Here is a 144,179-nt window from a genome sequence, read left to right on the forward strand (position 1 = left end):
TGTGCTACCTCTCCTCACCCCTCGGAGGTTGATCCAGGTTTTTCAGAGTCTGAGGCTTCATCATTTTCAGGATCTCTTTAAGAAACTGACATCAAGATACACCATGGCTTTGGTAGTGTGGGGGACTGGCATTGGCCACCCCAAGATATGTCTCTTTGTCACGAGGATTATTTGGGGCTGGGACAGGGAAGGAGGCTCTGAGGAGTGGAACTTGCTTACCCTTTGTTAAGAAACATTTACATTTGTAAGGGAAATCTCCATCTGTAAAGATACCTCCCTCTCTGTACCGGGAAGAAGAAAGAGGATGACCTTATCCCCAGAAACTCTTAATCAATGCCAAAGGCAAGGACTTAAATCTGCATAATAATCTTATTCCTGTTTCTGGTAACCTCCTGTAACTGACTCCTCCCACCCCCAACATCCTCCTTTGTCCTTAGCTGAAGATGATATTTAAGGTGGGGGCTTCAGCCATTTTGGCGAGTTGCTCAGCTTGCCTGACCTCTCCCATGTATACATGTTATAAAGCTTTGTTTAATTTTCTTCTGCTGTTCTGTCTCATGTGAATTTAATTTGTTCTCTGGCCAGACGAACCCAGAGAGGGTAGAGGAAATGTCTTCCTCCCCTACAGTAGCAATGGCAGCTCCCACACACTCTGAGCCTCACCACCACCTCCCCCAGGAGACCATTGCAGTCGGCCAGCCCCTGCTCCACAGTAGCTCCACAGATGTTAGCTCAGGGCTAATCTCCCTCAAAAAAAAAAAAAAAGAGAGAGAGAAAGAAAGAGTTTGACAATAAGTACAATGTGGGGAGAAAATTTGGTAGTTGTGTGACATATGAAACCAAATATTTCATTTACTTCTACTTGAGCCAAGGGGCCATTCTTCTTTTCAAATCTGTTTAAAAGCATGGACTGTGCCACACACCCAGTGATCCACCCAAAAACAAGGCCTGTAGCCTAAATTCCTCTACCAGACATTAAAACCTTCAGCCTTGCCTAAGGGGACACTTTCATCTTTGAACTTTTATGTGTTGTTTTGTACAGGGCATTCTCTATACTAATTTGTTGTGTTTATTAAACAATTAGCAAAACAGCTTACATTTGTATTTGTTTTCTTTTCCATACCTCTCTGCCCCATTTTTTCTCCTTAAAATCCATTCCTTTCAAAAAAAAAAATCTGTGGGAGAAGAAAATAAGAAATGAACGTGAAAGTTAAATTACAAAATTAGGTCCAAGACCTTCAAGGAGACCCTGAAGCGTAAGCTATGCGAACTTGGTGGTAAATCTAACTCTGTTCACCCCTTGCACCTACTGCAACTAATATCTTCATTGCCTAATTTGTACTAAAAAGATTGTGCAACTGCTTTACATATTTCCTGTTGATCCCCTGCTCTGGCGTTCATTTACTGCAGCTGTAATGAAGGTATTAGACCAATGAAAATAGACCTCCAATCTCCCTCTCTAGCCCTGGCCAATCCAGAGTGTCTTAAAGAGTCTTAAAGGTTGTATGTGATTAGAAGGAAGAGAACAAATAGCTCCTAAAAACTATATTTAGAGGAAGTGCCGGCTGGAGCCAGGACACAACGAGAAAGCAAGCTGCTAATCCAAAGATGTTTAGGCAAAGGAGTAAAAAACATGTATGAAGCCCAGAAAGCAAATAAGTGAAAGAGCATGTCTGAAATGGATGGGGAGAGAGTGGAGTGGAGCAATTCTAGAGTTGATGAGCAAGCATTGGTAAACTCATGGGTGTGAACACACACATATACATCGCACGCACTTGCACACATCCTTCCCATGGTGAAGATTATGGACCAAGGGTGATAAGGTCTGTGGAGCTTTTGTTACCAGCACATGGGGTTCTTATTGTCCCCCAGGGTAGAAATCAAGAGAGACAACAAATGGGAGTAGAAAAGGAAAAGTTTATTAGCTTGTGCACAGGAGAGGGACAAGGGAGCTGGTGCAGAAAGGAAAGCGGCAGGTGACCAGCTAGTTAGGGAGCAGGATTGTGGGGCTTTTATTAGGCAAAGGCTGGGAAGGAGTGCCTTGTCAATGGCATGTAGAGGCGGGTTGTGCTTGCGCCTGCGCTATCATGTAGCATGCTACTGCATGTGATGCATGTATTATTAGTATGTTAGCTCTGCACCCCTGGGTGTGATTTTTACTATGCTAATGGGGCTAGGGTCACTTTCAGTGGACTCCTGGGTGCTAGGGCACATGTGTAAGCCCAGGAGAGTCAGGGGGCCATGGAATCTGGATCTCGGTGGCCTCTATCTGATTCTCATAGCTTGCCAATTGGTTAGGGGCCTTATCTTGTCAGGCTAGAGGCCTTGCAGACAACCCTGTCTGGTTAGGCTGGCTCCTGTCTCACTTCTTCACTTCGGGAGGGAAGGTGTGTGGTGGTGGCGGGGGCTGGGGACTGAGTTGTAGGAAAGTAGAGTCAGTAATGAATGTCACCTACTTGACTATTGAGCTCTAAGCTAGACGAGCCAGGAAAGTTTAGGAGGGGCGATGGCAAACAAAACAAAATAGGTTTTGTGAGTAGGTTCACATTCACGTTGCTGAGGAAGACGCTTTGGGTGGTGAGAAAAGGCATATGGGTGGGAACTGGAATCCATTTGGGGGAATTGGTCTGCCTGCATTGGGAAGAAGGCAGTCAGGGTCAGGTTGTTGGAATCCTTGAACTTCAAGTTAAGAAGCCTCAGCTTTATTCTCTAAACATTAAGGAACCAATGAAATTTCTTGACTGGAGAAGTAGAATGATCACAACACGCTTTTAATGTGCAAGAGGAATTCAAAGTAGAAAAGAGACAAGGCAAAGATACCTATTAGTAGGTAATATAATACATAACATAATGTATATTCATTTGTGGTTGACTGAATGCCCCACATTATTCCAACAAGAATTTGAGAATTCTAGTTAACAATTACAAGAGAGTAAATATCTTTATGTAGTCTATGAATGTTTCCAGAATGATTTGAGGCAGCTCCCAAGGAAACATATGCACGTTAATTGTGTTTGTCTCTCCCCTGCCCTATCCATCATTACATTTACAATACTGTTTTTAGTATTATCAGCATGAATGTCTCCCCTCAAAAAACTATAAGCTTCTTGGGGGCAGCAACTAAGTCATCTTTGAATCTCCCACTGCTAGCATTATATCTGGAAATTAATGCTCAATATATATTCAGTGAATGAATGAATATCATTACATCAGGTTCTATAGGTTGTGGGGAATCAGAATTGGCCACCTCAAAATGTGTCTCTATAGCTTGATTATTATTTTTTTTTTAATTTTTTTTTCCTTTTTCTCCCCAAATCCCCCCAGTACATAATTGTGTATTTTTAGTTGTGGGTCCTTCTAGCTGTGGCATGTGGGATGCCACCTCAGCATGGCCTGATGAGTGGTGCCATGTCCGTGCCCAGGATTTGAACCAGCGAAACCCTGGGCCGCTGAAGTGGAGCACACGAACTTAACCACTCAGCCACAGGGCTGGGCCCTAGCTTGACTATTTTTAAGAACAAAAGACTCTGAAAGAAAGTTTGATCTTACCCTAACTGCCTAAAAGAATTTAAGATAAAAACCCTGTCCCCAGGACAGGCCATCACCATAAATAACTCTGGGAACCAGTAGACTGGGGAGGGTCCTTGCTAAGCCCACTCTTATCAAAGTTCTGTTCACCAAACATGTGCTTTTCCATTTCCATGTGAGGTAGAGGATTTGTCTTCCTCCTCTGCAAGGTTAAGGTCTCAGTCCTGCAAAACTGGCCCCCTGCACTGTTAAAAAACGAGATTCGACTGAGGAAATTTGAAGATCTAATTGGCTTTATTCAATGATTCATTAATCGAGCAGCATCCCATCTAACAAATAGAAGCATGCTTCAGAAGTTGTACAGAATGGAAGTTTTTTATAGGCAGAAGCAGGGTGGGACAAGGAAGTTATCAGCAAAAGAAAAAAAAGATTGTTTTGAGGGTCTTCTTACCGAACCAAAGTGAGTCTGCTTCTTGGTGAGTCAAAATCAGAGCTTTCACCAGAAGTAGTTGTCACACAAAATAAAGTTTATTTGCTGCAAAAGAGCCCACGGGGAATTATTTTCCAAAGCCATGGCTCCTGGAGCTCAGGAAAGCAGGAGTCTTTTATTTCAGATGGGGAATGAATATTCAAAAGGTAGAGGTGGGGGCCAGCCCAGTGGCTTAGTGGTTAAGTTCACATGCTTTGCTTTGGTGGCCCAGGGTTCACAGGTTCAGATCCCAGGAGTGGACCCATGCATCACTCATCAAGCCACGCTGTGGTGGCACCCAACATACAAAATAGAGGAAGATTGGCAACAGATGTTAGCTCAGGGCCAATCTTCCTCACAAAAAACAAGAAAAAGGTAGAAGTGAGTATTCACTTGTGTAGCCTCAGTTTGAAAAACCTGCTTCCACATACATTGCGTGTTATGGTAATAAGGCTTAGGCTCCTCCTGGGGTGGAGATTTTAGTATTCAAGTGAAGCAACTGTAAGTTGTCTCTTGGCTCATCTGCGAAGGGGCTGCTCTTGTGGTGAGGCTCCATCTAGTACAGTGGTTGGTGCCTGCATCTCTTAACATAACAACAACAACAAAAAACAATTTGGAGAAACAGTTAAATACTTCCAAAACCTCCCTTGGGGCAATGAGTTGGTGACAGTCTTATCTTGCAAATTACCTCATTAGTGCTGATCAGTACATTTCAGACTGATTGGTTTAAAATTCCACTCCCAGGAGAAGCTGAAACTGCAACTATGTTGGGTATTAAGTCTTGGTGGGGCTCAGTTCTCCATTTTGGGCTTGTTGTTTCTTTTTAACATCACACACACACAGATGCCCATCGCAAGCACAGATTGTCACTAGTGCTTCTGATGGACTAGCTATGTGTAGATCCAGTTTCCCACCAACCCCTCTTGAGTTTCAATTAATTTGCTAGAGCGGTTCACAGAACTCAGGGAAACATTTTTTTTTTTTTACTAGATTGTCAATTTATTATAAAAGGATATAATTTAGGAAAAGCCAGATGGAAGAGACTCATAGGGCAAGGGATGCGGGAATGGGTGCAGAGCTTCCGTGCACTCTCTAGGCGTACCACTCCCCTGAATCTCGTGTTCACCAACCCGGGAGCTCTCCAAACCCAGTCCTTTTATAACCACAGGACCAGGAACAGAATTTCCCACCCAAAAATATGCTTCTTTGGTATAAGGATTATTTTGGCTTATTATTTTTAAGAAACAGCAGACACAGGCAAAGCTCTGAAAGCCTAGGAAAAGTTACTCATTTGTCAGGGGAATTTACATTTATAAGAAAAATCTCCATTTGTAAGGGTGCCTTCATCTCTATGCCAGGAAGGAGAGGATAACTAAATCTCTAGAAACTTTTTTTTTTTTTTTAGAAACTCTTATCCATAGAGAAGACAATGACTTAAATGTACATAACAACTTTATCCTTGCTTACTGTGCTGACCTCATCTTAACAACAGGATGTTAAGGTTATTTTTCAGGGGTAGTGAGCCATCCAGGAGCATGTGCAGAAGAGAAAATTTTGATCTGCTAATTGAAACTCATCCTACCAGTGCTTCCGAATACCAGCCTACCTTCCCTGATCCCTGAAACTTTACCCCATACCCTGGATCAGGGAGACAGAGTTGAGAGCCTGCCTCCTGTCACCTTACCGATCAATAGCATAATAAACTGCTTCTGATACCAAACCTCTTAATCTCAAGTTTGAGTGCCTGATGCACAGCAAGGCAAACACTGAGACGTTGGTGCTTGGAGATGGAGAAAGATTTATTTGAATTGGCCAAAATGAGAAGGTAGGAGCCTGGGTTCGCTCAAATCTTCCTTAACCAAAGCAAAAAGCAGGGGTGTTTTATAGAGCTAAGGGGCTTGGCAGGGGGCGCTTCAGAGAAACAAAGGGGTCACTCTTGATAAGCCCCTGGGCAATCTGCAATGGTTCCTGGGGCTGGCCATCTGGTGATCATAAGCTCCCCAAAGGCATTCTCTTTCTTCTGCAAAACGAATTCACTAATCCTTGAGACCCAGTCACCCCTCAAGTTAAACAAGAAAACAGCAAATTGACAAGATTCATAACAAGGTCAAAAGGCAATCATGTTCTTATTGAACATCTACAGTAACCCTCAGGTACCCTATTCACTTCTTCCCTCAAAGACCGGTGTACTACAGTATTGGCTTCTGTGCACATCGAGTGGAGAGAGCCCTTGCTTGGTAACGCTTTGGTGTTTTCATGGAGCCTTCATATCATTACACAGGCAGCCAGCCCCAGTGATCTAGTGGTTAAGATTCAGGGCTCTCTCTGCCACACCCCAGGTTCATTTCCCAGTCAGGGATCCACACCACCCATCTGTCGGCTGTCATACTGTGGCGCCTGCGTGTTGCTGTGATGCTGAAAGCTGTGTCACCGGTATTTCAAATACCAGCAGGGTTGCCCATGGTGGACAGGTTTCAGCAGAGCTTCCAAACTAAGACAAACCAAGAAGAAGGACCCGACCAGCAACTACTGAAAAAGTTAGCCATGAGAACCCTGTGAATAGCAGCAGAGCATCGGCTGATATAACGCTGGAAGGGGAGAGGATGGAGCAAAAAGACCAGGCAGGGTTCTGCTCGGCCGTACACAGGGTTGCTAGAAGTCAGAATTGACTGGACAACACTAACAACAACATTACGTAGGCACGATTGATTAAATTGTTGGCCATTGGCAATTGACTCAACCTCTAACCCCGCCCTCCTGGAGGTGGGGGCAGGGGAGCTTGTGTGTACCTGAAATTTCCAACCCTCTAATCACATGGTTGGCTCCCCTGGCAACCAGCCTCATCTGTAGGTTCTTTCCAAAAGTCATGTTATTAACATTACGAAAGACATCTTTATCGCTCTCATCCTGGAAAACGCCAAGGGTTTTACAAGCTCTGTGCCAGAAATGAGGATAAAGACCAAATACATATTTCGTATTATAGATAACAATATCATATTAGTCTAGTAGTAGGTATTTATTAACTACCATAGCAAGACTAATTCCTGATCTCCAGGCTTGGGAGTGTGAGGTTGCTAATACTCCGCCCCTTTGGTCAGAATGTGACTGAATGTGCACGTTGGAGACAATCCCTACAGCAGAGAGGGGAAGAAATCAACCACATTAGTCTACTCGGTGCCTCCCGTATGCCATGTGCATGTTTATCATGCAGTCTTCCTCATGATCTGCTGAGAAATGCTCTGCGTCTTTCTCAGGTTAGCCAAATCCTACCCATCCTTTATGGCCCATGTCAGCTCAATTCCTTTCCTTAGTCTCTTCCCATGACTGGAGCCCCTAGAGACCTCTCCCTCTGTTACCGCACAAAAAGGAGGTTCTCTGACTGATGCACATAAAAAGCCAATAATTATATCACTGGCTTTTGAGAAAAGGCTTTATCGTGAGGTTGACCAGCAAGGAGACAGGAGGCAAGGCTCCCAAATCTGTCTCCCCAGTCCAGGGCTTGGAGCAAAATTTAAGAGGTTAGGGGAACAGGCTGGTATGTGGAAGCACTGATGGGGCAGGTTTTCACTGGAGGGTTTTGAACCCTTATGGGAAGATGTGGAAGGGGTTTCAACACCGGTGCTTCCCAGATAACGGATCCCTCAGCTTCTGATGAGAAGTCTGACTTTCAAGTCCTGGCTGGGTCCCAGTCCTTCGGCTCTGTGGGTGGGGGAGTCTTTGGTTCTAGGTGTCAAGACTTTCTCCTCGGTGCATCCTCTGGCTACGTGACTTGCAATTCTTTTGCTCACTGCCCCTGAGAAACAACTCTTCATCAATCTGTTGATAAGATGGGGTCAGTTCGAACTGGTCCTAATGGGCTCATGGTTACTGCTCTTCTGACCTGGTGGCATTGTTACAGCCATTCTCTGAGCTCTTCCTGTCAATGTTACTTAGCTTTTCCTTTGCATAGTTTATCCCTTATCTAGAGTTGAGCTTCTTGAAGCCAGGGACTAGATCTTATATCTTTTTTTTTTTTTTTAACTTGCCTTTATTGTGAACAGTAGATTTTTCTTTTTTTCTTTTTTTTTTTGAGGAAGATTAGCAGATTAACATCTGCTGCCAATCCTCCTCTTTTTGCTGAGGAAGACTGGCCCTGAGCTAACATCCATGCCCATCTTCCTCTACTTTCTATGTGGGACACCTACCACAGCATGGCTTGCCAAGCGGTGTGTAAGTCCACACCTGGGATCTAAACCAGCGAACCCCGGGCCACCAAAGCAGAATGTGCGAACTTAAGCACTGTGCCACCAGGCTGGCCCCTGATATCTTATTTTATAATACTCTCAGTACCTAAAAAAGCCTTTTACTTAGCAGTTCATGCCATACAGAATCACTTGCATCTAACTCAGTAAATACTTTTAGGGAGCAGTGACTAATATTAGGAAAATGGCCATCCCTATTATTGCAAAATTTTAAATTTCAATTTATATCATAAGTTAAATTATTCCCTGTCTCCATCTGAAATGTAACTAAGCACAGTTTAAATTCATGTTACAGTTGGCCTCAATCGTACTTGGCTAGCATGGTATCCTATAACTTGTGTGGGAACAAAGTTAAGATCTTGGTAAGGTTTGAAGTGGGCAGGAAACCAGAGCAAGTCCAGGAGAAAGGAGCTAGGAATAACCTTAGAATATAGCCTGAAATCTCTGCTAGGAGAGTAATCTTTGAGTAAGGAAAAATTCTTGTCTTTTTTTTTTTTTTTAGTTGTTTTGTTTTTGTTTTAATTTAATTTAATTTTCTTTTTTTTTTGTGAGGAAGATTAGCCCTGAGCTAACTGCTGCCAATCGTCCTCTTTTTGCTCAGGAAGACTGGTCCTGAGCTAATATCCATGCCCATCTTCCTCTACTTTATATGTGGGACGCCTGCCACAGCATGGTTTGACAAGTGGTGTGTAAGTCCACACCTAGGATCAGAACCAGCAAACCCCGGGCCACCGAAGCAGAATGTGTGAATTTAACTGCTGTGCCACTGGGCAGGCCCTAAATTGTTGTCTTAATAATTATTCAAATTGGTCAAAAAATGGGCAGAGGATATGAACAGACATTTTTCCAAAGAAGACGTACATGGCCAATAGGCACATGCAAAGATGTTCAACATCACTAATTATTAGGGAAATGCAATGCAAAACCACAATGAGATATTACCTTACATGTGTCAGAATGGCCATAGCTACCAAGACAAAAAATAACAAATGTTGGAGAGGATGTAGAGAAAGGGGAACCCTCGTACACTGCTGGTGGGAATGCAAACTGGTGCAGCCACTATGGAAAAGAGTATGGAGATTTCTCAAAAAAATTAAAAATAGAAATACCATACAAGCCAGCTATTACACTACGGCATATTTATCCAAAGAACATGAAATTAACAATTCAAAGAGATTTATGCAACCTTATATTCATTGCAGCATTATTCACAATAGCCAAGAAGGGGAAGCAACCAAGTGCCCATCAACTGATGAATGGATCAAGAAGATGTGATATATATCTAGATATAGATCTATATATAATGGAATGCTATGCAGCCGTAAAAAAGACAAAATCGTCCCATTTGCAACAACATAGATGAACCTTGAGTGTATTATGTTAAGTGAAATAAGCCAGACAAAGATAAATACCATATGATTTCACTCATATGTGTAAGATAAACAAACACATGGATGAAGAGAACAGATTAGTGGTTACTGGTGGGGGTGGTGAGTGAAAGGGGTAGAAGGGCACATGTGTATGGTGACAGATAAAAATTAGACTACTGGTGGTGAGCACGATGCAGTCTATACAGAAACTGATATATAATAATGTACACTTGAAGTTACATAATGTTATAAACCAATATGACCTCAATAAAATAATTGAAAAGAAGAGGATTATTCAGATTGGATTTCTTACATAACAAATTATCGCACTGTAAAATAATGATAGTGTTACTCTTAGGCACGGCACATATAACTTTCTGAATTAATAGTCTAATATACATTTTAGAAAAAGTCATAATGCTTGTATTGTACTTTATAGTTTATAATGTCCTTTTATCTATTATCTTGTTTAACCCTCACAATAGCTCTGTACTGATATCAGCCCCATTTTACAGTTAAGGAAGCTGAAGCTCATAGATGTGGAAACCTTCCTCCGGGGCCAGCCACAGTGGCGCAGCAGTTAAGTTCTCACGTTCCACTTTGGTGGCCCGGGCTTCGCCAGTTTGGATCCCTGGTGCGGATATGGCACCACTTGGCAAAAGCCATGCTGTGGTAGGTGTCCCACATAGAAAGTAGAAGAAGATGGGCACAGATGTTAGCTCAGGGCCAGTCTTCCTCAGCAAAAAGAGGAGGATTGGCAGCAGTTAGCTCAGGGCTAATCTTCCTCAAAAAGAAAACCCAGAAACCTTCCTCCAGGTTGTACTAGAAGAAGGGAAGATTTGGCTGTAGCCCCTGGCCCTCAGGTGCCAAGGTTGTGCCAAACTGATTAGGTCTCTTGCATTATCTGGGAGCTTGTTAAAAAATTAAAAAAAGGCTGCCGGCCCTGTGGTGTAGTGGTTTAAATTTGCACGTTCTGCTTTCGTGGCCCAGGGTTTGAGGGTTCAGTTCCTGGGTGCAGACCTACACACTGCTCATCAAAGCCATGCTGTGGTGGCCTCCCACATACAAAATAGACAAAGATGGGCACGGATGTTAGCTCAGGGCCAATCTTCCCACCAAAAAAACCCCAAAACAAAACAAAAAACAAAAATAATGAAAAAATACCTTCTTATTCTTAGCAACTGCCCTGTGTTGATCTCAATAGGTTTTGTACCCCAGTCTCCCCGGAGCTGAGTGGTCTAGTTTCTTTAGCTGACCCTTTCTGAAGTTCTTTAGGGAATTAATTTCTCTGGCATTGTGAACTGCTTTCTTCAATACCGATCTTCTTTCTTCTCTCACTAATTCCTATAAAGAGAGAAAAAAAAATTATGACTTTTGTATTCCTGAAGTTTTTTTTTTTGTTAGCTAGAGGCTTCCTCTTCTGAGAAAAAAAAAATGAATACAATAATTCTCCACATAAAATACAAGGTTTTAAGAAGATCAATAAAGGAACTACAATTTACTAAGTACCTACCACAAACCCTTCGACTGTCAGCTCGAGAGGAGCAGGTTCCCATTTGCCCCCAGTACCCAGAACAGCACTAAGCACAGACTAGGTCCTCAAGAAATATTGGCATATGTAATAAACTGATGTCAGGCACAATGCAAAGAGCTTTAGATACATATCTCATTTAATTCCAACTCCTCACCTCCTACCACATACAGACAAGTGTGCAACTTAATTAAAAAGTTATCTTTATCCCATTTTACAGATGAAGGAACTGATATTAAGAGAGCTTGAGTAACTTATTCGAGGACAAATGCTAATAGGTAAATTGTCACTCTGACTCCAAAACTTCTCTTAACCAGGGTTCTATGAATAGAACAAAGTTGGAACAGCACAGATCCACCATTCCATCGCCAGGGTGACATTCCAGCGGGCTGAGCCAAGGCAGAGAACTTCAAATAGGCTTTGGGTTGCTGTATGTTAAAGGTAATTTATAACAACATACCTGTAGAAACAGTAGCATATTTTCTCTATATATACAGTTGATTCTTGTTATTGTGGTAGTTACGTTCTATAAAGTGGCTTTGAACACTGAATTAGCAAATACGGAACCATTGCTCCCAGTGGAAATACAGGGCTAGGTTCCTGTGAGCCTCTGGTCACAACATTTTTGTCAACCAATCAATACATAACCTTGTTTTATGTGTGTTTCTGTTTAAAGACACCTTATTTAATATATACATGCTTAATATTTACAAAGCCCTTTTAAAAGCTATAGTTTTGCAAATTACTTATCTCTATTTAAGAGATTGTAAAACTGGGTGAATTAACCATGAAAATTGACCTGTTCCTATGTCACAGACACAGCCAGTTTTATAGGCACGGGACCTCTACCCTTGCACAAGGCCCTCACACTCACAAGGGCCCTGCACCTGGCTTAACACTCTGCTGTCACCATCTTGAAATTCTCAACGATTTTTCAACAAGGGGCCCAGCGTTTTGGTTTTGCACTAGGCCTCACACATTACATAGCTGGTCCTGGTCACACAGCAAGTAAACAGATTAGTAACTGGAGGAACAAAAATTACTATTTATTTATCCAATTGAACCAATCGTTTTTTTTTCCAGAGTGCCTAATTAAAATATTAAAGTTACCATTTATTGAGGGTTGGCTATATTAAGCTTTCGATATGCATTAGCTCATTTTATCCTTCTGACACTGTGAGTTGGGTACTGTTGCCGTTTAACATGTAAGGAAACTGAGGCCCAGAGAAGGTCACTTAATCAGGGTGGTACAGTTAGCATAGCTTGGATAGGAACCAAGTCTTTTTGTATCCAAAATCCATGCTCTTACTGCTAGACTCTATTGCTTGTTTAATCTTAGTTGATTTCAGTTTTCGGGTGATTTGATTTTTTTTTTTAAAGATTGTTTTTTTCCCTTTTTCTCCCCAAAGCCCCCCCGGTTATAGTTGTATATTCTTCGTTGTGGGTCCTTCTAGCTGTGGCATGTGGGACGCTGCCTCAGTGTGGTTTGATGAGCGGTGCCATGTCTGCGCCCAGGATTCGAACCAACGAAACACTGGGCTGCCTGCAGCGGAGCACGCGAACTTAACCACTCGGCCACAGGGCCAGCCCCTCTTTTTCTGTACTTTTTGTAATGAAATCCCTTTGGATATTTATTGTGAAAGAAACATCCAAAATGTTAATTTGATTGTCTCTGGATTAAGAATGATTTTAGCTTTTCTACTTCATGCTTTTCTTCTTTTTAAAAATTTTCTACAATGAACATTTATATTATTTTATAATCAGAAGAAACAACGAAAATTCCTAAAAGCAAGAATCCACTCATAGTATTAATTTCAAAACCAAAATATATTCTCTTTCAATATCCTCTTTTTTAAAAATTTTTTCTTCCTGAAGAATCATCAAAAAACAAAAAAACTTTAGGAAACAGTAACAAAAGATGGAGCAATGGGGCCAGGCTGGTGGCATAGTGGTTAAGTTCACACACTCTGCTTTGGTGGCCCAGGGTTCGTGGGTTCGGATCCTGGGTGGATACCTACACACTGCACTCGTCAAGCCACGTTTCGGCAGAGTCCCACATTACAAAATAGAGGAAAATTGGCACAGTTGGTAGCTCAGTGCCAATCTTCTTCAAGCAAAAAAAAAAAAAAAAAGGAAAAAAGAGGAAGATTGCCAACAGATGTTTGCACAAGGCCAATCTTCCTCACCAAAAAACAAAAAAAGATCGAAGTGGAGGGTGGAGGGTGCAGTGGTGGTGGTATTTTTGCAGGAGGAGAAAGAGGAACTGGTAAATACCAGGTCATGAATACTGGCTTCTAGGTTAAGTAGGCAACTAATAGTATTTTTTCATTTGTTTACAGGACAGCAAGAGTCACTTGACAACTGGTTTGTCAGCATAATGGCATCTATAAACAGACCTAGTGAAATGACTAAAAAACGTAAAGCAGATAAACAACGTCTCCTGGAGGAGATCAACGAAAAGCGTGAATCCAACTGCTTGGTGGAAAGGAGCAATGAAGTCAGCTTACTGCGAGTCCAAAAGAGGCATTTCACTGGTGTCTATAAGTCCTTTATTCACACCCAAATCAGAGAGCCTGTCCCCGACAGTGGCAGGAGCTCCTGGGTCACGCTGAGTCTCCTTGTTCACACCGAGAAAAAGCACTTTCCACCAAAAAGTAAGATGTTATGGTAGGACTCCCACTCAATCGACAGGAGGGTTTTATAAGTCAACTTAGGAAGAATTTCTGGGATTGAAAGAGGTTCCTAAGTATTGCTTTGGGACAGTTTAAAAGCAATCTGCCTGAAGGTGAAAGCAGCAGGAATTCTCATTTTCTTGTGCTGACAGAATCCCAGGCTCCACCTCCAGGCTGGCTCATTCAATGGGATCTCCTTTGGGTCCTGGAATCTGCGTTCTCTGCGGGCTAAAGTGATTCTGATGCTGATGGCCTGAGAACCTCATTTTGAGGTTCTAGATAATTATAATAGACCACTAAAAACTCCAGAGGCCTGCTATCTCATCAATTTCTGTGGCCTGTGCATAAACTTGATGTGCAAAATTGAGATACAATGGAAATGATTTGGATGACAAATATCAAAAAAAAGCCCTGAGAAACAGGGGCCAGCCCAGTGGTGCAGTGGTTAAGTTCGCACATTCTGCTTCAGTGGCCCGGGGTTCACCAGTTCAGATCCCAGGTGTGGACTTACACGCCACTCGTCAAGCCATGCTGTAGAGGCATCCCACATATAAAACAGAGGAAGATGGGCACAGATGTTAGCTCAGGGCCAGTCTTCCTCAGCAAAAAGAGGAGGATTGGTGGCAGATGTTAGCTCAGGGCTAATCTTCCTCAAAAAAAAAAAAAAGCCCTGAGAAATAATAATAACATGTGGAGGGAGGTTGGGGTGGGGGTTGTGCAGTGGTGGTAGTATTATTTTGCAGGAAGACAAAGAGGAACTGGTAAATACCTTGATAGTGAATATTTGTTTCTAAGTCAAGGCAAGCAACTGAGGGTATTTTTTTGTATTTATTAAAAAAAAAGAGGAGAGTGTAATTATATTAAATACAACCAACAAATGATTAAGTTAGATCAGAAACAAAAGAATCGCCATATTGGAGACTGAATTTCTTTGACGAGGGTGCTGTGACATATTTGCCCCAGGCTCTTAGTAAGTGGTGTAGAGAGGGTGACACAGAGTGGCAGGGAAAACTGAGATGCTCCATTGCATTTTAAAGTTAATCTGTAACAGTCTTGTATTTATTTTACTCAGAAAAATTCACAAGGAGGAATGCCGTCAGTGTTCCTAATGCCAAGCAAATCTGTGTAATCTTTTATTCTGATTGAGTTACTTGGAACTAGATGACCTGAGTCAGAGCTAGTAGGTTAGTTCTCAGCAGTTTAATAGTGGAGGGTAAAACCCATCTCCTGTGACAAACAGTTTACCACTTTACATGAATACACATAGTTTTCTACAAAACAGAGTCTAACGAATATCACTTCCATAACCAACATTAAGGATATCAACGGTGTAAGCCAACAATTCTGGAACATTAAAACAAACCTTTAAATATTGCAAAAAAGCTTTGTGTTCCTTTTAGATAAAGAGACGTGAACAGAAACTCAGCTTTATGATGACAAGATACTGAATAAGTATAGACTTCATTTAAATGTATGGTAATTGGTATGTAAATACATGCTCTTTCTTTATTAGTCTAAACTAGTAGTTCTCAAAAGTGGTCTGGGGACCCCTGGTATCCAAGTCTTTTTCAGGGGCCCATGAGGACAAAGTTATTTTCATAATGTTACTGAGATATTATTTGCCTTTTTTATTCTTGTGCTTTCGTGGGAATACGATGGAGTTTTCCAGAAACAGTATGAAGTGCAATGACATTTCTACACTGACCATTAATGGAATGCGGACTTGTATTCTTGAGTTTTAAATATTTTTCTCAGTTTAAATTTCTAATGTAGTAAATATTGAGAGAGATAACACACATGAACAAAAGTTTGATAGGGTCCTCAATAATTTCTAAGAGTATAGTGGATGCTGAAACCCAAAAGTTTGAGAACCCCTTGTCTAAATAAATGGTAGGTAATTGTTGACCCAGTGCTGTGTATTCTCAAGAGCTTATTACAATTTTTTCCCATGGTTTTCTCATTAATTTCTACTTGAAACTTATGGTCTTTGGTTTCAACTTTAATTCTAATCAAGGATTTAGATATGGACTTCTGGGTATAGAGAAGGATGCTGACATTTTTTTGAGTGCCTGCTTTCTTCTGAATACTGTTAAAGTTTGAAAAGGTCAACAGTAATACCCTTCTATTCCTAATCCGAGCTTACAGCATTCAAGAGATAGATGGAGGTAAAAATGTCAGCTTTGTTCCTGGAAAACAAATCTATATTGGAGGAGTTTGCTCGAAAGCAGTCAAAGGTGAACTCGCCCTAAAAGAGAACTTACCCCATTCTACACCAAAAGTCCGGCCTGCCACAGTAGATTGAGAACAGATGAGAGTTCTGTTCCCCTTCTCCCCAGGCGGCCAGCAGATGCATAGAGAAAACCCTCAATTGTAAAATAAGAACTAATAAGGCGATGGGGCACGACCTCTAAAAATTGATGAACATATTATTTTAGCCGGCCCTCAACAAATATTTAATGAATCAAATAACATCCTCTTCATATAAGATGGCCCTGTTGTGTTCTCTGAATGTTGAAGAACACCAAAGCTCAATACTGGGCCCTCTTCTTATCATCTTCACTTAGTTTCTAGGTGATCTCAACCTAGACAGATTGCTCGTCTTTGACCTGTTACAGGACTTAAAATCTCGTGTCTAGTCTGACGACTCCCATATTTCCACAGGCACTGTTCTAAGTGCTTGGCAATACAGTGATGAATAAAACCCCTGCCTCATAAAGTTTACATTTCAGCAGGTAGAGGCAGATAGTGGTAAGGGGATGAGAGCTAGGGGGAAACAAAGCAGCAGAATGGGGGCAGACAGGACATGCTGGGTAGGGATGCATGGCTGCCCATAGAGCCATATGAAGGTTAGTATCCGGGGCATGTGGGATGACCCAGGACTCCTAGGCTTCTTGAGGTACCCAATGGAAATAGGGATAAGGGACGGAATGAGATTAGTCCTAACGTCTCAAATGGTGGTGAGGCTATGAGTGTTAAAGGTGAGGGAGGTTGGGGATTTTGCTAAGAGCATTTGAAGTTCTGGGGACTCCTCTTTGCTTCTATCAATAGTGATGTGATGACCAGGGAAGGAGTTATCTTAGCTGGCGATGTCCAATCTCTTGTCTTCAATCTTCCACTTGGAGATGTGGATGCTGAAAGAGGGGCAGTCTTACTGAAACATATTAGCCTGAAAAACATGAAACTTGGGTATCTTAGTCAGTTCAGGCTGCTATAAAATTATCACAGATTGAGTGGCTTAAACCACCACCATTTCTTTCTCACAGTTCTGGAGGCTGGAAGTCCAAGATCAGGGTGCCAACACAGTTGGGTTCTTGGTGAGGGTGCTCTTCGTGGTTTACAGAGGGCTGTTTTCTTGCTCACACGGCAGAAATAGCTAGCTAGCTATCTGGCCTCTTCTGATATGGTCGCTAATCCCATTCATGAGGACTCAACTCTCATGATTGAATTACCTCCCAAAGGCCCCACCTCCAAATAGCATCACATTGGGATTAGGGTTTCAACATAGGAATTTTGGGGGGACACAAACATTCAGAACGCTGCACTTGGGTTCAAGTTCTGCTTCTGCCATTGACTACTCTCACGCTTTCAGTCATTTCGTGTTTCTAAACCTTACTTTCCATATCTGTGAAACAGTATTTATCCTCTCTGCCCTCAGACCTATTTTGAAACTGTGAAATGTATTATAAGTTATATAACAAATACTTCTTATTTACTTTTCAGATAATGCCATATTTGGATAAAGTGCATCTCCAGAGACATCCAGAAATACAATCTTTGATTTTCTTCAATGTCTGTCTGAATCATTTACAAATATAAATTATGAAAGAAGTCAAACAAAAGTATTCACTTGATCACCAAGAAAATATTTTATGAAGTCACATAAAACATATTTCATCTTCATTCCATTCCATCATTCAGATTTAGATGTTTTGAAGAGAGGATTTGAGTTATTACAGATACTTTCAAAGATGAATGACCAAAAAGTTCACTTTATAGGGATCTTCTCTTTACTAATCTAAAATGTTTAGTTTATATTTGTTTCTGTAAATCAGGGGGCTATGTTGACCAACCCCACCAATCACGTTGAAGTCTCAAGTTTCTCAGAGTTAACACTTACTCCTCTTGCTTAGTTACATTAACTTACTCTGTTAGAGCTACCATTTTGGTAATTTGAATAAGGACATCCTTGAGAAGGTAATACAAGGAGCCTATAGAGCCTTTTGTTATATTTCATTGCCCATCCTCAAAGTGGGCTTTGCTAGAACCAACTCCTAGCCAAATCCTATTTGGTTAGTATCACCTCTGTGTCATTGCTTCTTGGTTAGCAGACTTTTTTCAAATTTTAACTCGGCTTGTGTTCCTTCCTGTAGTTTGAGTTAACAGCCTATGCCATATGGCAAGCTGAGCACTGCCTGGCCTGGAACCCAGCTGCTTCCTGGCATTTGTCTTTACATTAGTGAAATATTCACCTTTTATTTGGCTGCTGTTTGCCTCCAGGGAAAGCTCAGATTCATAAGCCAAGGCATTTTAATAATGGAAGGCCTATGGATCAGTCAACTCGCCTAAAATCCTGCCTCAGGCAGGACTGTACCAGGGCACGGTGTGGACGTGATTCATCAACTCTGAGGGCGTGTTAAAAAAGCTAGACTCAAAGCTAATTGTTTGCTTCTCAAAATGGCAAACACCTCATGTCAAGAGCTGTGAAGGTTAGCCTACCACAGTTTCATGGTCATTAACAGAAGACACAAGACTGCTGGTTCAGAGGCAAAGGACTTTTATTACTCAGAGCACAGCAGGCAGCATAATCCTCATGTTCTGATTGGTTCCCTTTGCCCCCCACCCCCGACGCTGTCCCCATCCAGACTCCGGGATAATGTGGAACCGTCCAGATAGATGCCACACACACACAGAGGTTTTGCCTCACAGCTGAAGACCCCTGAGTTTAAGAAACCCAACCTTTGCCTGGAGGAAGACATTCTCTTTATTATACAGGACAGTAAATAAACCTGCCCTCTGCTCCAGTGGCAGACATTACCTTCATCTTTTGAGGCCCTTGGCTATACAAACATCCTTGAAGAGACCATCCGGAACAAAAGCTGTCAGAGCTTCTGGCACAGGACTGAATAAATGTTAGAGACCTGTGCAGAATTATCTCCCAACATTAGCAGCCCAAATAAAGACTATCAAATACAGCATCAACCTTTCTTTGGCTCAATCTAAGATGAATTGGAGATGAACACATAGTAAATGAGTGGCATGTTATGTATAATACAATTAACAATCTTTCTAACCTCATTTCTCTATAATCCCGTCCTACCTCCTCCCCACACACCTCTGGCTTTAAGGAATTACTTGTGGCCTTATTCTGTCACCCCCCCCCGACCCCCCATTCTGTTCACCTGGCTAACTTTAGTTTAAATACCACCTCCTCCTGGAAGCCTGCCTTCCCCCACCCCGTTTCCCTCTTAGGTGGTTTTACTTTGTCCTCCTCTATGTACACAACAGCAGCCTCGGGCTAAAACCAGAAACTCCAAAGTCACAGTATATATTTTGGACTCTGCCCCTACCTGAAATCACAAGTCCAGCCATCTCCCTCAACCCTCCCAGCAGTGTTTCATATCTGGGATGCACGTGTTCCCTCAGTAAACACGTGGGGACCAGCATTTTCCTCCTTTTCTGCTCTGGCTTCCTGTAGAGCTGTCTGCAGCTGAGCTCCCAAGTCAAGGCAGGAAGGCTTCCTGCGGCAGCCCTGGGGGCGCAGAAAAGACTTCAGTGTGGCCCACCACTGGTGCTGAGGCTACCAACATCCAATGCCTCTTCCCTGGAGAGGGTCTTGCGGGCCACAGTGGGGGAACTCCATGTCTGTGCTGGCACGGCAGATGTGTCCAAAGGGAGGGGCCACGCAGAATCAGGAGCCAAGCAGCCATCGGAAGCAGGACACTGCCACCAAGTGAGACCTCCCGAACAAGAAGGGCTGAGGCAATGCTAGGGCTGGATGGTGAATCCAGGGATGGAAGGGGTGCGGGTGGGCGGGTTTGAGGACACTCAGCTGTGAAAGTGTTGCCCAAACCTGCACTTCTCTGTCTTTTCTACAGCGTGACGGATGGGTGAACTAGCTCTTAAAGCGCCAGAGGAGGAGCAGAGACTAGAGGATCTGAGGAAGTTTCTCTTGGAGGTTTTAGTGCAAAAGCTCTTTTAAACTATTCCTCTCTTTTATGGGAGGCCCCTCTTCCTCACTCATGAGTCTGTGAGGCTGTTCTAGAGAATAATCTGAACCACAGGTATCATCCTGGAATTAGACTCACCCAAAGTTTGAGTCTTGGGACTCAACTCTCTTTTGCCTTGAACACACGGTGACAGACTTTCCTGATTTTCTATTTCAAGAACTGGTTTCAAGGTGATGTATCAGGCAAGGATGGCTTGTGGCATCGCCTTTTTTTTGGTGAGGAAGATTGTGCTGAGATAACATCTGTGCCAATCTTCCTCTATTTTACGTGGGATGCCGCCACAGCATCGGTTGACTAGCAGTGCTAGGTCCGCGCCCAGGATCTGAACCTGCGACCCCTGGGCTGCTGAGCTTGCGAACTTAACCACTACACCATGCCACCAGGCCAGCCCAAGACATCTCCTTTTTTAAAGTTATCTTTCCCATCAATGAAACAAACCAAACATAACACAGGCAGTTGAGCTCCTCAAAAGTGAGTCTCTCCTGTCTTAGGGCCCTGACATTTCTGCTCCTCCCTCTGCCTGGGATGCTCTTTCCCCATTCTCAGATCTGGCTCCTCCTCAGCCTGTAGCACCTCCACTAGCACATCACCTCTTCAGAGGCCTTTACTGACTACCTCATCTAAAGCAAACTGAACTCTGCCATGCAAGTAGTATGCAGGCAAAAACAAGTCATGGAATACGTTCCATAAGCTCACTGAAGTCCTTGCTTTTGCCTTGCTACTCAAAGTGTGGCCCATGGACCAGCAGCATCAGCATCACCTGGGAGTGTTTTTTTGAAATGCAGAGTCCCAGGTTTCACCCCAGATCTCCCGAAATAGAATCTGTCTTTTAACAAGATCCTCAGATGACTTATATACATACTGAAGTTTGAGAAGCACTGTGTTTTAAGGCACCCTCACAAATCCCTTTCTTGAATGAGTCACTCCATTTTCTAGCACATGCTTCTCAACTCTGGCTGCACCCTGGGAACATCTGGTGAGCTTTTAAAAAATCCCTTTCCTCAGGCCATGATTCCAGAGATTCTCATTTGAATAATGTGGGTTGGGCTCTAGACACTGGAATTTTTTAAAAGCTCCCCTGGAAATTCTGAGGTGCAGCCAGGAATGAGAACCACTGTTCTAGCTGCGATTGAATGAGCCTTCCAGTCAAAACCGGGTGACAGGATCCTCTCTAGAGGCTGAATTCCAGACTAGAAGGAATCTTAGGCTTCAGGCACCGTAGTGGGATAGCTGGACCGTATGGTATTTCAATTTTTAGTTTTCTGAGAAATTGCCATACTGTTTTCCATAGTGGCTGTACCAGTTTGCATTCCCACCAGCAGTGTATGAGGGTTCCCTTTTCTCCACATACATCGTAAATATGCTAATTTGAATTTTCGTAGGGGTACAGATTGGTTATTCACTTTAATTTCAATCTAGAATATCTTCTTTCAACAAATCCTCAGTACCTGCTATATTCAGAAATTGTGCTGGTGCTAACATTGTGTGTAATTTGTTTTTAAATACTCCAGGTTAAACAGTATAATACATATGTTTAGTTTAGAAGAGGGAGCCGAGAGGGGAAGGAAACACCAACAGCAAGAGTAAGGAGGATGATCATGGTAGACAAGTGATGAACCAGAGAGAGGGAGAAACCAGCAAAGTGATCACATCAACTCTTGGTTGCATCATAATGAAGAAAAGAGCTGATATTAATTTTTATTTTTTTATTTAAAGAATGCTACAATTCCATCTGATTCTTACTAGGATAAAAAAGGACAAGAGCTGGAATAAGAAATGTTTCTTTTAGAAAGGAAGGTCACCATATACTCACAAGCAGGGAAAAAAGGCCCTTTTTGCCTTTCAGCTGGTAGGGAGGGCATTCCTATTGAATGCAATAAGATTTGTTTTTCCAGACCAAGAGTTTTTCCCTCTTTTTTGGTGAGGAAGATTGGCCCTGAGCTAACATCTGTGCCCATTTTCCCTTATTTCATATGTGGCACGCCACCACACCATGGCTTGATGAGTGGTGTAGGTTGGTGCCTAGGATCCGAACCTGTAAGCAAGCCCCTGGCCACTGAAGTGGAGCATGCAAACTTAACCACTACACCACAGGGCTGGACCCCAGACCAAGAGTTTAGTCATTTTTTCAGAATGTTTACCATTAGGAAATCTTTGGACAGTATTTAATACATTTACAGGCTAGAGGAGAAAAATATGCAATTCAAAAAAACCCCAGTGAAAAGGTACATAAGATCTAATATCCATTTCAGAGGGTAGGCTGAAAGACGAAATAACTGACTCTCAACTACAGTCAGTTGAACTTACTGCCTCCACTCACTTATTTAAATAAAGATATGTGAGAGCATATGATACTGCAAGCCTTGTTTCAGGCCATGTAGAAGATGCAAAAACAAAAAAGTTGGGGTGTTCTCAAAAGGTGTGCAACATTTGAGGCAAAAACACACCCAAGGTACCTCTAGCAAACACGCATCTGTGGTGAGAGTCATCAGACAGGCTTTCCAGCACTTCATCCTTCCTTTACTATAGTACTGCTCACATTGCTTTGAAATTATCTGTCTACTTGTCGATCTTTATTAAACTGTGAACTGAAGGAAGGATCCTATCTTCTTCCTCTCTGGAGCCTAGAGACCTAGACCAGCGGGCAACCCATAGGAGGGGCTCAGTAACTGTTTGTATGATAAATGAAACAAATAAAATGATGGACAAATGAAGAAAATGACTGCACAGCTTAGACGAAGGGATGGTGCCTGGCTGGGGTGATCAGGCAAGGCGAGGTCATTTAATTTGGATACTTAAGGATTTAAGGCGAGACTTTGACAAAGGGAATGTGGGCAGAGGAGGTAGGAAATAGGCAAAAGAATAGCGAGTTGAAAGAGAGCTCGAGTCTGGTTTTAACAGGAATTTCACCTGTCATGACTGATGGGTGGGTAAGCAGCTCACAAAGTGCACTATTGTGCTTCTTAGCTAGTCTAGTTTAGTTTGGACAATCTGCCCCAGAACTAGTTCTGGTTCTTCCGTAAGTGAATTGATTTCAAAATACTGAAGATTATTTAAAATCACTTTGCTTTTTAGGAAGTTAATTTTTTTCTATGACAGATACTTTTTCCAGTATTTGCTGCTTATATAACTTAACAAAATGAAATACTCAGGTTTTGGTATGGATCATAACACCTGGTAAACTACACATAAGATTTTTTAAAAATGTGGTAAAATACACATAACATAAAATTTACCATCTTAATAATTTTTAAGTACATAGTTTAGTGGCATCAAGTACATTCACATTGTTGTGCTACCATCACCACCATCCATCCACAGCACTCTTTTTACTCCTAAGACTTTTTTTTTTAAAGATTGGCACCTGAGCTACCATCTGTTGCCAATCTTTTTTTTCTTCTTCTTCTTCTCCCCAAAGACCCCCAACACATAGTTGTCTATTCTACTTGTAGGTCCTTCTGGTTGTGCTCTGTGGGATGCCACCTCAGCATGGCTTGATGAGCAGTGCTAAGTCCGTGCCCAGGATCTGAACCGGCAAAACCCTGGGCCACTCGGCCAGGGGGCTGGTCCCATACACCAAAGATTTTCAAAACTTAAAAATATAAAATATTACTGCATGCAAAAAAAGTTAAATACATTTTTAATAAAGCTATTTATATCTTAAACATGTGACAAAATTCAGACTGGAACTTAAAACCAGTTTATTAACTAAATTCTTGGACTTGGTATCTAATGGTGAGTATACAAACCACCAGCCTCAGTAAATCAAAATCTAAGCTCGAAATGAAAACCGTATACATTTTCCCAGTTAAAAGTATTACAAGTTCAGTTTTACAAACTCAGAAAAGAGATTTCTGATAAGAAACCAGACGCCCTCCTTTCACTGGACAAATCCTATGGGAAGTAAAACAAGTGGGGAAGGGCCAACCTTGAGCCTCTTCCACGTCATCACAGCAGCACTTATTCCTTACCTGTTGGAGCACCTTTGCCAGCAAGAATGGTTTCCGATCACACACTGGTTCTATTCAATGGGGCAAGGTAAGAAGCAGCGGCATTTCCCAAACCCCTGTCAGGACTCTGTTAACTGAAAAGCGGCGCAAGGTGGAATTAGAGCCCAGGGTTTCAGAATCCAAGCCCAGCGTTTTGCTAAGAGAAATATTTCTCTAAAATTACGATCCTCTGCATCCCTAAATAACGGCTTCTGCAGTTGACTCTTAATCAGAACTCTTCTTCTTCTCAAACGCTGGCCCTGCAGTCGATTTGGTTTGAAGCTATTTCTGGAGCAGGCGCCGAAGCCTGGGGAACAGTCGCAATGCATTCTGTGTGGTCACTTCTATAACTTCTTCCACCGAGATCCCTTTCACCTGGGCAATATATTCTGCTGAAATGGAGATGTTTTGGGGCTCATTCCGTACCTGCAACAGAACAAAGCAGACACTAAATCAAATATGACACCCAAGGGGAGCAATTCTTGGAGACCACAGATAAAACAGAAAAAAATGAGTTGGTAAAAACAACTGATGAGCTTTCTTTTTTTTGTTGAGGGAGTGAGGGGGGGGAAGGGAAGCAAGGCTGGGGAGAAGGCCCTGAACTCCAGCTTAAAAGCTATGGCTACAACATGGATTCTAAGTCTATGTTGTTCTTGAAAAGAGCCCTGGGGTACTAACAATCGAGGTCCCAGCACCCAGCAGACAGAGCAGTCTGCAAGTAGCGAACACTTGGTGACCGGCCTGACTGCTGGATTAACTAACTGTCCTTTGGTTTGTTGCTTAAGTGAGCGCTTGTAAAGGTCGCTGTTCGGCTGCTTGGCCCCTTCACCTCAAAGGCTAAACTACAGTTTGACTCAAGAAATGCCATCGTGTGTCTGGAAGACTAAATAGATTATGTACTGGCATTTCACTGATTCTAAGATGCATTTCCCCCCTATTTTAACATCTCTGGAAATGATAAATATTTTACTTAAATTTAGTGGCATGTCATAGTATAATTGGCAGTGTTTTTTTCTTTCTTAATGGTCACAAAACACTGACGCATCTACAATCAGTAGCATGTAGGTTTGATGAAATATGTTATCATCATTATTATTATAAGTTAGATACTCAGGATAATAACGTTCAGAGGATTAAGATAACTGTTAAGGTTAAAAAAATAACCTTGATAATGTAGCTTAAGACAACAACAAAAAATGTGCACCAAGATTTATGTTCAAGGCCATTTATCACATTGTTTGTAAGACTGTGTTGGAAATAACCTAATTGACAACATTAAGTAAAATATATTATGGCCACATTCACACACTGAAATATTATGCAATTATTAAACATGATGAGGAAAAGCATATTTATTGACATATACAGATGTTCACCACATACAAGCAAGTTATGAAACAATGTATTCAGGCTAATTCTATTTTTATAAAAAATATATATGTATATATATATATATGGATATAAAAATGTCTGGAAGGACATAAGAACTTACATTTAGTTAGTGCTTATTGTGGGTGAGGTTTTGTTCTAAAGTTTTCATGGAAATTTTCATGCAATCCTCAAAATAACTCTATGAGATAAGTGCAATTATTATTAGCATCCTTTTCTTGTAGATAAGAAGGGATCCTAAGCAGCTAGTAAGTAGCCTGACTGAGGTTAAACCCGAGCAATCTGACATCAGCGTTTATGCTCTTAAACACTGTATCACAGTGGTAACCTTTTAGTGGTAGATGGTTCTATTTTCTTGTTTACGATTTTCTGTGTTTTCTAATTTTCTAGAACAAACATAGTTTATTTAACAAAGAGCATAGTCAGCTAAAGAACTCATTTATTCAATAAATATTTTTGAGTATCTACTGTGTGCAAATCACCATACCAGAAACTCACAATTTTTGTCAAATCAACTAAATAGAAATATAAAACTGAGCTACAACAGCATTTGAAATTCATTTCTGTTTAGGGAAAAAAATGCTACGTCCTTTTCCTTCTATTTTACACTGAGCAAGAAGGTAATTTTGTACCATTCTGTTCTACATCCAAACAAAAAAATAACTGGAGTTGTGACATCTATTTTCTCATTCCTGTCTTCTACATCCTTACAACAGCCAATGTATAAAAATATGTAACTAATTGGACATTAATTAACAAAACTCACACTGCAATCACAAATAATCATAGTTTATTAGCAATCATATCACCACTGCTCCCAAACCTCTGAATCTTGAGCGCCAGTCCTCTGAATCTGGGAGGCACAGAGACACAGATCTGATGGGAAGTTAGGGCCTTAGTAAGCTACACATTGGGAGGTGACTGCAATACGTACTGTCTACAGCAAATAAAGCAGATACTGTGGCTTTCTTTCAGAAAATAATTTAAAGTAGTAGCAATATTTAAAATATGACTCTGTGGCCTACAATAACAAAATGTACAGCAAAGATCACAGAAATCTATGACTATATCAATACTTGTACTGAAGGAAATAGAGCCTCATTATAACATGCTAATTAAAAGAAGAAAAATAAACATTTATTCAGCATCTAATACATATCAGATACTGCTAGGTACTTTCACATACATTATTTCACTTAATCCTCACTGTCATACTTTAAAATATTTTCTTACTACTTTGTTCACATTTTATAAGAAACAGTTTCAGAGAGATTAAGTAACTTGCCCAAAGTCACACAGCTAGTGGGTAGCAGAGACAGGATTTGAATTCAGGTCTTTCTGACTTGAGACACTGAGCTTTTTACTATACTGGTCTGGCTCTCATTACATAAATTAGGATATGGCCCATATCAAACAATATTCTGTAGCACAACAGTTATATTTAGAAAAGACCTGAAATTAAGTTAACATAACCTCTCAACCTAGAATTAAAACAGGATTCCAATGTATTTACACTGTAAAGAGAAACAGAGCTAAACTAAAAATAGCTCAAAGGAAAGATACAATCTAAATAATGTAGAAATTGGAAAATTTACCTGTTTTTCTGGTCCTAGGGCAGGTGAATCTGTTTCCAAGCAGATTGAAGTTAAAGGCAACTGTTTCACAAGTTTCTGCTTCTTAAAGAAAAGAGAAAGCTAGTAAGTTTAAAACATGAGAAACAAAGACAAAAGAAAAAAAAAAGGAGCATTAAACCATGACAAAGAACATGCCAAGGAATCCTACTCTGCAAGAACCCAAAATTCATGCTTTAATATTCAATTAATAAACGTTCACTCTGTTCCCATCATTCCACTTCTAACAGATTAAATAGAAACATTCACTGCCCCAAATTATCCAAAGCCTCCAGGGATCCAAGGAGTGGTAACTAACAGCAAAAAACGAGGTGCACCCAGCAAGAAAGCCAAACATCTGATATTCGCACGTCCACTGAGAGACCCAAGGAAGAGGCTTCCGTTGGTTCTCCACCACCACACTCAGCATTTCCTTCAACCACCCACTTTACGTCACTCAAGGCTTCAGGTTTATAAACCCAAAGCTCATATGCACATTTTAAATGTCAGGTTGGGTGGTAGGTAGATGGTTTTATTTTCTTGTTTATGATTTTCTGATTGGATTGTAAGGAAAGCAATTAACTCAATGAGTTTTTTATTTTTTAAATGTTTTAAAAGATTTTATTTTTCCTTTTTCTCCCCAAAGCCCCCCGGTACATAGCTGTGTATTTTTAGTTGTGGGTCCTTCTAGCTGCGGCATGTGGGATACTGCTTCAGCATGGCTTGATGAGCAGTGCCATGTCCACACCCAGGATCCGAATCTGTGAAATCCTGGGCCGCCGAAGCAGAGCACACAAACCTAACCACTCAGCCACAGGGCTGGCCCCTCAATGAGTTTTATACCAATTCTATTTTTATATACTAGCAATGAATAATTGGTAAGAAAATTTTAAAACCAGTACCATTTAAAACACAATGAAACCTATGAAATACTTTTCAAATTTAACTAAATCTAAATTAACTATACATGTGTAAGAAGATTTATGTAAGAAGATTTATGTCAAAAATTATAAAACATTGATGAGAAAAACCAAAGATCTAAATAAAGAGATACACTGTGTTCATGTCAATTATCCCCAAATTGATCTACAGAGTCAATACAATCCCAATAAAAATCCCAGCCAGCATTTTTCGTAGAAATCATGAAGCTGATTCTGATATATATGGAAAAGCAAAGGACTTAGGATGGCCAAAACTATTTTGAAAATAAAGAACTAACTGGAGGACTCCAACTATCTGACTTCAAAACTTAATATAAATCTAACGTAATCATGATAGTTTGATACGGGCCTAAGGACAGACATATGTCAATGGAACAGAACTGAAAAATGAGAAACAGACTCAGATACATGGCCAATTTATTTATTTTTTAAAGTGCTAAAGTAATTTAAGAGAGAAATGATGGTGTTTTCAACAAATTGTACTGGAACTGGACATTTATAGGCAAAAATAATCTTGACTCATATCTCATATACAAAATAGATCACAGACCTGAATATAAAATTAATCTATAAATCTTCTAGAAGAAAACATAAGAGAAAATCTTTGTGACTTTGAGTTAGATAGATTTCTTAGACGAGATCAGGTACGTTCAGGGTGGTATGGCTGTAGACGATAGATTTCTTACATATGACATTAAAGTACAAATCCTAAAAGAAAATATTAACTGTAGCTCATCAAAATTAAGAACTTCTGTTCTTTGAAAGACACTGTTAGAAAAATAAAAGACTGAGAGAAGGTATTTGCATAACACACAGCAGAGAAAGGACGTGCATCCAGGAAAAAGAACTCTGCCAATTCAATAATAAGAAAACAATCCAAATAAAAGGGGCAAAATACTTGAACAGAATTTCATTAAAGAGATAAGGATGTATGGATAGTAAATAAGCACATGAAAAGATATGTTTTTAAACATCATCAGCCATTGAGGAAATGCAAATAAAAACCACAATGAATGTGACTACACGTGTATTAGAATAGTTAAAAAAATCACACCACCAAGTGCTGGCAAGGATGCAGAACCAAAACTTTGCCATATTGCCAGTGGGAACTCAAAATGGTACAGCCACTTTGGAAATCAGTTTGAGTTTCTTATTAAGGTAAATACACACTTACCTTACGACCAGCAATACCACTTCTAGGTACTAACGCAAGAGAAATGAAAATACATGTGCAAACAAAGATCTGTACGTGACTGTTTATAGCAGCTTTACTCACAATAGCCCCAAACTGGAAGCACTCCAAAGGTTCAACTGGTAAACGGATAAACTGTGGAACATCCATATGCATGTCATTCAGTAATCAAAATGAATGGGCTACTTATACACCCAACAATAGGGACGAATCCAAAAGGATTAAATAAAAGGAGCCAGACTCAAAAGCCTATATAAATGATGTCACTTATACGACATTTTAGAAGAAGCAAATCTGTAGGGACAGAAATCAGATCAGTGGTTGCCAGGGACTAGGGGTGGAGGGAGCAATTTACTAGAAAGGCACAAAAGCAACTTTTTGGGATGGTAGAAATATTCTCTATCTTGAATGTGGTGGTAGTTACAAGACAGTGTACATTTGTCAGAACGTACAGAAATGGATACCTAAAAAGGGTGAATCACTATAGATATATTCCTCAATAAACCTGACTTTAAAAACTACAATTCAAAAAACAATAAAACAGATAAAGGATTGCTATTGGAGACATTAAAAAATTTTTTGGCTACACCTCAATTCTATACTTTCTTTACTTATGTTAGTTTTTGAATACTGGTAGACAACTTACTGTATTTCATAGAATTTAAGGTGCTATTGATGCAACAAGTATCTCAATTTCATACATAATAAGAAAAAAGAAGCGTCCTTTTTTTTTTTGAGTAAGATTAGCCCTGAGCTAACACTTGCTGCCAATCCTCCTCTTTTTACCGAGGAAGACTGGCCCTGAGCTAACATCCACACCCATCTTCCTCTACTTTATATGTGGGACACCTGTCACAGCATGGCTTGACAAGCCGTGCCATGTCCACACCAGGGATCTGAACTGGCGAACCCTGGGCCACGGAAGCAGAACATGTGCACTCAACTGCTATGCCACCGGGCTGGCCCCCAGGCATCTTAAAATTGATGAAATATGGTAAATTATCTAAGATTAGTTTCTGCTTCATTTTTTATTGATATAATTCACATACCATAATAGTCACCTTTTGAAAGTATACAACTCATGGTTTTCACTATATTCACAAGGTTGTATAATCGTCACCACTATCTAATTCCAGAACATTTTCATCACCCCAAAAAGAAACCCCCCACCAGTTAAGAGTCACTTCTGTTTTCCTCACCTTTGGCAACCACTAATCTAATTTCTGTCTTTATGGATTTGCCTAGTCTGGACATTTCATATAAATGGACTGATACAACATGTGGTCTTTTGTGTCTGGCTGTTTAGCATAATGCTTTCAAGGTTCATCCATGTTTTAGCATGAATCAGAACTTCATTCCTTTTTAGGACTGAGTGACATTTCATTTGATGGACATATGGGTTATTTCCACTTATTGGCTATTATGGATAATGCTACTATAAACATTCACGTACAAGTTCGTGTGTGGATATGTTTTCACCTCTCTTGAGGATCTGTCTAGGAGTGGAGTTGCTGGGTCATATGGTAACTCTATGTTTACTCTTTTCAGGAACTGTCAAACTGAGTGGGTATGAAGTGATACTTCATTTTGGCTTTGATTTGCAGTTCCATATTGGCTAATGATGTTGAGCATCGTTTCACATGCTTATTAGCCATTTGCAGGTCTTCTTTGGAGAAATATCTATTTAATTCCTTTGCTCATTGTTTAATTGGGTAGTCTTTTTATTGCTGAGTTATAATGGTATTTCATATATTCTGGTTACTAGGCTCTTATCAGATAGTATATGATTTCCAAATTTTTTTTATGGGTTATCTTTTCCTGTTCTTGATAGTGTTCTTTGAAGCATAAAGGTTAAAAACCTCTTTTATTGTGGAAGTTTTAAATTTTGATGATGTCTAATTTATTTATTTTTTCTTTGGTTCCTTGTGCTTTTGCTGTCATATCTAAGAAATCACTGCCTAATCCAAGGTCACAAAGGTTTAGATCTGTTTTCTTCTAAGAGTTTTATAATTGTAGCTGTTTTTTTAGGTCTTTGATCCATTTTGAGCTAATTTTTACATAAGTGTGATGTAGGGACCTAGGATTAATTTTTCTAATGTAACTAGAATAGTATCACAAGTACGTAATAAAAGCTTATCTTTTAAAGCGTATTTCACAAAGTGTAAGATGAGGTTTAATGAAAGAATTTACCTGTCCGCTTCTTATGATAGAAGGAGGAATTGAGAAGAAGTACCCAGCTCTTATTCCTTCCATGGCTACAGATGGCCGACCGTCAAATGCATGTAGCAGGACTTTGTCAGCACCTCTCAAGAATTAAAGATAAGTCAGAGTTCCATTTTATTTCCTTAACGAGAGGTATTCCCGTTAGTCAAATTGAGCAACAGAAATCAGAAATTCTAACTAAACGTTGGTCATTATGATATAAAGATGAGGTTCTATGACTTCTAATGGGTGGATAAATGTAGTGTTCAAACACTGTAGAATAAAAACATAGCAAATTCTTAATCTTCAGAATAAAATTAAATAAAATTGAAATATAAACTTTTAAACAATTATTTCAACTTCCTGTACCATCAAATCTTTTCCAGAAGTTTGTGAACTATTAAATTATTGTTCCTAATAGGAGGGTTTTAAGCAGTCAAATAGTCCTTAACAAGAACGCTAGTGGAAGAAAAAATGAGGAGCTAAATGACTCACAAACTCAATAGGTAGAGTTGGCTTCATAAAATCACCTCCAGTTCTTAAAGGATGGCAGCTAAGCCTGCATAAAAATCATGCTCTCAGTGATTCCAGAAGGGTTCAGTACTCATCACTGAGAAATGCAATGCTTTCTAGTTGCAGGCAATTATATTTACTTCACTGTTTCATACTGCTTTTTCAAACGGTAGGTGTGACCATTAGTGGATTACAACTATGAGTTAGGAAATCAATTTAGTAGATCACAACCGACCAGGATGTGTTTATACGTGTGTGTGTGCATACACACCCACAGTTATATATGCTTATACATACATACACATAGATATCCTGCTTGTTAAACTTTTCTGTTTTCTGTATGTTTACATACTGAGTCTCAAAATAAAGTATATTTCTCACTGTGGACAGCACTTCAAAAAGTCTGGAATGTAATGCTATATTTTTCCATTAGGAACAACTGGTGAAGATGACAGTGCATTTTATGTATGATGGCCACAATCCGTATTACCTCATCTTCTGAAGCCAGAAGATGCAGCCAGAAAAAATGCAAAACAGTAACCCAATGTGATTGTATTGGCTTTATTTTTTCCACTCTCTCATTAATCAGCTAGTTAAGCTGATTAAGAAACTGCTTCTAATAACTTTTAAATTAAGGAATATAAATAACTTGATCCAATTTTTCATTTGCTCTATCCTGGCCTGATAAATAGCATCATCACACTGAAAACCTTATAAACAGTAGGCTGACTTGCAAAATCACCTTAGTTGATTTCCACCTCCACCCTTACTTCATTCCCTTCCCTTTAAAAGTCTAGCTTGCTCTACAAGAACGTGGACTGCAATTGTCAAACTTAAACATTAGGCACATTTCTCTCAGGAACCTAAATACCTTGCTCACGTAAGAGGCTGATGGTGGGTCTTCCAGCTGAGCGTGAGTGAACATTTCTGTTTAACAAAAAAAAATTCCTTTTAAGTACTTAATCTGAAAATATTATTTTTGTTGTAATAAAGTAATTGAGAGAAAAATAAATGTGGAGTTCTACTTCAGGAGAACTGTTATTTAATGTGCTCTATAGCTATTAATATAGAAAGATGATTAATTAACCTACAAAGGCAAATTTAGTCTTTTGGCTAATTGGACCTGTCTGATTAGGACTTGTCTTTGCTCTTCCTTCTGTTCATCAGTGCCAGCAAATCGGGGAGAGAAATCTAGTCCAACCTATAACAGAAAAATAAAACAGAAGTACATGTTTATGTACACAGTCCCCAAAAGATGGACTATGGAGCTACACCGTCCAATAAAAATATAATGGGAGCCATACATGCAAGCCACAAATATAACTTTACATTTTGTAGTAGCCACATTAAAAACACTAACAAGAAACAGGTGAAATTAATTTCAACAACATACTTTTAATCCAATAAATAATTTTAATCAAATATATTCAAAACATTATAATTATTATTATATACTAATATTATTCTTTCAACACATAATCAATATAAAACACTGACTTCTTTCACATTCTTTTTTTGGAGGTTTGAAAAGAGTTTGAAATCCTCTGTGTGTTTTACATTTATAGCACAGCTCAGTTTATACTAGTCACATTTCAAGTGCTCAACAGCTGCATGTGGTCACCACATTGGACAGTGACGGTTACAGATGACTGCTTCCCCTGGTACTATTTCAGCACGCATCGCTATAGTCTGTATTCTGAATTTAAGTGTTAGTCTTATCTTTTATCTTCAATTAGAAGTGGAATTTATTACCAAGTGATAAAAATGTTTTACAAATATAATTGAAGCTAAAAATGTTATTTAATTACAAACTTTGGCCTATTTAAATATGTTTGTATATGCTATTTTAACTAACCAGAGAGATGACTTATATTTAAGCAAAAGCAAAAAAAAAAAAAGCAAAGTATATAGAAATGTTATTAAAGTAGTTTTCTCCGATTAACATGAGCCTAGAATGAGGCTTTCTATTGTTTCATCCCTACGTTCTTTTGCTTACTGAGGAAGTATCAACAAATTTTCATTTAGCTCAACAGGAGGAACGTAATTACCCAAGTTAGTTATCACCAACACCGAATTAAGGACTATTTTATACATCATATGAAAGCCTGCACTAGCAGTCACTCATCAGCTATAGGGTATTTACCTCTCCAATTGCCAACAATTGATCCTTATAATTCTCAATAATGGGCAAAGCTACATCCAAATCCTAGGAGAGACAAAAATAAACTTGTTAAAATGAAAGGAGAAGGAAACTGACACTTTATAAACCCTTATTATATGTCAGGCACTATGCTATATACTGGGTCCTTTACATACATTCAATACCTTTAATCAGTTGAGGAACTAGGAATAATAATCCTTCTTTAATGGAAACAAGTAGAAAAATTCCACATCCATTCAACTTAGAAGAATATGACTTTTTTTTTGAGGAAGATTAGCCCTGAGCTAACATCTGCTGCCAATCCTCCTCTTTTTTGCTGAGGAAGACTGGCCCTGAGCTAACATCCGTGCCCATCTTCCTCTACTTTATATGTGGGATGCCTACCACAGCATGACTTGACAAGCGGTGCGTAGGTCTGCACCCAGGATCCAAACCGGCGAACCCCAGGCTGCCGAAGCAGAACATGCGAACTTAACCACTGTGCTACCAGGCCAGCCCCTGCACGGCCAATTCCTTTGTAGCATTCAGGTTGCAGTTCACAAGTCATGGCTTCAGAGAGGCCTTCCTTGACTACACAATCTAAGAACCAGCATCCACAACCCCCTATTATATAATCTTGGTTTATTGCCTTCAAAGCTCTTACTGCTCCCGAAAGTTTTCCTGTTCATGTATCTAACTGTTGATGTCTGTCTGCCCCCATCTAGAATCTAGCTTCCATGACGGGAATCCCACTCTACGGTGCTTAGAGCAGTACTTGGAATGCTGTAGGTACTCAGTAAACACGTGTTGACTGACTAAAGAAATATGTATTATAAATCTCTACATAAATGAAAGAAACGCTGTTCTGCTATGATCCCCGACATTTTGGGAACTGTAACTCTCTAGCAATTCAGCTAATTTTTTCTAACCTGACACCTCAGGAGAGCTACAGGATAGGCATTTATTCTAACCTGAAGTGAATTAAAAGTAATTTTGTTTCAAAATTAGCAAGGGTATCCCTTGGGTATCCTAATGTAGGAATACAGATTCATTATTATAAAAAATGATAGCCCTCATATCTTAATTTTTTTATAGGTAACGAAAAGTCTTCACATCTTCAAAATAGGGCTATCAATCCCATGATGTGATAAAGCACCTCCCCGATGCTGAGTCAGGAGGCAAGCATGAAATGTAAGACATATTGACTGTTGTGAGTCAGTGAGACCTTGTGGGTAGGATTTTTTTAGAGAGAGTATAAAAGCAATGCAGTTTAATGGATCGAGAGCACTCCTATAGTGATGGTTCTATGTTCAAAGAAGATACTGTGCACTTGAACTCATCTGTTCCCTTATAGTACTGCATCTATGAATTTGTACCTTTCTTTTTTCTGGATATTTTATAGCTCCTTATCAAAGTAATATGAGAGATCTTGTCAAGATGGCGGTGTGAGCAGACGTTGAACTCATCTCCTCCCACAAACACAACCAGGATACAACAATTTTTGGAAGAATTACCCTGGATTGAAAACTGAAAGCTGGATAAGAACCCCCAAGATAAGAGACAGTCCTGACGAAGGCAGAAGAGGCAGTAACTCCTGCTGGAGAGGAAAAAAGCCACCTTTGGGAGCAGTGGAGCTTCTCAGCTGGCCAGGCGGGAGCCACCCTAAGGTACACAGCCCTCCCTGGAGGAGTGAGGTCCAGAGCAGGGGCCGATACTGCTATAAGCATCCTTTGGACTCAGCCCAACTGAGACTAGGGTCTTACTGTCTTGCTTTGCTGGCTATTGACTGCAGCGGGGACACCCCCAGAAAAGCTATCGGCCGAAATAAAAAAGACCCGGGTTTTAAAGGGCCCACGCACAAACTCACTCATTGCAGCAAACTAAAATCACCAGAGAGAAGGCTGGCAGTCCTTTGGTGAAACGAGACTCACCTGGTGGGCTCTGGGGGCATCTTGGTGAGAGACGGGACCTCTTTGGAAACTGAGACATTGGTGGGGGCCATTGTTCTGAGCTGGTCCAGGAGTGCTGATACGACACCCAGTGGGGGCCATTGAGGTTCATCCCTTGGCCTGTTAGCCCAGGGGTCTGCCATGCCCACTAGAGCACAGATTTAATCCAGTTCAGCCAGGGCAGGCAACCCGCTCTAGGGACTGGCCCCTCCTAAGAGCAAGCCCTCAGGCTACTTTTCAGCCTGCATTAACTGGGTGCCTTGGTCCTCTACAGGCAGGCAAGGGTGTCTGCCTCTGTGGGGCAGGGCCTGTGTGAGGACCAGGTGAACTGTGGGTGGCCCTGGTGGAGAGGTGGGGGCCTCTGCAGTGTGGCATCAGGGTACACTCCAGGGGGTTGAGAAGGGTGCATGGACCAGGACTGTGTTGACAGTGTATGTGGTCCAGTGGGGGGGTGAGGCTTATCAGTAGCAGAAGACTTGTGCTTCACAAATAGCCATAAAAAGGATCAGCCCCACCTTCCAAAGCCTGAAACAATTGAGTGCCCCCATGCCAAGGGCCAGCCCCACTCAGCTGCACTCCTAAGAGAACTGACAACAGCCTTGTTGGCCTCAGGCCTATCACAACTGTAAGCCCCTGAGCCTAGCAACCAGCTACACTGGGTACCAACCCAATTAAGAGGAACACTGCAATAAGAGAGTGCTGATAGACTTTGTAGCCAACAGTCCTGAGGCCCCCCAACCCGGATTTACAAACAGCTGGCCAGGGAAGGAAAGATCAGACTCCCTGGGTACCTGCAGTGGGAGCAACCCTGCCACAGCAGAAGGACACAAGTAGCCCACAAAGGGGTCACTCCTGGTTCTTATGGTCTGGTGACGACAGGGAAGCACACTGCTGGGCCTCATAAGGCATCTCATACATAAGGCCACTTCTCCAAGATCAGGAGACATAGTCGACTCACCTACTACAAAGAAAATAGCACAGAGAAAGAGCCATAATGAGGAGGCAAAGGAATACTTTCCAAGCAAGAGAACAGTAGAAAACCCCAGAAAAAGGATTAAGTGAAACAGAAACTAGCGACCTCCTCGACAAAGAGTTCAAACAAAATATCATGAGGATGCTCACAGATATGCGGAGAAGAATGGATGAACACAGTGAGCACATCAGCAAAGAACTGGAAGATATAAAAAAGAACCAATCAGAAATGAAGAATACAATACTCGAAATGAGAAATTCACTAGAGGGACTCAATAGCAGAGTAGAGGAAGCAGAACAGATCAGCGAGCTAGATGAAAGATTAGAGGAAATCACCCAAGCAGAACAGAAAAGAGAAAAAAGAATTAGACAGAATGAGAACAGTGTAAGGGAACTCTGGGATAATATCAAGTGTGCTAACATTCGGATTATAGGGGTCCCAGAAGGAGAAGAGAGAGACAAAGGAGCAGAAAATTTATTTGTTGAAATAATAGAGGAAAATTTTCCTAACCTGAGGAAGGAAACAGACATCCAAGTTCAGGAAGCACAGAGAGCTCCAAACAAAGCCCACCAAAGCCCTCCAAAGAGGCCCACACCAAGACATATTATAATCAAAATGTCCAAAATTAAAGACAAAGAGAGAATCCTAAAAGCAGCAAGAGAAAGGCCACAAGTGACATATAAAGGGAAGCCCATCAGGCTATCAGTGGACTTCTCAGTCGAGACCCTACAGGCGAGAAGAGAATGGCACGACATATTTAAAGTGCTAAAAGGAGGGGCCGGCCCAGTGGCGCAGCGGTTAAGTTCGCACGTTCCACTTCTCACAGGCCCGGGTTCACCGGTTTGGATCCCGGGTGTGGACACGGCACCGCTTGGCACGCCATGCTGTGGTAGGCGTCCCACATATAAAGTAGAGGAAGATGGGCATGATGTTAGCTCAGGGCCAGTCTTCCTCGGCAAAAAGAGGAGGACTGGCAGTAGTTAGCTCAGGGCTAATCTTCCTCAAAAATAAATAAATATAATAAAGTGCTAAAAGGAAAAAACCTACAGCCAAGAATACTCTATCCATCAAGGTTGTCATTAGAATGGAAGGAGAGATAAAGAGTTTCCCAGACAAGCAAAAATTAAAGGAGCTTATCACCAAGAAACCAGTTATGCAAGAAATGCTGAAGGGACTTGTTTAAGTGGGAAAGCAATGATCACAAATAGAGATAAAAAAATTATCAAAAAAACCCAAAACAACAACAAAATACCAGGCAATAAAATCACTTGTAAGGTAAAAATATAGTAAAGGCAGCAGATCAACTACCTGTGAAGATAATATGAAGGTTAAAAGACAAATGTACTAAAATCACCTATTTCAATGATAAGAGGGTAATGAATAGACACACACTAAACAAGAGACTATATATGATGTGAAAAACATAATGCGGGGGGAGGGGAGTGAAAAAGTAGAGCTTTTAGAAAGATGTCAACCTAAAGAATCTATCTACTCAATATAGACTGTTATATACATAGTATATTAAATAGGATCCTCATGGTAACCACAAATCAGAAACCTATAACAAGCAGGAAAAAAAGTAAGACAAAAGAAATCAAACATATTACTAAAGATAGCCATCAAACCACAAGGGAAGAGAGCAAGAGAAAAAGAAAGGAACAGAGAAGAACTGCTAAAACACCCAGAAAAAAAAAAGTGACAAAATGGTAATAAATACATATTTATCAATAGCTACTTTAAATGTCAATGGACTAAATGCTCCAATCAAATGCCATAGGGTGGCCAACTGAATAAAAAGACAAGACCCATGTATATGCTGCATACAAGAGACACACTTCAGACCTACAGACACTCACAAACTGAAAGTGAAAGGATGGAAAAAGATATTCCATGCAAATGGCAAAGAAAAGAAAGCGGGGGTAGCAATACTTATATCAGACAAAATAGACTTTAAAACAAAAACTGTAATAAGAGACAAAGACGGGCACTACATAATGATAAAGGGAACAATCCAACAAGAAAATATTACACTTGTAAATATCTATGCACCCAACATAGGAGCACCTAAATACATAAAGAAATTATTAACAGACATAAGAGGAGAAATAGATAGTAACACAATAATAGTAGGGGACTTTAACACTCCACTTACACCAATAGATAGATCATCCAAACAGAAGATCAATAAGGAAACACTGGCCTTAAAGGACATATTAGACCAGATGGACTTAATAGATATATACAGAACATTCCATCCAAGAACCACAGAATACACATTCTTTTCAAATGTCCATGGAACATTCTCCAGGATCGATCATATATTAGGCCACAAAACAAGTCTCAATAAGTTTAAGAGGATCGAAATAATACCAGGCATCTTTTCTGACCACAAAGGTGTGAAACTGGAAATCAACTACAGAAAGAAAGCCAGAAAAGTCACAAAAATATGGAGATAGAACAAAACGCTACTGAACAATGATTGGGTCAATGAAGAAATCAAAGAAGAAATCAAAAAATTCCTGAAGACAAATGAAAACGAAAACACGACATGCCAAAATCTGTGGGATACAGCAAAAGCGGTTCTACGAGGGAAGTTTATAGCAATTCAGGCCTACCTCAACAAAGAAGAAAAATCTGAAATAGACAATCTTAAAGTGCACCTAAAGGTACTGGAAAAAGAACCACAAACATAGCCCAAAATCAGCAGAAGGAAGAAAATAATAAAAATCAGAGCAGAAAAAAACGAAAGAGAATAAAAAAAAAAAAAAGAAAAAATTAATGAAACCAAGAGCTGGGTCTTTGAAAAGATAAACAAAATTGACAAACCCTTAGCTAGACTCACCAAGAAAAAAAGAGAGAAGGCTCAAATAAATAAAATCAGAAATGAAAGAGGAGAGATTACAACGGACACCTCAGAAATACAAAAGATAATAAGAGAATACTATGAAAAGCTATACACCAACAAATTGGATAATCTAGAAGAAATGGATAAATTCTTAGAAACATACAACCTTCCAAAACTGGACCAAGAAGATGTAGAAAATTTGAATAGACTGATCACCAGTAAGGAGATCGAAACAGCAATCAAAAACCTCCCAAAAAATAAAAGTCCAGGACCAGATGGATTCCCTGGTGAATTCTACCAAACATTCAAAGAAGACTTAATACCTATCCTTCTCAAACTCTTCCAAAAAACTGAAGAGGAGGGGAGGCTTCCTAACTCCTTCTACAAAGACAACATTATCCTGATACCAAAACCAGACAAAGACAACACGAAAAAAGAAAATTACAGGCCAATATCGCTGATGAACATTGATGCAAAAATCCTCAACAAAATACTAGCAAATCGAATACAACAATACATTAAAAAGATCACACATCATGATCAAGTGGGTTTCATTCCAGCGATGCAGGGATGGTTCAACACCCGCAAATCTATCAACATGATACACCATATTAACAAAATGAAGAATAAAAATCACATGATCATCTCAATAGATGCAGAGAAAGCATTTGATAAGATACAGCATCCATTTATGATAAAAACTCTAAATAAAACAGGTATAGAAGGAAAATACCTCAACATAATAAAGGCCATATATGACAAACCCACAGCAAATATTCTCAATGGAGAAAAACTGGAAGCTATCCCTCTAAGAACAGGAACCAGACAAGGATGCCCACTGTCACCACTCTTATTTAACATAGTATTGGAAGTCCTAGCCAGAGCAATCAGGCAAGAAAAAGAAATAAAAGGGATCCACATTGGAAAAGAAGACGTGAAACTGTCACTCTTTGCAGATGACATGATTTTATATCTAGAAAACCCTAAAGATTCCACTAAAAAATTTTTAGAAATAGTAAAGGAATACAGTCAAGTCACAGGATATAAAATCAACATACAAAAATTGGTTGCGTTTCTATACACTAACAACGAAGTAGCAGAAAGAGAAATTAAGAATACAATCCCATTTACAATTGCAACAAAAAGAATAAAATACCTAGGAATAAACTTAACCAAAGAGGTGAAAGATCTGTACACCGAAAACTATAAAATATTGTTGAAAGAAATTGAAGAAGTCACAAAGAAATGGAAAGATATTCCGTGCTCTTGGATTGGAAGAATTAATATCATTAAAATGTCCATACTTCCTAAAGCAATCTACAGATTCAACGCAATCCCTATCAAAATTCCAACAACATTCTTTACAGAAATACAACAAAGAATCCTAAAATTTCTAGGAACAACAAAAGACCCCAAATAGCCAAAGGATTACTGAGAAAAAAGAACAAAACTGGAGGTATCACACTCCCTGATTTCAAATTATACTACAAAGCCATAGTAATCAAAACAGCATGGTACTGGCACAAAAACAGACACACAGATCAATGGAACAGAATTGAGAGCCCAGAAGTAAACCCACAAGTTTATGGACAGCTAATATTCGACAAGGGAGCCAAGAGCATACGATGGAGAAAGGAGAGTCTCCTCAATGGTGTTAGGAAAACTGGACAGCCACGTGCAAAAGAATGAAAGTAGACTATTACCTTAAATCATGCACAAAAATAAACTCAAAATGGATTAAACACTTGAATTAAGACCCGAAACCATGAGACTTCTAGAAGAAAACATAGGCAGTATGCTCTTTGACATCGGTCTGGGCAGCATATTTTCTAGTCCCATGTCTGACCAGGCAAGGGAAATAAAAGAAAAAATGAACAAATGGGACTACATCAAACTAAAAAGCTTCTGCACAGCAAAGGAAACCATCAACAAAACGAAAAGACAACCTAACAACTGGGAGAAGACATTTGCAAACCACATATCAGATAAGGGGTTAATACCCAAAATATACAAAGAACTCATACAGCTCAACAACAAAAAAACCAACAATCCAATTAGAAAATGGGCAAAAGATCTGAACAGAGATTTCTCCAAATAAGATATACGGATGGCCAACAGGCATATGAAAAGATGCTCAACATCATTAGCTATCAGGGAAATGCAAATCAAAACTACAATGAGGTATCACCTCACTCCGGTCAAAATGGCTATAATTAACAAGACAGGAAACAACAAATGTTGGAGAGGATGTGGAGAGAAGGGAACACTTGTTCACTTCTGGTGGCAGTGCAAACTGGTGCAGCCACTATGGAAAGCAGTATGGAGTATCCTCAGAAAATTAAGGATAGATCTACCATACGATCCAGCTATTCCACTGCTGGGTATTTATCCAAAGAACTTGAAAACACAAAGGTATAAAGATACTTGCACCCCTATGTTCATTGCAGCATTATACACAATAGTCAAGACATGGAAGCAACCTAGGTGCCCATCAAGGGACAAATGGATAACGAAGATGTGGTATTTATACACAATGGACTACTACTCAGCCATAAGAAATGACGAAATCCGGCCATTTGTGACAACGTGGATGGACCTTGAGGGTATTATGCTGAGTGAAATAAGTCAGAGGGAGAAAGTCAGATACCATATGATCTCAATCATAAGTAGAAGATAAAAACAACAACAAAAAAACACATAGCATTGGAGATTGGATTGGTGGTTACCATATGGGAAGGGGGGGGGGGAGGGCAAAAGGGGTGATTAGGCTCACATGTGAGGGGGTGGACTATAATTAGTTTTCGGGTGGTGAACATGATGTAATGTATACAGAATTCGAAATATGATGTACATCCAAAAAAAAAAAGTAATATGACATGATAAAAATATGCGAAAACAAGTCACCTTTAATCCTATCAGATCATCACAGCTACTATCGTTTCTGTGTTTTTTCCTCTCCAGTCTTTTCCTTATAGAATACATTTTTACATGGATGTCATTCACAGCAAACAAATCATTTGGTATCCTACTTTTCTCCCTACACTAAATTGCAAATGTTTTCCATGTTGCTACATAAACCTTATAATCCTCATTTTCTAGAAATGTATTATTTTTAACACTCTACAAGTTAACTTATTATTCCTTTATTTCTGAACCTCTAGGCTGTTTCTACTTTTTCTCTATTACAAATAATTCTGCAACAAATATCTTTGTGAAAGAAGGTAGAGTTTCCTTCTTTTGGATTATTTCGTTAGAATATAAATCAAAAAGAAGAGGATTACTGAGTCAACAGGTACTATCATTTTTTTATGGTTCTTGTTTTATACGCCTGTTACCTTTAATGTGACACTTCTTTGGTCTTCTGGTGAAAGTCCTTGAACAGGGTGAACACCCAAGCATGGCAGGACAAACCCATTATACCTAAAAATGTAGAATGAATTAAGAAAGCACGAGTACTAGACAAGTAGACTACAATGTTACTCTAAAGAACAAGTAGAAAAGAATTTCTTTTTAGGGCTGTGTTAATATGATTTTTCCTTTTCATTCTCTTTAAAAATGTATGGTCTTTCATATTATAAATATGACATCATAAGTGTGTCCTTATTAACAACTCTTTAAATGCTTAATAAGTAGTACTCTTTTTTTTTTTTTTTGCTGAGGAAGATTTGCCCTGAGCTAATATACGTGTCAATCTTCATCTATTTTTTAGTCTGTGGGCCACCAGCATGGCATGGCTGCTAAGAGAGTGGTGTAGGTCCACAAGAGGGAACCAAACCCGGTCTGCCAAAGCAGAGCACGCTGAACTTAACGACTAGGCCACCAGGGCCGGCCCAGTAATACCTTTCTGAAAGTTGCATAATCTTTTCAAATTCTCCTGAATGTTCAGCAACCACCACAAGGGCCATAACATTGGCCTGAAACAAAGAAGAATAGAATAGTTAGAGTCTCAAACTATATGTATATCTAATATAGTTAAATAAAATTGTAAAGTTTTCTGTGCGTTTAGTTATCCTTGCTCAGCCAGACTCCATCAATATAATCATAATGGATACCAATGAGTACTTATCATGTTTCAGGCACCATGTTCAGTGAATATAAATGTTACCTCATTTAATCTACACAACCCTATGAGGTAGGCATTGCTGTAATCCGTTGTACAGATCAGGAGACAGAGTTTTGGATGGAGTAAATAACTTGCCCAAGATCATTAGGCGTGTGTAATTCCAAAGCCCCTGCTCCTAATTAAGCTGCCATAGTGAAAGATGGCTGTATATAAAAATGTATTGGCAACCTTTTTTTTTTTAAACATTGGCAGCTGAGCTAACAACTGTTGCCAATCTTTTTTTTTTTCTGCTTTTTCTCCCCAAATCCCCCCAGTATACAGTTGTATATTTTAGTTGTGGGTCCTTCTAGTTGTAGCACATGGGACACCACCTCAACGTGGCCTGATGAGTGGTGCCATGTCCTTGCCCAGGATCCGAACCAGAAAAACTCTGGGCCGTCGTAGCTGAGAGCGCGAACTTAACCACTCGGCCACGGGGCCGGCCCCATGGCAACCGCTTCTGACTATCACTTTTGGGAAGACAGCAAAATACTCGTTATAATGAATTTCATAAACACTTTCAAAAATTAGTAACTTTTTCTCAAACAAATCAAAATCTTTCAGAAAGCTTCTATCATTTATCCAAGTTCTCCAGAATAATGGTAATTTAAGAACTGATAGATGGATCAATGTTCCCTGTTGCTGGTAAGCATGGTGGCTGTGGGAACATGTTTTGCATTCAGAATATCTAGTTTATATCACTGTACTAGCAGTGTGTCTTTGGACTAATTATTAATCTCTAGGCCTTAATTTATAAAGTTTATAAACCTCTATAAAATCGGGATAGTTAGCTAGAAAATAGAAGTTCCTCCAGAGGCTTGTTGTTAAACGTTAAACGAGATAAAGTACAGAAAGGGCTTAGCTCAGTGCCTGGCACACAGTAAATACTTAATAAATGCTACTTATTATCAACTTATTATTACTGAAGTGACATCAATACAGTATATCTGAATTTCAAGCTGTTTTAGCTTGAAATTAGTAGGAAAACAAACAAAAAGGGCTATTATAGTTATTAACTTACTTTCTTGGCTTTTTCCAACACATCGTCCAGATCCTAAAACAAGGGTAAGTAATCACAATTATCTGAGATGAATAAGTAACTGCTCGTTGGCTGAGTAACATCAATGCGGTTGAGGCACCACAAAGAACGACAAAGATAGCGAGGAACAGGCTGGTGGAAAGGGAAGAGCCTACGCTGACCCACCTTCTGTCTACTCTTTCTTTCCCTCAGAAAAATCTGGCTCCTGTTCTTACTCCACTAAAATAGAAACTGTTATTGTCAAAGAATAAAGGGCACTTCTCTGACCTCCTCTTACTCTACCCCTCAGCAGCATCAGCAGCTCCTCACTTGTCACTCCTTCCTCTTTCCTGAAATATTTCCCACTCTTGGCTTCTGCAATACCACTCTCTCACTGGCTGCTAATGTTCAGTCTCCCTAACTGGCTCTCTGTCCTCTACCTGATTTCTGGACCCTATGCTCCTCTCTCTGTACTCACCTTAAGTGATCTCATCCACAGGTTTAAATATCATCATTATATTAGTGAGAGTTATCGCCAGCCTAGAATTCTCTCCTGAACTCAGAATTCACATTTTGAAGCAACTATATGACATTTCCACTTGGATAGATATTAGGCTGCAACATGTGCCAAACATAACTCTTTGTTTTCTCCCCAACAAATCCATTCCTTCTGCCTGTTCTCCCCAACCTCAGCCTTCCCTGTCTCAGTAAACAGCACCACCATCCTCCCGACAGCATCCTCAAGTCCTCTCTTTCCCTCCCTCTCCACATCCAATTCCTCAGCATGTACTATAGATTCTGCCTCTTGGGGCTGGCCACCTCTAAAATATACCTTGAATCCATCTGCTTCTCTCAAACTCCCCTGCAACCACCATCATCTCTTGTCTACATACTGCAAAAGCGCCTAAACTGGTCTTCTGGCTTCCACTCTTGCTCTCCTCTATCCCTTTGCCACACAGCAGCAAAAGAGTTTTTAAATGGATATCAGATCTTGTCACTCTCCTTTTTGAAAAAAAAACCCAAAACCCCAAAAACCCTTTACTGGATCTGCCTTGTGTTTCTAATGAAATCCAAACTTCTCACTGTAGGGGAGGAAGACATTTCCTCTTCCCAAATGTGGGTTCGTCTGGCCGGAGAACGAATTAAATTCACATGAGACAGAATAGCAAGAGAAAATTAAACAAAGCTTTATGAGGAACCATGTCCCGGGGTCTTTCCTCCCGAAGGAAGAAAGGGCACCAAAGAAGTGGGGTGCACAGAGTGGTTATATACCCCCAAACAGGGTGTTTCACATGTGATTGAAATGTCCCTCCCACAATAGTGACAAGATTGCCCTGTCGGCACAGTGCTTGATGGACACAGCAGGTAGTGGTCTGCTATCTCAGAGGGCGTAGCCGGACAGCAGGTAGTGGTCTGCTATCTCAGAGGACGTAGCCGGAGGCAAGTCTACCGTCTGGAGCTGGGCGATCACAGGTGAGCGCAGCAATCAGTTCCTAGCCTAAGGAAAGATGCTTAATCCTTAAAGAAATGCCAACATGGGGGGTGGGGGGGGGGGAGTCAGTTACAGGAGGTTACCAGACAAGCACAATAAAACGCAGATTTAAGTCCTTGCCTTTGGCATTGATTAAGAGTTTCTAGAGAGAAGGTCATCTCTTTCTTCTTCCTGGTACAGAGAGGGAGGGACCTTTTAGCCTCCTTCCCTGTCCCAGTTTATCAAAAGCAATCAGCCTCAAATAATCCTGATGCCAAAGAGACACATCTTGGGGTGGCCAATTCCAGGTCCCCACATCACTGACCTGCCTCACCTAGTCCCTACGGACCTCTTCAGTCTTGTCCCACGCCTCTCTCTTTCTGGCTCATCAGGCTCCATCCAGCCTTTTGGCATCTTGAATGCGCCAAATTCTATCCTGTGCGGGGGACCTGCAACCTGCCTGCTTTCCTCACCACCAGAGACCCCCTCCTGGCTTGGCTGGCTCTTTGTGTTTCTAGTCCTAATTTAAAGGTGACCTCTTCAGAGATTTTCCCCCCTAGCAACAGACCCCTCTCTGCGTTCTCTACTATCAGCCTCTAGTTTCCACTGTAGCGGGTAAAACGTCTCGTAACCCCGATTTCGCGTGCGCTGCGTTCTTCTGTTCGCTTCTCTCTCCCATTAGAACCGGGGCACGCGGCGTGTGGGAGCAAGCCCGGGTTCAGGGGCTCCTGGGGAAAGGGGCATTTCAGCCGTCAACAGCCGGGCCACGGAGAGGTGGGGGAAGGCCTCCAGGAACCCGGACCGTAAAAGCACTGTGGATGGACGGCTTACCGCCACCCGGGATCAGAAAGAAAAATCAGAAAGACTGAGGTTAAGTAGGGAGCCGGGAGCAGGTTCCACAGGTTCATCGGCAGGAGCGTGTGTGTGTGTGGGGCGGGGGGTCTGGGGTTTCGTCCTAAGGGAGGAGAACAAAGATAACCTGAGGGAAAAGGACGAGGGCCTCCCCGCCCCCACGGGCCCCGCCGCGCCCACACGTACGCGGTCAAAGTCCGGGGCGGAGAGGTGGCAGTGACAGTCCACCAGCCCTGCGCCCACCGCCCCCATCGCCGCGCCGCCGCAGTCCGCCACTCGCCGCGAGGCCTCACCCGGAACGAGGCTGCGGCGGCGGACCGAGTTTCCGGCCGGACGCGAGCTCCTTCCTCCAGTGGGAACCCGCTCTTCCGTTCCCAGAGTCCCCGCCCACAGTTCAAACTGGAAAAATGGCGGGGGCTCCCGAGTTGGTGGTCGTAGCTCCTCTGCGGGATGTGGAGAGAATGGCCGGGACAGACGACCGGGCCTCGGTCCCTGCCACTGCCCGAGAGGACTTCCGTGTGCGCTGCACCTCGAAGCGGGCCGTGACGGAGTTGCTAGAACTGTGCGGCCGCATCGTGCAAAAGCTCGGGGAAGCGCTGCCAGAGAAGATCCGAGAGCCCGCTCTGCGAGATGCGCAGTGGGTACGGGCCCAGTAGCCATCTCTTGTCTTATCACCCCCTCACCCCACACCCCGGGTCTTGGGGCTCAGAAAGAGCCTAGGCCAGGCCTCGGCAGAGTTAACGGTGCCCCGACACTGCCATAGCAGCAGCCTGGGGAATTAAACAGATGCTAGTGTCAGCTGGGTGGTGTTAATTACTTAGACCAGCGCTATCCAGTGGCAATCGGAGAGCTACGTATGTTACTTGAAATTAAAAGTAAGAAGAAACAAGTGAAATTAATTTTAATAATAAATTTTATTTAATCCAATATATTTTAACGTTTGTTAATATAAAAGTGAATGAGATAGTTTATATTCTTTTGTTCGTACTAAGCTTTTAAAATCTCGTGTCTTAAATTTCCAATACATCTCCTTTACCTCCTTTACGACTAGCCACGGGGTAAGTCCTCAGTAGCCATAAAGTGGCTAGTGGTTCCCCTCTTGGACAATACAGACAGATTCTATGAAGAATTCTCCAGGAAAGGGTAATCCTGGAAGTCAGTCAGTCACCGGGCTAGCTTTTCGTCTTTCCTCTTGCCTTTTTAAAAACATCTTGTAAAGAGAGTGAATACATCTTCCTTGCGAGTCTAAAATAGATAAGGAAGCTGTCATCATTATAAACTTCACTAAGATCAAACACTGGCCCTCATAACACATTTCCCCTTCCTTTCTCAAATATTTTGCAAAGTCCAGAAGAAGAGAGTTTTTGGGGGAAGGACACAATAAGTTGAGGGATTGGTGCCTGTCATAAATAAGCACACAATCTATATGTAGGAAAAAAACGTTTAAAGCTTATAATGCAGCACACTTGTGTGAATGACCACAATGTGAATGAAAATAAAGGTTAGTGGAAGAAGGGTGAAGAAACACTTCGTGGGTTGTGATTCTGTATTCCAGTTTTGTATACAGTGGCTCATAATTATAGCGTTCCCTCCTGGCAAACAAGGCAAGAGTAGAGACATACTTCAGGACATTTTTAGTAGTTTTTTGGGAGAAGACTGTTTTGTTGTGTAATGATCTTAGAATTTGCCCCATTTTAGGAAGTACTAAGGAAGTGAGAACGTTTAATTGCCTTAGGGAAAAAGGAACTCAGCTTAATCTATTATACTTTATTTAATGGTCAATAAAGTGAATTAGAAGATAAAGGTTTGAAGACTTACCAAAGGAATTGATTTGTGTTTTATTTTAAATAAGCGAGCAGGTAAAAGGCAGAGGCTGTAATTTTGTTGACATATCTATCTAAAACCACATAATATAGAAGATATGCTAAAAAAATTAGTATTGGTACGTCTGTGCAATGAATATTAGGAAGACAATTTGTATTCTCAGATAATCCTTGGAAGTCTATACGTAAATAAGGATTTTACTTTATAAAATCTTTGAAGTGTAGAATATGTACTTTAACTCATAGTTATATCAGTCATTATTTGATTTAATTATACAAAATGTACAAAATAATTCTCATTGTAAAAAATTCAAAATAGTGTAAAGGAAAAGTCTGTGAATTCTCCTCCACCATCCCTCTTCCTTCCATTCCTTCCTTCCAAAATAGTAACTTATTTTGGAGGGTTCTTGGAGGGAGTAATCCGTCTACACCCTTTTTTTTACAGCTTTACCTCTCTCTCTCTTTCTCTTTCAGTTTTTGTTATTTTTTACATTAATAGTGTCATGCTGATGTATTGTCAGCATCCTGCTTTTTTTTTTAAACCAATGTCTGACTAATATTTGTCTATGTTATATAGAGATATGCTTCATTGTTTAGTTTATTTTTTATTTTTTTTTTAAAGATTGGCACCTGGGCTAACAACTGTTGCCAATCTTTTTTTTTTTTTTTTTAAGGATTGGCACCTGGGCTAACAATTGTTGCCAATCTTTTTTTTTTTTTTTTCCTGCTTTATCTCCCCAAACCCCACCTGTACACAGTTGTATATCTTAGTTGCACTCCTTCTAGTTGTGGGATGTGGGACGCCGCCTCAACGTGGCCTGACGAGCGGTGCCATGTCCGCGCCCAGGATCGGAACCCTGGGCCGCCGCAGCGAGGCACGCGAACTTAACTGCTCAGCCACGGAGCCGGCCCCTACTTCATTCTTTTTAAGTGTTGTGTGGTATGGATATATTATATATTTAGCCATTCTCATAATTTTGAATTTAGATTTTGTATTTTTCCCTCACTATTTTATAATTTCAAACAGTGCTGAAATAAACATTCCTAGTACATCCTCTTTATGTTTTTAGGAGAATAGTCCTTTAGGATACAGTACTAGAAGTGAAATTGTTAGGTAATAAAATTTTAGTGGTACTCCCAAATTTTTTTAGTCCTTTATTTTTCAACGTATTCTGAACATTTGCAACCTTACAAAAAATAGACTAATACAGTTTACACCCATGTATCCATCACCCAATTCAACAGTTATCAGAATCTTGTTACACTTCCTATTTTAAAGCAAATCCCAGATCTCATGTCATTTCATCCTTAGATACTTCAAAAAAAAGAGACTAGTCCTTTATAAAGTAGAAGTAAATTTAACTTTCTGTCAGCTTGTATATTTTCTCTCTTGTTAACGTTGACACTCATTCAGCAGCATATATAGTTTTTACACCCTTGAGATTCAACTGAACCCAGATTTGTTAGCTGTTATTTTTTCTTTCCTTTAGGAAGTAGCATTTTTTGTTTGCAAGAATATTCTAAAATTTTGGATCAGATTTTCTCATAGGAAGCATAATGGTTATCAGAATAAATGTATGTAGAATCAGTGATGGAAATGGAATCTTCGTTGAAAAGAATAAACATACTGATAGACTAGTCTGCTACTTTTCTGTATATTCTCTGTCACAAATCTGAAATTGTTACTTTGCCGAAATGTTTGAATTCAGTCTTTAAAGTTATTTTTAGTGACTTGAGTATTGTGAATTTATTGCAGACTTTTGAGTCAGCTGTGCAAGAGAATGTCAGCATTAATGGGCAAGCGTGGCAGGAAGCTTCAGATAATTGTCTTATGGGTATGTGACTTTTTCCTTCTGTCATAAATTTCTGAGTTGTTTTTGTAGCTAAATTTCTTCTGAGTGCTGTTTTTAATCCCCATTTTCAGTGTCACTTCTTTTCTTAAAAAAATCCTTTCCCGCGGCGGTGGGGGTGGGGCGGGGAGAGAAGAGGAAACTCATCTAGAAGACCGTTGAAGTTTAATCTGAGGCAAGCAACACAGTAGGTACCTGATCCTTCATACATGCTGTCTGGCATTCTCAACAGGACTTTTATCTGATTAATCTTCAAAAGTACCGTTGTCAGTAGTTTATTAGATAGTACTGTAGACTGTCCCCAGATGAATAAACAGGCCCAGAGAATTCCTGTGATTAATACCTTATAAATCAAGTTGTCTTTTCACAAGTGATCCTTAGAGTAGATAGTGAGGTACCCTTGGAATGCAAAGTTAAACTATAAGAGTGCCATGTAAAGGATGAGGTCCATAATTGGAGAAAGCTCCTTAAAAAGACAGTATTTTCCTGTTGCGAGGCAGACTTGACTATACTCTGATTGATTGTACCCTAACTAGTGGTGTTGACATATCTAAAGAAGTCAAAGCTTTAATAGAAAGAAAATGGTCAATGTAGGAAGGAAAAAATTTAGTTGAAAAGGAATGATCAGTGGGGGAAGAGGGAGAATTCCCCAGCAATGTCCAGGGGAAGGGCTACCCTGATAAAATGGCCAGAGTGTTTTGCCCGTCCCCACGGTGATGTTACAGAGATCCGACCATCATAGCTTGATGTCACTGAGAGCTGTTGAGTTTATCCGGTTATACGCTTGAACTGATTGCAGGTCTTATCAAGTAACCCTCTGTGGGTATAGTTTTTCTTCTCAAAATTAAGATAATACTTTGCCCAGAAGACTTCACTGTCTGATCCTTGGGATTATTATAGTTCTCTCTTCACAGTCACAAAATTCACTTTCCGGTTTATATGTTAAAACAGTAAAAACAGGGCCAGCCCAGTGGTGCAGCAGTTAAGTTTGCAGTTCTGCTTCAGCAGCCAGGGGTTCGCCAGTTCAGATCCTGGGTGTGGACGTGGCACTGCTTGGCAAGCCATGCTGTGGCAGGCGTCCCACATATAAAGTAGAGGAAGATGGGCACGGATGTTAGCTCAGGGTCAGTCTTCCTCAGCAAAAAGAGGAGGATTGACGACAGATGTTAGCTCAGGGCTAATCTTCCTCAAAAAACAAAAAATAGATAAATAAAAAGAATAACATCAGGTTTCCCAAATATTATCAGAGCAATTACCAATTAGTAGGGGAGAGGGATTGTGTTAGAATCACCTAGGAGTATTTTCAAACTACACAGCCTTTTACTGTGTCTTCATCTGACTTCTGTGAAGTCACGTTGTAATTGCCTTATTGTTTGGTCACTGCCTTTAGCAATATGATTCATCTATTTAGAGATTAAGATATGTATTTTCTGACAAGTTGGCAGCCTGGGTGGAGTACAGCTATTTTTTGTCCCTTGTTTCCCTTATAACTATGAGGAGAAGTAGTTGAGAATACTACACTATTACCTTCTTTCATGGGCACCTGATAAATGCCAGGCACTATGCCAAACGGTGGGAAATAGATGAAAAGACATGGTCCTTCCCATTTAGGAACTCATTGTTCATGGGAGGAATGGACAAGGAATCACAATATACTTTGGGAAGTGGGAGAAGATATAACAGAGTAGCTTGTTGTTAAATGCATTTAATAATGAGAGTGTGCTAGGCAGAAAGAAGGTAGTTTTTGAAGCAAAAACCCAGCATGTGCAAAGGCACAAAGGAGTGACATGTTTAGAAAAATATCAGAAGTGAATTGGGAAAACTAATGGCAGATGTGGCCAGAAAGATAAGTTGGGGCCAGATCACAAAGAGTTTTGTAGGATATGCTAAGGAATTGGCATTTTATTCTGTAGGCAGTGGGGAACCAGTGACGGTTTTTAAAGTAGATGGCATGAAAAGGTTTGTGTTCTAGATTGCTAAGTGCTGGCTGTGTGGGGGATGGATTGGAGAAAGGAGAAATTCAAGGCAGGCAGACCTTAGGGAGGTAATTGCAATAGTACAGCAAAAAGATGGTCAAGACCTGTACTGAGATGGTAGAAAAAGACAGGGTCAAGCAGACAGAATTAATAGGATTTGCATCTGATCTAATACATAGGAGCAGTAAGTAAGCTTCACTAGAGCAGAGGGTTTTGTCTATTTTGTTCACTCACATAATTTATAAGTGAATGAACAAATGAGTCAATTTCTTCCTCTCTGCCCTGTAACTACTCTGAAAGGACTTGATTTCAGGAGGCTTGACCAGGCACATTTAAGAATGAAAATGTAAGCTCCTTGAGAACAGGGACTATATTTGTTTTTCTCATCACTGTTTTCAACACTTAGCTTGGCACATAGAAGGCACTCACTAAATGTTTGTTAAATTAATGACGTTCTTCCCCGCTCAAATTGCTTATACGTTTCAGTTTTGTAACTTTATCATTAGGTGGCGCTAAGAAACTGTTTTCCTCCCTACACAGATGATTTAGCTAGGAGACTTCTTTTTTTTTTAATTGATTGTGAAATACTACGTTGTTCCTTTCAGATTAGTGATTTAACTTTTTTAATGGATAAATTAAAATTTAGGAGCAGCTCCTCATTTAAATGAGTATTTGAAATAAGAGATGACGGTGTCTCACAATACTCTCAAAAGAAATAATTTAGTTGGACTTAATGAATATTTGTTACACGAATGAAAGACCATACCTGATGTACCTTATTAATCTTTACCTGATACATACATATATGCTGATATATATCAGCAGTTCTCAAAATGTTTCCAAAAATATGTATCAGGTTTCAGACTTATCCCTAATAAGACTTCTACCCAATAAAATAAATTTGATCCATTTCTAGCATAGATTTGGCATAGCAGAACACTTATGATATAGACCAGTTAAGCTGAGGACCTAGCTCTTTAGTATTTTTAGCTAGTTCATATTTGTTATTCTTTAAAATGATTTTCAAAATAAGGTTGGTATGTCACCTGCATTCATTTTATCTGGGGTGCTTAATTTCTGGTCTCCATCACAGAGACCTCCTGACTCTTAGTTTCTGCACTTCTGACAAGCTCCCCAGGCAATGATTCATTCTGCTTAAGTTTGAGAATCACTATTTTAAAACAGGAAAGTATGTGATAAAATAGTTTTAGTTAAGTCAAAGAAACTCTAAAGTCACTGTATCTTTCACTTTTTCCTGTCATCTGTCCAGTTGAGTCCTATTTCAGATCCAGCTACTCCACTCACTGCTACTGTCACAGCTTTGCTTCAGCACATAATAAGGTCAAAACTTGTTAGCATCCCTGATATTAAATGCCCATTACTGTCTAGTTCTTTTATATTTTATCATCCTTCTTTCCTTATACTTTATCCTGTGGCCATTTAGAACTTTCTCTCTTTCCCAAAGGCTCTGTGATCTTGCAGATACTGTTTCTTCTGCTTAAAATGCATCTAGCATTTTTTTTCCCTGCCTTTTTTTATCCAGGGGATTTACACTTAGATTTCAAGGCCCAGCTCAAATGTTACTTTCTCTTTAAAGTTTTAAATTCCCCAGACAGAGTTAGTGTTCCACTTTTTGTGTCCTGATGGTATTTGTTCATACCTCTATTGCATTTATGAAATTGCTTTGCAATTATCTGTCTGTTTCTTCCAGTGAACTGGGAGCTCTTAGAGAGCAGGGATCATGTTGTGTTCATCTCTGTATTTCTCTGATTTAGGCCTGGCTTCCCATAGGTGCTCAATAAGTGATTGTTCACTCAGTGAATGAACCAATCACCAGAGTGGGGGCGTCTGTTAACTTACCATATTTGTTTTCCTTAATTATTTTGTGTTATATAAATTTAGTTTACTTATATTACATTTCCATATAAACAATGTGTTTTAAGGAATTTTTTTGATATTTTTTTCTTGAAATAGATTCCGATATCAAAGTACTTGAAGATCAGTTTGATGAAGTCATAGTAGATATAGCCACGAAACGTAAGCAGTATCCCAGAAAGATCCTTGAATGTGTCATCAAAACCATAAAAGCAAAACAAGAAATTCTGGTAAGACCATTTACCTTTAAGATAGTAAATTTTATGTTATGTCTATTTTCCTACAGTAAAAAAATAATAAAGCATAAGATACATGTGGAGATAAATGACATTTTGTTTTCTTTATCTTTCCTACCTCGATTACTCCCTTTCGTCTCTTGTAAGACTTTTTCCTGTTCTAAATCACAGTAGGTTAAAATCGCATTTGAAGAGGGAAGACTGACAATGACTTCATAATTCTGAGACCAGAAAGGAAAAAGAAATTTATCTTCTAAGCCTTTTGTTTCTATTTGTCCTTTGTGTTTGGCACGTTATTTGTATATGTTTATATGTTTTGGAGAACCCTTTAGTTAAATTGATGGTGAAGATTAAGTACCTGTTTATAGTACTGAAATTTGCTTTGTGAACTGTGTGTAATTTGTTTTGCTCCAAAAATCATGACAGGGTGGAAGTAGGTTTGCTGGGAATGGCATTGCCTCTAGAGTGAGAAGTACATTTTGCTTTTAGATTATGCTATACTGTTTGTCTTTAGTTTTTGAAATTAGCATAGTTTCACACATAAATCTTCCAGTTGCTTTCCTTCAAGGAATTGTTTTAGGACAGTAAAGGCAGGTACTTTATCTAAAACATTTTAATCATTCTAAGAGAAAAAAAGTATTTGTAAGCAGAATTTTTCATTTTTTTCTTCCATAACACTTAGTCTTCAAAGAAATAGCCCATTCTATCCCCTCTTCCCTTTAAAGTTTCTTCAGGAGAAACATTCAGAATGTATTTATTTTCTGGTGTCTCCCTCCTTATTACTACCCCTCTCTCCCTGAACGAAACCTAGTAATCAGTGTTGTGTAAAAGCAAGGAAGTTCACAGGCCTAGGCGAGGTGCTGCTCTGGAGAGTTAGAAAGGGATGCAGAAGGGATGGAGTGAGGACACTACAGACAGCTTTGGTAGGAAACCTTTTGGCTCCTGCCAGCTCTGGACAAGAGTGAGAAGGAACATTTTCCTCTTTTTTTTTGCCTGAATTGTGGATCCTGTTCCTATGGTTGTGCTCCCATAGTGCCAGTGTATCACAGGATATACAGGCTTTAGTGTGCTGACATGGTGGTGGCCTGGCCACTTTTCAAAACAGAGTTTCTGTGAGAATATGAGTTCTGAGTTCCAAACACTTGTCTTAAAGTGAACTTTTGAAACACAGTCCATTTATAATATGGAGACTACTCTGTACTTAAACACAAAATTCAATCCCGTGCCTTTAATTTGTTTGATTGCTTTTTCTTACACTTTTTTATTGTGCTATTTCTTAATGTATGCAGTAGGTGGCAATATTGTAAAAGGTATAATTCACACATAGTAAGATTGATCTGATCTTCTTTTCCCCTCCCTTCCCTACAGATTTCAAGACCTAATTCTTTTTTTTTTTTTTTACAAATGATGATACTGCTATGTAGTATGTTTACTTACATTAACTGAAGGAAATGTTTATATGAGGCATTAAGTGGTTAAATTCAATCTGTTTTAATTTATGTTACATTTAGAAGCAGTACCACCCTGTTGTACAGCCATTGGACCTAAAAAATGACCCTGATCCAGGTGAGTCAGTGTTCGTTTGTGGTAGAAATGAAGAAACAGCTGGTAATTTTTACGAGTTCCTGATATTCTTCCAAGGGTGTCAGCAACAAAAGTATCTTCTCTGTAATACTCTAACTCACTATCACTCATCCGTGTTTGGCTCTTCACTTGGAATTATGAGAACTTGCCGTGAACCTACTGACTCAGAATCTCCAGGGCTGGGACCCAGGAATCTGGACTTTATAAGCTCTCTCCTGACTTAGACTATTATAACACCTTCCCAGTCTCTAACTTTTATTGTAATACCTTTCCATCTCTAACTGCTATTATAGTATCCATTCTTTGCATTTTAGCCAAATTATACTATTAAAGCATTCTCTCATGGTGTCACTCCCCAGTGCAATAACCTTCATTAGTTTCTCATTGTTTACAAAATAAAATCCAATAAAAATATAATGTTGAACTTAAGAAGAGAGATACAGGCTTGTTATGCCTTTGAACTTCATTCTGTGTCCATTTACATGCATCCTCTAAAACAAATAAACTTGATAACAAACTTATATAAATCTAGCAACAGAGCTGGCATTGCTGAAAATATGGATTAGACATATTTTTAAATGGCTCTACTCTTGCATTTTAAAATTTGTAACAATTTTCCTAAGAGACCTTTTGGAATATGCCTTTGGCACTTAAAATTACTGTTTCTGAACTATTAGAAAGAAACAGTTAAGACCTTGATTTATTTGTTTGGGATATTTATAGTTAGGGCTTTGAGTACCTTACCTTTGTCGAATTCTGAACTACTTTCTGACACACCCCCCTGCCCTCTCCAGATCTCCTAAACCAATGGGATAAACTGACAGGGGGAAGTACAGGCATAAAGATACTGTGAAGTGGGTTAAGATCACAGCATTCACTGAGTTTGACAATAAAAATTTACCTAGGGCCCAACACTTAATTGGCTCACCAAAAACAATAGTTACCAAAAGGCAGTGGTTGACATATACTTGTTTTTGTTTTGAACAACATAAAAATAAAAATTGAAACTTGTGGTATCGTAATATACTCAAGAATTACTTTTTAGCTAGTTAATTCACCTCTAACGAAAGTTGGTAACCTTTTTATCTTAGGAGGGAAGACAAATTTAGTTAAATGATCCTTTGAAAATCTACGTGATTTTACTCCCACCATTCCAGTCATATAGTATTAGTGGAAGAATCTTCTGTATCATATGATTCTGATTTCAAAAGCAAAGGAATAATTAGAATCTATCTTTTGGATAAATTTTGAGATTTTGTCATTATACGTTTTCATAATGTTTATAAGCTTAGAATGGGATCAGCTCTTTAACTACAGCAAAGTTAACTTATAGTTATTAGTCATATATCCTTGGGCAAGTCTCTTCTACTTTGAAGTCAAAGAAACTTAACTCACTTTCTTTGTGGAGAATCCTAGGGGCCACCCCAGTGGCACAATGGTTAAGTTCGCACGTTCCCCTCCGGCGGCCCGGGGTTCACAAGTTCGGATCCTGGGTGTGGACATGGCACTGCTTGGCAAGCCATGCTGTGGCAGGCATCCCACATATAAAGTAGAGGAAGATGGGTACAGATGTTAGCTCAGGGCCAGTCTTCCTCAGCAAAAAGAGGAGGATTGCTGGTAGATGTTAGCTCAGGGCTAATCTTTCTCAAAAAAAAAAAGCAAGAAGAGAATCCTAGATTTGGAGGCTGATGCTTTAGATGTGAATTCCAGCTCTGTCATTAAATATTACAGAATGTCCTGCCCACTTATCAAGGTTGTGGTTTGAATCAGATGACATAAGAGGCTTTATACACACACTATAACTAAAATACATTAAGTAGTAGTTTATCAGGAGGTGCTATGTAATAATAACCCTATTATAAATCTTAACCCATTTACAGTAGTATACCTTATAATATTACATAGCTTATAATACATCTAACTGGTAAAATCATGAAACTAATTAAATGGCTTGGGAGGAAAGTGGAAAACTTAAATTTGTAAAGGACCTAACAATCTGAATAAGCTGCATGGGAAAACTTTTATGGGAACTTCTTGAAAATTGTTTTCTTTTTGTTATTGGAATATTAAGTGATATCAAATTTGTTTGAAAGCTGACACTTGAAGAAGGTTGTCTGGGTTTCAAAACACAATATGTAGGCAATGTGTATAACATTGATTTGGCAGAGTTACATTAGGAACTTTGGGAGATACAGGGATGAAACAGACAGTTTCTCCCCATAGAGAGCTTATGTCTGAATAGAAAAAATAAGAGATGCACATAAAGTAGGATTCTTTTTTTTTTTTGAGGACGATTAGCCCTGAGCTAACATCTGCCACCAATCCTCCTCTTTTTTGGTGAGGAAGACCGGCCCTGAGCTAACATCCATGCCCATCTTCCTCTACTTTATATGTGGGATGCCTACCACAGCATGGTTTGCCAAGCGGTGCCATGTCCGTGCCCGGGATCTGAACCTGCGAACCCCAGGCGCCGAAGCAGAAGGTGCCCACTTAACCACCGGGCAGGCCCCTTTTTTTTGTTTAAGATTGGCACCTGAACTAACATCTGTTGCCAATCTTTTTTTTCCCCTCACTTTTTCTCCCCAAGGCGTCCCGTACGTGGTTGTATATTCTAGTTGTGAGTGCCTCTGGTTGTGCTATGTGGGATGCTGTCTCAGCATGGCCTGATGAGTGGTGTCATGTCCGCACCCAGGATCCGAACCGGTGAAACCCCGGGCTGCAGAAGCAGAGCTCGAGAACCTGACTACTCGGCCATGGAGCTGACCCCTAAAATAGGATTCTTTCATGCCTCCAACTGATTCCTTTCCTGGTTTTTCCTATCTGAATAAATGGCATCTTCTCCTACGTATTGCTTTAGCCAGAAGTCAACCTTGATTCTTTCCTCTCTTGAACTCCTCATATCCAGTCCATCAGTAAGTCCTACAAATTATTCCTTTGAAGTATAATCTCACATTCATCCACTTCTCTTGCTGTTGTCACCTCTATTCCAGGTCACCATCTCTCTAGCCAGCATTTCTACAAATGCTTCCTAGAAGGTCTTCCTGTTTCACTCTTGCTCTTTTCCAGTCCATTCTGTATATATCAGATAGAGTTGATTTTTCAAAAAATTCTTTGAAATATTTCAAACATATAGAAAATAAAAAGTATAACGTAATGAACATCTCTGTACCTACCACCCATATTTAAGGGCTATTCACATTTTGCCAAACTTGCTTCAGACCTTTTTAGGAACTAAAACGTATAGATACAGTTGAAAGTTTCTTTGTACCCCTCTACCATCCAATTTTGTTTAGAAGTAACCGCTATCCTCAAGCTGTGTGGATCCTTCCTATCCATGTTTTTATGCTTTTACTTTATAGGTATATATCCATAAATAATGTATGGCATTTGTTTGTATATTTTTATGTAAATTGTAACATACTAATCATATCATTGTGTAACTGATTTTTTCATTTGAAAGTCATTTTCATATGACTTTATGTATTATATGTTATAAGCTATGCTATATTATAAGGTATACATTGTATACACACATAGCTCTCTATTAATTTAGCTAATATATAGTATTCCACTGTATAAATACACCAGTGTTTATCGATTCCTCTACTGAGGAACACTTAGATTGTTTCTTTTTTTGCTGTTATCAACAGTATTGCAATGAACATTCTTACACCTGTCTCCTTGTATAGTGTAAATATGCCACAGGTTCTCTGGAGTAGATTTCTGGAAGCAGAATTTCTAGGTCATAGACTTTGTTTATGTTCAGTTTTAGTATATTTGAGCTTTGTTACCCCCCCAAGGTAGTTGTATCAGTTTGCATTCCCACCAGCAGCGTATGAAAGTTCCTGCTTCCCCACATTTTGCCAATGATTGTTACTGTCAGGCTTTCTGTTTGTTTTTTTTTTTTTTTTTTTTTTTTGCCAATTTGATGGGCATGCAGTAGTATTTAAAGTGAGGTTGAGCATCCTTTCTTATGTTTTGTGACCCTACAGTTTCTTCTGTGAGTTGCCTATTTATATTCTTGGCCCATTTTCCTACTGAGTTTTTTGAACTTTTCTTGTTTTTTTTTTAAAGATTTTATTTTTCCTTTTTCTGCCCAAAGCCCCCCAGTACATAGTTGTGTACTTTTGGTTGTGGCTCCTTCTAGTTGTGACTTGTGGGACGCCACCTCAGCATGGCCTGTTGAGCGGTGTGTAGGTCTGCACCTGGGATCCAAACCCACAGACCCTGGGCTGCGGAACCAGAGCATGCAAACTTACCCGCTATGCCACTAGGCCAGCCCCAGAATACCATTGATTTTTATTTGCTGAACTCTTATTAGTTCTAATGGTTTATCTAGTTTGAATTAGATTTTTTTAATGTAGCTAATCATATCATTTGCACGTAATGATGGGTTTTGTCTTTTTCCTGAGTTTACACATCTTCTTTGTCTTATGTTGACTAGAACCTCCAGTATAATGTTGAATAGTAGTGGTGATAGTGGTCATAATGTTTTAAAATTGTGAATAAATGTTTAATTTTATTGAGCACTTCTTTTGCATCAACTGAAATAAGATATTTGTGTAACCAACTTTATTGAGGAATCATTTACATATGATAAAATACATCCATTTTATGCCTACAGTTTGAGTTTTGACAAATATATACAACTATGAGCTATCACCACAATTAAGATATGGTGGAACATTTTCCATCCCTCATCAGGTTTGCTTGTGCCCGTAAATCATAAGCTTTTTCTCTAACTCTGTTAATATGGTAAATTAACACTGACAGATTTTTCTGATGATTATCTTTGCATTCATAAAGAAAACCTGTTACTCATCAATATATTTTTTACTTTATATATTGTTGAATTAAATTTTCCTATACTTTATTTAGTATGTTTGCCAAACTATATTTGTATCTTCAGTCATAAAAAAATGAATATGTGGTATTTTTGAACATACTGTCCCTTTCCAATTTTTCATCAAGATTATGCTGGTCTCATAAAACAGTTTGTAAAGATAGGGGTTGTTTATTCTTTGAAGAGTTGATTCATCTAAAAAGCAGTCTTAGCCTAGTGTCTAGGGGGGGTGATGTTGATTTAACTGATTTAGTATACTTAATGGTTATTGATTTCTTCAGGTTTTTAATTTTTTCTTGAGTCAATTTTGGTAATACTTGCTTTGAAAATCTTTTGATCCATGTGTCCAATATATTGCCATAAAACTGTTTGTAGTAGTTACTTTAATTTTAAAAATCTCTAGTCCATATATGAAGAAAAAGAATATTTTCTTAATAGTATTTATTTGTGTTTTCTTTTTTTCTTGATACCTTTTCTAGGTTTCTTTGTTTTTATTGATCTTTTCGGAGAGTCAGACTTTAGTTTTGCAGGGTTTATTGTTTTTTTAGTTTTCTGCTTCCTTGAGTTCTGATCTTATCTTTAGTATGGTCTTCCTGCTTTCTTGAAATTTCTGTGTTATTTTTGGCTTCTTGAGTTAAACATTTAGTTTATTTCAGTCTTATTTTTTAACAAATGCATTTAAGGCTACAAATTTTTCTCTAAGTCCTGCTTTAGTCCCATCCCCAAGTCTTGACATGTAGAACTTTCATAGTTCAGCTCTAAATGCTTTTTGGTTTCCAAATAAAAGAGTTTTCTTTTACTATCCACCCCCCCCCTTTTTTTTTTTTGCCTGCTATCATGTTGTAGAATTTTCTTTATTCTCTTATTTTTCTTCTTTCTGGTTTGGAAGCTATATGCTATGTTCGTATTCCTTTGGTGTTACCTATAAAATTTTAGCATGCTGTAATTCTAAAATTATCGAACCAAATCTGGAATTATTCAGTATTTTGTGTCCCCTCCTGAGCAAGACAAAGACTTTAGTATGCTGCTCCCCTGAACGAGCACTGTCCCTCCCCAATTCCACTTCTTATTTGTGTCTAGAATTTTATTTCTCTTGTTGCAAAATACATTTAGTGGTTACACTCTTTTGCACTGAATGATTAATGAAGTTTATCAACAAAATATTCCACCTTCTGTAATTACCATTGTTTCTTGAATCTCCTGCCTTCCTTCTAGGTTCACTTTTCTTCTTGCTGAAATGCTGCTTCAGGTACTTTGAATAAAAATCTGTGGGTGGTAAACTCTTAATTTTTATTTCATCCTAGCTCTTGAATTTTGTTTTATTTGTGTTCATTCACCATATCGAATATATTATGCCATTATTTTTGACACTCATTTTCTTTGATAGCTTTATTGAGATATAATTCATATAGCATACAATTTACCCATCTAAAGTGTACAACTTGGTGGCTTTTAGTTTGTTCACAGAGTTATGCTACTAACACCATAATAAATTTTTAAATATTTTCTTCACTCCAAAAAGAAACTCCACACCCTGTAGCCGTTCTCCCCCAGCCTCTCATCCCTCTTGCCCAGTCCTAGGCAACCATTAATCCACTTTCTGTCTATAGATTTAACTATTCTGAACATTTTGTATAGGTGGAATCATGAAATATGTCTTCCTTTGTGACTGGCTTCTTTGAATTAGCATGATGTTTTCAAGGTCCATTCATGTTGTAGCATGTATCAGTACTTCATTTCTTTTTATTGCCAGATAATAGTCCATTGTATGGATATACCACGTTTAATTTATCCACTCATTAGTATACGGACATTTTTTAGTTGTTTCAACTTTTTGGCTATTATAAATATGCTGCTATGTATACAAGTTATTGTGTGGACATGTTTTCAATTCTTTTGAATATATATAGCTAGGAATGGGATTGCTGGGTCATCTGGTAACTCCATGTTTAGGTTTTAGAGGAATATTGAACTGTTTTCCTAAGCAGCTGCACCATTTTACATTCCCACCAGCAATGTATGAGGGTTCCAATTTCTCCACATCCTTACCAACTCTTAAAATTATTGTCCGTCTTTTTGATTATAGCCATCCTACTAGATGTGAAGTATCATCTCATTGTGATTTTGATTTGCATTTCTCTAATGACTAATAATGTTGAGTATCTTTTCGTGTGCTTATTGCTCATTTGTATATCTTCTTTGGAGAAATGTCTATTCAAATCTTTGACCATCTTTTAATTGGTTGTGTATTTTTTTATTGTTGAGTTGTAATGATTCTTTATATATTCTGCAAACTAGTCCCTAATCAGATATATGATTTGCAAATATTTTCTCCCATTCAACAAAGTTTTCTAGTTTTTAGCACTTCTTTTGTTACACTTATTCCTAGGTATTTAAGTCTTTTTTAAAAAATTCTCCCCCCCGCCCCCCCCCCTTTTTTTTTTTGGTGAGGAAGATTGGCCCTGAGCTAACATCTCTTGCCAGTCTCCCTCTTTTTGCCTGAGGAAGATTGTCCCTAAGCTAATATCCATGCCAGTCTTCCTGTCTTTTGTATATGGGACACTGCCACAGCATGGCTTGATGAGTAGTGTGTAGGTCCACGCCTGGGGTCTGAACCCATAGACTCCAGGCTGCTGAAGTGGAGGGCACAAACTTAACCACTACACCACCAGGCTGGCCCCCTAAGTATTTTATTCTTTTAATGCTAATGTAAATAGAGTTTAAAAATTTTTATTTTTGTTTCTTCATTGCTACTGTCTAGTAATAGAATTGAGTTTTGTATATTGATGTTGTATCCTGCAACCTTGCTCAACTCATTTATTAGTTCTAATAGTTTTTTAGTGGAGTCTTTAGATATCTGTGTAAAAGATTATATTGTTTCATCTGCAAATAGAGATAGTTTTACTTCTTCCTTTCCAATCTGATTGTCTGACATTCATTGTTAATGAGAAGTCTCCTGAGAGTCTAATTGCCATTCTTTTATAGATAATCTAGTTTTTCTTTCTTGATTTTTTAGATTTTTGTATTCTTAATGCTCTGCAGTGTTACCACAATATCCACAATATGTCTAGATGTTTATTTTTATTTCTCTAGCATGGTGTTTGGTGTGTACTTTTTTCTTATACTTTTTACATTGAAAATAACTTTATTGCTTTTTCTTGATTATATAAAAATACCTGCACATTCCGAAAATATTAAAAGCATAAGAAACAAGCTTAAATCACATGAAATCACATACCCAAGAGACAACCACTATTAAACATGCTTATGACCAGTGACCAGTGTTATGAAGTATTTCTTGATGCCTACACCTTCAGTCCTCCTGCAGATCCTGTTGCCTTTACCATGGAACCATATTCCAAATCCAGTCACTTCCCAGCAAATCCATCTCTACTGCTCTTACTCATGTCACCATATTCTCTTAGCAGGACTACTACGAGAGTCTCCTCACTGGTCTCCTTCCTTCACATTCCCGTTTTCCACACAGCATCCAAAGGATTCCTGTTAAAGCATAATCAGATTATGTCACTCCCTTTTTAAAGCCCTCCGGTGACTCCCCATTGTTCTCCCCATGGTCTACAGGGTCCTCTCTGACCTGGTCCCTGGCTCCTACTTTGATTTCATCTCTGACTCTGGCCTCTTACGACTCTTGCTTTTGCTTTCTGTGCTCCAGCTACATTAGCATTCTTGCTGTTTCCCCAAGAATGTGCCAAACACACACTGGCCCTGTGCCTTTCATACTTGCTGCTCCCTGGTTCCTATTTGAAACTACCTGTCTGAGTCTCACTTCATTCAGCTCTCTGTTCAAAGTGTTGCCTCATCAGAGAGGTCTTCCCTAACAACCTGTGTCGGATCCCCCTTCTGACCCCCTTGGTCGTACTCTGTACCCTTAACCTGCTTTTTTTTTCCTACCAGTTAACATTACTGTATAATTTCTGTTTATTTTATTGTTTCCGTCTCCCCCCTCCACCACTGAATTGTAAACTCCCTGTGAACAAGGACTTTGTTTTGTCCACTTCTGTATCCTTTAGCTGACAGATCATTATCTGACATAGTATATGCCGGAAGTATTTGTGAAATAAATACATAATTTTACATAAATGGGATCATCTTATACATGCTCTTTTTTTTTTTTTTAGTAAAGATAGCATTCTATTTTTTACTTTTTGTTTTTGGCTATCTCTCTCCTTTTCCATCTTCTACCCCTTCGGATATCCAGCATTAACTTTGTATGAATCCATTTATTTATTTTTTTTCTGCTCATATAATAATATAAGAATACATATGCACTGGACATTCTGGAGCTGTATTTGTTTTACAGAAAATTGATTCATGTGTTCAAATTATCTGCTACTTACTCTTCTAATCTAAGTATATGGTGGAAATTTTCCAACTAAACTGCCATAGATCTAACCTTATTATTATTTTAAATTGTGATTATATTTTAGATTTTGTTATATTTTAATAATTAGTTTTTGTGCTTTTAATAAAGGTAAGCCTAATATAAAATTTTAAGTAATTAGTGGTGTATATATGTCTAGTAGAAAATGAAAATCCACCATAATCTGGCCTCTCAAGTCTACCTGATCCCACACACCTTCCAGCAGGCGACTGCTGTGACAGCTTGCCTTGCCTCATTGGAGGTCTTTGTCAGTGCGTTTATACCCAGGCACACAGGGGCTTTTGAGTTGTTCATTTTGTTATGTAAGTGTTATACAAAAATGTTTGATTCTGGGACTTTTTGTTCCATTCAACAGTGTAACATATAGTTCAACTGCATGCTTTTTATTGGTAATGTCTCCATGCTTTTATACAAACACACACCCACACACACACACACCCCCCCCACAGTTTTATTTAAATAGATTATACACATATTTTTTTGTGTTGGGGAGGGGATTTTTGGTTTGTTTTGCTTGCTTCCTCTTTGCTCCCATCTTCTTCTCACATCTCCATGTATACTTTCAATCTGAGGGCTCCTATCTTCTAGAAAATCTTTATCCTAATCCTTCAATTTTGCTTCTCTATCATTGCTTCTATTTTTATATTATTCGTTTTTATTTCACAATTTATTTTTCTTTTTTAATGTCTGTTACTATTTCCTTTAGCTAGCAGAGGATCCTAAACATTTAAAAATTATTTTCAGATTTCTCTGTTTTTATTCCGTCTACAGTAAGTTCCTCTCCTTAACATTGGTTATATTAGCTGTCTTTCATGCTTACCATTTCTTTATGTATTTTAGAATTTTGATTTGTACATACTTCTTAACTAAAGGTTTTTCATGTGCTTATTTTCCTCTCGCTGCTTTAGCACCCCCTTCCTGTCTAGTAGTTTTGTGGTTGCCTTCCATCTGGTCCAGGCGAGAACCATATCTTAAATTAGCAGTGTGAGCAGGGCCCCTGTTCCACTGTAATATTGGAGATAGTAGATCTAGTCATTAAGTCAGGAGACAGCTTGGTCCAGGCCCAGGCTGGGAGGCCTTATCTGCTTCCCATCACTTCTGGTGTAGCTTTAGATATGCTTCAGCTCCTGGCAGTGGTTAATGGCAGGGTTTTTTTCAGCCTCCTTCTCAGAGTAGGAAAACTCCATCTCAGCCCTTAGTTTCATACAGTGAAGCTGACTCTCCCTATTTCCTGCTCCTCTGAGGGACTTTGAGCCCCTTTTCTATTGTGGGAAGCAAATTCCTGGCTACCTACTGCCTGCCTGTCATCTGCCCACCAGTGGGTCTGCAGCTGTAGCCTGACTTCATAGCTTTTTCTCTTTTGCTTTTTTTCTGGTTCATAGAAATGTTTGTTTTGTATATGCTTCTGGATATGTCTCTTTAATTTTCTATATTTATTCAATGATGTTTTGGACAAAAGTGGAGAGTTTTGTGAACTTCCCAGACCAGCTTGACTAGAAGTCTAGGGTACTCTTAAAAACTCAAATCAGCTTTCATTCTTCTGCTTAAAATCCTGATATCTTCCAATTTTAAAAAATATACTATATGGCCGGCCTGGTGGCGCAGCGGTTAAGTGCGTACGTTCTGCTTTGGCGGCCCGGGGTTCGCCGGTTCGGATCCCAGGTGCAGACTGGCACTGCTTGGCAAGCCATCCTGTGGTAGGCGTCCCACATATAACGTACAGGAAGATGGGCACAGATGTTAGCTCAGGGCCAGTCTTCCTCAGCAAAAAGAGGAGGATTGGCAGCAGTTAGCTCAGGGCTAATCTTCCTCAAAAAAAAAAGAAGTATATACTATAAACTTCAAACTTCTTAGCCTTCCCTTACATGATCTGGCCCCCACCTGCCTCTCCAAATTCATGTCAGGCACTTTCCTTTTTGCTCTAGCCCCAGATGCTCTAGGCCCATCTTTCAGTTCTTTGAAAGTGCCTCACTTTCACACATGCTTTCCCCCAAGTCCTTCTAAGGTTGGCATCTTCTCACTTTTTCTTTCTCATTTAAATATTACCTCCTCAGAGAGATCTTCGCTAACTACTCTAGTTCAAATAGCTTCTCTCCAGTTCTCTTATCATAACACTTGTTTATTTCCTTAATAGCATTTCTTACAGTATATAAGTGTTTGTGTATTTCCTTATTTGTGGTCTCTCTCAAAACTGAAAGCTCCATGAGCTTTTTTACTTTGCATTTGTGTTATATGTGGCCAGCATATAACACCATGTGCAGTAAATACTGACTGAGAGACTGTTATTCATCCATGCATTCAGCATGTTTGTTGAATGTCTGTTATATGCCAGAACTGTTTTCAGTATGGAAGACATAATGGTGAGCAACACAGACAAGGTCCTTGCTCTATGGAGCTTACATTCCAGTGGGAAAAGAAAAGTATAAACAAATATAAAAATAAATAAGTAACTCAGTGCTAGGATGATGTGTTTAGGTGATGGGAAATACTTTTCTGAGGAAGTAACAAGAAGGAATGTATCTTGTGATATTCATGAGGAAGAGCTTTTCAATTAGAGAGAAGAGCTAGAACAAAGTTCCTAAGTCAAGAATGAGCTTGACTGTGGAACAAAAGACCACTGTGGCCATAGTAGAGGGAATAAAGGGAAAGAGCATTACAGGACAGGTCAGAGACGTGGCTGAGGCCAGATAACACAAGCTAGGAGTTTGAAAGTCTGTGGTCCCTTAGGAGAGACGCAGCTCTTCAGTCCTGAAGGAGGTGGTGAGGTGCAGGTGGGAGTGAGTGTGGAGGATTATACACTTGCCACCTAGCAGATTTGCTCAACAGATCTCTTAAAGTTGTACTAAAGAGTTATCTTCTAGAAAGTCACAAATCACTGCTCAGTTTTTGGTTTCATTTTCGCCAGGGATGCTGCTTTCTGATTCATGGTTCTTATTCTTGCCTTTGGTTACCCCTTTGGAAACCAGTACAAGCCAGACATCTATGTTACACGTCCTTGCTTGTTCGTATTTGTAAAATACATTGGAAATAGAAAGGAAGGACTCAGTTAATGCTTTTTTGCTGAATTTCTGAATTCTTGCAGTCCTTTGGAAGTTCATGTTTCCTAGTTTAGTCAGTGCAGTGACCCGAAAGCAAAACCAGGTTGATTACTCAATCTTTCATTTCCACTTTTTCATTTCCCTATGTTTTAGAGAGCAAGTGACTAGGGAAGGCAGTGTACTCAAGGGTGCCTAACTTCCACATTTTTAAGAGCAAACTGTTTTGGGGTTTTTTTTAGTATCCTTGCAGCAATCTTCTAATTAGCTGTCTATCAATTAAGTGAGTTTGCATTTGTCAGTTATAATTTTTTTGTGATCCTATTAGTAAAACTAATAATTGCTTCCAGGTTGTCTTCTTTTTTAAAAAGTTCTTTGAAGTCAATTGAAGAGACTCCTTTTATTTTTCCTGTCCACTAAACGTGTGGTGATGACAAGGAGCTATTTTAAGTCTCTCTACAGTAGACTTAATGACACTTCCAGTTCTTTTGCTGACCCTACAAGCAAAGGACTTAGAGGCAGTTCCTCTTCTTTCCTATTAATGCCAACTTGCTTAAGCCGCTGCCAGAAGATTTACAGGTAGTCACCCACTTACAAATGGTGATGTTTCAAAAATTCATGTTTAATATGAGCTTTGGAATTGGAAATGCCTTTCCCCCCTGAAAACAATTTACAGTGGTAATATAAATGGGTAAGTTTCTCTGTTACCCTTTGAAGACTTATTTAACCTATGATGTAGCTGAAATACTACACATTTGTAATGAAAAATATAGGAAAATCACATTTCAGATGCACATTATGCTACATATTTAAATAGGATTTTATGGGGAATAGTTTAGGTCCCTAAACACCTTTGTTTGTGGTGAGAGGGGTAAATAGTGGTGCCATGAAGATGTTCTCATCAAGGCAATAGAGAGAAAGTCATTGGGAATGCTTCTAAAGGAAGCCCGTCCCCATCTCCTGCATGGTGGGGACCCGCCATCTGCATGTGAGACAGTCGTAAGTCAGATGTTTGTATATCAAGAGTACCTATGTGCTCTTATGAGTTATAAAAAGTGAAAAATTAATTTAACCTTGAGTGAGAGTGAAAAGTTTATGTATTTTGAAATTTCTTCAGCAGATGTTAATGTTGCAAAATGCTTTTTTGATGCATTTATAGACAACATATTCACGTATTTAGTGATCGTTGTTAATTGTGTGTTTGTTTTTCCCCACTTGTTGGGGTTTTCTTCTTATCTTTATGTGTGGTTTTATTCCTAAAATTATTGTTACTCCTTAGTTTGCAATGAAAGGAATTTAATTCACTTAACTAAAAAAAAAAAACAAAGATACTGAAATGTTAATGGTTGAAAAAGATTTAACTCTAGAATTGTTCTATTTTTAATTCTTTACCAGGATAATTTAGTTTTATTTCAAGAGATTTTCATTATGTTGGAGCTAATTTTTGACCATTTGTTAACTTATATTCTAATAGTATAACTCCTGGCAAAGTGATATAAGTTACCTATAGAGTGTGCTTTGGATTCTAGGAGATGTGGGTTCTAATTCTGTTCAATTCTAGATATGTTTCTCAGCTCTCAGTTATAAATAAGGAAATGTAGATAAGGGGACTATAAAAGGAGGCTGATGACACCTGCTTGCCTCACGGGGTTGCTGAAGGTGCTCCGTCAGGTTGATTGGCAGCGTATGCCAGCCTCTGCTGCTATGGGAATGAGCTGTCAGAGGATCAGGTAGGGAAAGCTTTCACCTCATTGTGCTTCTCTCTCCTGAACTCTCTTTTTCTTTTTGTAGCCAAGTTTCACAATATAATAATCTACACTCATCAGCTTCACTTTCATTTTTGTCAAAACATCAGTAGCATTTAGTATTATATTGTTATGACTATGTAAATGTTCTTCAGTATGAGTCAGGTAATCATTAGTGTATTTTCTTTCTTGAACAGCTTTCCATCCGCTTTGGAATAATTGCTTTATTTTTTCTGTTTGCTTTGTTTGTTATTGTATCTATCACTAAATCTTTCCCAAACACTTCAATAGAACTGTAAAATTCCTTTCAATACGGTAAACACTTCAGGTTATCCATCAAATTCATTTCTGAAACCTTTTCCTTTTTCTTGGAGATATTCCTCTGGGAGCCTTTTGTCTTCCTATCCTAGTCTGGACTGGTTGCTCTCTAGGCCTACTGGAAAGCTTTCGTCCTGTCTGTTCCCTTCCTCATCACCCTGGGCATTTCCTTTGCTTCTCTTCTGTTTTGAGTCATGTTCCCTGGTTCCTGTGTGTCCTTCTTTCTTGATTTATTCCCTTGTTTAGGTGTAGCACATCCTCTGCCACCCACCGCCTATCCCCACTCACCCCCGGCCGTTCAGCACCAAATCCTCTTTTAAGGCAGCTGTTTATAACATCGTGAAGCTTTTAGTCTCCTTTCAATTTCCCTGTTAGATTAGCCTCACCCTCCTTTGTGCCTCCACAGCACACTCTCTCATAGCCTTGGTCCATCTTACGTGTCGAGCACCTACTCTACATGTCAGGCGTTATGTTCAACACTAGGGAGTCCAAGAGTTGGAGAAGGAGGGTCTTGTTCCCAAGGATGTTCTGAAGGAGAAATAACACCATGGTTCTCGCTGGAGGCAGTACTGCCCCCTAGTGGCCATTTTGAAAAAGTGTGGGGAAGATTTTGGTTACCAGAGTAACAGGAAGGAAGAGCTGGCATTTTGTAGTTAGGGGCCAGGAATACTAAATGTTTTCTGTCTCCAGCACAACTTTAGGATATTCCACCAGACATTCATCTGTGAAAATCTTTTTATAATGATCCAAGCCTGGGACCTAACTCCATTTTATACACAAAACCAAACTACTCTTGGCACTTTTTACATTGTCATTGTGCAACAGAGAAGACAGCTATTGTTGTCCATCAGTGTGGGTTTATAGACAAACTTTTTGTAAGTAACATGTATTTCTAAAAAGAAATTAAGAATCCCTTGGATGATAGATTATTTTGTAAATCATGCAATAACAATTGCATGAAGAATATAATTGCCTTACCCTATATATAAAAGTAAGATAACTTCCTAGAATAAATGTTAAAAAAGATTTTGTTCATTACTGTGTGTATGTGTGTATATATTGAGGTATAACATACAGTACGCAGCTTGATACATTTGTAATACACATTGTAATACACATTAATACATGTAACTGCCGCCGTGATCTAGATATACTGAGTGTCTACATAGTTGGGAAACAGGATAAACTTATTTTTAAACAGTATATTAGTTATATTTTCAAATAATGCGGCCATTATGTTTGCATGTATACAATAATTACAATCCGACGTGTCCCCAAAAATCTGAAAACATGAGGAAAATAGTGTATTTATTGTATTTTTTGCATATTAACAAATGGACCCATTGTTTTAAATTTAGAAGTATTTTACCTGAAAAGACAATTTGAGGTTGAAGAAACGGATAGTGAGTATATTATTTGGTTATGTAACTAACACATTTATCCTGCTTCCCAACTTTACGGACACTGTATAAAATTTCCAGTACCTAATAAAGTTTCCTTGGACTCCTTTCTGTTCTGTATTCTGCTGCCATCAGTGGTAACCACTATTTTGACTTACATCTTCATATTTCTTCAGATATTCTTTCTATCTCTGTTAGTTAACATGTGCGGGAAAGATAAACTAAAAAGGAACAAAGTAAACAAGCAAACCTTTGCAAACAGAGCTACTTTTTATCATCTAACTATGAAAATGTTTTAGATTCAGTTACAACGTTCATACTCCCTTTTTTCAAAAGGCAATGAATTACTTAGAGCATATCCAACATTTTAATTGGAAAGGGTTTTGGTACAGTATATAGTTATTACAAAAGCAACAAAGCTGATCGGAAATAAAGGTTTGTAAGTCCTTTTAATAGTGTTAGAACCAACGTTAATGAATAGAAACACAAAATCTAGGAATCTCATTTTTTTATTAATAGAAATGATTTAAAATATTTCCTATGGGGGTTGACCCCGTGGCCGAGTGGTTAAGTTCTCGCGCTCCACTGCTGCGACCCTGTGTTTCGTAGGTTCGAATCCTGGACATGGACATGGCAACACTCATTAGGCCATGCTGAGGTGGCATCCCACCTGCCACAACTAGAAGGACCCGCAACTAAGAATATACAACTATGTACCTGGGGGTTTTGGGGAGAAAAAGGAAAGAATAAAAAATCTTTAAAAAAAATAAAATAAAATAAAATAAAATATTTCCTACTGGGGCCAGCCCGGTGGCACAGCAGTTAAGTGCGCACGTTCCGCTTTGGTGGCCCGGGGTTTGCCGGTTCAGATCCTGGATGCGGACATGGCACCAGTCGGCAAGCCGTGCTGTGGCAGGTGTCCCACATATAAAGTAGAGGAAGATGGGCATGGATGTTAGCTCAGGGCTAGTCTTCCTCAGCAAAAAGAGGAGGATTGGCAGCGGATGTTAGCTCAGGGCTAATCTTCCTCAAAAACAAACAAACAAATATTTCCTATTATTGCCACACTTAATATTATAAATTATATTTTTGTACAATAAGACATGTGAATATTAAAATTTTAATATTAAAAGTCTATTAGAAACTTAGTTGTATTTTGGGTTGCTTGTCTTTAATCTTGCTTTGACTCTGTCCGCAGAGGTCAACCGTATATCTTCTCTGTAGTTTCTCATATTCATGTTCTTGCCTAATCCATCCTTCATTCTCCATTGCCTTTTGACACATTGATCTCTAAAGTCTTTTTAAGTGAATGCATATACTGAGAGTACTCTGAATAAAGGTGGAATTCCAAAGTAGAACATAAGTTTTCTGTAGGGTTTAATCTTACACCTTCCTATGTTATAATGTAGGGAATTACTTTGACTGACACTTTTTTTTTCTTTTTTAGGATTGGCACCTGAGCTAACATCTGTTGCCAATCTTTTTTTCTTCTTCTTCTTCCCAAGGCCCCCCAGTACATAGTTGTATATTCTTGGTTGTGGGTCCTTCTAGTTGTGGCATGTGAAACACTGCCTCAGCATGACTTGATGAGTGGTGCCACGTCTGTGCCCAGGATCCAAACCAGTGAGACCCTGGGCCACCGAAGCAGAGCACATGAACTTAACCACTCAGCCACGGGGCTGGCCCCAACACAACACGTTTAATAAGGCCATCATATTTGGAGAAATGCTGTACCTCCTAGTTTTCATTATTTTAACAGCCTGTACTTTTTCTTGGTATGTTATCTGTACTCTATTAAGGTTATTTCTTCTTATCATAGTCACATAAATCTAATCCATTATTTCTTATATAACACTAGTTTTTCTAGTTCTAGCCATACCTCTGATCTTTTCTTTTCTATATAGAATGGCTTGTGATATAAATTTTCTTAAATCCAGATTTCCTTGGTATAAATAGGTACAAGTATCTGAGTACCTCATTATGTCTTCTGATATGGGTGGATCTAGGCATATTAAACATTAAATAATATTCTATTATGATAAACATCTGTTTCTCCATTATATTTCTATTTATGTGTATAGAAATATTATCTATGAGTTTTATTTTAGAATAGCAAAGGAGTTTTACAAAATGTGTTTTGAAGGGGGAGATTGGGTCTGATAGGGTTGAGAAACACTATTCTAAGCAAATTAATGCAGTGAAATCTTCCCGGTGTTGTGCTGGAACACAGCGGGACACAGCGGGACACAGCAGGAGCCTGTTGTAGCAGGGCAATGGTCAGTGCAGGCAAGGGGTGGAATGTGGCAGGGCCTGTGGAAATGCGAGACTGCCCAGGAAAATTCGAGCTGACTTTGAAAAAGTACCGACTTGTTTCGGCATGTTTCTATGTGTCTCTCTCTTCTAAACTGACAGTTCTTTGAGGGACAAAGACCATTTTTCCTTACTCTGAGTCCCTAGTGCTGGGCCTAGTCCATGGAAAATGCATAATAAACATTGGAAGAATGGGCAACTCTCACATAGGTGTGCAAGTTTGATGGGGAGAGGATAAGTGTGGGCCTGGCTAAAAGCCAGACTGCCACAGAGCACCAAAGGATGGATCATTTATTTGCCATACCCAGGAGAAAATAATTGCCTGCATACTTTGGAGGGATCTCCCCAAATCTTAAAAGAATTTAAATTAAATTAGCATATTATTCTAAGGCAAGGGTCCTTAGAATATGGGGGGACTATGAACTTGGATAGGAAAAAGATAACATTGTTATTTTTACTAATCTCAAACTGAAATTTAGCATTTCCTTCCATTTTGAATGCAGGTAATAGTGGTAGTATTAATAGTACTTGTAACTTTTTTTGCTACTAGAAGCCACAAATATTTTCAATTTCAGTTGTTGCAGATATATCACAATATTGTTTATACTCATTATTTTCATATTATGGTAATTATTAGACCTGCCACCGATCTTGGTATTTCAAAGAAGCACATGTATTACCTATCACAATTTTTTAATAATTATACTTTTAAATTTTATTTTAAAACATTATCCTGGAATTCTAGAGTAAGCAAAACTAATGTATAATGATAGAAATCAGATGAGTGGTTACTTCTTGTAGAGAAGATTGACTGGGAAAGGGGCACAAGAGAACTTTGCAGGGTGATGGAAAGTGCCTTGGTCTTGGTGTCCCGTGTCTTGGTATACATTTGTCAAAGGTGATTGAATGTTAAACGTAAGGCTGCATTTCACTGCATGTAAATTATACTTCAATTTAAAAAACAAATACATTAAAAAATATTCTCAGAAGGGGTCCATAGGCTTCACCAAATTGCCAAAGAAATCTCTGGTAACAAAAAAGGTTAAGTGGGGCCAGCCCAGTGGCGCAGAGGTTATGTGCACACGTTCTGCTTCGGTGGCCTGGGGTTCGACGGTTCAGATCCCGGATGCGGACATGGCACTGCTTGACAAGCCATGCTGTGGTAGGCGTCCCACATACAAAGTAGAGGAAGATGAGCATGGATATTAGCTCAGGGCCAACCTTCATCAGCAAGAAGAGGAGGATTGGCAGCAGTTAGCTCAGGGCTAATCTTCCTCAAAAAAAAAAAAAAAAAGTTAAGAACCATTTTTCTGAGGCCATCATGATGCCTTTGGCTTTCCCCTTCTTTGAGTGCCCTTTTTCTCTCAGTTGCTTTTGCTATTCATTTCCTTTTTTTCTAATTATGTTCTCACTTTTTTGAGCTAAGGAAAGTCAGAAAAGAAAAACAGCAGCTATGAAAGAAATCCTTTGCTTGGCTTATTGGCCAATCTCTTGAGGCCAACAAAGCTATGGCCCTCCTAACACAGTTATGTACTTGCTTAGACTTTAAGAAATTTCTGGTGAGAACTACTCTTCTCAAAACTAATTGGTAGATGATTTTGTAATGAAATGATTTTTCTTATCTCCAGTTTTGCTTGGAGTTTTGGTAGGATTGTTATCCCTCTGTGTTATTAAATATGCAGTTCTGTTATGAAGTAGCCATGAACATTTGTAACAAAGATTGGAAGAAAATGAAATGTATTAGGAATCAGAAAAGATCAAGGAAGTAAGGAAAGAAAAATTAATATTACTGACAATCCAGTCTAGGTGTTTGTTTCCCAAAAATTCCATCTAGGTGTCCTCAGTGCAGTGTGATTGTATATTCTAAGTTCAAATATGTTTTACTTGTATAAAATTCAGAGTAATACAAATATCAAATATTAGCCTATATTTATTTTAAAATGTGATGATAGTGCTTGGGAATGTTAAACATAGCGGTAGATGATATATAGAACAAACAGTCTCTCTTTTAGGAGCACACGGTGTTAAGACTACTTGCAGTCAACTCTTGTTATCTGTTATCTTATGCTTATAAGTATTAGTTTTACTCTACTGTTCTAGTATTTTCCCAGTCTTTTTATTTATCTGGATAAATTTAATAGGACACTTGTTTTGATAGATTACAGAGTATTCTAAGAAAGATTGAGCTAAAGTGAATAGTCCTAATAGGTTTTTCTCCAGATAGCATCTGCGCATCTGTTATGAGTTGGTACTAGGTAAAAAACCTAAAATACTGTTTGACCGTTTCTTTGCAGCCTCTTGTATGGAAAATTTGAAATGCAGAGGAGAAACAGTAGCTAAGGAGATCAGTGAAGTCATGAAGGTAAAAGCTACACGCTAAAAAATCTTAAAATGACCAATATGTATAACTAGGTATTTGCTTTCAACATCCAGGTGTGTTTAGTCTGTTGTAACAGGAATTCTCAGTCTTTTAAATAGATCTTTAATGAATCTATTAAGTGATAGTAACATTCAGGATAACTACCATTTATTAGGCACCTATTTTGTGCCAGCATTATACCTGGCTGCTTTAAAGGTTGGTTGTATATTTGAGTTCTGAGAGTTAGCAGTCCATCAAACAATTTTGGATAATAATACCAGCTAACATTTAGTGAGCATTTAGTATGGTCAGGCAGCATCCAACTGCTTTACATATATTATATTAGCTCATTTAATCCTTGCAGTAACCCTCTGAGATGGGTACTGCTATTTCCCTGTTTTACAGAGGCTAAGTAGATTGCCCAAATAAATAACTGAGCCAGGATTTAAGGCCTGGACGTTTGGCTCCAGAGCCTATTCTCTCAACCACTATATTATACTGCATATCCAACTTGGAGTCTTAATATTATTACAATAAAATTGTTTATATTCTTGACATTTATGTGACCCAAACAGGAAAACATTTGGATTTCTAGTATATGAAAATTATTTTTAAACTCCTTCCAAATTTCGCCTGTTGTGATAATTTTCTATAACATTCTTTTGTGGTTTGTATTGATTCCAGGATTTTCTGGTGCTCATGCTTCTCTCTTAGCATGTTCTCTTTTTTTTGAGGAACATTAGCCCTGAGCTAATATCCATCACCAATCCTCTTTTTGCTGAGGAAGACTGGCCCTGAGCTAACATCTGTGCCCATCTTCCTCTATTTTATATGTGGGACACCTGCCATAGCATGGCTTGATAAGTGGAGCATAGGTCCGCACCTGGGATCCAAACCAGCTAACCCCAGGCCGCCGAAGTGGAGCGCACAAACTTAACCACTGTGCCACTGGGCCGGCCCTCTCTTAGCATGTTCTTGATCAGGAATGGGCCAGGCTAAAATCCAGCCTGCCACCTGTTTTGTAAATAAAATTTTATTGGGACACAGCCATGTCCATTTATTTACTTATTATCTATGGCTTCTTTACGTTACAATGACTAAGTTGGATAATTGTGACAAAGATGTAAGGCCCCCAGAGCCTAAAATATTTACTGTGTGGCCCTTTACAGGAAAAATGTGCTGATCCCTGCTCTCAATGATTAAGATTTCTAAAATACTACTATCCTGAAATATGTAATCTCAGACCTTAAATCCTTAGCTCTGAAATTCTGTCTCCTGTTCTGCCAAAGTGTTATTTACTACCAGGCATTATAGGAATAGAACTAATCTTTTTGGTCTTACCTTTTGGCTAAAATTCCTCAGCCAAAACTGATATTTTAAGGTATAGTCGAATATCTATGATGCGGAAAATTAGGTCTTAGAAAAAGCCTTGACCCAAAGAATTAAAATTTTAGAGTGTTGTGTCTGTCTCTGTGTGTTTGTTTGAGATTAATGTTGCGTATGACTTTTTTTGGTTTTTCTTTTTCTTTTAAGTCCTTGCCTGCATTAATTGAACAAGGAGATGGATTCTCCCAAGTTTTAAAGATGCAGCCTGTTATCCAGCTCCAGAGAGTCCACCAAGAAGTCTTTTCCGGTTGTTATAGGAAAGCAGATGTTAAACCTGAGAGCTTTATAACACAAATAGAGACCACGCCAACAGAGACTTCTACCAGGAAAAGCACTGACATAGTCCTGAAAAGAAAGCGAAGTAAAGACTGTCCCCAGAGAAAATGGTATCCACTGCGGCCAAAGAGAATTAATCTTGATACATAAGCTCTTTTTGTTTATCTGAGGAGTTGAAATTAGGCACTATCAGCATTTAGATTATAGCCTAATGCTTAGACAGAACTCCATTTACAACAACAAATAACTCTTTGGTGATTCTTTATAGAAGTATAGTGGCTCTGTTCTGGCATATGATGTCATATTGTGTTTCTTTCCTCGCTATTTCCTCTATAGCCAATGAAAAGAATGGTTTTTGAATATTGGCACAAAGCCCATCAGTGGGCATTAAGAGTGCAAACTTTTGCTGTCCTTAGATGCCATCCATTCTTGGCTGCCCTTCAGCTTTTATGGAATTTCATGAGTAACATATTCTGTTGGGTTTTTTGGATATACGTCTTTCTTAAAAAGAACTGTGCAGCAGTTGTCTGTCTTTAAGTGCTGGGAGTAATCATTAGTCCTGCACAGGAGCCAGTGCAGTGGTTTTTTTGATTTTGTTTTTGATGCTGTTTGATTTATCAAGTTAACATGGAGATGACAAGATTGGTTTTGACGTTGTTACTCCAAATTCAGCTAATTTGGATTTGTAGGATTAATTTTAGGATTTTTAATTTTTGCTTTGTAAGACAAAGAAGACTGTCATTTTTGCAAGACTTTCTCTTAGAAATAAAAATTGGCATGTAGCCACTGGTTCTGGCCCACCTTTTGTTTTCCGTAGACCTTTTAACTTTTAAACATAATTTGACTTTGGGACTAATATTTTCTTTTCAGGATTTCTCATTAATTCTTTTAGATGATTCCAGTTCAAAAATATATATCAGGTTAATGCATTAACAAATTGTCATTGTGGAGTAACTGTAGATGCAGTCACACTGAACTCTTTTACATTTAAGGATGTTTCTATGTCAAGGATATAATCATTGGTAGAAGTCTGAGAAGGCTGTGTTGCCTCTACTTCTAACATTTAACTAGTTTCTTAGAGCTCTTATTGTGTCTGCTGCTCACATTAGTATAGTGTAGGCAGGGCCGTCTAACTTGCCAGCTCTTTCCCCTTTTGATGACTGTGTACCTTCATTCATTTGCAGAGGAATTTGCTAATCATGAAGTTGGGAAATCTGTACTTCTCTTGTTTGTTATATCTTAATAATCATAAATGTCTAAATGTGACAGAAAGTCTGTCTCGGTGAAGAAGACTTACAAAGCCACTTTATGCTCTCTGTATTTTAATGTGACAATTTGAGATCTTTATATTTGTACACCGCAGTGTGTTTTTAATTAAAATAATGTACGAAGACTGAAGTCTTGATACTGTGTGTTTTTAGGAGCTGTCTCAGGCATTCTCAGTCAGCTTTAGTTGGATGGCAGGTCAGGACCCTGCATTTCAGCACATACTAAATTCCGCTTTAAAACTGTTTTGAAGCTACAGAGTGTTACTATTCTAATTCAGTGCCTATTTTTAATAGTATAAAATTCTATATGAATTGGTTCACTTCAAAAGCCTGTAAATGAAAGAATTATTAATTCTCCTAGCTTAGATAATTGCATTGTGATTATATAAGAAAATGTCTCCCTTTTTTAGAGTTTAATGACTTAATGTCTTAGATTTGCTCTGAAATATGTGAGCAAAGAAAAAAGAAGAGGAAAAGAAATAGATTAAGCAGATGAGGCAAAAATCTTGATAATGATGGATCTGTGTGATATATTCTTTCTAGTCTTGTGTTTGGAAATTTTTATAATTGAAAAAAAAGTTTATTTTATTTTAAAGCCCCAGACAGTTGAAACTTGAAATCCCTGAGAGCCCAAAGTTTCACTGCACAGTTAGAGCAGAGTTCCAAATGAAATTGGGAAAGACAGTATATTAGTGTTATTAACTAGGGTAGACATGGCTAATGTCAATAGTAACATTGGATAAGTATACACTTTTAAGGAGAGAAATTGAATTTCTGCTTAGACAAAGAACTAGCTAGCTAAGATGATGAAAAGTAAGAAAGTCTGTAGTCGTAGGGAATGTTGAAGGAAGAAACAGAAAATCAAATGTTGACCTCCCTATGATAAAAAGAAGGCTGGCTTGGATAGAGTCTTAAAATTTCTTTTTGACAAAAACAAACACAAAAATATAGCACAAGAAGGTCAAATCCAGTTCCAAGGGGGAAGGAACACCATAAAAGCAGCTGGTTCCTGAAATCAGTGAAGGAAAATCTGTGTAAGTCTGCTTGAGTTGCTGTAACAAAATACCCCAGACCGTGTAGCTTAAACAACAGAAATGTAATTTCTCACAGTTCTGGAGGCTTGAAGTTCAAAATCGAGGTGCCAGCAAATTCGGTTTCTGGCAAAGTCTCTCTTCCTTCGTGTGGGATGGGGGATGGGGGAGTGCTAGTGCCTTCTTATAAGGATATTAATTCTGTTGGATCAAGGCCCCGTCCATATGGCCTCATTTAACTTTAATTACTTCCTTAGAGGTCCCATCTCCAAATACAGCCACACTGGGAGTTGGAGCTTCAACAAAGGGTTTTTGAGAGAACACAAACATTCAGTCCATAACACTAGACAACAGAAATCTTACCCTAGACCTCTTTCTCTGGGTCTTTATGGCTTGGGCTGCATAGAGAACAAAGTCAATAAAATCAGACTTTTTATTTGCTTCAAAATGTACCTATCTCTAAGACTGAGGTTTTTTAAAAGATTTTATTTTTCCTTTTTCTCCACAAAGGCCCCCAGTACATAGTTGTGTATTTTTAGTTGTGGGTCCCTTTAGTTGTGGCATGTGGGATGCCGCCTCAGCATGGCTTGACGAGCGGTGCCATGTCCTCGCCCAGGACTCGAACCGGCAAAACCCTGGGCCACCGAAGCAGAGCGCGTGAACTTAACCACTCGGCCACAGGGCCGGCCCCTAAGACTGAGTTTTTTTGCCTTCTGTTGAAGCCTTGGGTTTTCCCTATCTGCCTTCATTCATTTATTCATCCATTCAACAAATACATGTTAGGCACCTACTCAGTTAAAAAGTCAGGTTCAGAGCATAGTCTCTGAGCCACAGATCTTCTGGGTTCAGATTTCTGCTCTACCTTTATTAAATGCTATTGGGCAAGTACTTAACCTCTCTGTGGTACCGTTTTCTCATATGTATCACGGGGGTGATGATACTACCTACTGCATAGAGTTACTATGAGAAGTAGATGAATTCATAATATAAAGTCCTTAGACTAGTTCTTGGCACATAGTGTACATAGCATTCTATAAGCACTATTATTACTTGGTTTGATAAAGGAAATGAAAACTCATGGGGTAAACATTGTCTTCAAGAAGCTCATATTCTAGTGAGGAAAATGAGCATGTGAACAATGATCAGGCGACGCAGCAAATGCTATATGGATGTCTGCATGGGGAACTTTGGGGAGAAGACATGGAAATCTCATTGAGGAAGTGACATTTGAACAGTCTGAATATTTTAGGCAAATAATCAGGGGGGAAGATTCCCAGGAGTGTGAAGGGAATTTGCCAAGGCAGGTGGTTGGGAGAGAGCGTGGTGTGTTGGAGGACCATCAGATACGTCTCCGTTATGGGTCTCGCTCATCTAAAGAGACTGGCTACAGGTGAACCTGAAGAGATAGGTTCGGCTCTTAAGAACTTTGTACTTCTTAGGATTGGTGATAAGGAACCATTAACTTGAACAAAGGAGGGGAAAGGAAGTGGAAATCTATTGAATCCATTTTCCTCTGTGTAGCATTTACCCGAAAATAGCAATAACAAGAAAGAGGAGGGGCCGGCCCCGTGGCCGAGTGCTTAAGTTTGTGTGCTCCGCTGTGGTAGCCCAGGGTTTCGCTGGTTCGGATCCTGGCGCGGACATGGCACCACTTGTCAGGCCACGTTGAGGCAGCGTCCCACATGCTACAACTAGAAGGACCTGCAACTAAGATATACAACTATGTACTGGGGGGATTTGGGGAGATAAAGCAGAAAAAAAAAAAAAAGATTGACAGTTGTTAGCTCAGGTGCCAATCTTTAAAAAAAAAAAAAAGAGGAACACTCATGTTTTGATGAAACCAGGAGGTATGTCGCCCCAAACCATAGCATATAAAGAAGGAAAATGTATGGAGGAAAGAATAATAAATTATCAGATCAGGGAGAAATCAAACTTAAATGTCTGCTGAGAGACATTGATAAGAGAAATCCAATTTGCCCCTAGAATCTGGACAACTGAAAAATGGAGGACACCACAAAAGGCTGACGTGAGGTGGAGGAGCCTGAAAATGAGCTAGTGTCCTCATCCCTTCCACTCACTGTCAGTAACTGCCTCTGCCAAAGGAGCTTGTGTTCCAGAACAACTGAAAGAGGCCCTAGAGAGTAAGGGTGAAACGCAGAGCGAAAAATGGTCAAAATGAAATTCTGCATTGGAGTGGAAAGACTTGAGGTTCCAGAATACTGGCCGCCCCGCTCACACACTGGGATGATCCTTCTTTCGAGAGACTGAACAACCCCAGAGAAAAGATTTACAGGGAGTGATATTTGGAGGTCCCCAACCACATGCCCAGCTGGCTGATCCAGTCACTCCGTGGTGCAGCCATCTAGTCGCTAAGCCCCAGTCCCTTAGAGCTTCCGGGAGCATTTATGTATTTCACTCTCAAAAATGAATGGGCATACTGAAAAAGTGGAAGCACCCTAAAAATCCATCAATAGTAGAATGAAAAGATAAATTGTGGCATATACGCATAAATACTACACAGGAATTTAGAAAAAAATTATTTTTAAATAATGGCTTTAATCATCATCTTTAGTATACAGTAGGGGAAAGTGTGCTTTAATATACATCATACTAGAGATGCTGGCAAGGTTGGAAGTTACTCCTAATGTTGAGAGCTATAAAAGCTAGTTTGTACATGACAAGACAATGAGAGAAAAAAAGCAATCCCTTTGAAACAAAATTTAAAAATAAAAAAAATATGTTCATAGTGGTTTGTATCAACAGTATGCATTTTGTGACAATAACATGTAGAGATTGAGCACCCTAGGGCTCTCTTCATATCCTAAAGAAAATTAGCATTTACATTATTCATGGGTTGAACTGAATTAAAAAAAGATCAGTTGTACACTTAGCCCTTAGGATAAACTGCCCTAAGGTGTACAGCTTTAACACCATCATTAAAGTTGTTTGCAAAAGGAATAGAGAATCAAAAAACTAAACATTTTTTCATGTGAGTGGAGAGTCTGTCATTTGCTGTTATAACCAGCAGATGCCATTCATCAAGTCAAAAATGGAAGGGGGGCCCCAGAAACACACTATCTGAGCAAGCTGACCAATACACATGGCAGTTTTAAAATGGAGATTATACACTGTATGTTACAAGTCCAAACCAGGCAGTGTCAAGATGACATCTATTTCTTTGCTTGCTTTGTGATCGTACCTTGGAGGTGTTACGGGTCTCGTGGCATTCAGCTTCTTTTTCTCTGCAGGCTTTAATACCTGAAAAGAGCACATTAGTGTTTTGTCCACATTCATCATGGCACCTGCGTTATCAAACTTGCCATAATAACTGGGTGCAGAAAACAGAGTGACCAACTGCCTCTTTGCAAAAAATTCATATCCATCTTCAGCCACCTGATGGGCTCTACATATAAGATCCAAATCATGCTTAAGGAGAAATTTTGCAACTACTTCTGCATCAAATGTGAAGGACACTGCTCTGTCATTTTCACCCCAGCCTAAGACATCTTTATTGGGGTCAGACCACAAAAGATTGCAAAGAAGACCTTGATCCAGTACATCAGTTGGTCACATAATTCACCGAATCTCCTCCACAGTTGGAAGATCTGGTGATAAACCTCCATGACAGCAGAATATTTTCTCATCCACGATGACTGCTATTGGTAAATAATTAAAGCAGCCTGTGAAAGTTTTCCACAGTTTAATGTTATATCTTCTTTTACATTTATCATAAGATCCATAAATTCTATTGATGCTGGCACATTCGTGGTTTTCTCTGAGAAGAAAAAAATTCTCAGGATGTTTGATTTTGGAAGCCATTAAGAGGCACTAGTCTCTGACGACTGCTTCCCGCTGTCCACATAGTCCCCAAGAAACAAGTAGTTGCTTTCTGGTGGGAAACCACCGTACTTGAGAAGTTGAAGCAAATCATAGTATTGCCCCTGGATATCACCACATATTTTGAGTGGCGCTTCAAGTTCTAGTAGGATAGGCTGGCTGAGAAAGATCTCTCGAGACTTTAAGCAGAGTCCTCTGATTTCATTCTCCTGTAGCTGGACATTCTTGCCAGGCTTGGACCTCTCACTGCCAGCAGCCGTTGGATGACGCTGTCAAAGTTGAGTTTATCTGTTTCCGCCATCACCTTCCCACCCCAGTCCCTCCTGGCGCGGTGTGACCGCTGGCTCGCACCCGGGACTCACACCTTCTTTCCCACGACACAAGCACAGAGGCAGTGGTGGTGGCTGTGGCAGCAACCATGGCGAGTCCCCTGCAATCACCCGACTCCTTGCTCCCTCCTTCTCTCCTCACTGGAACCACGAGCAAAACCCAAAATTATTGATACACACAACAACATGGATAAATCTCAGACGTTATGTTGAATGAAAGAAGCCAGGCACGAAAGAGTACATGCTGTGCATGAAATCACAGAATAGGCAAAATTAATCTATAGTGGTTACTTACGGGGGGGAGGGCGGATATTAACTGGGGATGGTCACAGAACACTTTTGGGTAAAGGAAATGTTCTTCATCTTGATCTGAGTGGTGCTCACATGACTGTGTACATATGTAAAATTTCACTGAGCTATGCATTTAAAATTTCTGCATTTTATCTAAGTTTTATCTAAAACACACACACACACACATACAAATTGAGTTTCACCAGATATTTGAGGGAAGTCTCCAACAACAGACCAAAAATCTGTGAGTCCCACAAAGGCAGGAATGTTTGTTCTGTCCTCTGATGTATCCTAGGCACCTAGCATAGTGTCTGGCATATGATAGTTTCTCAATGCATATTGGTTAAGTGAATGAATGAAAACAAACACTAGCACACAAAAACCAAAGAGAAAATAGGATCTCAAAGAAAACAGAGATAAAAACATAACAAAGTGCCGGAATAATTACTGTCCTCCCAGAGATAAGAGAAGATGCTGCATCTATTTAAAAAAAAAATGCTATTAAAGAATGTTTGGTAGACAAGAAAGAGTTCTTGAAAACCAAAAGTGTAAAAGTTGAAATAAATTCAGTAGGAGGGCTAGAAGATAATATGAAATTTCCCCAAAAGTAAAAGAAAAAGATTAAGAAATGGCAAATTAGAAAAGAGAAGAATAAAGAGAATAAATGCAGAAGGTGCAATGTCTAATTGATATCCTTTCCAGAAGGAGAGCGCAGAAAAAAAAAGAGGAGTCAAAATTATCAAAGAAACAATGCACTTACCGTATGACCCAGCAATGCCACTCCGAGGTCTAAATCTAAGAGAATTGAAGACATGTCTACACAATAACTTGTACATGGATGTTTTTAGCAGCAACCCAAATATCTATCAACTGATGCATGGATAATAAAATGTGGTATATCCGACTGATGGAATATTATTTGGCAATAAGAAGTATGGTACATGCTATAATGTGGATGAAACTCGAAAACACGCTAAGTGACAGGAGTCGCTTACAAAAGACTCTTTTCTGTGACTCCATTTATATGAAATGTCCAGAATAGGCAAATCTATAGAAACAGAAAATAGATTAGTGATTGCCTAGGGCTGGAGGGAGGCAGAGGGTGGGAGGAATAGGGAATGACTACTAATGGGTATGGGGTTTCTCTTGGGGGTGATGAAAATGATCGAAAATTGATAGTGATGGTTGTTTTGTGAATGTGCCAAAACCCATTGAACTGTACATTTTAAATGGGTGAATTGTATAGTATGTGAGGTGTATCTCAAAGAGAGTAAAGAAATAGAAATAATACAAGAAACATTTTCAGAACTGAAGGATGCTAAGACTCCAGATGGAAAAAGCCACTGAGCGTTCAGCATAAGAAATGAAAAAAGACAAGAAACAAAAAACCAAAATCATCCCCTGCCCCAAGGCCATGTTACTGAGATATGTTCACTGAGAGCAGTTTGATAAAGAGAAGTTCCTAAAAGTTTCCACTAAGGGAAAAAAGTCATAAGGAAAGGGGAATTGGGGGCTGGCCCTGAGGCCGAATGGTTAAGTTTGCACACTCTGCTTCCACAGCCCAGGGTTTTCCTGGTTCAGATCCTGTGTGCGGACCTGGCACCACTGGTCGGGCCATGCTGAGGTGGCATCCAACATAGCACAACCAGAAGGACCTGCAGCTAGAGTATACAACTCTGTAGAGAGGGGCTTTGGGAAGAAAGGGGGAGGGGGAGGAGGAGGAGAAGGAGAAGGAAGAAAGAAGATTGGCAACAGATGTTAGCCCATGTGCCAGTCTTTAAAAAAAAAAAGGCAGAGGGGGGAATTGGAATGGCACCAAACTACTAAACAACAATTCTAGAATCTAGAAGTCTCTGAAGCAATACAATCTGGAAATTTTCAGTATAAATGATTTGCACCTAGGATTCTATACCCAGCCAAACTATCAATTAGGTGTGAGGTTAGCCAAAAGCCATTCTTAGACATGCAAAATCTCTTAAAAAAAAAAATTATCTCCAAAGCATCTAGTTTGGGGGCACTGCTAGAGAATGTGCTCCACTTTAAAGGGTAAATCAAAAAAGAAGTAGTCATGGGATGTAGGAAAGAAAGGCTCCAAGATAGAGAGGAGCAGACTCAAGTCCACAGGACACTAACTATTCAGCAGATCTGCAGAACAGTCTAGTCAGACCAGGCTGGAATATGAACATGTAGGACACCAAAAGAGAGATGGTCAGGAGGAGAAAATATAATTGACAACACAAGAGATAGTTTTAACTACCTGGAAAATTGTATAAAGGAGATATTTTATCATTTTCAGATGTTCAAAGAAACAAATAACGAATCAGGCCATTATTCACTATAGCAACAGCAGAAAATTGCACAAGAAAAGAAATGTAATCATAGTTACAAATTGCCTCCACGGTGTACAATTTTTATATACACATAATAATGAAGACGCCAAATCTGAATTCAATAAATAATTGAGACAGTTGTATGAGGAGGGGAAGAGGACTGGGAATTCATCCCATACAGCACAGACACGGGACAGTCAGAATGGAGAGTGGTCAAAGCACTGGAACAGGGTTCTGGAGGGCCCCCTTAGCTGCTGGGTCCTGCGGAAGTCCAGGGTATCCCAGTGCAGGAACTGGAGCAGCCAGGGTGGCAGGGATGGCGCACGGAGGAAGCTTCCGTATCCACCAGTACAGAAGTTCATTTTGCAATAGCGAAACAACTCATATGGTTGTAACTGTGTGACCATCTGAATATCAGCCACGAAATGGGAATGTTGGAGAGTGAAATCTTTGCCATAGTTGAAAGTCAGTGCATAATCTCTAAAACAGCTGAATCAAGAGATAGCACACTATGGATATTATTCAGTAAATATCAGAAAAAAACAGTTAAGAGAGTGGGCAGTGGTTAACTTTCTGGATGAACCTAGGCTGGGAAAGTGGGCCAAGAAACTGATATTTTTTGTTATAAGCCATGATTCTTTAAATAATGTTCATATACTACTTGTGTAAAAATAAATTTGATTTTCAAATGATTTTAAAACTGTAACACATATGCAAGTGAACATGAATTACCATTGACACTGTCTTCCACTTTTCTTATCATTGAGAATTAAGAAACAAATTATACCCCAGAGGCTGTCACAGGGTTTCAGTTCCATTATCTCAGTATATTTCAGATAAAGCTTGTAGTTTCTGTTTTTAGCTAAGAGTTTTAGTTTTGGTTTCTTTGGAGTTTTTTTTTTTTCCTCCCCCTGACCATTTGTTTTGCAAATAGATTCTATTATCAAGCCTCTGTGTACAAAAATAAAGAAAAAAATATCTTTCTAGAGAACCACTGAAGGGCTTGTGGGGATTTTATATGAAAAGATTTGGGGAGATTAATATTATATTCATTTGAAGCCTCGGGGGTGAAGAATCCTCCCATAATTCATTGCTGTTATCTCTACGTTGCTTGTACCCTGTGGGCCCTTCGCTAATATTAGTCAAATGAATAAATGATTTCATTTTGCAAATTTCTAACTTGTCACTTCCCTTAGATCACAATCTCAGGCATTAATGACTTGTGGCTTTCGTATTCGTTTTTAATTGAACTTAGAAGATGGACTTACTATTTCGGGGTGGTGGGGAGAGGGGTGGTCAGGGATTGGGATTTAAAGGATTGAGGGCAAATCATTAGGAAACTCAGCCGAATCAGAATTCGAGAGTCTCCTGGCTCCTAACGCTTAAGTCTTGTCCCCATATCCCTGAGGACATCAGAGCAGAGGATGACATTCACATCCCTCAGATTGACTCCACGGTGCTAGCAGATGCATTTGCTCTCTGACCCTCTTTTCCTCTGATTTCTGGGTGACGTGGGGTAGCCACAGAAGGAAACCTCTCTCCTCAGGGTCCCCTGCTCCAGCTGGTTCCCGTGTCTGTGGAAAATTAGACAAGACTGTCTGGCCTTGTCATTCTGTCTCATTCTGTCATCACCTAAACTGGCCTCATTGAGAGAATGGCTCCCATGCCTTTGGGCTCATACCTAGTCACGGAATTTAAGGCCTTCCCAGCTGCCCCCATGTGTGGCTCTGTGGCCCACATCTGCCATGATGGCCCTGGAGCTCTCTGTCCATTTCTGCCCCTGGTGTCTCCTCGATGGGAATCCCCTCCGTGCCCCTCTTCACCGGTCAGTAAGTATCTGACACTTGAGCATTTCATTCTTTTCGTTCCTTCAAACTCTTCTGAGGTTTAGTTCCTCCACGAAGCAGCCTGTGGTTACCCTCCCCCTTCAGGGTCCTTGCTGCCCCCTTCACCCCAGCAGCGCTCAGTCCTCCCGTCCCTGCCCCCTGCAGTACCAGCTGGGTCAGTGGCTTTTTCCCAGGCTTGAGCCCGCTTGTTCCTTTGTTCCTGCATCGGAAGCTCCTCTTCTTTTGAGCCATTTTACAGTTGAGCATCTCCACCAGAAGAGTAGGTCGGAAAAGGAGAAGAGGGGAAGATTTGACCTGCGTGTCTTGGTTCATTTCCTCTCCTGTTAAAAAAACTTAGTGGGAAAAAGGTTAAAATAAGTGGGGGTATGAATTCTCTCAGCTTTGTCATATTCTATATCCACCGCGTCTGCCCACCTCTGATCCTGTGAGGGTGTAGAAATTAGGGGATGGCAGGGGTAGAAAAACATTTGGCCAACTGGTAGGACACCTCTCCTCCAGGTTCCACACATCCCAGCTCCAGAGCCTTATGATCACGTTCCCAATCACATTCCAAACAATATTTTAAGATCATTTTTTGTAATCACGCCTTCTTTTATTCTATAGATACTCAGTGAATCCAAACAGTGTGCTAAGCTGTGGGGATATACAGGTATAAACTAAGGCACAGACCCTGCCCACAAGCAATCTGCCACTCATGAGAGACGTCAGTGGCAGCTGGAAATCCAATAGGGTGGAAGGAAAGGCCCAGAAGAGAGGGGGGCAATCCTGTACTGTTGTGGGGTTCCAGGCTCCCAGAGGGAAGATTAGGGTGAAAGTCGTGGGTTTTGAGGTGTCTGTGGAAATAGCTGCTTACAAGAAATTGTTTTGTCTGGTTTCGGAAACTACAATGGAGCACTAAGAAATTCCTGTAATTTACTGGCAAATCTTAATACTCACTTCAATTTCTCTTAGTTATAAGCCCAACCCAAGAAGTTTTCTTTTAAAGGAAATTATCAGATTTGATGAACAATTGCTTCTCTAGAAATATTCCATACTAAAACAAATCCTCATTTCTTTTGTCTTCACACTCAAAGGAACAAAGGTTCAAAAACATAAATAAACACTGCACAGCTGTCTGTGCGTGATGGACTCTGTGAGCCCCACCCTCCACCCCTAGCACTCCCAGGCTTGCAATCAGTTTGCTGGGGGCTTTGCCCTGGAACCCCTTTCCCTCCCAGCTCTTATCCAAGTCAGAGAGAGAGGAAACAGAAGAGGGACGGACTGAGATGTGGCCAAGAAAGGGACGATGATCAAGTTTGCCCCATGTTGTCTGGGAAGCATCGCACTCTCCGGAGATCTCATCGAATGGCCTAGAAGATGTGCAGATAAGCCTGTGGTTCCCTTCACTATTTAATGCATCAGATCAGAGCCTCAGAATTCTCAGAAACCATTTTTCTAACAATACTCTTTTTCTCTTTCATATCTCCCTATAAATCTGATTTGAAAAAATTGTTTAAACAAACCCATAATGTCAGATTTGTGCTAGCTGCATGAGCTCACCATTTATTCTACTCTTGGTAGTTCAAGATAAAAGAGTACCCAAAGAAAAGGAAAAGATGAAGCAAAGTCACGGCTGTAACAGAGTAGCAAATTTGGGTGAAAAGCCATTAATAAATAGCGTGAATTATAAAGCTGTTTAAAGCAGCATATTTTTAAAACAAGCACACAACGAATCCACTATATGCCCAGAATCGTACAAAAATACTTTCTTATACGTGTTTAAATGGAGTCTTATCACCTTATTTGCTGAAGGTAAGAGTGATAAAATACTAGTAGTTGCCCTCTGTTGAGTGATTCCCATGTGCCAGGAACACGCTAAGAGCTTCACAAACGTCATCTCATTTAATGCTCAAAACAACCCATGAGGTGGGGCTGTTACCATCTCCATGCTCAGGATGCAGAGATGGAGGTGAGAGAGGGTATGCACTGCTACCTATGCCCAAGTCTGCGGACTACACCCAGCAGAGCGACATGGCCTGACTCCAACCCCACCTCCAGCCTCTCCCGGTAGTACACAGTAAAGGCCCTTGCCCTGGGTCTCAGATGTCCTTGCTGTTACACCGCAGCCACCTCTCTCTCTCTCTCTCAATCTTTTTTTAGTGACGTATGGTAACAACAAACATTTCTAAATTTCCCAGGAGTGAATGAACAGCTAACATTCCCAGGTAACAGCAGCATCTAAGAAACTGCCCAAAGTGCTTTCAAGCAATTGATTATCTTAAGGAGATTCAATATGGCCTTTTGCTGTTAATTGCTTGGGAACTGTACATCCTCATAGCCAACCATTCCTTCATTGTGGGGAGCTAACAGCCCTGCCTGTTCAGGATTACGGTTAGAAGAAATTCTGAATGGGCAAGCTCTGAAATAGTAAGGTTTCAAAGCAACCTCCAGACAGTCAAGTCATCAAGTTTTTTGGAGAAATATGTGCGACTCATTTTATTCATCATCCTTCTCTTTGGTGGCATGTGTATGATGTTAATCTAAATTATAAAAGAAATAATTTTAGTTTTCTCCTCGAAATTGTATGTTTTCCAAATTTATGCACTGTCTCTTACAAGGTTAATGTTTTGAAAACATTGAAACGGACTTATTTTTGTTTCCCCAGTTAAACCTTGTCCCCTCCTGGCCTTCTATGTCTAAGGCTGAGCTCTGAGGAGAGGAGCACGGCCCTGCTTGGAAACAGAGGGCTGTGGCACAGCTGGGAGTCTCCAGGCCAGTCCTGAGCGCCATATATAAATTTTTTTCTGAGGAAGATTAGCCCTGAGCTAACATCTGCCAATCCTTCTCTTTTTGCTGAGGAAGACTGGCCCTGAGCTAACATCCGTGCCCATCTTCCTCCACTTTATATGTGGGACGCCTACCACAGCATGGCTTGCCAAGCGGTGCCATATCCGCACCCGGGATCCGAACCGGCGAACCCCGGGCCACGGAAGTGGAATGTGCGCACTTAACCACTGGGCCACTGGGCCAGCCCCTGGGCTAGTTCTTTTAAAGGCCTATTGCTACCATAACTCTGCTTGATTATGAAATTTCTAAGCATTTGGTTGATCAAAATATCTGGAAGCCACTTTGGAAGATCATATACTCTTCTCCTGTTTTCAGGAATTATAGGAGGTTTTTTTGGTAATCAATTGCTGCATAACAAGTCATCCCCCCAAATAGTGGCTTAAAAAAAACAATCAAATGGTTATTTGCTCAGAGTTCTGCAATCTGAGCTGGGCTCAGTTGGATGGTTCTTCTGCTGGTCTTGCTGCTGGTCACTCACGTGGCTGCATTCAGTTGGTGAGTTGGCTGGAGGCTGGGTTCAGGTGGACTTGGGATGGCTAAGCGTCTCTCTCTTTCCCTCTGGTCTCAGGGCCTCTCCTTTTCCAGTGGCCTCTCCACATGACTTCTCCAACATAGTAGCTGGATTTCTTACATGGTAGCTCAGAGCTCCCCAAACCACCAATGCAGAAACTGCTGGGTCTTCATGGGCTTAAGCCTGGAAGCAACACAACATCATTTTTATTACTTATTATTAGTTTTTTTTTAAAGATTGGGCCTGAGCTAACATCTGTTGTCAATCTTTTCTTTACTTCTTTTCTCCCCAACCCCTCCCAGTACGTAGTTGTATATTCTAGTTGTAGGTCCTTCTAGTTCTGCTATGTGGGACTCTGCCTCAGCATGGCTTGATGAGCAGTGCTAGGTCCAGACCCGGGATCCAAACTGGTGAAACCCTGGGCCACTGAAGCAGAGCGCGTGAACTTAATCACTCAGCCATGGAGCTGGGCCCTACTATATTCTATTACTTAAAGCAGGTGACAGGCCAGCTCAGACGTAAGAAAGAGTAGGGGTGGGGGCTACACAAGGGCATGAATGCTGAGAGGCATGGGCCATTGTGGGCCACCACAATGGTCTTAAAAACTTTCAATGGGCACTACATCCCCTTTGTCTAACACAGTGCTTGGCTCACAGTAGGTTCTCAGTCAACATCTGTTGAATGACTACTACCGAAGCATCTGGCTAATGCTGCACATATAAGCAGCATCACTGGAAATGCAGATGTTCAGGTTCAGAAGGCAGAGTCTGAGAAATTACCTGCCAAGTCACACCTGTAGCCCTAGCACTTATTGGCTGCTCTGATGTGTTGGGGTCATTTGCACATCAGTTAGACACCATCCTGCTTCTCGAAAGGCATCACCTATTCTTATATCTTTCCTGAGAATGTACTCAAAACACACATTAAACTAATAGATAAGTTGCACTATTCAGGTTCTGTGGAAACAAAGGGGAAGTTCTTTGAGGAGAGTGGTTAGTGTGGAGGGAGGCGAGGAGGTTTCATTGTTCTAGTTATTCAGGGAACACTTCCTGGAAGAGGTGGTTTCTGGAAGCCTATGAATGATGGGAGAAGATAGAGGTTGACTGGGTATATTCTGGGCAAGTGATATGACCTTAAAAAAAATCCAAGACACAAGAGCCAGATGGATGAAAGGGGTAGTGAATAACCATTCACAAACAATGGAGGGCCAATTTGGGAAGGTGTTGGACAGAAGAGTCCAGCCACTGTCTGCAAAAGCTTGGCAGTGCCCAGAATTCTCAAAAGGTTGAGCATTTACTGAGTCTGAGACTCACTGTCCTTTCACCACTCAGGCTCCCAGTTACTCACCCCCTCTGGCTTCCCAGTTACTTCTAGAGGGGTTCAGATTGAGGCACAGGACGAACAAGGCTGTATCTCCCAGGTTCAAGGGTACCAGGGTGCAGTGATGCACAGCCTCAATGCCGCCATGTCTAAAAGTGACTTCCTTGGAAAGAAACAAGGAAGCCAGGAGGAGGAAACCCGGGTGAATCCCAACTGCCTAGAGCTCCAGTCCACATTGAAAAGCATCTCCTATGAAGCCTGAGCTCCTTGAAGAACATAATCCTCAGGGTGGGTCCCTCACCAAGGAACACATTGCAAGGGGCAAGGACTGTTCTTTGGGATCATTCTTTTCGTGATGAATGTGGGGAGCGGTGAGTAGGAAATGGGCAGGAGGCCTGGGTTGTTTCCCTGCTTGATCCACCACCACTGAGTAACCCACGATTTCCTGGAACTGCCTTTACTGTTGGTGGCTCTTATTAGGAACTACACTCTTGAGTCAGACAGCCAGTAAAGCTTGCTAAATATTTTCCATGTGCAGAATCCTAAGCCAAGCCCCACGAAGAGATACATAAAGTCAGAAGGGAAAGGAAGCCCCCAAAAGTCATCTGATCCAGCCCCCTGCGATCAGGAAGGAGAGTGTCAAATAACCAAGTCAACGAGTTGTTAGGAGAAATAGGCCTTGCTGTCAGCCTCTGAGAAGGTTGCAAGGAGACCTCAAAGTGATCAGATAATTGGAAAATGAGACTCAAATGCCAAGGAGGAAGACACTTGATTGATTCACTCCAGAGAAGAGCAGGCTGAAGGTGGAGTGTGCCAGTTCTGTGGAAGATTCTTAGGCAGACAAGAGAGGCCAACACTTCTCTGCCTCTGCTGGGGAGAAAACCAGAGGAAACGGGTTTGAAGAACAGCTTGTGGAACTGAAAATAAACATGAAGAACTGCTGATCGTCAGCATTACGAAGTCCTGGAACAGTGAGGGTGGGTCCAGACTTTTCAGTAAAAAAAAAAAGAGCAGGTATAGCCTTGCCTGGATAAGAACAACAAAGATCTAGAACAATCTCACCAAGGTCCTTTTATGTTATTGCTGGGTCAAGGGATTATGGATGGTAACAATAAGTATTTTAAGGATTTATTAATTTAATGTATAGTTTGTTATAAATTATCAATGATAATTATTTTTTTAATTTTTCTATAATAAATGTTTCATTTTTATAATTAGATGATAATCTTTATTTTAAAAAATGTCTCCTAGTCTTCTGTGACTTAAAAATTTATAGTTTGATTTTTAATAAAGACTGGAATTTCCTGGTACACGAAATGGCACCCATATGAGATATAAAAATTCAGGGCTACTTTTCTGTAGGTAAGTTTTATGAAACTTGCCTGGAAATTCTTACTTTAAAAATAACATTGGTAGGGGCCGGCCCCATGGCTGAGTGGTTAGGTGCTCGCGCTCTGCTTCAGCAGCCCAGGGTTTTGCCAGTTCGGATCTTGGGCACGGACGTGGCACCGCTCATCAGGCCGTGCTGAGGCGGCGTCTCACATGCCACAACTAGAGGGACCCACAACTAAAAATATACAACTATGTACTGGGGGGCTTTGGGGAGAAAAAGGAAAAATAAAGTCTTAGAAAAATAAATAAATAACACAGGGAATTATCTAGACTTGTTTTTTTAAGTCTTTTTATATTATACAGTGTTCTGAAACTATCACCTAGCTTGAAGAAATTTAAGTTCAAAACTCAGTGGAGTGTTGCCCACTTCCACCTACAATAAAACAAGTCAGATTTCTTAAATATCTTTTTTCAGTTGTTTTGCTATTGACAGAATAGTTCGTCTCTCATATCCAACTGACATGTGTATAGAATTCACTTCGCAGTATGAATTTATCAGTATTCTGAATCTGTTGTGTAGGTGATACATGTTTCTGTTCAACAAATTGGCAGTCTGTTTAATATACCACTTTTGGTGAATTTGAGACAGAATGTTAACAATAATGACCGTGAGCTAGAATATTAATAAAGAGAGGCACTTTGCCTACAAGCCAAGAAACGGATGGGAAGAAACACAGGACAGTCCTGGCCTGAACCACTGACACGAGGCCACCCAGTAGTTTCCTGGATGTGTGCATTGTGACACCAAGTCATGCACCTGTCCTATGATGGATGTTATAGGATAATAGGAAAGGGCAATCACCTCCAGTTGGAATGACCAAGAAAGTCTCCACAGAGGGAGCATTTGAGCCACATTTTAAACATAAGTAGGATTTTGGTTGACCAGGACCTCTCAAAGCAGAGGGAAAGGCATGGGCAAAAATGTGCAGGCAGGGACCAACTCAACAGGGGAAGAGCGAGGCACTGACACAGCTGGGTTATTTAAGCCAGAAGTACATCACATAGGTTTAAATGTTAGGCTAAGGTTTAGAACCATATCTGTCAGAAAATGGGGAGTCATTGGAGGTTTTTGACCCAAATATGTGTCTAATTGCTTGTGGCACTGTGCCAAGTGGAAATACACAAGGAGAATTACCCAGAGACGTATTCCTGGCTTCTCTATTCAGATGCATCAGCAGGGGTCACTATGTATGTAAAAACAAAAACAAAAAACAGAAACAATAGAAAAAAGCAATACGTTTGAATAATTGGTAAAGTCACAACTACATGTTTTAAAAAGTGCAATTAGGGAGGAAGGAAAATATTTAATTTGATCCTCAATCTTACTAGTACTCAGTGAAATGCAAATCAAAACCACAAGAAGATAACATTTTCTACCTAGCAGACAGGCAAATGTTAAGATATCTGACAATGATTGATAGAACAACTAGACAAAAACCAGCAAGGATATGGAACTCGACAACACCATCAACCAACACAATCAAATCGACATTTATAGGACCCTCCATACAACAACAGCAGAATAAGCATGCATTTCAAGTGGCCATGAAACATATACCAAGATAGACAATATCCTGGGCCATAAAACAAATGTCAACAAATTAAAAAGAATTAGAATTATATAGAAAGTATTCTCCGATCACATTGGAATCAAACTAGAAATCAATAACAGAAAGATAACAAGAAAATCTTCAAACACTTGGACTAAACACTCTTCTAAATAATCCATGAGTCAAATAGAAATTTTAAGGGAAATTTTAAAAATACCTTGAACTGGGGGCCAGCCCCATGGCATAGTGATTGAGTTCCCCATGCTCTGCTTTGGTGGCCCAGGTTCGTGGGTTTGGATACCAGGTGTGGACCTACACCCTTCATCAGCCATGCTGTGGCAAGGACCCACATATAAAGTGGAGGAAGATTGGTACAAATGTTGGCTCAGGACTAATCTTCCTCAAGCCAAAAACAAGGTAGATTGGCAACATATGTTAGCTCAGGGCTAATCTTCCTCAAGAAAAACAAAAACAGAAACAAAAACACCTTGACTGAATGGAAATGAAAATACAGTGTATCAAAATTTGCATGACATAGCTAAAGCAGTGGCAAGAGGAAAATTTATAGCACTAAATGTCTCGAGTTCTCACCTCAAGAACCTAGAAATAGAGCAAAATGAGTCCAAAGTAAGCAGAAATAAGGAAATAAGAAATATCAAAGAAATTAAAAACAGGAAAACAATAGAGAAAACCATTGAAACAAAAAGCTAATTCTTTGAAAAGATCAACAAAATTGATAAACCTCTAGCAAGACTGACCAAGGAAAAAAGAAGATAAAGATTACCAAAATCAGGAATGAAACAGAGAATATCACTAGAGAAACTTTAGACATCAAAAAAAGTGATAAAGGAACACTGTGAGCAATTATACACACACAGATCTGACAACTTAGATGAAATGGACCGATTCCTTGAAAAACATGAACCACCACAACTTACCCAATGTGAAATAGATTGTTTTAAAAGGCTTATGAACTACTAAAGGAGTTGACTTAATAATTTTAAAACTCCCAAAAAAGAAATCTCCAGATCCAGATGGTTTCACTGGAGAATTCTACTAAATGTTTAAAGCAGAATTAACACCAATTCTGTACAGTCTCTTCCAGAAAATAGAAGATGAGGCATTTCCCATTTCATTTTATGAAACGATACCAAACGAGACAAAGGCAGCACAACATAAAGAAAAATACAGACCAATATCCTTCATCAATACAGGGAAAAATTTAAAATATTAGCAAATAGAATTCAGCACTATAAAAAAAGTATTGTACAGCATGACCAAATAGAGTTTATTTTAGGGATACAAGACAGGTTCAATATTTGACAGTCAATCAATATTTTTTACCATATTAATAGATTAAAAAAGAAAAGTCACACAATCATATCAATTGATGCAGAAAAAGAGTTTGACAAAATTCAACAGCGATTCATGATCAAAACCCCTAGATATACAGGAATAAAGGGGAATTTCCTCAATTTGATAAAGAGCACCTACAAAAAAACTACAGCTAACATTATACTTCATGGTGAAAGACCAAATGCTTTCTCCTCTAGGATCTTGCCGGAACAAGGCAAGAAGATTTGCTCTCACAGCTCTTATCCAACATAGCACTGGAAATTCTAGTCAGTGCAGTAAGGCCAAAAAAAAATAAAAATAAAAAGCATACAGATCAGAAAGGAAGAAATGAAACTGCTCCTCTTTGCAGATGACATGATTGTCTACATAGAAAATCCCAAGGAATCTACAAAAAATCCCTAAAACTAATAGGTGAGTTCAGCAAGTTCACAGGGCACAAGATAAACCTCCAAAAATCAAATGAAGACAATGGACACTGAAATTTAAAATATAACGCCATTTACAATCACTCAAAAAAGAAAGGAGAAAGAGATGTTAACCTAACGAAACACGTACAGGACGTGTGTGCTAAAAGCTGCAAAACGCTGATGAAAGAAATAAAAAACCTAAATAAATGGAGAGACATACTGTGCTCATGGATTGGAAGATTCAGCCTAGTAAAGATGTCAATTCTCCCCCAATTTGTATATAGATTTAAGGCAATTCCTATCAAAATCCCAGCAAAATTTTTTTGTAGATATACACAAGATTATCTAAAATTTATATGGAAAGACAAAGGAACTAGAATAACTAAAACAATCTTGAAAAAGATGAAAGTGGGAAGAATTAGTCCATCAAGCTTCAAGACTTATTATATATCCGTAGTAATCAAGACTATGTGGTATTGGCAGAGAGACCAACACATATATAAATAGAATAGAACAGAGAACCAAGAAATAGACCCACACAAATATGCCCAGCTGATTTTTGACAGTGATGCAAAAGCAATTCAATGTAGGAAAGATAGTCTTGTCAACAAATAGTGCTGGAGCAGTTGGTCATACATGGATAAAAGAAATTTGAACATCAACCTAAGACTCACACCTTACAGAAAAAATTAACAAAGATCACATGCTTAAATATAAAATGTAAAACTATGAAACATTTAGAAAAAAATAGAAGAGAATTTCAGGATGTAGGGCTAGTCAAAGAGTTCTTAGACTTGATACGAAAAACATGATCCATAAAAGGAAAAACCGGTAAATGTGACTTCATCAAAATCAAAAATTTTGTTCTGCAAAAGACTGTTAAAGGATAAAAAAGACAGGCTACAGAGGGAAAACATTTGCAGATCACATGTCTGACAAAAAATTGGTATCTAGAATATATAAAGAGCTGTCAAAACTCAACAGCATAACAACAAACAATCCAATTATAAAAAGACAAAAGACATAAAGAGAGATTTCACTGAAGAGCATATGCAGACGGCAAATAAATACACGAAAAGATATTCAACATCACTAACCATTAGAGAAATGCAAATTAAAACCACAATGAGATATCACTACCCACCCATCAGAATCACTAAAATAAAAAATAGTGACAATGCCAAATGCTGGAGAGCATGCAGAGAAACAGTATCACTCATACATTGTTGGTGGGAATTTAAAATGGTTCAGTTACTCTGGAAAACACTGGCAGTTTCTTAAAAAAATGTACCATTCAATTACTATATGACCCAGCAATTGCACCCCTGGATATTTTCCCAGAGAAATGAAGACTTATGTTCACACAAAATTTTGTACACAAACGTTTATAGCAGTTTTGTGCATAATAGCCAAGAACTAGAAACAACCCAGGTGTTCTTCAATGGGTGATGGTTAAACAAACTGTGATCCAGGCATAGCATGGAATACTACACAGCAGCAATAACAGCAACAAAAATGCACTATAGATATAGGCAACAACGTGGATGGTTCTCCAGAGAATGATGCTGACTGAAAAAAAGTCAATCTTAAGAGATTATATACTGTATGACTGCATTTATACAACATTCTTGAAATCACAAAATTGTAGAAATGGAGAACAGACTGGTAGGTTAATTTGAGGAGGGGCTGGGCCAAGCATGAGAGAGCTGTGGTTTTGACTACAAAAGCTATTGGCAACATGGGTGATCCTTATGGTGATGGACATGTTCTGTATCTTGACTGTATCCATGTCAACATCTGATGTGACACTGTATTATAGTTTTGCAAGATTTTACCATGAGGGAAACTGGGTAAAGGGCACATGGGATCTCATCGCAAGCGAATCTACAAATATCTCAAAATAAAAAAGTTTAGTAAAGAAAAACAAGAAAATGATAAACACAAAATTTAGGATTGTGGGCAGGAGGTGGGGGATGGAACAAAGGGGAGCGTAGAAGTAAATGAAAGGGTTTGTTGTTGTTCTTGGGTTAGGCGATGGGTGTCGAGATGTTTGTTATATTATTAATGAATAAATAAATAATAAATAATTAACAAAGTCCATTCATGAACCAGTGATGACAGATTATAAGGAACCAAGAATAAAGGTTAATTCCATTTTAAGTACCTGAGGTCTATTGGATGGAACTAACAAACTAGGTCACTCGTTTGGAGAGGCTGACTTTGGGCCATTGTCTTACACAAACCTAAGGCTCTCTTCTGCCCTAAACAAGCCAAGAGCATGGACAATTGTTAAGAAAGAAAAGAGATTTCTCAAAACAGCCTCAGGCACCTATCTTGAGTGTTTGGGGAATACCAAAGCTATTATTCTCCTTCTAATGAAATCTAACGCATTGCCAGTGGAAGTCCTTCATAGTTTATTTATTCAGCACATGTGTGACCAGTGTTGTGAGCCCAGCTCTGTGCTAGACTCAACAAGAAGTTGGAGATGCTGCCAAGGAAACTACAAATCAGTAGTAGATAGTGGTAGATACTGTCAGAAATGAGAGAAATTATTTCTTAAAGTGAGTCACAAATGTCTTACTCATTGCTTTAAAGAGAATAATGAGCAATCTCTTCAGATACTAGGTTATTATAATTCCCATAGTATGCCATAATTTAGGGCTGTGCTAGATACTAGCCCTTCACAAATAGTTAAACCCCTATTTTACTAGGGGTCTTTCCATAGGAAACAAAGTTGGGGGAAAAAAGAAAAGTTAATTACTTAATTTTTGTGTGAAGTATGCTAACATCATGCTTACATAAGTCATTAAGCACACTCACACCTACTTTGATGGCATGTGTTGGGCCTTCTATGGGGGCAACCCTTGTGATTCACATGCTACTTGTCCCAACGTAGATCTCAATCAATTAAACCTTTAGTAAGTGCACGCTCTGCCTGAGTTTGAATGCTAATTCTGCCACTTTTCTGGGTTACCTGGGCAAGTTCTTTAGCTCTCTGAGCTTCAATGCCCTTATTTCTAATGCTGGTTATTCCTATAACTAGGCACTGGTTTGGGAATGGGGAAAGAGTGATGAATAAGGCCTCTCACAGGGCTATTCTACGGTCCAGATGGAAGAGGATGTGGTGGGGGCGGAAATGAAAGGACAGAGGGATTCCAGAGATGTTTGGAGACAGAGGCAGAAAAGGATTTGCTCTGAAGCTAGTGAAATGTAAACTTCAGGCCCATCACTTAGACCCTTCGAAGGCCCTAGGAGGGGTCATAGCACTGTGTTCATGGGGTCATATGTTTTTGTAAAATTTGCAAAGAAAAATATTTTAACTGCAATTAGTTAAGATTGTTGTCTCTTTCCACTCTGACTTCCCCTTTGACGTGTTTCCTCTCCTGTCAGTGGCAGTGCGGTGACCATAGCATTTTTGAGAGAGAACAAAGGGGGTAGAGTTGGTATATATTTAGTTTGGGAGTATTGAGTTTTTATTGCCGATCCTGCTGTAGGAATGGCTTCCAAGATTCCCCTAATACCTACCATGCCAACTCACCCGGCATGGCGATGCGAAGGTGCAGAGAAGAGGTTATTGTGATATGAATGTGTCCTACAGTGCCAGCACCAGAAGTAAGCGAGCAGTGGAAGTTTGAAATGTAGAGTCAAGGCTAGTCAATGCAGATTCTTCCAATCCTTGGCTATGTAAAAGTGGAGGATTCAGTTCTCGTGGAAGCAGGGTCAAAAAGGAAGTTCTCATTGTCTGAAATGTATCTGACAATGCAGCTGACACAATTACACATACATAGGCTTATTGATGGGAATCAGACAAAACAGAATTGACCAGAATTTCTGTATTTTCAGGGAGTGAGAAGCAGGTGTATCTCTGTGTAGAACCACAAGATTTATGTCTCTCAACTATCAGTAATAAAATAATTTCAACCAAAGAAAAGATTGAATGATCTTTCTGTTCTCTCTATAGAAATAACTTTCAAAAGCAATATTATATGAAGAAGTAATCAAAGAGTAGGCAGTCAAAAAAATATATGAAATAAAAGCACACGGAGTATGTTAGCCATTAATGAAAAAATATGCCATTTTCTGAATTTTTGTGGCATTTTAAGGTTTATTTTCTTATAAGTAAATTTTAGTTTTAGCACCATCACCGTCAGGTTCCTATTGGTTCTGTTTCTCTGGAGAACACTGACTAATACACATATATCTCTTTTCCACATTTTTTTAATGCAAGTATATACACAAATACTCATTTATGTGAATGAAACCATACTCTAACTTGCTTTTTCACTTAAGAACATCATAAACCTCTTTCCATGACAATAAATATGCATCTACATCATCATATTAAATATGCATAATATTCCATTGTAGAGATATACCATGGCTGATCTAAGTAAGTATCTATTACTCTGTTGGTTACAGTTTTTCCATATGTGTAAACAACATCGTTATAACTATCATTGTATTAGTCTGCTCAGGTTGCCATAACAAAATGCCACAGACTACGTGGCTTAAACAACAGAAATTATCTATCCAAAAGGATATAGAGATATATACATAAGAGGGGATTTTGTTATAGGAATTGTCTCACGTGTTATGGAGGCCGAGAAGTCACAGGATCTGCCATCTGCCAGCTGGAGAACCGGGAAAGCCAGTGGTGTAATTCAGTCTGAATCCAAAGACCTGGGGAACCAGAGGGGCTGCTCATGTGAGTCCCAGAGTCCGAAGGCCTTAAAACCAGGAGCTCTGATGTCCAAGGGCAAGGGAAGATGGACGTTCCAGCTCAAGAAGAGAAAGGGGGGCCCGCCCGGTGGCACAGCGGTTAAGTTTGGCAGCCCGGGGTTCACTGGTTCAGATCCTGGGTGCGGACATGGCACCGCTTGGCAAGCCATGCTGTGGTAGGCATCCCACATAAAAGTAGAGGAAGATGGGGATGCATGTTAGCTCAGGGCCAGTCTTCCTCAGCAAAAGAGGAGGATTGGCAGTAGTTAGCTCAGGGCTAATCTTCCTCTAAAAAAAAGAAGAAGAGACAGAGAATTCACTCTTCCTCTGCCTTCTTGTTCCATCTGGGCCCTCAGTGGACTGGGTGATGCCCGTCCACATTGCTGAGGGTGGATCTTCTTTCCTCAGTCTACTGATTCAACACTAATCTCTTCCAGAGACCCCCTCACAGACACATCCAGAAATAATGTTTTTTCCGCTATCTGGGTGTTCCTTCGCCCAGCAAAATGAACACATAAAATTAAGTGTCACAATATGCCAAAATATTAACAGAGTTATCTCTGAGTGGGTGGGGATAATGGGGAGTCTTTTTCTTCTGTATGTTTTTCAATTGATTCTAGATTTTACTATCATGTATGACCAAGGATCATAAAAATAGTTAGGTAGCTAACTATTAGATGCCAGCTATCTGCTTAGCTCTACCACGATGTCATGATGGTTGAACAACAGGGCTGGAATTAGGAAAGTAATTTTCTCATTCTAAAAAGAGGCCCAACAAATTTAAAAAATTGACAAACACCAAAACATCAGAAAATTAAGAAAAACACCATATTTTTATTAATGACCTTCCTGACATACCTCTAATATACTTTTTTCTGCATACTCTTTGTTCTCCTGTTCATAAGACAATGATTCTGTAATATAATTTTTCCACAGTTAGACTAGAAAGATAATTCAGTCTTTCCGTGTAGTGGATGAAAATTTGATTTAAAAAATATTCAGATAATTTCTTTCAGCCTCACAGTGCATTATTGGTAATGTCATGTCATGTCATTTTTTAGAATTGTTGTCAGATTTGGAAAACCTCCAAGTTTTTTAATGTGTGAGTTGTAATATGTCAGGGCAGTTCATGTTCTCTTTTCCAGTGATTCATCTTAAATATTCCTAGAATTGATGACACTCATTAACCAATCTGTTAACCAATTTGTTACCAATGTCCTCATTGTAGTAGTATACTGTTCTCATCAATGTTAATATCTCAGATGAGAGCAGCAAGAATTGTAAATGTTTTCCCATTATGGTTATATGATCCACTCTACCTCATTATTGGATCATCAGACAGTAAAAGAACCTGTTCATTGCTTCCATTTGTTTTTCTTCTGAATGAATTATTGATTGTAATATAATCTGAAATTTATTTTTACAATTTGCTTATTGATGTCAGAAAATTTTCGATTGATTTTAATGGCTTATTTTTTATCTCCTTTTTACATTTCATTAATTTTATATATTTTTTCTGGTGTGTGTGTGTGTTTTTGCTGAGGAAGATTAGCCCTGAGTTACCATCTGTTGCCAATCTTCCCTTTTTGCTTGAGGAAGATCATCCCTGAGTTAACATCCATGCCAAACTTCCTCTACTTTATATGTGGGACACTGCCACAGCATGGCTTGATGCATGGTGTGTAGGTCCACACCTGAGATGCGAACCCATAAACCCCAGGCTGTCAAAGTGGAGAGTGCAAACTTAACCACTATGCCACCAGGACAGCCCCTTCTCAGTTTTTTTAATACATAAATAAATTTAAAGCTGACAAAGGATGGTGCCCTTCATCCATGATCAAATCAGGAGTCTGTACTTTCTAACTTTCATCGAAACGTTCCACAAATATTTCCAAACACCAGTTAAAATGTCATAATCAAGCTTTATCAAATATGCCACTCCCATTAACAAAGAGAACAAACCTCCTTACAGCACATTTGTAAGTGTATAAGTTGTATTGTTGATTTCATTCCTGGCAGGAGCGAATGCTGTTTTGACAGGACATAGCAAGAACTGAACGTTCTATTTATAACTTTACATGTGACGATCTGAAGAATTTTCAGAGATTAACTTCTGGGGCCATATCTTTCAAACCTTGCCTCTCTTCTGCCATCCATGTAGGTTTGGTGGCTGGCAGTGTAGGAATGTTCACGTCTCAGAACAACGTACCTTGTCAGGTGAGTTAGCACAGTGGGCAGTGGGCATGTTCCTGGAAGCCATACAGCTAGCAATAACATGACTAGGCGGAAATGACTGCAAACCACATACATGTATCCCAATATATAATATAGCTCTGAATAAACTTTCCTTCCCAAGGTCCCCCAAATGCCCACAACCACTTTAACACCACCAGACACAAAGGGATTGAGGAGACGTTGCAGAGAAAACAGACAGTGGTCTTAACCATCTACGGTTAAATTATTCCACTTTTGCAAATTTTATTACAACCTATCACCACATGAACACTTTGCTAGGACCCCTCTGGGCCTTGGAGGGGGCCTGTGCAAGGGAGGGGCCTTGATGATTACACTCAGTGACTTCCTGGCAAATTTCCCTCCGCCTCCATTGCTGTCAACATCTTCCAAACGCTCACTCCTGCTCCCCTGGATTATTGCCACCACCTCGTTTCCTCCTCACCCTTTCAGTCTGTTCTTTACACAGTGCCCAAAGCGATCCTGTGAGAACTTAAGTCAGATCATGTCACACCTGTGCTCAAAAGTCTCCAACGTTTTCCTGTCTCAATTTGAGTAAAAGCCGCTAGTTCAGATGGCCCTGCATGACCTGGTCCTTTGCCTGTCTGACTTCACCTCTTGGTAACCAGCCCTTCCTCACTCCACTCCAGCCATGTGAGTCTCCTGCAGTTTCTGGAATGGCCAGGCACACTCCCATGGGGCTCTTGCCTTTGCTGCTGTTGCAACCTGGACCACTGCTCCCAGATGTTCACATGACTCCCTCTCCCACCTCCTTCAGGGAAACCTGGCTTGACCTCCCTATTTCAAAATGCACTCTCCTCGCCCCCTCCACGACTCCTTATTTCTCGTTCTTGTTTTATATTTCTCAGTAGAATCTGTCACCATCTAAATACTTTTGTTTATTGTCTGTCTCCCTCCCCCAGAACGTGAGCTCTGTCAGGTGTGGATCTGCTGTATCCCAGTGCCTAGAACAGTGCCTGACACAGTGACGGACTCTGGCAAACGCAGGGGTCTCTGCCTTAAACTTTTCTTTCTCTAGCCCCACCAGAAGCCCGCAGGACCACCTCCTGAGAAAGAGCAGCGATAGTTCCATTCCTGGAAGGCCAGTTTCCCTAAAAGAGAAAAATAAAGGTTAACTGGTGGCAGTGTTTTCTAGCATTTGAGCAACTTGTTTTTATAAAGAACTGTCTTCTTGGCGCCGGCTCCATGGCTGAGTGGTTAAGTTCGCGTGCTCCGCTGCTGCGGCCCAGGGTTCGGATCCTGGGTGCGGACATGGCACCGCTCGTCAGGCCACGTTGAGGCGGTGTCCCATGTCCCACAACTAGAAGGATCGGCAACTAAGATATACAACTGTGTACAGGGGGGGTTTGGGGAGATAAAGCAGGAAGGAAAAAAAAAAAAAAAAAGAACTGTCTTCTCGTAAAGTGAATCACCAGAGGATTTGATCACTGAGCAATAAACCTCTTACACCTCCTCTTCCTGCCTCCGAAGATGGAATCCAGGGTCATCGTGGTGGTAATAGGAAATTGCCAAATCATGTAATATAATTTATCTTCCCCAGTTCAAAGGGAAAAAATACAAATAAAAAGTAGGCAGAAGAAGAAAAGGAGACATTTGGAATGTTTGTTCTTGCTTATCTTTTCTTCATTTTCATTTTTCTTCCTCCTTTGACTTAAGGAGAATAAAACGAACCAGGAAAAATTACAGAAAAGTAAGAAAACAGGCTGTAATTAGAGCGTTCCACTTGGTCAGAGAGGTGCTGGCATTCTGGTGTGACAAATGAGCTCAGGGCCAGGGAAGACAATGTCACTTGTAAATATAAAGTGTTTGAAGACGTGAACACAATAAAACAATTTTTCAAAAAGTTTAAAAAGACAAGTAAAAGTAATTATCTATAATCCTACCACCAAGACAGAGAATTTAGCATTTTGGTGTATTCCTTTCCAATTTTTTCTTATATGTGCACACTTTCTCATTGTGGTAAAAAACACACAGCATAAAATTTACCATCTTAACCATTTTTAAGTGTGCAGCACAGTAGCGTTATGCACACATTTTTATATACATGTTGTGCTTTTTGTCTTGATTTTTTTCTCACTTTACCTCATATTAAATAAATCTTCCATGTGGCAAATTTTTCTGCCATATAGTTTTGAAGATTCAAAATATTCTACCTATGACTATAACATTTTATTTAGCTATTCACCTGTAATTGGAAATTTATATTGCTGACAATTTTCCACTCAAAAATATTATTATGAACTTCTAATGTATATTGTATTTTTTCTCTTTAGTAATTTCAATGATCTTCCTAGGATGACTTTCTAGGGAAAACTCAGTCAAAAGTAATTAGTTTTGCATACTTTTTGCAAGTTACAATAAAGTTGCTTTCCGATAGCTTTGTACCAAGTTACAATAATGCCAGTGAAATATGAGAGTATCAATTTCACCAGTCTCACCTGCATTTGACACAACTTTTCATCTTGCTAATTTAATATTTTAGGTTTCTTATTTTAATATGTATTTTTCCTCTATCTATTTTCCCTGATTATTTCCTCTGTTGAGAAATGCCAGTTAGTGTCACTTGTTCAGTCCACCTTTAGGAGATTGTCCCAATATTTTTCTTATTCCTTTTCAGGGGCTTATATATCAGAGAGATGTTAACTCTTTATCATATTTACTGTGAATATTTTTCCCAACCTGTGTGTTTTTAATTTCTGGTCAATACTGCCATCTAAAGCAATTTAACATTCTTTTTAAATTCAGATCTTCCAATGTGATTTCTCCTATCACATCATCTTAGAAAGTTTTCTCCATTTTGTCTTATCGTCAGGGCTTTAATAAAAGATTTAACTCTACTTTACCCCCTGATTTTATTTTCTATATTTAATTATTCAATCTACTCATTTTGTATTAAATAATTGTGTATGATATGTAGGTCAAATCGATCTGTTTCTTAAACGCTAACTAGTTAACCAAGACTCTTCTTTTAAATATATTTGAAGAAACTCTTGAGTAACAAAGACAGCAGGCTTATGGCTATATGGCTATATGAAGAGTTCTTGTGTGCTGGGGGGAGGGTTCAAGCTCCTTGGGTGGAAGGTGCAGCCCCAAAGGACTTGGAAGGCGGTGTTGCTCAGTGAGAACAGGAAAGTGGCGATGACCAGAATGCGGTGTGGGAGTGCACCTAAATGTCCGCTGTGTTTTTACTTTGCCCTTTGCACTCATAAACAACATTGCGGAATGAAAGCACTTCCGAAAACTCAAGACTACTTTATCCAGAGGTCTCCCTATCTTGGCAGAGTCCTGTTAAGTTGCCAAGAATGAGGGCTCTGAGGCAATAAATTTCCTGAGCGCTTGTGCATGGAGCGATGGGCTAGGCACCTTGTGGGAGCCTGTGTGGGATCCAAAGTAGTGGCCCAGGGGCAACCATGAGTTATGTTGAAAGACGAAAAGGATAAAAGAGAGAAGAGAAGAGAAAGGCAGATAACCGAGCATGGAGGTGGCTCCGCTGTGCTGCCTTGATGGTGTGGGGTAAGGCAGGGCCTCTTAAAGGGCTGCGCCCACCCTTCGTCCTCCCGCTGCCTTGCACCTCCCCCCTCCTCTCGCGTGGCTAGTTGAAGACCCTGCTCACACAGACAAGAATCTCCACCTTGCTTTTCTGCCCTCTGCCCGGCAGCCAAGTTCAGCAAGCTGCGTCTCAAAGCTTTCGCAAGGGTCTTAAATCCTAGCTCCGTGCACTTGACCGGGAGTCTGAAGTGCCCGGCCCGCATCCCTGCTGCTGCCCACGAGCCTGAAGGCTTAAGCGGCCGCCCTCGGAAGGCAAGTCTCATCTCGTGGTCTTGGTTCCCACCCTCCCACCTAGCTTCGCGGTTATCTTTCTTTCGCCGGGTTCACGGTATGCAGACCACAAACCCGTAACCCGGTCGTTGTTTCTTTGCTGGGACCATGTACACAACTGCTTGACTTCGCATCCTTTAACTGGCAGGCAGGTGGAGAGGAACGCGCGGTACCTCTCCCCCGTCCCCAGTTTGGCATGAAGTCACTCATCTACCACTTCAGTCTTGAAAAGGAGGAAAGATCTGGCCCATTTAACTTTAGCACGGCCAGTCCAGATCCCCGAACCCCTCAGTAGTGACTTCCACGGTGGCAGATTCGCTCTCAGGGAAGTCCGGTCACTGTTTCTCTCCCGGACAACCTCCTCCTCCCCACCCTCCACGGAGGGAATTCACCCTCGGGGCCGCCCCACCTTGCTCCCTCCCACCACCGGGCGGGACCAGTGAAGGAAGAGCAGGTGCTCCCCGCAGAAAGGCCCTGGGGCGCCCTTGGCTCTCAGGGTGCGCAGTGGGACTCGGTAAAGCCGGCTGCCCCCTGCCCTGGCCTGCGCCTCCCGGGCAGGAGAGCCGAGGGCCGCCGGAGTGAGAGCGGCGCCGGCATGACTGATCTCCGCGGAGAAAGTCCCCCGAAACTGTGACCCCTGCGCTAGGAGGAGGCGGGGCTGATGCTCAGGAACATGCTGTGATGGGACCCGGGGGAAAAAACCACCAACCCCAAACCACCCACTTGTGTTTCTCAACCTGAGTTCTCCGAGAGCGGCTGAAAGACCCCAAAAGCTGCGCCGCGCCTCCCTAACCCGCGCCCGCCCCAGCGTCGCCTCTTGTGGGTGGGCTTCGCGTTCTCTCCAGGGTTTCGGAGCCACCACGTGACTTCCACGAAGAGTGGGGCCCCAGCGGAAAGCCGCGACAGGGGTGGGATTTGGGACCCCGAAGTGTGGCGAAAGGGCGGGGAGAGGAGGAAATGAAGCGGGGGTGGGAGAAGGAGGGGGCGGGGCAGACTTGGGGACGGGAAGGACCGCGGGCCCGGACCGGGGGGTGGGGAAACCCGGGCGACGCGCAGGGGCCGCACGCGCCGGGAGAGCGGGAAGCCCGGGGGGCGGGGCGGGGCAGAGGGCGGGTGGCCGACAGGTGCGGGGGCGCGAGGATGCCGGCGGCGGGAGAGCGCCGGTAGGCAGCGCCCCGCGTGCAGGGCGCGGCGGGCCGCGCGGCCGCTCCTCCGCGAGGCTGCGCGGCGGGGCGGGCCTGGCCGGAGTAGCGCCCGGCATGTCGCAAGGGCTCCCGGCCGCCGGCAGCGTCCTGCAGAGGAGCGTCGCGGCACCCGGGAACCAGCCGCACCCGCAGGTAGTGAACTAGAGGCTCGGGGAGGACCGCAGGGATGCGGGGGGGAGGGCGCCGGGGGGCACGAGGGGCTGGGTGCTGGGTTCCCGGGTGGTGAGCGCTGAGGGCGGGGTTGGAGGGCGCTGCGGGAGCCAGAGACCAGCGGGAACGGGGGCGCGAGGACGGTCTAGGGGCCCGGGCGCACGCACAGTGCCCGCGGTGTCCGGGATGGTGACCCAGCTCCTGCGCCCCGGGACGAGGAGAGACTGGAGGGAGCCGACGCCTGGGTGGGCCGGGCACAGTCCACGCTCCCCTGCACGTGTTGTCTGCGCTGCCCCGGGTGTCGCGCCATCCTTTCGCCGCCGCCTGCTGCCATCTCACTGCCGGCGCGCGTGGCCCTTCCGGCCGCTTCGAGGGGGGGCCAGGACGCGGAGAAGGGAAATTCAGCCCGAAGGGGCAGCTGGTGGCCAGGAACTCCCAAATCTACCTTCCTCCGGCTGCCGCCCGAATGGGGAACTCGGGACCGATCAGCCTGGGGTGCAGGGTAGGGGCTGCAGTGGCCGGACTCCACCCCTCCGAACCCCCTGCGCTGGTGGAAACCCCTCGCCCGCATCCAGGCCTGCGCTGTCCCTGGCAGCATTTCCAACTGCGTCCTCTGAGACAAGGTTGCCCGCAGGAACAGCCGTCCGAGAACATCCCACTCAGCTGCTTTGAGATGGAGTCCTTTTTTTCGTCGTTAATGCCCTTCTTCCCATCTCGGTGCCTGGTCCATAGTGTCATCGGGTGACGCTAGAGAGTCACACAGATCTGAGTTTGGGCCTCGAATTTGCCATACGCAGGATGAGTAGCCTTGGGCAATTTGCTTAACCTCTCTGAGCCTCAGTTTCCCCACCTGTAAAATGAATATAATATCAACCTCTCATGATTTTTATGAGGACTGATTGAGATATGGTTAATAATATCTTAATCCCCGCTTCCTGTCTTCATTAAATGTTTCTGCTGTGCTGTCAGGTGTGACCATATGCTGTGATCAGTCCAGTTTAGCGTCAGCTCCCAGAGAGCAGGATGCCGGCTGCTTCCTTGTGTCCTGTGACTTTCTGATTATGAACAGAGAGGCGTCATTTGGTGACAGGCACTATGGGGGACTCCATAAAAAGTAGTCACAACCTCAACAGAGGTTATTGAAGGCATACAAGGTGCTAGGAGCTTGAGGATAAAATCTCATTTTCTCTTCTGCCAGGCCCAAGCATTAGGCTGTTAGAATGCTCCCCACAGAGACTACTGACTGTTTGTTCAGGGGGTGTGGATCTGCAGCGCCCAGGACAGTGCCTGGCACATGGCGGGGACTCAGTTAGTACTTACTGAAAGAATGAATGAATCATACAATAAATGAGAAAATTGAAAATTCAGAGAATTGAAGCTGCATCCCCAAGGCCATGTGACAGTAGAGACAAAACCAGGAGCTGTGCATTTCTACGGCTAAAGTTCTGCCCTCCACACCACATTTCCCCGCTGTGGTATTCTGGTTATGTTTCTGAAGATGTCTTTGCCTCTGAAGGGCTACATTTTAACACCTTGTGTCTGTTCCCTTACACGCTGTCTCCAGGCCTCTTCTATTTATGTTATTGCTGTATATGTTATTTATTCTTCTCCTTTTCCAGCTTTATATTCTTGCATATGCTGAAAATTCTTTACCTGCTGTAACTTGGGGAGATGATATGTGTCCTTATTTGGAATACAAGACCAGATAAAATGATAACTGAAAATACCCATTATTTTATGTTATCAGTATTTGCTTTCCATTAATATGAATAATTGAGTAGCTTTCCTGTATTTGTATCCCACTAACCTCTGGGCTTTTAAACTCTTTAAAGGTAGAATTTGCACCCCCGACCCCTTAGTATCTTCTCACAGGGTTCTGGAAGCAAATACTGCTGTACTGCTCCATTTGCTATAACCGAATGAAGTGTTTTTAGCGTGGTAGGTGTATTTTTCTGCCTGTGTGTTTCAGGATAACTCATGAGGGATTTGGCTAGGTTTGGTTAAATCTCATAGATGGCTAAGAGCTTTCAAGACACATCATAAACTTGCTCTCTGATTCGCTCTGACCTGTGAAAGAAAATGCCAGTCAAGCATTGTTGAAATGAGCGTATTGTCTGTGGTGTTTAAGGTCATTTGGTGTGTTGGTAGCGTTATGTGGTTGCAGTTAGTCACGTGTAATCGTGGTTTGTGAACAGTATCAAAAGTACCTGTTTGTGTGTGGTGGTGTGAGGCCTGGCACATAGTTCCAGAGAACCCGTGCCTTCTGCCTTTCCCCTTCTCAGATGAACACTGACACCACAGCTCTTCCAGGCACACACCCTGTGGGGTGGAGTTTTATGAACGTTGGTTTGGAGTCCAACAGACCTGAGTTCCACTTCCCATTAGCTGTGATACCTGGAGCAAGTTCCTTAACGTCGCCGAGTTTCTTATTCCTCATCTTTTAAATGGTGGTCACCCCACACACTTCTCAAGGTGGTTGCGGGGATTAAGAGCTCAGCACAGCCATGGCACGTGGTGAGTGCTCCTTAACAATGGGCTACTGTTCTCCCACTGATGTAGCAACAAGCACCCTGTGACTACAAATAAGATGGGGAAGCTGGATGAGCAAGGCTGAGCGAAGAGAGGGCAGAGAAGGGTGAGGCGAGGGGCCTCAGCGTCACACCTGACCGAACACTTTCCCCCAGAGCCCTGAGGATGATGACAGGAAGGTCCGAAGGAGAGAAAAAAACCGAGTTGCTGCTCAGAGAAGTCGGAAGAAGCAGACCCAGAAGGCCGACAAACTCCACGAGGTGAGACTGTGGTTGGGGCAGAGCCACGTTAGGGCCACAGAGAGGAGCCGTCTTCCACCCTCGCACTGTGGTGGTGGCCCTGAGGTCACATCCTGGTCATCAGCCATTGGGCCACATGCGCGTCTAATTCTGCTGTGTGCTTCCAGCCCAGCGTTCTGATTCTTCATTCACTGGCACCTTCCTTTCTCCCTCCCACGCAGGTTGTGTCTCACGCTCGAGTTTCTTTCATCATAAATCAAAACAAAACGAGACCGCCTCTGATCCTTATTCCCTTTCAAGCTGGTGCCTCATTTCTTTTCATCCCTCACTTTCCTGCCCCTTAAAAAGAGACCTGCTGTCTCCATGTCCTCAGTTCTCTTTTATTCCCCAATCCTTTGTGATTTTGTTTCCGCTCCCCTCTCCCTACCCAGTGTGCACACACACATGCACACACATACTCTCTTCCTATAGCAGCTGCTCTCACTGAGGCCACTAGTGCCTGGCACTGCTTGATCCAGGGGCTTCTTTTTAGTCTCAGCATCCTTGACCTTTCTGAAACATTTGACACCATTGTCCCTCCCCTTCTTGAAACCTCCTTTCAAGGTCTTTAGCTTCTAAAAGACCACATTTCCTACTTCCCCTGACCCTCTTAACCACTTTTTTTTCTCAGTTTCTTTGTTAGCTTTTCTAACTGTCTGTTTTCTTAAATGTTGGTGTTGACCAGGGTTTCAGACTTGGCCCTTTTCTCTTCTCACCCAGGAAGATTTGATCTGTTCTCCCAATATCAGCTCCCAATATTGATTACTCTCAGGTAGGCATTGCTTACTCCAGGCAATGCCTCTGTCCTGGGCCCTAGACCCCGTATCTCCAGTGTCTGCTTAGATGTCTCCCAGTGGGTCTGCTGCGGGCTCCTTGCATGCAACAGAGGCATCGTGGAGTGTCTGCTTACCCTGAGACTTTCTCTTCTCACTGCCTTCAAATTGTAGTTAATGGAGCTACCCATCTTTCTTATCATCCAAATCAGGAACCTGGGATTTATCCTAAACTCTTCCATTTCCCTTGACCCCTATGCATAATCCCACATAATCTCACAGCCAGCACATGGGAACTGCTCCATATCAGGACCTGGCATCCAAGGGTCTGTCCAAGGAATTGGTGACAGTCCCATGCTCTTGTCTTTGCACAAGTTTGGTGTGAACAGTTAAGGATTTTCATCTAGGTCTCTCCTGCCACGCTTTCTTGTCATGGATTGTCTCAGCAAGGCCAGTCTGGGAGCGTTGACGGCATAGGAGATTCTGCGATGTTATGCAGGGGCAGGACAATCACTGAAAACCCTTTAACAATGAACAGAGAACAGATTTAGGATGCACAAACTCTGAGGAGAGGTGACCCACTGATAGAAACTCATAGCATGGGCTAGGTTATAAATGTCAGATTCTTTCCTGGAAGTAGGAAGGCTGGGCCCTAGAAAGGGACTGGGGTATTCAGACTAGGGTCAGGGAAGATCCTCCCCAGCCTTTATTAGTTCTGTAAAATGTCCACAGGAAAGTTATGATGCCCCCTGCCTCCTTTCTTCCTTCCCCCTTGCTCCTGAGGCAATCCTAGTTCTAGCTTCACGGTCCCGAATAACCCTCAGAGAGCAAGTTTCTTGCTGCTCACACTTAGTGTGTGGCCCTGGTTCAAACCTCACGTGCCAGCTGGACAGCCAGGGGCTTTCCTCTCATGAAGCTTCTAGTCAAGCCAGGTGCATTAACATCAAGAAACACTAGAGGATACTTCGTTGTAAGTGCCGAGTGACTGTGTGTAGAGGTGACTGAATGACTTGGACAAGGTCTTTCACGGAGCAAGATCTAGTAGATTCATTCCACAAATATTTATTAAGCACTGCCGTGGGCACAGCATTATCATAGGTCACAAAGAGGAGTAAACTCTCATTCCTGTCCTTGGGAAGCATAGGAGTTCCTGAGGAAGACAGATTCATTTCCTATGGCTGCTGTAACAAATTATGACCAATTTGGTGGTTTAACAACAACACAAACTCATTATCTTACAGTTTTGGAGGTCAGGTGTCTGATGGGTCTCCCTGGGCTCAAATCAAGGTGTTGACAGGGCTACGTTCCTTATGGAGGCTCTGGAGAAGGATCTTTTCTTGGTTTTTCCAGCTTCCAGAGGCTTATGTGTTCTTTGGCTTGTAATCTTCTCCCATCTTCAAAGCCAGCCTTGGTCAGTTGAGTCTTTCTCTTGCTGCATTACCCTAACACTATTTCCATTGTCACACATCCTTCTCTGACTCCTGACTCCTTCTTTCACTTATAAGGACCCTTGTGATTACATTGGGTTCACCTGCACCATCCAGGATAATCTCCTCGCATAAGGTTCTTAACTTCATCACATCTGCAAAGTCCCTTTTGCCGTGTAAGGTAACATATTCACAGGATCCAGAGATTGCATGTAGACATCTTTGAGGGCTGTTATTCCACCTACTACAGAAGGTAATATGAATACTACAGGGTCAGAAAAGACCAGTCTCTCTTAATTTCTGTCATTGTTGGGTTTGATAACCAAATGAACCAGGTGCCCGGGAAACTTGGGGGTGGGGTGCCCCATTTACTCCCGCCGAATCCCTCTGAGATGTGTGAAGGGCCTAAGATGAAGGGCCCTTCTGTAGGGTTCCTAGCCTGTTCTGCTGTCTAGAGACATGACTAATTATGCCAAGTGCCTCTTCCAGAAATGGGGCTGATTGAGCTGAAGCCCAGTCCCTCTGGGAAAAAACACTCCCTTCTTCTCTTTCTCTGTGGAGCTAGAACAATGGATCAGGATCTTGCACCACTGGCAGATCACCTCAGCAAGGCCAGTTTTGTTGAGAAACACAGTGTCAAGGAGGCCAGGACAGTGGCTCCATCCAGATACAGACCTCAAAGCTGTGGCCCACACCTTTACTGTCACTAGCTACACACAAGTGTCATTGGTCACAAGATTGTGTGAGGGAGCAGGTGGCTGGCTCAGGAAAACGGAAATACATGTAGTGGAAGAAGAACATCATCTCTGGACTGAAGGGCACCACACGAATCATCCCTTCCCTGTTAATTCCTTGCCTCCTTCCAGAAGGGCATCATAGTTATGGGGATCTATGTTCTGTATGGCCAACATACTAAAAAAAAAAAAAAATAGTAAACACAGGGAAAAAAAGTGGCTATTTTTCAAACTTTGAAAAAATCTCCATATTGAGAGTGGGTATCTGGTTAAAAAATGTGGTGAGGAATAATTTTACTGTGCTCTGGTGAGTTGAGGACAGAGCACCTGGCACACTGTTGTGGGTCACAGCAGAAAGCCCCTTGGGCCCCCTGGTTGCTCCCAGGCCACATCTAGGATGGGGAAAGCGGAGAGCTGGTCATAGTACATGGAAACTTCCTCAAGCCCAGAGTGAGGCCAGCTAATTGGGAGACACCCAAGGGCTCAGAAAATGGCCACCTGATAGCCATGGCTGCCTGCTTCTCCCTGGGGACATGAAGCCATCAAAAGAGCTTTGAGTGAGGCCTCTATCCCACAGATTCATCTGTCCCATACTGTAGGGTAGTGTTGCTAAATATCTCAAAGTACCTCAAGATTTTTGTTTGCCTTTCTTGAATACCATGAAGGGGAATATTTAGAGCAAGGGGCTTGTTTAAAATTCCCACCTTTCTCTCCTACCCACCTTGTTCACTCACCCCAGCTATTCCTGAGCCTCTCTCACCTCCAACACCCTGAAAAACCTCCTCCAGTGTCAGCTCTTGGAAGTCTCCCGGCTGCCTCCCTTTCCTCCCAGTTCTCCAACTCCAGAGCCAGAGGAGCTGTCCATCAAGACGGGGCCTCCCGGGAGGGCAGCGCTGGGGGAGGGCCGAGTGGGCCAAGCCAGAGAGGCTGAGCTCACTCTCCAGTCTGAGTTTCCCCTCAGGGCAGTGGTTCTTGGACGTTGGACTGCAGTGATGAGAAGCGGTTGCTAATGAGTATCTGTGTACCTCAGTGTTCACGGTGACTTTTCAAATCATCCCTTCAAAGCGCTTACACCTCTCATGGGGATTTTGACCCCTATTCATCTCTGAACATTAGGCACACGCCTGAGTCCACGTTCACAAATGGGAGCCCAAGGGAACAGTCCAGGTCTTTAGACAAGCTCAGCAGTGGCTCAGAAGTGGGTCAGACTGGTTTGAGCCAGGCACCCCAAGGTGTAAGACTGAGAAAGAATTTTGAGTCAGAAAAGGAAAGAAGCGATGCCATCCTCGGGAGCCCCAAATGTCACAAACTGACAAACTTCTTGGGCAATATGGTTGTGGGTGTTGCCACGGTGTTTTCAGACATTGCATATTCTCAGAGAATGCTTCATGTCAGGCCCCACTTGGTTTAGAAACTGATGATGACACTAATTTGTACAGCCCTTGCTGGTGACACAATTTTTCTGCTGGGAAGTGTATTAGCTGAAGGCTTGGGAATAGGCTTATTGTAAAATCCTGAGCTCTTACAGCCCTTGGCTTCTGGTAACCACCATGGGGAAATTTGGGCCCAGATACTGCCAAGCAAGAGCAGAATTGCTGTCACGGCATGAGAGTTGCAGTTGACCTTGAAATCAGCAATCATGTCCCAAGTCTGCATGACCTTGGAAAAGTCACTGTACCTCTCAGGATTTCAGTTTTCTCGCTGGTGAAAAGGGGTCTGCGTGTGGCTGTGACCTCCTGATGGCCTTTGCCTCCCTCTCATTTCTTTCCCCACTTAGTTCTCATGTCTGGTTCCTGGTACCCACATTAGCTTCTTTACCAGTCTTTGATCTTTTCCTCTGCCTCAGAGGCATCCTGGACCCTGAATCCTCCCAGACAGCCCCTCATCCCTGGATCAACCTCTCTTAAATGCCCCGATCAGGGCTTCTCAACACTGGCATTGTTGACATGTGGGGCCGGACAATTCCTTGTTGTGGGGGGCTGTCCTGTGCTCTGTAGGATGCTGAGCAGCATCCCTGGCCTCAGCCCACCAGATGCAGTAGCATTGCCTTTCACTGTTGTCATAATCCTAACTGTCTCCAGATGCTCCAGATGTCCCCTGCAGACTGCCCAATCACCTGAGTTGAGAATCACTGTCCTAGACAGGTTAATATCTGAGGCAGAACCGAGATTTGCAGTGATTCCATCACCTCTAATTTTTGGGTCTCTATTTTGTGACTCTGTCCTGGAAAATACCCAGAGCAGGCAGCAGGGTAACCTCAAACGTCCTGGGGCAGAGGATTCGAAACCCAGCAAGATTTGGGCTAACCTGATCATCTCTTCGGAAATCACAAAAGGTCTAGTGGCCGCTGCTTATTTTTCCCAGGTGTTAAGTCCAGATCATTTCTTCTCGGTGTGGAGTGGGTCTTCCTCGTTCCCCTCTGCTCCCTCTCAGTGTTCTCTCACCTCCCCTTCCTCTCCTCCCAGCTCCTCCTTGTATTTTCGTTGAACTGGTCTCACCTGAAGGAGATTTCGACTTCTCTCCTTTTTATTCCTCAGCTCGATAAAAGTCCCTCAGCAGATTGATGAGTAAAACTTAAATTCCAGGAGAGAAAGTCCCTACAGATAAGGCCGACGAGGGGCCTACTGGGTGACCTGTGCCAGCAGCCCGGGGCCTCTCTGAACTGGGGTTTGGGGAAAGCATGGTCCCTTGGGAAGGCTTTAGGCTACATGGCCCTCATGGAGTCCAGAGATAAAGCTCAGAAGCTCACAGTGGCTTGCCACACAATTCAGTAAATACAGAAAGGCAGTCTGGAACATTCTGCCACAGGAAGAGAATTTCCTATTCTTTGGAATCCAATTGACATGTTAGCTCATTGGAACCATTCAAATCTATTCTCCCTTTTCCTTGGAGGTGAAGAGCATTTCCAGTTGCAGGGTGGGGAGTGTGTGTGTGTGTACGCGCTACACAGAGCTTCAGCCTCTCTCACTCCTCTGCCGCAGGCGGGCTTCCTGTGCTGCCTAGGCCTCCAGCCCCATCCTTCCATGCAGACCCTCCCCTTGCCCCTGGAGGGCTTGTTGCTGGTTTGTAGGTGGAATTGTGACTCTGGGACTAGAGCTTGTCAGAGGCTGGAGGAAAGCATTAGGAGTTGGGATGCTCGGCCTGGAGGAGGGCTGCAGGCAGAATGGGGCCAGCGCACTCCTGATGCCAGATTGACCCAGGATGGTCTGCGTGGAGAAGCTGGGAGCCCTGCTGCCTTGGAGGGTATTCCACACCACCCCGAGAGCCTACTGAGGCATTGGGGGGTGGGGAGGCAGAGGCAGAGGCAAGGCTCAGATGGCCTCTGAAGAGCCCCTTGTTCTGAGACAGCGGAAGGTGCCTGGAGGATAGATGCACATAGAGGCTGGCACTGGGGCCTGTCAGGCGGAGGTACAGGAGAGGGTAGCAGAGGCCCCTAGGTCCTATGTATTTCTGATCTTTGGGGAGAGACCTTATTTAATATAAGTAAGATAGAATATGATACCAGACAGTTTAGAACACAGAATGAGAGATGGGGTTCCATCAGGTGCTATGATCAGGGAAGCCTTCTTGGAGGTGGTGGGCTTGAGCTGGGCCCACACAGAAAAGAAGGAAGGCAGTTCAGTTGAGGAGAACAGCATTAGCAAAAGGGCAGAGTTGAGAATTTGCTTGTGCCTTCAGGGCCTGTAAGAAGATCAGACTTTTTTGGTGATATTTCTTAAACAATACCAGTAAGAGAAAAGATGTAATGGATAATAAGCGTGGGTCCCTAATTCCGGAAATGCGTGGTGTGCATGGTACAACAAAGCCTAACCATGTGAATCAATCTAAAAATGATTGAAAACAACATTTCAGCAAGGTTTAAATGAGATTGTCACTTTAAGAGGGTCTCTATTGGTGTACCAGAGGGCTCTGCTCTTGGCCAGGTATTGTAGAACTTATTAATGACTTGGATGAAGAGAAAGAAGACCTGCTTATCAAGTTAGTGCACAGCTTATAGCTGTGTGGTATCACTAATCCATGAGCTGACACAATCAAGACTCGAAAAGATTTTGCTGGGCTGGAAGATGCCTAAGCAAACAGGGTGGAATTCAGTAGAGTGTAAAGCCTGCCCTTAAGCTTCGAAACATCCATCATAGTCCAAGTACAGACAGGGAAGCAGCAGGCGCAGACGAAGCTTGCACTTCTCTGCAAGCTCAGGGAAAATCCCCAGAGCGAGGTGGCTGTGGGCTTGGGTGCAGAGCCCACACATCTGTCGTCTGCACAGTCAGGCCATCCCCGGGATCATGCGCTACGTTTTGGGAATGATATTTTCTCAGAGCTCCGGGCAAATTGGAGCATGTGTTGGGGATGGCTTCCGTGAGGGCAAAGGGACCAGAGGTCCTAAAACCCAAGGAACTCAGAGGACCTGAGACAGCTGAGCTCAGAGGACACCTAAAGGGAGGTGGTATGGGCCTGTCTCCTAATGTTTCAAGAACTGTGATGTCGAAAAGTATTCATTTACTCTATGTGGTCCATAACTGGAAGCAAGCCCAACAGGTGGGTTTGAAGGAGAGAGATTTTGGATTAGTACAAAGAGGAGCTTTCTAGGAGAGCAGCTCAGAAATGGCAAGGACTGTCCTTTCAAGGAGAGTGTGCCCAGCATGAGTTGGATGTTGGAGCTAAAATTACATAGGGAAGGTTTCTGCATTGTGCGGCTTGGACTAAGGGGTTTCCATGATCCCTTCCAGTTCTAAGGCTCTATAAACTCTGATATAGTGGAAGCTTAACAGATGAATGTTGGAGCAAAATCAAGGCGAGGGGTATTTTCATTCATTTACTCAGCACTCCACAAATGTTTGTTATATGTTCTAGGCACTGTTCCAAGAGCTGGGGTTGTGGCAGAGACCTTTAGAAAGCAGAACAGCAGTGGGAGGAGGGGGAGCTGACTGCAGAGGGGACGCGGGAACTTTTCAGCGATGGAAACGTTCTATGTCTTGATCAATAGAGTTGTTTACGTTCGTCAAAACTCATTGAATTATACACTTAAAGTAGATCTGTTTTATCTAAATTACACCTCAATAAAGTTGATTCGAAAATCAAAGTCCTCATGAACCTTTTCATCCTGGCGGGAGGAGAGAGGCATTAAGCAAAGGCACACGTGAGTGGCGGAGGCGGGCACGGTGGACCGGAAGGCTTTCCTGGGAAGGAGACAAGCATCTCGGCCCTGGTGAGATGTGCCGGGAGGACAGAGGAAGGGAATGTGGTTTCAGAAACAGTTTTGCCCATTCTGTCTTCCCCAGGAGTATGAGTGCCTGGAGCAAGAAAACACAGTGCTGCGGAGAGAGATCGGGAAGCTGACGGAGGAGCTGAAGCACCTGAGTGAGGCGCTGAAGGAGCACGAGAAGATGTGCCCGCTGCTGCTGTGCCCTATGAACTTTGTGCCCGTGCCTCGGCCGGACCCCGTGGCCGGCTGCCTGCCCCGATGAAGCCCAAGGACCGTCCTCCTCCGCCCAGCAAGGAACCTTGGTCTTTTCCACACCCTTACATCTATGTATAGGGGGACCTGTGGCAGGGCCACCTCCTCGGAGCTCCGGCCGTGTCCTCAGCTGACTGGGCTCAGCCGGACGCTCCCGCAGGCGCCTGACTCTCAGAGCCTTGAGCGGATCCAGGGAGGGTGACCACCCTCAGGAGTCGCTTCTCATCCACTTTGGCAGCTAGTAGGTTCCGCTGTTATGCAGAATCACTTCCTCTAGAATTTGGATAATAAAGATGGTTGTTATCATCTCTCCTTTTGCCAAGTTCTTGGAATTTAGAGGCACAATACATTCCCTCTTCCTGAAGAGGTCATCTTCTGTGTTTTTGCTTCTCATAGGTCTTGCTTACCCCTCCTCGTCGTCTCCCCTCATTCATCTTTGGGGGACTGCAGAGCAAAGGCCCATGGGACTTCCCTGCCACCCCAGCTGGGTCTCGAAGGGGCATACTGGGAGTGACTTGTTCTTTCCTTTGTTTTTTTAAGATTGGCCCTGAGCTAACATCTGTTGCCAATCTTTTCTTTTTTTTCTTCTTTTTCTCCTCAAAGCCCCCTCAGTACATAGTTGTATATTCTGGTCCTTCCAGTTCTACCATGTGGGATGCCGCCTCAGCATGGCTTGATGAACGGTGCTAGGTCCGCGCCCAGGATCCGAACCTGCGAAACCCTGGGCTACCGAATCGGAGCACAAACTTAACCACTGGGCCACCCGGCCAGCGCCTGTGCTTGTCTTATGCTTTGCGTAGCCCTCCATCTTGGTCAATTCTCCCACCCATACTGGACCATCATAGAAGATTTTCGATTCCAGGCTGGTTTTCCCAACTGCTGTGTACACTCCCGGGTCACCTCCCCATTCCATAAGTAGGCATAGGATCAGGGGACAAATTTTCTTTATATTAGTCTGAAGCACAATTGAATGGGGGAATCTGTCTCCTTGTTTAAACAAACATTTGGGTAGATGAGGAGAGGAGAGCAATTTCCTTTCAAAAGTCCCATCCAACTGTATTCTTTAAGGAAAAGCAGAACCAAGCCAAGTTGATGGTGGCCCCAGCGAGAAAAGCAGAATGGGAGAGCACTCCCCATTCCTCTCCAATTCTCTTTTTCCTTGGAACAAAGGAGTTCTGGAGGGTGGAGCCATCGCATCCTAAAGGAAACAAGAAACGGGAACAGAAAGGAAAAGTGCTTTGTTGTAAATGTACATGTTAAAAAAGAAGAAAGGAAAAAATAAAGAAATAGAATGCAGCCCCTCCCAGGGGTGATGGAATTGCTTTTGGCTACTCCCACAAGCCTCCTGTTGAAGGCTCCCTCTGCCTGCCAGAGCTCTGCCTGGTCCCTAACTCTGCAGGCTGACGGGGGCAAGATTTCCCTCCTGTGAGGCATTGAGGCATCGGAAGGCCGCTGCTAGAGAGCAGGGCTAATGCCTGCAGGCAGTATGAAGCCAAAGCTTCCAGAATGCAGCCGCCTGGGGGGGGGGAGGGGGCGGGGGGATGGTGGAATTATATAGCACAAGAGACTTTATTTTTTTGAGGAAGATGAGCCCTGAGCTAACTCTTTTTGCTGAGGAAGACTGGCCCTGAGCTAACATCTGTGCCCATCTTCCTCTACTTTATACGTGGGACGCCTACCACAGCATAGCTTTTGCCAAGTGGTCCATACCTGGGATCCGGGCCAGCAAACCCTGGGCCACTGAGAAGCGGAACGTGCAAACTTAACTGCTGCGCCACCGGGCCGGCCCCCTGCACGAGAGACTTTAAAATCATCCAGCCTGACTCCTTCACTTTGCAGATGAGAGGTGCATCAGGGGCAAGAGAGTTGCTCAAGGTCATCCATGGGCCCATAGCAGAACCAGGTTGCCACCCCAGGTGGTCTGACTCGTGATCTGCTGTAGAATTGATAGCCAGGCTGAAGCCGTGCCACAGGGGGAGTTACGACAGGGTCCTGCTCAGCTGACGTCTAAATGTGGCATGACCCCCTGTCAGCACCTCACAAGGCTGGCCAGGACTACACAGTCCAGACGAGCAGACCGTCCACGAAGGCTAGACTCAGAGCCACGTTCCAGAGGCTTGGGTGGCTGTGAGTATGAACACACAACGTGTGTGCCTCATACCTGCAGGCATCGTGCTGCTGTCGTCTTTCAACCCCAGCACTTCTGTCCCCAAAGGGAGCGCTTTGCACTCTGGCTGAGTCTCCGCCTGATCCTGCAGTACTTCCGTGTTCTCCTGGCTTCAGACCTCTCTAGCTGTCCTGACTGCTCATCTGTCTGACACTTAATGTCACTGCTGTTCATCTGGCTGCTCCCCCACTCCACTGCTAATCACAGGGTGTCCATGCCTGCTGGCCCCCCTGGCCTGAGCCCCCTGGCTCCACACAATAATTCAGGGAACACCCTCCCATTTAGGTGCTCTGTGCCCCCTTTCTTGGAGTCCCCCTGGATCCTCTACTCTGGCTGGGAGTCTCCGGAGGAGGGGTCCATGGAGGGTGATGGGGCGGGCTGTGTCTTGGAGATGATAGTGTATCATTTTCTGCCACAGTCTGCAGACCAGACCTCAAACACAGAGCGTCATCCAGCTATAGGGAGGCTGGGAAATGAAATTAACCATGTGCCCAGGAGGTGGAGGAACTGGGTTTGGTGAATATCTGTCAGTGTCTGCCATAAGAAGACCTGGCTTTTGCTCCCACTGTCTCACTGAAATGGTCCCTTAGAGGGGATGTCCCCAGTAAGCCCCAGATGCTAAACCAAATGGGCGAGTCTCAGGTTTTATCTTCCTCTGCTTCCCAACAGCCTATGACACTGGCTTCTGCTTGTCTTCCTCTCTCTACTGCTTCTCAGTATAAAGGGGCTCCTCTTCTTGGGGCCTCAGTCCTCACCTATCCCTGGGCTGATAGCTCCCACATCTGTGCCTGGAATCCAGCTCTCTCTCCTGAGGGCAGACTTGTCTACAGTTGCCCATCACGTGTCTCTGAGAGGACATCTCACAAGCATATCCCACTTACCATGTTCAAAGCTGTGCTCAAATCTCATTGTATGCCCTTCAAACATGCTTCCAATCTGTTTTTACCTGTTTAATAAGGGGCTCCATCATCCACCTGCACAGCATCATATTTGACTCCTCCAAGCCCTTCAGTTCTTCTTCTCAAAAATCTTGCAGATCCAGCCACTTGGCTCCAATGTGCTAATTGCCTTATCTGCTATCAAGCACTCTATTCAGATTAGCTGCTCATCACAAGGGGTTTCCTCCATAAACTGTGTATTCATTGAGGTTGAGCTCACGTTTAGGGAGAGTTAGGCCTCCACTTTTGATGTCAAAACAGTACATTTGGAGTCAGGGAACCAAAACTAGGGTAGCCCAGGGTGGTGAGTCATGGTGCTGGGGCCAAGAGAACTGGAGACGTGACGAGAGTTCTGAAAATCAAATGTACCCTGTGCCTGGCTGCTAAGAACATTCTTATCAAGATTCTAGTAACATGAGGGGCTGTCTTAGCTCCCCAACTCCTACTCTGAAAAAGTAGAAATTCTGTGTAAATCTGAGAAACTATATTATTCCTGGAGGGACAACCGTGTGAATACAATGGCAACAGTTTGCGTACAACCAGGCAATGCAGATCCCTAGCAACTTGTCTGCATTAAGTCTGAGAGTGACTGTTTTTTGGGCTGAGGGGAGGAAGGCAGGCTGAGAAAGGAAGGCCCCTTCGGCATAGAAAGTGTCAAAGACGAGGAAGCCCTTCCTTCCCACCCACGCAGCCACACCACTTCCTGTCCGCAATCCCGCCCGGTATTGCACCAGCCCAGCCTTGAAACCTGGGGTTTCCATCACTGCACCAGGCCCCAATTTTGGCCCCAAATTTTGGTTGAGAATGATGACTCTCACGGTCAGGAAAGCGAGACACCCAAAAGCCCCTCTCCTCTTTCCCATCAATACTAGGGTTTCCACAGTCCTGGTGTACTTACCCAGGCTGCGGGCCCTGCCCTAGCAGGAGCTAGAAGAAAAGGGGCAGCCCCAAATGTCACTGACACATCTTCCCTCTCATGATATCCAGGAAGTCCTGACAGAGTCATCCATGCTACGGCAAGAAGGCTTGTCACAGAATGCCAGGGAGCAGAAAGAAGGAAGAATGGAGAGGAGGAAGGAAGGGAAGGAGAAAGAGAAGGAAAAAAGGAGAGGGAAGGAGGAAGGGAAGAGAGTGATGGGGATCCTTGAGCTCTGAACTAAACCGTCCCTGCTTCTGGGGAAGTTACACTGAATCCCCAGGAGGGTATGCTGTTGGAAGCCCCCTAATAATGACACATAACTTGAGGTGTCAGAGTGGAGCTGGCCAAGGCCAGAGTCTCTGAAAACTGCTCTATGGTTGGAGTCAAGGGACCGTTCCTCAATTGCCCACTTGGAAATTGACCACCTTGATGAAATTGTCCCCTCCATCTATTCGGGAACACAAGAGATCAATGTAGTCACCACTGTTGCCATGGACATCGTCACCGTTAGCATGACCCACAGTGAAAGTCTGTATTCAGCATGTGCCAGTGTGTTTGGCATGACATGCTTGAAGAACTGGTGTCCTAAGTCTGGGGCTGTGTTCAGGGCAGACTTTGCCCCTGGAGACAGCTCACCTGCTCATTTGAGTGTTCTAGCATGACCTTTTCTGGTACGATATTCTTAAGAAGATCAGAAACGTCATCACAGATCAGACCAAAGGCCACAAGCCCAGAAGTCCAACACAACACGGGGGAAGCATGAGGGAGAGTCCGGTGTTTGCATTCTAAGACACCATCCCGAAAGGCCAGAGTTGTTCTTGGAACTTCCCTGATTTTCCTTAATAACACACTATTTATCTATCCATCCACTTATCCAGACTCTTCTTGAACTGGGTTAAGTTCTCAGTCACCTTGTGCCGGGCATCAGCTTCTGCCCCGCTCTGAAACCACCCTCAGCGCTATCTGAATCCAGGGTGACTCGTCCATGAGCCGAGCAGGTGCCCTCGCCCGGGGGCATGGAGAGTGGGCCTGTTTTCCCAGCATCCCTGTGCTCACCGAGCTTCCTCAACAGCCTTTCCTCTAACCCAGTGGCAAGGCAAAAAAGTACCTTCCAAAATGTCACAAACCCACAGGGCTCAATTCGCCAGGCAGTACTTTTTGATATTGAGAAAGTAAAAGAGTTGGAGAAACAGCAGTGGTGGCCAGCTCCTGACGCAAAAGAAGGGAAAGAACCAGGGCCGGCCCGGTGGCACAGCAGTTAAGTCCGCACGTTCCGCTTTGGGGGCCCGGGGTTCTCCGGTTTGGATCCCGGGTGCGGACATGGCACTGCTTGGCAAGCCATGCTGTGGTAGGCATCCCACGTATGAAGTAGAGGAAGATGGACATGGATGTGAGCTCAGGGCCAGTCTTCCTCAGAAAAAGAGGAGGATTGGCAGCAGTTAGCTCAGGGCTAATCTTCCTCAAAAAAAAAAAAAAAAAAAGGAAGGTAAAGAACCAATGAATGCACCGCACTGCAGTTCTTGAACTGTTGCAGTGAAATTGCAAATTATTAGTTAATTATTACTAAAGTTTATTTGTAGTTACTTATTTTAATTAATTTATTATTGCATACACCAATACATTTATTTGTAAAAATAATTAATGAAATATTTATTTAAAAGTAATAAGATAATTATTAATAATTATTATTACTAACTTATGAATTAGCTATTGTCAAAAGAATTAGTAGTTAAGTACCCATTGTGTGTATGGGGGTGTGGGCAGGACCAGCAAGGGAAAGATGCTCCCTGCACACATCCTAAAGGGCTGCCTTATCATACAACTTCTGAAATCTCACCGTCAGACCTCAGTTTGAGCAGAGGAAAATCTAATGATTTTCTCCATCTGGTTCAAACGGAATACCTCTGCTTAGATTGTACGTAACTACAGGACAGGAATCATGTTTTATCTATCCATATATTCCTGGTTGCTTAACAAGGGGCCTAGCACATGGTAAGCAATAAAAATATCCGTTTGAACAATTGATTGAATGAACGGCTCCTCCTTGCCTAGTCTTCACATCAATTAAGCCCTCAACCTCATTCCAACTCCCAGTGGGGGATCAGAATTGGCCACCCCAAAATGTGTCTCTTTGCCTGGATTATTTTTAAGAACAAAAGACTCTGAATGAAACTTTGACCTTCCCCCAATGGTCTAAAAGAATTTAAGATGAAAGTTCTGTCCCCAGGACAGGCCATCACCATAGATAACTCTGGGCATTGGTAAACTGTGAGGGTTCTTACTAAGCCCACTCTTATCAAAGTTCTTTTTACCAAACATTTGCTTTTCCATTTTCATGAGAATTGCCTTCCTCCCCTTTGAAATCCCAAACCACTACCCCCAACATCCTCCTTTGTCTTTGGCTGAAGGTGATATTTAAGGTGGCGGCTTTGGCCATTCTGGCGAGTTGCTCAGTTTTCCTGGGTTTCTCCCGTGTATACATGTTATAAAGCCTTGTTCGATTTTCTCCTGTTATTCTGTCTCACATCAATTTAATTCTTAGGCCAGCCAGAAGGACCTAGAAGGTAGAGGAATGTCTTCCTCCTCTACACCCCCCAAATCACTTAATGTTATTTTATTTGTGATGTAAGTTTCTCATTGTTGTTTCCCTCTTCTAAGAGCATGGCCCTAAACTACCTCCTTTCTTCCTATAATTCTTCATCTGGGTTGGTCTGCCTGCTGTAAATTAGGAATTCCCATAAATCAGCAGTAAAGTTGCTTCATAAAGGCCTTGTAACAATAATGTTGAAAGTGACAATAGGTTGATGATGATGAAAGTGGAGGAGTGGGGCAGAAATACACACAGGGAACAAATCTCTTTAGCTGTTATCTTTAGTTTTATTCAGATGTAAATATAGTTATTCTATTGTTTTTCAACAATCATTACTACTTCTTTAATATTTGCTTAGGGTTGCTTAACTTACCAGGTGCGCAGAGAGGAGTTGGCTACACAAATACCTGAGCCCCTGGCCTGGAGGGAAAAAAGGAAGAAATTTAGCAGATTGGTCTTCTAGGGAAAAAGTTCCAGGGAAAACTATGCATTGTCTAGGGGAGAGTCCTCAGTTTATCCAATTATCTTTCAATGTTTAAGTGATTTGACAACTCAGGAAATTGTAGCTAATTGATAACAATGCAAAATAATTCTTATCTATAGATATGCAAATTATGTCCTATACTTAGACAATTTGCTTTCCTCCCTCCCTCGAAAAACCAGTTTGCTTTCGTTTGCTCATTCATTTCGATATTTCAAATCTGTAAATCTGCCTGTTTTTTGGATTCTCTTTTGAACTGCTTATAATTGCTCAGCTCCACCATTGATTAATCTGCTAATTGCATATCTGAGTAAGAGCCATGATTTTGTCTTTTTTTTTGAGGTTTATCTTACACAGGGTCAAACGATCCTAGTATTGTTGAAAGATGTTCACCTCCTGTGGACAGAGACACTGAGAAAACAGGCAGTATATTGACTTTGACTGTCATCCCCAAGGAGAGGTCTTCAGGACGCTTCTCCTCGTCTGCTGTCCTGGGCTGTGTTGTCCCGAATCAGGTCCTCAGATTTGCTGTTCCTTCTCCTTAATTTTTCTCCAACTCCTAAGCAACCTTTACGTCACAGGCTAAACGTCACTTTCTCCAGCAGCCTTCTGTGATCCCCGACAAATTTGATTAGATGCTCTGACTATGTGCTTCGCTTGACTCTGTCCATGACTCATAGCACACATCCATTCTATTGTTGTTACTCATTTATATAAACGAATATGCAAACGAATGGATCCTGACGTGAAAAATTCCACAGTACCTAGTATCTACCCGTTCTGGTGTCTGACTTTGGTGAGAAAACTTCTTGGGCTGAAACAGAATCTTTGTGAAAACATTTCCTTTTCCTCTTTTTCAGTGGACACATCACCTTTTTTTTTCCTTTTTTGTGTATTTTCACATGCTTGGAAACCCGTACTAACACCTGTTTCACCATTTTTTTTTTCATGTTTTCCTCTTTGTCTTTTTTTCCCTCCTCTATCCTCTTTAAGAAGCTACAGAGCCCACAAAACTAATAACAGATAACTGAACCTGTATTTGCAAATAAATGCTTTGAAGGCAGTAAGATCCTGACAAATTTCACCTCGGGCTGTTCTCCAGCAGCTCTGGACACTTCATAGGCACAACAAAAGAGTGGCTATCTCCCAGAGGTCACCCCTGGAGTGACTGAAGCCAGCGTGCACAGATATTCCCACGCGCTTCCCTGAGTCATCTGACCCCGTAGAAAGCCAGGAAAGTAAAAAGCCTGAGAGGCCCAGATCAGACGGAGTATATCTGCGCACCTACCCAGACTAATTCTTGGTGTTAATAAAGAGAAAGATGATGACACATTTCAGAAATATCCTGACCCCCTTTCAAACCCGGATTTCAGAAAGGCTCTGTGGTGCACTTCCATTTCACTCCAGGGCCATGCAAACGTGGTTGGTGGTCACTGGAGGTTCTTTGTCTTCCAGCTTATTGGGTGAGAAAATATGGAATCCTGTGTCTGTAAGAACTGAAACTGTCTAGAAACAGGATTTGATACCCTGGGGAGATGGGAGACTTCCCTTTTGCTGTTCAAGTTTCGTCTTCAGTTATCAGGAACTGAGCTGGGGGCACCAGGACTCGAAGCGGCAGGAGCGCAGGTCTGTGAAGTTGCTGCTCTCTGGAGATGAATACACCGTTCTTTCTTTTTGAATGTACCTCATTGCAGTGAAAAGTACGTTTTAGAAAGTCCCTCGTTGACTCTGCATGTCCCAGGGGTTCGCTGGAAGAGAGGAACACAGGTCTAGTCCCACGTGCTGGCCAGTCCCAGGATTCCCCAGTGCTGCCCTTCGTGAGGCACAGCGCAACTGGCTGGAGGTGGAGCCCAGGCAGCAGGGAGCACAGCGCCAAGCCCGGTCTAAGCTCAGCGAGAGAGCAAGGTGACTGACAGCAGAGTCAAGGGACCCTACAGTGAAAGGCTTTGAAGGTCACGTGATCCAACCTCCTCATTTTACTTTTGAAGCAGTCAAGGCCCAAGATGCCAGTCACGTGTCCCTCAGGACTATTGGTGTGTGGCAGGGTCGGGCCTGTCAGGAATCCAAATATCTTGACTCCTTGCACTGTGGTTTTCCTGCCCTTCCCCAGTTGCCTATGCCACTGCCTTACACAGGTTGTGTTGGTGTATCTTGCTTGCCCCCCAAATGCCTGATCCATTCTCCACCCTTCTCTGCCTCTCTCTGTGTCCATGAGGCTGACCCCCACATATTCCATCCCCTGCTCCCCTGATGGCCAGTTTCTAATTGGCATTAGCCAGTGGGAGGCACCCCTAGGAGACTGGAGAGTGAAAGGAGGGAGAGGTCGGCTGGGGTACGTCTTGACTGTCCCTCTCTGTTTCGGAGCCTCGCTCCTGGCAGTGGCTGCATTCCTCCGTGACTGTAGCTTCTCCTGCAGTGGCAGCCCCTCCACCACATCTCATTTCCCCTGGCTCCCAGTGGTACCGTCCTCTCCCTCTGCCCTTTCAGGCTTAGATGTGGTAACATCTCCCCACTGTTATTGTCTGTCCCTGGAGTACCAAACAACCTTTGCTGTTTCCCTTAATCCTGCCCACATCCCTGTAAATTGCCTCTTCACTGAAATCTCTTCAGTGGAACAGTTGGAGTGGAATCCTGGAAGCTTATTGATATGCTGGCCAAATTTGCTCCTGTATTTTTTTCAGAATTGCCCTGTATCAAGTTGAAGAAGTTCACTTCTATTCTGAGAGTTTTTATCATCAAGGAATATTGAATTTCTTCACTTTTTCTGCATCTATTGAGATGATTATTTGATTTTCGAACCTTTTATTCTGTTAATGTGGTCAGTTGCATTGACTGATTTTCGAATGCTGACTCAAACTTTCATTTCTGGGATGAACCCCATTTGATTGTGGTACCTTATTCTTTTTACATACTGCTGGATTCAATTTACCAAAATTTTGTCAAGAATTTTTGTATCTACGTTCACGAGAGATATTGGTTTGAGATGTTTTTATTGAACTGTTTTTGTCAGATTTTGGTATATAGGTTTGTTTTTTAAATTAAAATTTAATTTTTAATCAAACATATGCATAATTTTAAAAAATCAAATAGTGCTGGATGGCTTATGGAGCAATTAGAATTAGTTCCAACTACAAATAACAGGAAAACCCAAGGTATGTGTGCTTAAAAATATATATATAGGGTGCGGCTTGGTGGCATACTGCTTAAGTTTGCATGCTCCGCTTAGGCAGCCTGGGGTTCGTGGATTTGGACCCCGGGCGCTGACCTACACACCACTCATCAAGCCATGCTGTGGCAGCATCCCATATACAAAATAGAGGAAGATTGGCACAGATGCTAGCTCAGGGCTAATCTTCCTCTGCAAAAAGAGCAAGAATGGCAACAGGTGTTAATCATGGCCAATCTTCCTCACACACACACACACACAAAAAGATATATATGTTTTTCATGTAAAATCTCTCTGGGAGGAAGGAAGGGGGTCAAGCTGGTATGGAAGCTCCATTGTGTCATCAGAAACCCAGGCTCATTTTCTTTTTCTGCTTATCTTTAGTCACTTCATATCCAAGTGGCTGCTGGAGCTCTATGCATCAGGACCATATTCCAGGCCAATAGCCAGGGAAAGAGAAGAAAAGAAAAAGGGTGTTTGTCTCTCAGTTTTACAGACCCTTTCCAGAATTCCCACATGACCTTTCTAATTATGTTTCTTCCGCCTTCATTTTATCATACGACCCCATCTAGTTGTAACGAAGGGTGGGAGACGTAATCTTTTAGCTAGGTACGTTGCCTAGGATTCCATTCCTAAAGAAGAAAGGGAGGATGGATACAAATGTTATGCTGAGCAAAAAAAGCCAGGACACAAAAAGAGTACACACTGTATGACTTTGTTTATACGAAATTCTAGAAAAGTCAAAGCCAATTCATAGTGACAGGAAACACGTCACTGATTGTGGGCCGGGACTGAATGGGATGGGGTACAAGGAAACTTTTTGGATGATGGAAATGTTCTGTAACTTGATGTCGGTGATGCTTATATGGGTGTATACATTTGTCAAAGTTCATCCAAATGTACACTTAAAATAGATGCATTTTTGTATATAAGCTATACCTCAGTAAAGTTGATTTTTATACGTATGTAAAATCCTAGGACTATAACAAAACTACTCTTAAATTTTATTCATTTCTGTCAAGTCTTCTTTTTTTGCTAATCTCTACGTGGTTGAAATTGGAACACACGTAATGACTTTGGATCTTGTTTTTTTTCACTTAACATTACATCATAAAATTTTCCACATTGCTCCATTAATCTTCATCATCACCATTTAAAATGACTGTATAATCCTTCGGGAATTGAAAATGTAATATATAAACACAGTAAAAAAAAAAAGGAAATTCAGAAATGCCAAATAGTAAGCAGTAAAAACTAAGTCTTCCCCATAATTCTGACTTTTAAGTCTCCTTTCTTTGAAGCAGTGAACAATCCAGTTTCTAGTATGTACTTCCAGAAATATTCTATGCACATACAGACACGTATGTGAACATCTCTCCCTCTCCTTTTAGACACAAATAAGACAACACCATATCCTTTCTTTTCCACATAATGCATCTTGGACACCACCTCATGTTCACACATTGAGACGGACTCCGTTGTTTTAACCACTGCATTATATTCCACAGACAGATGTTTCACAGCTTACTGAACCAACATTGATAAACACTCAGTTTTCTGAGTTTTTTTTCTCCTGTACATAGCACAAGAAGTAATGTTAAAGTTGTGACTCAGCTACGCAGTGACAGCAGACGCTGCGTCCCAAAGGAAGTGCTGGACTGTACAGAAAATTTACCACAAAAGTAGCTGAAAGCTGGTTACATGACCACTGAAACCTCTCAGCCACACTGAGGACGTTAAAGGGTGGTGAGAAAAGAGATTGTGAAGGGCTTTATCAGGGCTTCCTCCATCCCCTAAAGTCAAGAAAGAGGAATGAAACAGGTGACTCAAGGGGCTCAGTGTAGGTCCCTGCCGTCTGCGGGACACAGGGAGCTGGTGTCTGACTCCTGCCTGGGAAAGGCTGAGGAGGAGAGAAGTACTGGAATGCTGCCCTAAGGGAGCGAAGTGGGGCGGCGGCTGCCCGTGCTCATCCTGTGGGCTCAGGTGTGTCCAGGGAAAGTCACACAAGCTTTCCCGTGCAGCTGTTGGTGAGGGCTGTCTTAAGTCAGTGCCCGCCTCGAACCCGCCTTGTCTCCCTCTGCTCTGTCAGCTGGAGGCTCAGAAGGCCGGCTCTTATCTCGTCGCCCATGGAACACAGCCCAGTTCTCTCATATTCTCGGCACAAGTCAGGAGCAGACAAGCCAGGACCTCTGAATTGGGGCTGGGCCCAGCTCTCAGCCTTGTTCCTTGCCTTTGACCACCCACCCTGTGGGCTGGGCTGAAACAGAGAGCCTGTGGTTCGCTGTGCTGATCCTGGAGAGCTCCGCTCTTCCCTTCCTACCACCTGCATCAAGACAAGTGCCCCCTGGGCTTTGTCCTCCTCATCGCTCCTCCTGATCCAGAAGCCAGCTGCCAAGGTCACGACGTGGACACCCCTCTGTGCGATCTGTCCCTGTTGGCCTCGGGTTGTCCTCGCTCTGCTCCCCTCACCTTCGACAAGGCCCAGGGCTGGCTGTCCCCAGAACACGGCACATGCTGAGAGAGGACCAGCCCCTGCAAGCATCACTGTAGGCACAACTCTGCATGGAAAGTCACTGCCCATGAGGACAATATCCAACACGGCGCTTCTCAAACTGTAACGTGCACTGCAAGCACCTGGGGAATCAGAACCCCACATCCTGACCCAGGAGATCTGGGGGCTGAAGAGTCTGGGTCCTAACAAGCTCCCAGATGATGCTAATGCTGCTGGTCTGTGGGCCAAACGTTGAGTGACAAGGACTTAGTAACTGCCAAAGCCAAAGTGATTTTTAAAAAGTCATTCTTTGGGGTCATCTCATTAGTTCAGAATAATGAGGTAGAGAGAGCAGTCTGAATTTTTATTTTTTATTTTTATTTTTATTTTTTATCTGTTTTTTAGTGAGGAAGATTGGCCCTGAGCTAACATCTGTTGCCAATCTTCCTCTTTTTGCTTGAGGAAGATTATTGCTGAGCTAACATCTGTTGCCAATCTTCCTCTTTTTGCTTGAGGAAGATTGTCACTGAACAGCCCACTATTTTGTATGTGGGATGCTGCCACAGCATGGCTTGATAAGCAGTGTGTAGGTCCACGCCCAGGATCCGAACCTGAGAACCCTGGGCTGCTGGAGCAGAGTGTGCAAACTTAACCACTATGCCACCAGGCTGGCCCCTAGTCTGAATTTTTAAAAAGTAAATTATTTAAATATTCTAAAGCACAAGGGCTGTTATTTTTTCAAGCATATGTATTATCACTCAGTGACAGATGGTTGAAAAAGAAAGTCCCGTGAATCTGTTCCAACGAAGAGGGAAGCATGAGCTGAGAGACACCGGTCTGTTTTCCTGCTAAATGCAAGGGCCTCGAAACAGTTTGAAAATGCCTGATTCTCTCCCATAGGCTAGGGTGCTACAACCGATTATCTTATGTATTTTTTTCTTGACAACAAGGGCCATTCTTAGGGTTTTTCTAGCCCTCATTTAGTGCATTCTCATATATGCATTGAATAAATGAACAAATAATTGAATTAGTTTGCTTAGAAATTAGTTTCCTCATAGATTGCACAAAAGTAAACTTTGGTCCCACCACTATGTCATCACAGTCGGTGCACTGTCCAGATTAATGACACTTTCCCCAGACCTAACCCAGGCCAGCATCAGTTTCCTTCTCGAACCCCTGCACGCCCAGGGATTACTCTGGGTTGGGTGGATGTGTTTTCCCGAGCAAGGCTGAGCAATCATTTTTGCTGCCCTGCAATGACAGACACCTGGGGACAGCCCATTTATTATCACCAGTCCCCACCTGTGTCAGGCAGGGTGAGCGTGGGGGTGCAGGAGGATTGGCAGGGAAGTCAAGGGGCTGCTTTTAGAGGCTGTTGAGGACATTGCTGCATGGTTCCTCTGTGAGTCATCAAGGCAGGAATGAGCTTGGAGGAGCGGGGTTTTCCTGCCAGGTTTTGGGTTCCCTCTGGGTGTGAGCGAAGCAAACAGTTCTGGCAGCCAGCCCCACAGCTACTGCCTCATTTGCATGGCTGGGTTTTGGAAGGCGTTTTTCTGGGGTGTTTAGACCCATACGTACTTTCTGCCTATCTATGCAAGTGAGGAGTTGTGGGAAGTGATGAAGGATCAGTGAACTAGATTTTTGGCTCATTTCTGCATTTCTACCAGAGGCGCTGGCTGCTCACACAGTCACAGCCACGAAGTTGGAGCGTTTAACCGGGTTCTGCCTTGTGAAGAACTTCATGTGCGGCCCTCGGTGTCGGAGAGGGGAGGACATAAAGGGAACTAGTAACACAGCCCTGGCTTTTGAGGAACTGACATTTTGAGGCAGGAACAGAAGCAAAGAAAGATCTTGAGGACGCTCATGAAGGAACTTCTGTACAAATGGGTTTGGGGGCACAAGGGCATGAGGGTGGTGACCACATAGAGAGCAGAGGTGCTATGACCTGGGGGAAATCAGAGTGAATTAGCTGTGTCCTCTAGGGAGCTACTTAATCTATCTAGGTCTCAATTTCCGCCATATAGGCTAATAATTCCTGCCTGCTCAGTTGCTTTGAGGATGAAATTAGATAATGAATAGAAAATGCCCAGAACAGCAGCTGGCTCTAAATGGCATCTGTCACAATAATGATTATTGTCAATAAGATGAAATTAGGGACTAACCACCACTCCATCTTGCATGTTGAGCTTTCCCACTGCCTTTTCTACTGTGGGGAAGGCCGGCCCGGAGCTCCCTCATATCCTCAAACTTTGGGTTTTCTTTGGGATTTACCACACCAATGAATGGCTGGACGGGAGCGCAAGGTGCCATCTGCAGCCACCAAACAGGACAGACCAGAATGAGGCTGGGAGGGTAAAACTTGGGCCTTCAGCCTCACGGACAGCATAAGTCACCTCCCATCCTCAATCAGCTGGCTGTAGTGTGTTGGCAGACTGAGAGGCTACATGGCAAGTAGTTAAGAGCACAGAGCCAAAGTGGGTTCAAAGCTCAGCACTGTCACCAGTTGTATGACCTCGGACGAGTTATTTAACCTCTCTGTGCCTCTGTTTCTTGATCTGTCAAGTGGGGATTTATAATAGTGTTTCCCTGGGGGGGTTGTGAGAATCATAGGAGTTAACACATAGGAAGTGCTGGCAACAGCGTCTGGTAGAGAGTAAACATGAGGTAAATGTTAGCTATTCTTATTTAGTGAGATCCTTGGGTGTGAAATTCTGGGTTTTGTCACTCTCTCTGATAATTTTTGAGGGGGTGACTGGCCCGTGTAGGATAGTGTGAGGTGGGGGGGGGGGGTTGTGGCCAGAAGCCCAAGCACAGCTAGGTGGGCAGGCAGAGCCCTGCCCTCGCCCTGGCCTGTGGGTCTTCAGGAAGGGGACGAAAAAGATGGTGGCCAGGAAGGAGGGAGGACGACATGCCTGTCTAAGGTCAAGCAATTCCGCTAAAGGACTCTCACTAACTTCCTAGGAGGATCCACCGGGAGCTTGGGGCCCTGTCCAGGATGTCATCTCCTGGTTCTGCAGATGGAGAATGGCTGTGTCTGCATGACCCTTCTGGGGACCACGCCCACCAGCTGCAGCCTGTGCTCCCCAACCGGCTGGCCAGGCCCTCAGCACGGAAGTGGGGGCCTACACCTCACCATGGCTCCGCCTGACTTTTCCAGCCGCTGTTTTTCCTTCTTTCCTTTTCCTTCTTGACTTAAAAAAAAAAAAAAAAAATCATGCTGTGTCATATCTATTTTTGTAAGCCACCTTTGGTTGTTCTTGGAATTGGAAGAGAATAAATAAATAAACTAGTTCCTGGAGTTCTCATTTACCTTTCTTGAAGGTTTTACAGCAGTGATTTTCAAACATATTTTTTTCTGAGCAATCCCTTTTTAAAAATGAAATCTTTCACAGAAGCCCTACATACATATATTATATATATATATCTTGCTCAGGTCAAAGCAGGGAGAAGGACCCCAATCCCCCCAGCCCCTGGCCATCCCCTGGCCTAAGGCAACCTGACCAGGCCCTTCCTCTCAGGCCTGTTTGTAAACAACCACTCGGCTCCATGGAAACCGCACTGCAATACCTAGTATGTCATTTAGATGTAAAGATAAGGAAGTGAGATGGTTTCCTATGACCTTTTGGACAATTTTCTAATTATTGGTGGACACTAACTGGTAAAGAATGAGTATTACTTAATATCTTACAAGAAAGAACTATCGACCAAAACAAAAGTTCTGTTTACGCTTCTATTATATAAGATAATCATTGTGAGTTTAAGCAACAATTGGGCCTGAATTCCTCATTCCTCAAAATACCTCCACTTTCTCATCTCTCTCCTTGGAGATTTAACCCTCTTTCTCCTCAAATCCCAGGTCCTTCATGAAGCGTCTTGTGATGCACGTAGCCCAAACCCTGTAGCACGTCGTCAAACACAGGCTGCTCTGTGCTAGGATGTGGCCCTGGCTTGCCTGGGGAGGGGACAATGTGGTGTCTGAGTCACTTTGCACCCGTGGTCTGCCCGCACTAGGCAGTGGGCACCCAATAACTGCTACTATTCTCTGATTTTGCCTAGTACCTGACATAGCGCTTGCTTCCAAAAAGACCACACTTTGTAAATAAGCCCCCCGAAATATTGTGGGCCCTTGGCACTATACTGGTATATAAGGCTACCACTTACCAGCTCTGTGGACTTGGGCAATTTACTTCACTTCTCGTGGTTTAGTTTTCTCCTTTGTAAAATGGCAATAATAATAGGCTCCAATTTGCAAGATTAAATGTTAGCTATTACTCGTTTTGTATGGCACAGTTAAAAATAGGGCCACGCCAATGATAAAATCTTAATTTCTACTTGCACTCTGATCCAACTTCAAATCTAGTTTTCCATATTATTGTTGGCAAAAAAAACGGACTTCCTGTTTCAAAAGAAAAGCACGACAAAAACAAACGAAACCAAACCAAAAGCTCTTCCGAGACATCCAAGGACTCTTGCCAAACACCATCTTGATGAGTTCACAGTAAATGAATCAGAGACACCCGGTTTAGATTTCCTTCTCAAAGTCCCAAGAGGGAAACAGAAAGGCGAGGACTTCAGAGAGCAGCTGGCTGTGCCAGCCCCACTCCGCCAGCTGAGCAAGGGCTAGACGTCCAGGAGCCCCTCAGACACCCCCTTTCCCTGGGCTCCACTCGCATTTCTCATTTGAATGTGTCCTCCCCCCAGAGAGTGGCTGCCGTCAAGCAGCCCTGATAGACACCAGATAGCAACCAGGGCACCCCAAACCCAACATTTGGTTATTGCTTAATCCTCACCCTTTATTCCATTCATTCCTGGCTGCAGGCAGGTAGGATTTCTAAGAAAGATTTGGTGTAGAGGTGGTAGATTTGCTTTCTGTGGATGATGTTTTCCAGGAAACTCAGCTAGCTTCCTGAGAGATGTCATACCCTGGAATGTTCCCGGTGGCTGGCAGGGGAACTCTGGAATGACTCAAGTCGGGACCTGAACCAGGAAAGGGTGGGTTATGGCCTAAAACCACACCCTCCTCTCACTTTGTCAAACAGCATCCGTTTTAATTACAGCTTCAGCTTCCTGATTTGGGGGGCCTGTCCTAGATGAACCAGAAGCTCTTTCCACCCCAGGTCACCCTCACACCTCCAACACCCGCATTTGCATATGTGGTTTGCTTTTTATTGACATCCAAGTAATCATGGAACAGCTTCAGCCGGGCCCTCTGATGGAATCTGAGTCGGATCACAGCTTCTCTGAAGATCTTGAGACCCAGCTTGGTGGAACCCCAGAGCCAATCTGTCAGACAGTCAGTCAACACACGTGGAGAGATTGTGCACTGCCAGCAAGGCCTTTTGCCAGGCACTGGTTAGCACAAGACAGAGAGAGAGGTTGAGGAAGACCCGACTCTTACAGAAGTCAGGAAAGACATAAATAGAAACCCCAAAGAACTCCAGACACGAACATCTACAAACCGTCTTGTTGACTTGTGTGGCCATGCACAGCAGAGGCAAGAGTTTCACACTGTCTTAATCTGGCTAAGGCTCCAGAGGCCGAGTTTCTAGAGCCGGGTTCTTCCTCTCTGCCCAAGCAGGCCCTTACATGGAGCGCACAGGCTCTCTAATCCTGAGTGGAAACAAAACAAGCTTTGGCACCACCCCCCACCCCTTCTAGACATCCCCCCAGTTACAGGGAGCAGAAGGGGCTTCCTGGCCTAAAGGAGAATGTAAGGCTATGGCTCTCATCACTCAAAAACTGCCCAGAAAGGGAGCACTCAGCGATTGCACCAGCAGGTCTATGTAAGAGGGGGCGCTCAGCGATTGTACCAGCAGGTCTATGTAAGAGGGGGCACTCAGCGATTGCACTAGCGGGTCTATGTAAGAGAGGGTGCTCAGTGATTGCACTAGTGGGTCTATGTAAGAGGGGACACTCAGCGATTACACTAGTAGCTCTATGTAAGAACCCACCTCCTGAGAGAAGATAAGATGGAGATAAAATTGCAGCCAGAGACAGTGGTTTGTGGTGCCCACTATGACCCACTGTAATTACAGCGTGTCAGACAAGGGCCTCTGGGGGTGTGTCTGAGCCTAGAGACCTATAAGACAGCCCTCTGGCCCGGGGACATCCTATATGAAAACTCAGCTAAAAACACAAGGATGATCGTATTGAACGTCAAATGCCTGGTGTACACAGTAAGTGTCAGAGGAAAAGAAATAATAATGGTAACGTGGATTGAGCACCTACTATGTGTCAAAGCACTATTCTATGCAGTTTATATATGTTTAATTTTTCCAGCAACCCATGAGGTGGGTACCAGTACTATTCTCATTTTATCCATGAGCAAAGCGAGGCTCAAGGAGAGTAAAGAACTTGCTCCGTGTCACACAATTTTTAACAGTAGATCCAGGGTTTGAACGCAGAATTCTGCTTCAGCCAGCACGCATGTGCACAAACAAACCTGTGTGTGTTTTTCTGAAGTGATGGGAAAGGACTTCAGGAAAGAGAGCTGACGGCACACACAGGACTCTATTTGTAACTTATTTTTGATATAAAGAAGGAAACGTCGAGGGGTGAGTTTTAAAGCAGGAGCATGTCTTTCAGCGAAGAGATCGTTTTGGATGTGCAGTTTTGCAGTATTTAAAAACCTCAAATTGTGACCGTGTTTGAATTGTCCCCTGAGAGAGCAGTGGGCTGGGACTGGCTGGCAGGGCAGGGGAGGAGCCGAGCGGGGAAGAGGAAGGGCGGGCAGGCTGGGGGAGAAGCAGCTCTCCTGGGTGCTGCCTGGGAGTCGCCACGGAGTCCCAGCGCCGCGGCCGCGTCCTGCGCTCCCTGATGCGGCCTCCGCGCCAGGGCGAGGGGGGAGGTGGGAGGGGAGAGACTCCGCTGGGAGGTGGGACAGCGTCCTCAACACCCTCTTTCCGCGCCCTCGGGGTCTGGTCCTTCGTGGGGCAGCTGTGACCTGGCGGGTCCCGTCCCCCAAGAATGCCCTGTCCTGGTGCTCGATCCTCGGAGAGGGTTTCGGGCTGGACCCCGAGTCTCCTGGGCCACAGCGCCATCTTGTGGCCGCTGACAGGTCCTCTGGCTCCGATGTCCAGCGCTTTCGCCACCTGCGCCGGTGGGTTCAGAATGGCTCTCTCCTGGGGCAGGGAGTCGAGAGGGGAAGTGGGCCTGGGTGCCCAGACCGGGACGAGAGTCGCCTGGCTCTGAGAACTGGCTTCTCAGCGGGTAGCGTCATGGAAGGAATGATCCTTAGAGCTGGGCAGGCCAGAAACCTGCCCCTTGCTTATGAACTTTTAACCCTGAGCATCTGTATGCCTCAGTTTTCTCATCTGTTAAAGGGCATAATAACGCTGGGTGGAGAATACATTGAAAGTCTCTAGAACAATCCCTTCGATTAGTAGGAGCTCAGCACATCACTGATGGTGTCACCATCCTGAGTGGCCACAGCAGGTCTCAGTGCTGCTCCAACTCACACTTGGCACATGGAGGGGCTCTGGGCACAACGCAAACGGGTAGTGATGCCTGCTTAGCCGAGCCCAATAGTGGGAAAGCCATAGTGCCAAATATTTGCCTATTTTCGTAAAAGATAACAGACAGTCCAGTTGGTCTTGCAAACCGTGTAAAAACAGCTGGCTATTTTATTCATCACCCCAGGGTGATGCTCCGTTGTCACCAGTTGCTCCTGCCTCCCACATCTGCTTGCAGGAAGCCCTCTTGGAACAAAACCCGTCCCACTTCTGGGAGGCACCGTAGTTGGGAGGGGAAATGGCAATAGTGCAAGGCGTCACTCAAACCCGGAGTTCACTTGCCAGGTGAGGACATGGGGCAAGTCACTAACTTCTCCAAACGCCTGATTCTCATCTATAAATCAGAGATATCAATCCCCACTTCCTTAGGCTTTATGGAATTAAATGTCATGTCAAACACTTAGCACAGTGGATTTAGCATGCTTTAGCGTCACCAGAGAACTTATTAAAATACTAGTCACTGGGCCCCACCCAGAGTTTCCGAGTCAGTACATCTGGGGTGAGGCTCAAGGATTTGCATTTCCAATTTGCATTTCAGGAGATGTTGGTGCAATCTGTCCAGGGACCACACTTTGAGAAGGACTAATCTAGCACGTTCTAGACCCTCGGTTAATATTCATTGTCATTCCCCAACCACCCAAGTACAAATCAAAAGGGAGAATGAGGAGATATGGGGGAATATTAGCCCAAATCCAATCAATAAAAAGCTACAAACCCAACATCTACCTAGTAATCAGAACAGTTCCATTTAACAGATGCTAATTGAACGGCTTCTCTCCATTTCTTCCACAGCTTCGTGTGGCAGGGCCCCCGCTCACAGGCGCCCTCCCTGCTCAGCCTGTGTGGGGGAGGGGAAGAGCACTAAGTGCATCGACTTTGGGACGCCAGAGTTTCCTCCTCCAGCCCCAGATCCGTTTGCGTTTTTATGGTTAGTGGAAGGAACATGACCTTTAGAGCAAAAAGATCTGATTTGAACCAACCCCGGATCGCTGCTACCAAAATAGCTGTGTGGTCTTGAGGAAGTCTCTTCACTTCTTCGCCTATGTTTGTTTCCTCATCTGTACAAACAGTCTGAGGAGGACCCACCTCCCAGAACCGCTGTGCAGGCCTGGATGACATCTGTGTGTTCAAGATGCTGGCACCTAACAAGCACCTAATAACTCCATTTCCTTCTTTGACACTTATCCGTGGCCTATAGGGTACCCTGGGGGGTACACAGGCCAAGAGCCAAAGTCCCCGCCTGCTGGGAGCTTCCACCCCACGCCTTTGTCCAAACAGAGGAATGGAGAAGGTCTGAGATGGGATCTGGCTGGGGCCGTTGAGTCTGGGAGGTGAGGCTGCTGGTCCCGGGGATGGGTGCCCGGTGTGTGAACTCTGTAGCAGGGCCGCTAAAGCCAGCTCCATGCCAGCTGGGCTTGACTCAGAGCTAATGGCCTGCTAATGGTTTTCAGAGCTTTGCCTCGGAGGTGTGGAGAGCCCTGTGACTCACCACTGTGCCAGCCAGGGAGACTGCAAGGTCCTCCATCCAGCAGCCTCTGCTCTTGGCACCTTTTGTTTCATGTTCATTCATTCATTCCACAGACACTTGTCAGGAACCCAGGGCAAGCTGGGTTCACAGGCCTGGGCGAGGAAGACAG

The 144,179-nt window shown here is 41.9% G+C and overlaps 4 protein-coding genes and 1 pseudogene across 6 annotated transcripts; 3 read left to right on the forward strand and 2 right to left on the reverse strand.

Moving 5' to 3' along the window:
- Positions 1–11,494: 11,494 nt before the first annotated feature.
- On the forward strand, positions 11,495–17,599 carry SPATA45 (spermatogenesis associated 45). The gene is made up of 3 exons (XM_008536336.2): positions 11,495–11,580; positions 13,479–13,793; positions 17,532–17,599. The coding sequence occupies exons 2-3, from the start codon at positions 13,517–13,519 to the stop codon at positions 17,549–17,551; spliced, it is 297 nt and encodes a 98-aa protein (XP_008534558.1). The 5' UTR covers positions 11,495–11,580; positions 13,479–13,516; the 3' UTR covers positions 17,552–17,599.
- Positions 17,600–23,661: 6,062 nt separating this feature from the next.
- On the reverse strand, positions 23,662–47,545 carry TATDN3 (TatD DNase domain containing 3). 2 transcript variants are annotated; one of them, XM_070591406.1, is made up of 10 exons: positions 47,411–47,545; positions 44,905–44,937; positions 43,622–43,695; positions 43,117–43,201; positions 34,018–34,080; positions 32,966–33,075; positions 32,746–32,801; positions 31,350–31,462; positions 27,012–27,089; positions 23,662–24,453 (listed from the first exon to the last, which is right to left on the reverse strand). In XM_070591406.1, exons 1-10 carry the CDS (start codon positions 47,474–47,476, stop codon positions 24,310–24,312), a joined length of 822 nt encoding a protein of 273 aa, XP_070447507.1. In that variant the 5' UTR covers positions 47,477–47,545; the 3' UTR covers positions 23,662–24,309. The 2 variants fall into 2 exon arrangements, with proteins under 2 accessions (XP_070447507.1, XP_070447506.1); XM_070591405.1 differs by having other exon boundaries at positions 27,012–27,092.
- A 12-nt stretch (positions 47,546–47,557) lies between these two features.
- Positions 47,558–80,035, forward strand: NSL1 (NSL1 component of MIS12 kinetochore complex). Of its 2 annotated transcripts, XM_008525306.2 has the most exons (6): positions 47,558–47,865; positions 50,804–50,882; positions 54,848–54,978; positions 56,496–56,550; positions 76,916–76,983; positions 78,514–80,035. In XM_008525306.2, the coding sequence occupies exons 1-6, from the start codon at positions 47,632–47,634 to the stop codon at positions 78,790–78,792; spliced, it is 846 nt and encodes a 281-aa protein (XP_008523528.1). In that variant the 5' UTR covers positions 47,558–47,631; the 3' UTR covers positions 78,793–80,035. The 2 variants fall into 2 exon arrangements, with proteins under 2 accessions (XP_008523528.1, XP_070447508.1); XM_070591407.1 differs by lacking the exon at positions 76,916–76,983 and having other exon boundaries at positions 47,632–47,865.
- A 4,076-nt stretch (positions 80,036–84,111) lies between these two features.
- LOC103554313 (serine/threonine-protein phosphatase PP1-gamma catalytic subunit pseudogene) lies at positions 84,112–85,079 on the reverse strand (annotated as a pseudogene).
- A 25,750-nt stretch (positions 85,080–110,829) lies between these two features.
- On the forward strand, positions 110,830–122,587 carry BATF3 (basic leucine zipper ATF-like transcription factor 3). The gene is made up of 3 exons (XM_070591408.1): positions 110,830–111,065; positions 113,768–113,872; positions 122,104–122,587. Exons 1-3 carry the CDS (start codon positions 110,988–110,990, stop codon positions 122,287–122,289), a joined length of 369 nt encoding a protein of 122 aa, XP_070447509.1. The 5' UTR covers positions 110,830–110,987; the 3' UTR covers positions 122,290–122,587.
- Positions 122,588–144,179: the final 21,592 nt, after the last annotated feature.

The sequence above is a fragment of the Equus przewalskii genome, chromosome 23 (assembly GCF_037783145.1).
Source record: "Equus przewalskii isolate Varuska chromosome 23, EquPr2, whole genome shotgun sequence".
NCBI classification, from domain to species: Eukaryota; Metazoa; Chordata; class Mammalia; order Perissodactyla; family Equidae; genus Equus; species Equus przewalskii.

What these genes read in the sequence shown, in the direction of transcription:
- BATF3 (XM_070591408.1), top strand. Translation starts at nt 110,988, where the DNA reads ATGTCGCAAGGGCTCCCGGCCGCCGGCAGCGTCCTGCAGAGGAGCGTC. An exon ending in GGAACCAGCCGCACCCGCAG is followed by an intron (nt 111,066 to 113,767) that starts GTAGTGAACTAG and finishes ACTTTCCCCCAG; the next exon opens with AGCCCTGAGGATGATGACAG. An exon ending in AGGCCGACAAACTCCACGAG is followed by an intron (nt 113,873 to 122,103) that starts GTGAGACTGTGG and finishes TGTCTTCCCCAG; the next exon opens with GAGTATGAGTGCCTGGAGCA.
- SPATA45 (XM_008536336.2), top strand. Translation starts at nt 13,517, where the DNA reads ATGGCATCTATAAACAGACCTAGTGAAATGACTAAAAAACGTAAAGCA. An exon ending in AAAGCACTTTCCACCAAAAA is followed by an intron (nt 13,794 to 17,531) that starts GTAAGATGTTAT and finishes TTTACTTTTCAG; the next exon opens with ATAATGCCATATTTGGATAA.
- NSL1 (XM_008525306.2), top strand. Translation starts at nt 47,632, where the DNA reads ATGGCGGGGGCTCCCGAGTTGGTGGTCGTAGCTCCTCTGCGGGATGTG. An exon ending in AAGCAAAACAAGAAATTCTG is followed by an intron (nt 54,979 to 56,495) that starts GTAAGACCATTT and finishes TGTTACATTTAG; the next exon opens with AAGCAGTACCACCCTGTTGT. An exon ending in AAAAAATGACCCTGATCCAG is followed by an intron (nt 56,551 to 76,915) that starts GTGAGTCAGTGT and finishes GTTTCTTTGCAG; the next exon opens with CCTCTTGTATGGAAAATTTG.
- TATDN3 (XM_070591405.1), bottom strand. Translation starts at nt 47,476, where the DNA reads ATGGGGGCGGTGGGCGCAGGGCTGGTGGACTGTCACTGCCACCTCTCC. An exon ending in TGTTGGAAAAAGCCAAGAAA is followed by an intron (nt 43,696 to 44,904) that starts GTAAGTTAATAA and finishes TCTTTGTTTCAG; the next exon opens with GCCAATGTTATGGCCCTTGT. An exon ending in AAAGAAGTGTCACATTAAAG is followed by an intron (nt 34,081 to 43,116) that starts GTAACAGGCGTA and finishes TGTCTCTCCTAG; the next exon opens with GATTTGGATGTAGCTTTGCC.